The following is a 144,179-nucleotide window of genomic DNA, read 5'->3' on the forward strand; positions in this document are numbered from 1 at the left end:
TGTACATGCCCTTGACCAGAATGGAATCCGGGACCTTTCAGTCCACAGACCGACGCTCTACCACTGAGCCAAACCGGTTTCAGCAACATTCACATAACTTTTATTAAAGCAGATTGTTATAACTGTTCTATTTTATTATTGTTGTTGTTAATCCTGGGCTGTGCCTAATTTACAAATTATACTTTATCATGGCTATGTATATATAGGAAAAAAATAGTATATATACAGGGTTAGGTGCCATCTGCGGTTTCAGACATCCACTGGGGTCTTGGGACATATCCCCCGTGGAGAAGGGACGACTGTAATGAGATGTACAGAGTGACAGAGCTTCCACACAGATGTGTGACCTCCAACGCCCCAGCCAGGGCCTCAGGGGCGGTTTGGTGAGGTCAGGGGGGCTTCTCTGGGCCTCAGGCCCCTGCCTGCTGGGCCTTTCTCCCTCCAACCACTTCCTCACCGCTTGTCTTTGATCTTCCCACTGCCTCCTTCCCCTCAACCCTGAACTTGCCCAAACCTGCCCCATCACTTAAAACACATGAACAAATTGCTATTAAATAGGTCTTCCACGTTCTGCACCCATTTATAGATCTTTTTCCATCTTTATTTCTCTTCATAATCAAACCTCAAACCAACAGGTGTATTTAATACCAGTCACTTTCTTAACGTCCGTTCAGTCATTCAGCTAACTGTATAGCCTGCTTTCTGTTGCCAACCCTTCAAGGAAACGGCCCTCATTAAAGTCCCAAATCGCTTCCCAATGTCGAAATCCAGTGGCTGCCCCTGCGCTGGTGCCGGTGACCTCTGGCAGCATGCTCTTTGCTGGCCTGTGGCGGTGACCTCTGGCAGTGCTTTTCCTGGTTGGCCTCCTCCCAGTTCCCAGGCTCTCCTCCTCCCCTCCCAGTGCACTTCCCCCCATCCCAGATCCCCGCCCACCGCTCCTCCTCTGTGACCTCCCTGAACTGACTTTGCTTCATAGCAAAGGCATCTGCTCACATCCCTGGAACTGCAGGGGTCAGCCACTCTCTCACATGATGAAGCCTAGACTCCTGTGCACGGGTGCCCAGCCCGCCCCCTGGGCCCCGCCTGCCTCCCCCACCTCTCCAGGAACAACCTGACTTACACTTCGAGTAGCTATCTCTCTCCAGTCTCCCAAACATGCCAGGCTTCTCTGTACAGAATGTTCTCCACACCACTCCCATCCCCCCCTGAAGAATGTTCTCAGCTCCTCCCCCATCCTCCTCCAGCTCATCTTGTAAGACTCAGAGCAAAGGTGAGCCATCCTGGAAGCCTTCCCTGTCCGCAGACAGAGGTGGTGCTCCCTGTGAGGCCTTGGCGTCGTCGGTGACACGTCTTGCTTTGAGATCTGCTCTGTGTCACCTCACCTGAATCTGAGTCCTGTGAGGGCAGTAAAAACAGTGGCAGATTGTTTGTCACTGTCCCAATCGAGAGGGCAGTAGGGGCTCGTTTATCCGTTTCCAATTTGGTAGAGTACCAGAGTACCCAGCACTTAGTAGGTGCTGCTATATGATTAGCAAGAAACTTCACACTTCTTGTATTTCTCTCAATTGAATTGGATTTGCCCTGAGCTCTCCACTCTCTCCCTTGAAATTTAATCTGTCATTATTGGGGCACACCTCCTCCCCAGGGTCACAGGGAGGCCTCTGGTGACCTGTGCCCAACATGGCATGCAAAGAGGGCTCTCCCGACTCTGTCTACCCCGGTACCTCCTCCAGGCTTCAGTCCAAGCCAGCCTGGAACCAGGTTCTTCTGAGGCCTGGGCCTTGAAATTCCCTCCCCTTCCCCCCCCCCCCCCCCCCACACACACAGGATTTTTAAGGCCACAGCTCTTAATTAGTCATTTCTACCCCCCACACACACCCCTGCCTGGTGGTGGGGGTTGTGGGTCAGGTGCCCATACCGCATGAATATCCCCAGCGATCCTGCTCTTTCTTTCCTTCTCAGGGACTCAGTCTTCAGTCAGGCTGCGCACCCTCAGAAACCCACAGCCCCCTTCCTGCCAGTCCCTCCATGAGCACAGGCGGCAAAGACAAAAGCAGGAGGAAGCATGTCTTCTCCTGCTAGAAAGTCTGCTTTCAGCTCTGCGTCAGCACAAAGACCCCAAAGACAAGGCCGCACCAGAGTCTTACCATCTCCTTGAGGCCGAGGAGGGAAGGGTACCTGTAGGGAAGAGAACAGGACACAAAAGCATATCTCAGGATGCTGCTCAGCCCCAGAATCTTCAATGCATTTGTTCAGTTATTTAATAAAAGCTGACATGTCCATGAAAAAAAAAAAAAAAATGAATGCAACTGCTCTCCCCAAGAGAAAGACACCTCCTCCTGGCAGGACTGCACGCCCAAAGGCAGCCTCCTCATGGTCTCCCTGGCAAAGAGGCCCAGCGGGTCAGGGATCCTCCTTCCTGCGGCCCAGGAGGGCCCCTCACGTGGCCGGGTTTATCTGCGCTGCTGACTTGGGTTGCTGACGCGGGCATTTGCCGCAGCTGCACTAACCCACTTTCTCCCGTGGATGGGTTTTAATCTCTTTCATTTCTGCCCGGCCTGTGAGAAAACCCAAGGCCTGGTTCGCAGGAGGGGCAGGAGATAGACATTGCATGCAGGTCAGGAGTGGAGCAGCGGGTAAATCCTAGGGGAGGAAGCAAACGTGTGTGTAATCCTTTCAGGAAAACAAGCCTTATTGGAGAGGGGGAGAGCTGCCAATGTGACTTTGTTCCAAGAATAAATAGCACATTTTCCCTCCGTGTTTGCTTTGCTCTCTTTGATCCCCCTCCTCCCCACCCCCCCTCCCCAGGAACCCTCTGGAAATGCCCGGCTAGCAGTTTTGCTCCCCTGGGAGGCTGGGGAGCAGGGGCCCCAAGTGCTCTCTTGAGATTTCCTCCAACGGAGGCAGTCGCAGTGGCTCCCGGCCATGCTGGAGCCACAGACGTTTTCGTAACGTTTTAATCACCACAAATATGCCACAGTGTTTCCAAACATGTCATCGTGATGCCCAGAAGCTGTTTAAAATGGAGCCGTAATGGAGAGGGGCTGTGACCGAAGCCCCCGGAGCCCTGGGAGCTGGGAAGTGAAGGAAAAGCAGAGCTCCAGGGGCGTTAATGTTTAGCCCGTGTCCCAGGCGGTGGCAAATGCCTGCACGCAGCGAGGCTGAGGCGAGCATGCCCTCTCCGCGGGGAGTTTATGGTTCACATGCTCTGGAAACCATAGCTACACGGGTTTCCTGTCCTTCCCCGGACAGCTTTATTTGCTGGGAGTGTCAGGCGGGACAACACCAATCAGTGAAAGATAAGGGCCTTGGCCTCAGACAGACCTGCGATGAGTTTTGGTTCTTCCACTCACTCACTCGTGGTGAAGTCAGGCGAGTGAAGTACTTGATTTGCCAGGCGGGGATGGTCATACTTGCAGGAGGCTCAGGAGCAACGTGAAATGGTGCGTGTAAACCAAGCCTTTTGCTCGACTCGGTGTTCCACAAGTGCCCGTTTCCCTCCAGCCCTGCGTCCACACAGCACAGCATTCAAATCGGAAAACACGACGCGCCGATTAATGGCAAGGCTGGTACCAGGTTTATATGGAGAGCCGAGACATATAAAACCCACTCAATGGGAAACGACATACAAAATGAGGAATCGAGTCTGGAACGTGTCAAGTCACAGGCACATGTGCTGTCATCAATAAAACTTCACAGGAGGCGCTGATCAATGGTCAAGGCTGACCGTCAGCGCTAGGGGCTTGGAGGAAAAGCTTTGTGGAGGGGGGTTGGGCTTGCTCTGGACGGAGAGCCAAGGAGGAGCCAGACATGTTGTGGAAAAGCTAACAGACTGACTGTGTTTCATAGGCTCCCCTTAGGGATAACTTGGGAAACATTTGGAAAGGAAATCGGGGAATATAGTAAAGACAGTGGCAGATTGTTTGTCACTGTCCCAATTGAGAGGCAGACTTAGCTTCTATCCTTGAATCTGGGCAGGTTCCATGACAGATTAACTAATAGAACACAGACATGATACTGTGCCAGTTTTGGACCTAGTCTTTCAGAGAATCAGTAGCTTTACTTCCTGCTTCTTAGAACTTTTGCTCTTAAGACTTTGCCTCTTTGTTGTTGTTGTTTGTTTGTTTTTTAAATATATTTTATTTATTTTTTTTACAGAGGGGAAACAAGAGGGATAGAGAGCTAGAAACATTGATGAGAGAGAAATATCAACCGGCTGCCTCCTGCACATCCCCTACCAGGGATGTGCCCGCAAACCAAGGTACATGACCTCGACTGGAATCGAACCCGGGACCCTTCAGTCTGCAGGCCACCACTCTATCCACTGAGACAAACCGATTTCGGCAAGACTTTGCCTCTTTGGATCCAGCTACCAGGCTGTGAGAAGCCCAAGCAACATGGAAAAGCCATGAGTAGGATCTTTGATGAAAACCCTGACTAAGCTCCCAGCCAACAGGCAGTATTAGGAGCAGCCATGTGAGGGAGCCATCTTGCATATTCCCATGCTGTCAAGCCCCCAGATGACTGCAGTTGATACCCATATGGAGCAGAAGATCCACCCAACTGATCCCAGTCAACTTACAGCATCCTAAGAGATAATATAGAATTTTGGGATATACATTTTGGGAGTGATATGTTATACAACAGTAGATAATTAAAACAGAAAGGAACTTGAATGCTGAACACCAAAGTCTACACTTTGTCATTGTCATCATCATCATCATAGAAATCATTAATACATTTAAATTATGTGACAGATACCATGTTGTAAGTTTTTTTTTTAATTCTCACCCAAGGGTATGTTTGTTGATTTTAAAGAGAGGAAGGAAGAGAGAACCCGAAACCTAGGTATATGCCCTGACCGGAAATGGAACCTGAGATGATGTTCCAATCAACTGAGCCACACCGCCAGTGCTGTGTTTTAACATAATTTTAAACTTTAACCAGCTAATGAGCCAGTGTGGTACTATTATTCATATTTAATAGTCAAGAAAAGGAAAGTTTAGAAAGTTTTAGAAATTTGCTCAAGACAATTCAGCCAGAAAATAGTAGCGACTGGGTCCCACCAGTTACATTCTGACCACTCTCAAACCTGTCATCTTCTTTCTGCAAAGAGAATAAGCAATGCTTATTATCAGAGTAATAACCTGACAATCTTGGGAGATACAAGCAACTCTCCCAGCAGGAAACTGGCAACCGGTTTGAAAAACACAAGCTGCCTGGGCTTGTCAAATAATTCCAGGCAAGAAAATGACAATGGGTCTCACTCCCTTTGTTCCCTGACTGTGTAGATACATAAGACAATTTGGAAAGACTGAGAATTAGAAGTTTTTAATGGGGGTTTGGTAGAAAAATAGAAGCTACGGTATTATCTATTTCTGCATAATAACCCCTCCCCCCAAAAAATACAGTGGTGTATGACAATAATCACTTATTATCTGTCATGGTTTCTATGGGCCAGGAATTTAGAAGTGGCTCAATGGGGAAATTCTAGCTTGGAGTAGCTCAGGAGGTTGACTGGGGTATAAATCATCTGAAGAATTTCCTAGAACTGCAGGGTCATCTCCAAGGCAGCTTGCTCACTCACACGGCTGGCTGGCAAGCTGGTGCTGGCTGTTGGTGGGAGGGCTCAGTTTCCTGCTAGGCGACCCTCTCCAGAGGGCTGCTTAAATGTCCTCATGTCTTGAACACTGGCTTCCTCCAGAGCATTTCTTTCAAAAGACAGAGCCAGAAGCCACGATGCCTTTTATGACATAGCTTCAGAAGCCACACGCCATCCTTTCCACCTTATTCTGTGGGTAACACAGCCTGTCCTGACTCAGTCTGGGAAGGAACTCCACAACGTCACAAATACCAGGAGAAAGGAGTCATTGGCAGGGGTGAGAGGGGTGGATTTGGGAGGTTGGCTACCACATTCCTCAAACTACTCCAAGTATTCAAAGCTCTAAAAAAGAATATTTGAGGCTTTCACATCTGTTTGCAGGAATAGGAGCAAAGGTCAAGGAGGCCATTTGTGATGACCTCAGCTTGCATCGTCATCATAAGAGGTTTTGAAGAGCTTACTTGAAAACTGCTTCAAATATCAGAAAACTTTGAGAAATTTCAACCATGCATCTCAGCCCGCAATTTTAAAGTGAGAGATTTTCTAAAGGCTACTGCTGGCTATCTCAGCTGCCTACAGTACCAAAGAGGGCCACTCACTAGACAAGTACCCCGAAGCTACTGAAAACCTCAAATCTGCTTACAGAGAGTTTGGTTTTTCCTATACATTTGCCTCACAACCTCATGCAAATACCTTTCATTGGCTGACACTACTCTAGGATTACAGAGAGAAGGGGATTCTGGGAAATGTTGCTCTTGGCCTCTCCTTAATGAGGTAGGGAGTCTGTAGAAACAGGTGGTGATAATGCTAAGCTGACAACAAATAATCCCTCCCAGGCTTTGGGGAGTTTTCAGTCAATGAAACTTGTATAACACTATGTATTTTGGCTTGAAAATCACTGTATGCTCCAAAGGAAGTAATAAACAGTTTTTAAATTTTAAAAAAGATTTTTACAATTGATTTTTAGAAAGAGAGAAGGGTAGGGTCCCTAGGCCTGGCTGGTGATTGGGACCTATCAGGTTCCCTGCTTCCCTGCCTCCTCCTTCCCTCCCTTCCTCAGTGCCCTTCTGCTGCTGCCTCTGGTAACTGGCCATGTTCCATGCTGCCCCCTGGTGGTCAGCACATATCATAGCGAGCGATTAAACTCCTGGTCTCATGGTCAAAGTCCCAAAGGGACACTTTGCATATTAGCCTTTTATATAGAGAGATTTATTTCTTTAAAAAGGGTGAATTTGAAGAAAGAAATGGAAGATATATAGCATAATACTCTTATCAAATTAACCTATACATTCTATGCAATTCTAATCAGAAGAACCAAAGGCCAAAGAAAAAATGAAGATATCTGATACAATATTCTTAACAAATTAGACTATACGTTCTATGCAATTTTAATCAAAGAAACAAAAGGACAAGATATACCAAGAGATTTCTGAAACAAAGAGCTAACCCTATAAGCTATATAGACTTACTATAAAATAACATAGCAAGTAAGACAGTAAGATAATAACAGCCCAGACATGAACAAATAGATCAATGGAATAGACTAAAAAGCCCATAAATAAACCCAGGTAAGAGTCCTTCTTATAAAGTAATGATGCATTGTAAATTATAGGGGGAAAGATGGACTATTCAATAAGTGGACCTGCCACACTGTGATTTTCATATGGAAATCTGCATAGCTGAAAAATATAAATATCATTGGATCTCCACCTCACACCATTCAAAAAATAAATTCCAGATTAAAAAAATAATAATAACAATATCTATATAACCTTGGAAAGGAAAAGGGAACTTCTAAACAAGATACAGAAGGCAGAAATCATAAAGAGTTGATTAATTAGAACTAAATTTAAACTAAAGCTTCAGTATAATAAAGGCCACTTTATTAAAAAGACAAGTGTTCCATTTTTATATTCGCAGAAGAACATAAATGGATAATTATTTAGTATATGAAAATGCTAGTAACAGAAAAATAAAACAACAGTGAATTTCCTTGAACATTTTCAATGGGATAAAAGCTGAAAGTCCGACCTATTCTTGTTGGCCAGGAAACAGGAAAACAGGAACTGTCAAACACAGCAAATACAGTTGTGATTTAGTTCAACCACTTTGGAGACCTGTTTCACAATCATTGGAATCTGGACATTAACAACCAGCAATTCCAACTCCAGACTCATACCTCGGATGAACCTGTGCTCTAGAAGGGAGCACTATAATTACAAAGTTTGGAAATATCCCAAATGTCCATCAGAAAGAAAACAGACAAATATTGGTATATACATATGATATGGTAACAGTTTAAATGACTGAACTGTATTTTTATATATCAACAAAAATAAATTTTAGCAACATAATGTTGAGTGGAAAAAGTTCATAAAATTATATACCATGTGATACCATTTATATAAATACTATAATAACAATTACATATTTGTGAATGTATATGTATTCATGCTTTTACATGACAGATTCATGATATTATAGTTCTTGCTTCTGGGGAGAGAGGAAGTAAATGGAATTGGGGAGGTGAGCAAAGTAGAGTTCTCCAGTATTGTGGCTGGAGAATTAATCCACTTAATTCTCCAGCCACAATATTCAGAGAGAATGTAAGGTATCTTTATTGTGATGTTTTGTTTCTTTAAAAATAAATAAAGCAGCCGAAACCGGTTTGGCTCAGTGGATAGAGTGTCGGCTTGGGGACTGAAAGGTCCCGGGTTCGATTCCGGTCAAGGGTATGTACTTAGTTGCGGGCATATCCCCAGTAGGGGGTGTGCAAGAGGCAGCTGATCGATGACTCTCTCTCATCGATGTTTCTAACTCTCTATCCCTCTCCCTTTCTCTCTGTAAAAAATCAATAAAATATATTAAAAAATAAATAAATAAATAAATAAATAAATAAATAAATAAATAAATTAAGCAATAGAAAATCTTAGCATTTATTATTTATTTTTGGAGTTGGGTATATTAATGTTTATTTTCTATACTTCTTTTTTTTGTTTTGTTTTGTTTTTTGTTTTCACCAATTAAAAAAATCAAAGAGTGATTGCTCTTTCTATCAGAGTACGTAAATCTTTAAAAATGTTTTAATGAGGTGTCCTGGCCAGGTGGTTCAGTTGGTTAGAGCATGTCCTAATACACCAAGCTTGTAGGTTAAATCCCTGGTCAGGGCACACACAACCGTGAATCAACCAATGAATGCATAAGTAAGTGGAACAAGAAAATGATGTTTCTCTTTCCCTTTCTCTCTTTTCCCTTTCTTCTCTTTCTCAAATCAACTTTTAAAAACTTTAAAAAAAAATGTTTAATGATTTTCTGTCTTAAGATTCACTGAGAGTCTAACAGAATAGCACTACACACTGAGGCTGAAGCTAGAAGCCCCAGTTCTAAGGGAAAACAGTTCTAAGGAGTTGGTGGCCCAGGGCTCCATATCCTGCGAAAGCCACGATGAATGGCACCGGCCTGTCAACATTAGCTGCCTTCCAGGAGTCTTCTTGGTCCCAGGGCCCACCTTCCTCACATGGCCCCGTCAACCCATTGGCAAAACTTAGGAAACCTGACCACAGTTGCATATAGGAGAGAGCCAAATGGTTCATAGAATTTGCAGCGATGTTAATGCCTACACTAGAGCATGCATTCACCTGGCAAAGTTCTCTCAGAGCCAGCATCAATGAGGAGAAGAGGAAGGACTGTTTGTTTTCAGAAAATGCTGAACTCCATGGGATTTCATTATCCAATCTGGTGTTCCAAACTCTTTCTATACTAAGTTCTAACCCTTATTGTACTGGCAGTAGTAAGCTGGTTCCAATTAAGTGGATTAATTCTCCAGCCACAGTCCTTATCATGCCTGGGCCAGTTTGCTGAAGGAACATGCAGAATATGATCAAGGAAGTAGTCAATAATTCTCAAGAAATCAGAATAAGGATTGATAAAATAACATCCAAATTTTCAAACAGGGAATAGAGTGGACCGCAGGGATTATACCAATCAGATGGAATCTAGAACAATTAGTGACTATGAAAAAAAATGAAAGTATGAATGAGAGGCAATGCTCACATGAGTTTTTTAACCAGCCAAGCCTTGAAGGCCTGCCCCACTTAAGGGAGAGTCTTGAACATTTACTTAACATTCCTGAGCCTTAGTTTCCTTTTCTGTAAAATTAGGATATTAATAACTACCTCAGAAGATTTTTTGTGAAGATTAAAAGTGGTGATGAATGTAAGGTATCTATCTATCTATCTATCTATCTATCTATCTATCTATCTATCTTAAAGCCTAAGCAACCATTATGACAGAAAGATCAGTAAACCAGTTGATATGACCAGCACTGACCACTAGGCCGCAGATGCTTAACGTAGGAGCTGCCCCCTGGTGGTCAGTGTGCTCCCACAGCTAACCTCCCATGACCTTTCCCCCTGGCTGGGCCCCCATCAGTCCCAATCAGAGGGCTGGCCAGCCAACCTCCCACTGTCCCTCCCTCTGGGCCCCAATCGGGGTGGGAGTCTGGCAGGCCAACCTCTTGTGGTCTGTATTCCTGGCGGGCTGGCCCCTGACAGGCCTCGATCTCTGGCCAGGCAGAAGGACCCCACCCATGCAAGAATTTGTGCACCAGGCCTCTAGTTTACAACAAAACTGTACATACCGGTTGCCCAATAAAAAGTAGTGATGATGGCCCCAGTCAGGTCGCTCAGTTGGTTGGAGTGTCATCCCATACACCAAAAGGTTGGTGGTTCAATTCCTGGTCGAGCCACATACCTAGGTTGCAGATTATATCCCTGGTCTGTTTGTGTAGATGTTTCTCTCTCACATCCATCTCTTTCTCTCTCTCTTTTTCCCTCTCTCTCTAAATCAGTAAACCTATCCTTAGGAGAGGATAAAAAAATTCTATATAATAAAAGCCTAATATGCAAATCAACTGAACTGAGGAATGACCTGCAGAACGGTCAGTTGCTATAATGTGTACTGACCACCAAAGGGTAGATGCTCAATGCAGGAATGCATTGAGCAATGCAATGAGAAAGGGACTGAGAAAGATTAATTAATAGGGGAGTAAGAAATATTAATTAATAGTTGTTTAAGACTGATTTCATTTAATTTTGGTTATAAAATTGATTAACCAAGGAAATACTATTATCCCTAATCTGTCTTTATTTTATTAAAACATTTAGCAGAGTCTTTCAATATATCGTATTTTTAACTCAAAATAATATCATGTTATCTATGAGGAAGAATCTTTGATCTGTGAATAATCATACTAAGCCACTAAGACTATCAATCTTGAGGATAGCCACGATGTTTATAACCAAGGTGCTGCCTTGCTTAATATGTTTATTGTTTACTGATTGTTTGGATCCATTAATAATAAAGGCATTTATACATTTAAGCCTCCACAAAAGCAAAATTATTTTGTCAGATTGGGACAGCCTGTGTTTTGTTGATGATGACTGTGTAACTCCTTCTCTAAGGAAAACATTTTGATTTTATTTAATTTCCTCTGAGAGAAATTAAATACTAAGGAATAGGATTTTGTTTGGTAAGGCCAAGCTTTGGAGAGCCTTTAAGAGATACGGCCTTGAAACCATTGGAAGGTAGAGATTTTTTTCACTAATCACTCCTATTAAGAATGGATGGGTTCAGATAGGATAAATAACCCACTAACTTTATTTTATTTGAATAAGGAATATTCAAATTCATAACACATTGTGAGCATTTCCTCATATTAATATGATCTTTTATCTGGTATTAACCTTTTATTTGAATAGACATTCAATGTGAGTCAACAAAGAGATACAGCTGCTGAAGGAGGTATCAGAGTCACGGGCTGTGTCCCAAAGCCAAGTGTGGAAATTCTAAGGCACTTTGTGTTGGTGAGACTTCCTGACGGTGCCCAGTTCTAGCCAGCAGGCCAGGCCAGCAGGGAGGCTCTGGCAAGCTGCACGCAACCAGAGCTGTGAAGACTTTGCCAAATATCATCACATGAGAAGCCAGATCACATGAGGAACCAGATCGTAGGAGGAAATGCAAGGGATTCAGAATGATTAGACTGAAGAAAAAGAAGCATACAAAGAACATGATCATTACAGTCAAATACTCAAAGAAGGGGAATTGTGGTTCAAGAAGCCCACCCACAGCAAGGCTATCATGTATGAGTTAGAGGAAGAGGAAGACAGCGTTAGTTAGGCAAGGACCCAGAAAACACACAACTCAGTTCCCTTTCTGAATAAACAAAAAGTCTACTTTTAAATGCACTGCAGTATCTTTCATTGCATCCTGGAACAGAAAGAAAAGGTCAATAAACACACACACACACACACACACACACACACACACACACACCAAAAACAAAACAAAACAAAACAAAACAAAAAAACAATAGGGTAAATTTGAAAAAAGTCCACACTTGAGTCAATATCAATGATCTGAGTTTTATTAAAAAATACCATGGTTATGAAAATCTGTATTCTCATTTCCCTGTCTTTTTTTTCTCTTTTTAACTATCTGAACTTTATGTTGGTAAGACTTTTTCTGAAGTTGTGAGTCTAATTGTAAACAGTATGCTACCAACCTAAGAAAATAAAATTTAAAAGCCATATGCACAAAGATAATCATTACATCATTATGAACACTTATGAAAATCTAGAAGCAAAGTGTTCAACATTATAGGAGTTGTCAAATTACGCTCCAGCTCCAGCTCTATGATTTAATGTCTCGAAGCAGTTACAAATGTTGATATTAACATGAGGACATATTTATGATGAAATAGGAAATTTAAAAGCTGGATGCAAATCTGACTTGTAACCCTAGCTTCTATTAAGCAATTATGCAATTTAAGCAAATAGAAAAAAGATGCGGAAAACAAATACACATTTCATATTCTCTGGCTGTTGAGTTATTTGTCTTTGTCTCTATTTTCTGGTTTTATCTAGAAGGTATGTGTATATGACTTTCATAATCAAAGAAATCTCATTAAAAAATTTGAGCGAGCTTCATTATGTAAACAGTTTAGAGGTCCACCTCTCTCGTCTCTCCCCCAGGCTTTGCCTGACTAGAAAATTGTTAAAAGACTGAGCATGAACGTCTGAAGATTGCACAGCATAAAGTAGCTAATAAGGATTTTTTTCAAAGAACATGAACTATGGCTTAATCCATTAGAGCTGAGGGGGAAAAAATCTGTCTCCGTGCTTCCAAGTAGTCATAAATGGCTTAAAGGCAAGAAAGCCATCAAGATAGAAGAGTGTGCCAAAGATAATTCAACTGCTGACGAGTGTCCCCTACAGAAAGACGGAAAACAAAGTGGGAGGTGGGGGGAGGGAGGAGAGGGATTAGAATCTGTCACAGACCTTGGACAAAAAAAACAACACAAAATTACATCTTAGTGCAGACAAGCGTTCGTAAAATAAGTGTGTGGCAATAATCCAAGCCCCAAAACATATACTTAAGGATGGCATTTATCCAGAACAAAGATTTAAGTCTCATTACCAAAAATGCTTCATGCAACCGTCAAGTACAGAGCAGAGAAAACCCACATCAGGGAGCTGAGATGCCACAGGCAGAACACCAAACACAAAGTGGCCGGGGATTGCGTTGGATCACAGAGAGCCTTTGCTGAGCTGAGCCAGCCACCCCCTCTCCAGGAGGGGTCCGTAAGAACACGGACGGCAGCAGAATCTTGTGCCCAAAGATGAAAGAGAACATCATCTCATTGATACAGGGAAAGATGCCTGACAGGTGATACCCGGACCTGTGCCCATCTCGCAGTCATCCTCAGGTATTTAGGAAGACTGAGTAGTGCAGACACCAGCCAGGAGTTGGTAATCCTCCAATGGCACCCCATCCCACTGGACATTTCATTTTTCCAGAGTTGAACCACGTGTGTGTGTATGTGTATTCTATGTAAGTTTTACTAATAGCCTGTTTGCAAGGCAGAAATATGGGCTTTTTAGCTTCAATACCAAAAGGAAATTTTTGTTAATAAATGTTGCTTTTATAAAACATTTAAATTCCTGTTACTGGCTTCAGATTAATTCCCCCTCCTCCCCCCATTAACTGTAGAACTGATACCAACATGCCTAGTTGTTATCAAACTTATGGGATATATTTTAGTTTAGTGTACTATGCATATCTCTGTCTCCAAAATTTCAGAATTATGACTTCTTCCCAGTGGATATAATACACTTTTTTAATCCCAATAGTAACACGGTTAACACGGATGATCTGTAGTTCTGAATACCCTAAACTTTCCATTCCAAGATCAACTAAAACTTAAGGAATGATTCGTATGCACTAAATAAATAAATAAATAAATAAATAAATAAATCTAGGGCTCTCTTCTAATACTTTGAATTCATTTCCATAAAATATCCACAATTTCTACAAGTTTGCATTCCCTCTGAACCCGGGGCAGTTTGATAAAGGAAAATATGTCTAGTTTTCATCTGAATACCTTAACTTCGTTCCATAAATTAGAGGTTCTCCATTCTTGCCTTCCTCCCACAGTTTCAAGGTTAACACAGTGTCTTGTCGTTTCACCAAGGATGTAAAATTCTCTGAGCCATGGAGACCCTGATAAATGAAGTCTCTCGGGGTATATTTATACCCCCCAATTTTTTATCTGAAAACAAATTTCAGTAAACCTCTTCTAATGACATTAAACAAAATAAGCTTTAATTCTCTGCCTCAACCCATCCAATTGTCTGAAAAGTCAGCCTTATTCTCTTTTTCTCATCAGGCAAGAAAATCTTCACAGAGAAAATTTCATGACAGGAGATGAATGGAAGCTGGGATCCTCCACCTTTTCTGTTGACGTAATGTGGATATTAAAGTTCTGCTTTTAACTGTAGTGGCGCATCTGTGGTGTGACGTGTGAACTCCATTTCTCCAAGGTATTGTGTATATTAATAAAGAGGGGCCAACCCCAGGAGGTAGCACCCCAGGATCAAATAACATCACATATATACAGATAACAGTTTGTCTGTTTCTCTCTGTCACTCCCTCCCTTTCTCATTCTTGTAGGTGGGAGGGAGTAACAGAGAGAAATCTAGGGCTGCTTGCCAAGGCCCACAGTCCATGAGCAGGCTCTGCCCTGCCCACCCACAGTAAGGCCTACTCAAGGATGAGTTTCAAAGGGCGCATGTTTGTCAAGGGCATGAGCAACTTACAAAAATATTGCCCCTGAGCCACAAGCCACAAGCTGCAAGCCAAGGCTGTTCTGTGAGATTCATGGCCAGTTTGTTTTCACTTCAGTCAGGTTTGCTAGAGGACAGTTTTGTTCCCAGAGGACTTATTAATGAGTCAGGGCTATAGACGTGTTGTAACTTAAAAATGGACTAGGATATAAATATGCAAATTATACTCAAATATAATTGAAGCATCCAGCTCAGAAGTCAGGATAGGGCCTTCGGGGAAATCCCCAAAGACAAAACTGCCAGAGATAAGTTTGAAGAGAGATTGTTTTTTCTTTTATGCTGTCTGGGTTCCTTCCTTCTATCTATCCTCGTTAGCATATATAAATTGTTAACACAAATATGGCGAGATAAGGATATTTACATTAGTAAAGCAACCCTCTAATCTTCCTCTATTCTCTATTGCAGTTAGCAGGTGAACAGTTGGGAGCCAGCAATCCTGGATTATGAGAGGGGTCCCAGATTGGAGAGGGTGCAGGCTGGGCTGAGGGACACACACTGATTCCCTTCTCCCCTTGCACAAATTTCATGCACCAGGCCTCTAGTGCTACAATAACAAACATCTCCCAAATTTCAGTGGCTTCAAACAACAAAAATTCCTCTCTTGGGCAAATATCATATATCTGTTATAGGTCAGCAAGGAGGCCTTATACATCACTGTTGTTCAGGAGCCTGTGCTGATAGAACAATCACCATCTGGAACATTGCTACTCACAATGCAGATGGAAAGAGGGAAGATAGGATTTTGGAGAGTCTTGTATTTGTAATAAAATGCTCTGGCCCAGAAGTGACACACATCATTTCTGCTCATTGATGACAATTACTTATATGGTCCCACTCGGTCACATGGGCAAGGAATTTTAATTCTATTAGTATGTGCCAAGAAGAGAACTATACATATTTAACAAACAAAATTAATGACTGTCACCTTAGCTGGTACAGGAGTGTCAGAGACATCTACACTGAGGATCTCAGGCCAATACCAAGTTAAATGAAGGGCAAGTATGTTAAAAAAAACAAAAAACAAAAACAAAAACAAAAAAACAACAAACAAAAAACAAACAAAAAAAATCTTTGAGCTTCAAGTTGGCTGAACCAGGAAGTAGAAATAATTTATTCTGCCTAGGAACCTTACCATAAATAGAAACATTTTCAGTAATGTCCAGTTTAGGATAATTAATTTATGCATGTGGGTAATGCTGGGATATTCCTCCCAATTGCTCACTAACAATTTATGACCAATAGTTTCCCAAGCTGGCTAATCATCCAGATCATCTGGGCAGCTTTAAAAATGAGAAATGTCTGGTCTCACTCCTAAGGATTCTAATTCAATATATGGCTGGAGTGGGCTTCGAGGTTGGTTCTATATACTTCACCCTCAGACTCCAGGGTTTCCTATAATTATTAGTAGGTTTGGTGACTTTTGCTGAAGACATTCAGTTCAGCAATCTTCATGCAAAGCCATGCACCAGCCTTTCCAACATCACAGTCCACTGAGACTATTGAATGGCCTGGGAGACCCAAAGGAACTACTGAGCACCAATGTATACACTAGACTCTAGAAAACCATCCCCAAAGATAGGGGCTTAAAATAGCAACAAGCGTTTCATTCACTCATAAATCCACATTTTTTTTTTTTTTTTTTTTTTTTTTTTTTTTTTTTGCAGGGCCCTGTAGATGGCTGTTCTTGTTCCCAGTGTTTCCAGCAAGGGACACTTGACTGGCCCTGGGGGATCCATTTCCACGTTGGCCATAAAATGCTGACTGTCAGCAGGGGCTATTGAGCAGGAAGCCCAATTCCTCTCCACGTGTGTCTTTATGGGGCTACTTAGGTTTCCTCGCAGCATGGCATCTGAGTTCCGAGAGTCCCTATTCACAGAGCAGAAAGTGGAAGGGCCATTCCCTCAAGTCTTCAGTCCAGAAACTGGCCCAGTGTTACTCATGCAGCTCTCAGAGCCTGCCCAGATTCAAGGGGCAAGAGCTCTCACTCTCCATGGGAGATGTATCAAAGAATTTGCAGCCACCCTTAATCTGCCATAGTCCTTGCCATAGTCCCTTTGGGCATCAGGCTTCTTACCTGTGAAATCAATGAGTAGAATTGGATTATCTCTGAGGGCCCTGCTGATCCCCAAAGGCTATGAGTCACAGGTTCTGATGCATAATTTGCTGATTGACAAAGAAGCCCAGTCTGTTAGTCTTTGCTCTCTGTGGGCCTGCGTGTGGTGACAGCTAAACTCAGACTCACTATTTTTCACTATAAAGCCACAGCCATATCCTAATCTCCAGAACCTGACAGCATCTGCCCTAACCATCCACATCATTATTACACCATCTCTTGGAAAAGAATTCATAAGCTACACATGCAATGAGAGGACAAGAAATTTCAACACAAGATTGGCAACGCTCAGGAATGCAATGAAGGGCTTCAATGAATGGGCTCTATTTCCAGACCGTTGGGTTAGAACACACCCGCCCAACACTACATTCTAGCTGTGAAAACTTGGGTAAATGACTTCATCAGTTTAAATTCCTTTTTTCTTTCTTTCTGATTTTAAGTGGTGATATAAATAGCACCTACCTCATAGAGTTGTTGCAAGAGTTAGCTGCAATGAAGTGTATAAAGCACTTAGCACAGAACCTGATCCGTAGCAGGTACTTGGTAAGTAGGCAGTGTTTTTATTGTCCTCATGCAATAGTCACTCTGGTCATTGTTTGCAGTGTATTTTCCAGAACCAGTGAAGATGGATCTTGCTGGAGTAAATGACGTGAAACCCAAGACATACTACAGTAGGACTTGGCCACTGTCCGACCATTGGCCTCCTCAGGGAAAAGGAAATATGACTGTGCAAACATCTCAAGTCTGCTCACCCATTAGCTGAGCACCGCTGGTCAGTCATTTTCTGATTCTGCTGTGGACGAAGCTCTCACCTCCTCAGCTACCCAGAGCCTTTGTCGAGTGTCCACCATGAGCCTCCCAGCTGTGGAGATGCAGCGGTGAAAACAGAGCAGCCAAGGTCCCTGCCCTCGTGGAGAGCTTTTCCATTGTTCTCCCATATTTGGAAAGCACTACTTCCAGAGCCCCATGACTGAGCCATTCCCGTCTGCTCCGACCTTCAGTTCTCACATTCTAGAATCTGCAACTTTTCTGATACCTGAAAGCTTGCCTTGCAGCCTCTCTTAGGTGTGGGGATGGGGATGGTGGTGGTGATGGGGGGGGGGGGGGGGTTTGGAGGAAAAGACTGTGCATGCTCTGGACAGCACGTTTATGACCATGTGGGAGTATTTTGGTGAAGTAGTAAAGTGCAGTTCCTCCATGTTAAGCCAGAACTGCCAGCTCATTTCTGAAGAAATGCAAAACACAAACAAGCCGGCCTTGTTTGCCAGATCAATGCCACTCTGTGGTGCTAGTTTTAGGGAGGCGGCTGCCCCAGCAGCAGCTTGTAATATCCCTGCTGCCTTAGTCCTCCCGAATAAGGAAGCAAAGCCTGCAGCATATGGGGGACACATCCAGACGTGAAAGAGCCAGGCAACAGGAAACACTGTCTGGCACTTCGGTGGGCGACAGTCAGCTCTTAGCAAAGGATGGATGCAGGCCAGCTCCGTCTTGGCCACGCCCTCGGAGTCCCTCTTAGGCGCACAAATGCGGGCCCTTCTTTCTCAGGCAGCACCTGCGTGGACTCCTCTACCCCTTGCAGCTTCTTAACCATGACCTTTCCCAAGGTTTCTCCTCTTAGTCTGCTCCGCTCTGTGCTGTGATCACCCCATGCTCTTGTCTCTTTGCTGGCAGGCGCTGGGGAGATATCTACAGCCCAGGCCTCTCCTGAGCTCTCACTCACATCTATCCAGAGGCCTCCTGGACATGCCCACCCAAGCTCTTCAAACTCAGTGTCATGGGTTGAATCGTGTTCCCCAAAAGATGTGTGTTACAGTCCTACCCCCCGTATGTGTGACTGTGACCTTCTTTGGAAATTTGCAGCTATAACCACGTTTAGATGAGGTCATTGAGGTGGATCCTAACCCACGATGACTGGTGTTCTTACAAAAGAGAAAAAAGCCACCTGAAGACAGAGACACACAGGGAGAAGGTCATGTGATGCCAGAGGGAGAGATTAGAGTGATGCAGCTGCAAGCCAAGGAAGGCCAAGGACTGGCGGCCACCACTGAGGCCAGAAAAAATTAAAAAAACAGCACAGAAGAAGGATTCTCCCCTACAGGTTCAGAGGGACACGGGCCTCCTGACACTTTGACTTTGGATTTCTAGACTCTGGAACTGTGAGGGAATAAATCTCTATTGTTTTAAGCCCTTCCTTTTGTGGACTGTAACCACCCTAGGAAATAAATACACTCAACAATGGCCCAAATAGAGTTTGTCGTTTTCTACCTTTCTCAGACTTGCTTCTCTTCGGGAACTTCTTATTGTAAGAAATGAAACAAGTTACCAAGTCAGAAGTCTGAGAGTCCACTTTGACTTCCTCCTCACCCCCACGCCAGCCCATCAGGCACCGAGTCATGTCAACAGTGACTGATTGGCCTTCCTTTGAGCCTGGAAGGAACTTCCTCTGACCTGGTTGCACTGGGAAATGTAGTAACCGCCTTTCCCTTTGGCCAATCTCCCTCCGTCTGATCATCATCTGCTCCCAGCCCAACCAATCCTCCACATTCTACAGCTGTGAGCTAAAACCCCTCATGTCACACCCCCATTTAAAACCTTCCCCAGTCAACTCTAAACTCATGGGCATAGCCTGCAGAGATCTTCCCCAATGATTCGGTTCCGTTATAACACTTACCAACTTGATGCTCTCTTGAGATTTTCAGAATATGCCACGTGCTTTCATGCCTCCACGCCCTTGCTGGTCCTTGTGCCCAAAACATCCATCCTCTTGTTTTCCTGGTAAATGACGAATTCATCCTTTGAATCTCTGACTAAATGTTTTCTCAGTTGTGAAACCTTCCCGTCTTTCCCCAGGCAAGTGTGCGTAGCTTATATTTCCTCTGTCCTGCAAGGATACTTATCTTCTTGTATGATAGCTGGGCTGTTTACAGGCCTGTCTGTTTACCACACAATTTTGAGGGAGGGCACAGGGGGTTTTCTTTGTATCTCTAATGTTTAGCGTCCATTCATTTCATTCCTCTTTTCTCTATTCGTTCAACAAACGTGTTGTAGTTAGCATCTGCAATGAGCTAGGCAAGGCCTGGGGACCCCATGAGGAGCACTACGTCTGCTCTCTGGGTATTTACTATCCAGTGGGGGATAAAACTAAGGGAACAGACAATGACAGGGAAGACCAGCAACGCCACCAGGGGCACAGGCACAAGATGCTATAGGAATACGTGGGCTTGTACTTTGCCCAGGCTCAGGAATCGCCATGGGAGGAAAGGTTCAGGTATGTGGGGAGGGCAGAGACCTATCAAGAGTGCTCCTGGGCACAGACCAGGGGGACAAAGGGAAAAGGGCAGGACAAAGGACATGGACTCTGGTGCCATATGCAGATCCGGGATCCCTTATACGGGGCCTTATAAGTCCATTGAAGAGAGTGGACTGTATCCTGAGAGCCCAGTGAGTCACAGACATGTTTTAGGCACTTGGTCATTTCTCTCCCTTTAAAATGGTTTTTATCCAATTGCTTTTAATTAAATAGAAAGCAAGAAAACCTGTGATTCTTATAGTAAGCAAAAAAGCCAAAGATATAGCAACAAGAAGTTCAAAATCACTCACTCCCCATCATTCCTGTGCCCTGAGGTAACTGTGCTGTCCAGCCTGGCTTCTCCAAGCTGTGTAAATACACGCAAACACAGAACAGGCATACACATTGGGCTTTATTTGCTTACTCAGCTTTTTTTTTTTACAAAAACGGGGTCATAGTAAACTCATTTTTCTACAACTTGCTTTTGCACTTACTATACAGCATCTCTCTATGTGAATATGTTGAGGGAGGTGCTATTTTGCTCCGTCATTTTGTTCCTGATGGACTGTCGCGAGTTGCCCAATATCTCACTTCAGCAAACAGTGCTTCTATAAACACCCTTGTCCTTAGATTCTTAGGTACTGGGACTTTTATTCTTTTTATTTTTTTTATTGATTTCAGAGAGGAAGGGAGAGGGAGAGAGAGATAGAAACATCAGCGATGAGAAAGAATCATTGATCAGCTGCCTCCTGCATGGCCCCTACTGGGGATCCAGTCCACAACTGAGGCATGTGTCCTTGACTGGAATTGAACCCGGAACCCTTCAGGCCAATGCTCTATCCACTGAGCCAAATCGGTCAGGGCTGTACTAGGGCTTTTATATCAACCTGAATGATGGCCCAAAATGGGGCTGCTGAGGCCCTGGTACACACTGTGAACCTCAATAAACATTGCCAGAGCGTTTTTTCCCTGGCCTCGTCAGCGGTGCTCACTCCCACTTCAACGTATAAAAGTGCTTGTTCCCCTGCCTTCTCTCCAGCACAGGATGTTCCCGGTCTTTTTAATTGTTGCCAATCTAATGAATAAATAATTAAATTTGACTCTCTCTGGCGAATCCTTCTCAACCCCATTAAACCTTCATTTCCTCTTCTGTGAATTGCCTGTTCGTGTTTTTTCCTATATTCTCATTGCCCTTTGCCATTTTATTACCAATTTATATGAGCTTTGGGAAAATTAAGGGTAATATCTTTCATATGTACTGCTAATGTTTATCTCAGTCTATAGTTTGTTATATGTGTTTTCTTCAGATTGGAAAACAGAATATGCATGATCGTGTGCTATTTTCTTTTTTCCTTCACAGTTTGTGGCATGTCCACTATTATTAAAAATATCCCTTCTGCCCCAAGGTTTATACAAGTTAGGAAATGAATTTCCCACTACATTTTCTTTAAATACTCTATGTATATAGTTATTTGTTTACTTACAATTAGATCTTATACTCAAAACCACCTGGGGTTTATTGCTGAATATGGTACGAAATGGTGTCTATCTCACTTCACCCCCAGAGGGAGAGCCAATTAGGTTAAGACCATTTCTTACATCAATCACACTTTTCCCACCAAATGGAAATGTCACTTTCATCAAATTTTAAGTATGTGAACTTTACTCTACGTGTCCATTCCTGCAATCTGACCTATTCCACTGAGCTATTTATTCATGGGCTAAAATATATGCTTTTGAATATGTATTTAAAATTTTAATATTTGGCAAGGCAAATGTCCCTTATTTCCTTTTTTCCCCCACCAAAATTATCTGTCAAACTCTACAAGTGCTCTACAATGCCCCATTCTACCGTGTTTCCCCGAAAATAAGACATCCTCCAAAAATAAGACTTACTTACAGGTTTCTTTCTGAGTGAAATATAAGGCATCCCCCCAAAAAATAAGCCCCCACCCCTAGGCTAAACATAAGAGATTTGGTCCACTGATTCTGAAAGAAATGGAGTCACAAGGAATTCACCAGGAAATTCAGGAATTGGATTGTTATGATGATGTTCCAGAAGATGATGACATGACTGTCATTGAATAAATGAGTAAATTCTTGATACTGTAGGATTCACAGTTTGTCTGGTTTGTGTTGACAACTACCGTACTACTGTACCGTATACAGATAATGAATTTCCTTTATTTTCATTTAACAATAAATGTCTACCATATTCTTCTTCATGGAAAAATAAGACATCCCCTGAAAATAAGACCTAGCGCAGCTTTGGGAACAAAAATTAATATAAGACACTGTCTTATTTTTGGGGAAACAGTTTAAGTATCCTTTTTAATTACGTTCATATGCCTTTCAGAGAGGATGTGGTTAAGAGAGTCTTAGCCAATCCTGGATGGTTGCAGGAATGAAAACCAAGTCACCCCAGGCCACTTGGGTGACTGAACCACCCTCCCCCCCAAGCAGTCTCACACTCTGGTTCCCTGCTCACCAGACTACACGCAAGTCCCCTAGGTCCTAGGATACTGGACCTTGACCGCTGTTCTTCCCATTCCTCCAGCCCTGGGGGTCACCTCACCCAGACCCCAGGGGCATCCTGCTCCCCCTCCCCCCTTTGCTCTGCTCAGGCAACTCTGTCCCAGGGTGAAGAGCAGCCTCTGGGAGCTTTCCTGACCTTCAGCTCCTGCCAGCTGTGAGCACAGAGGCAAGGAGGGCCACATCCCTTCCCCACCAACTGCTGCTCCCATTCCACGGAGTCCCCCGCGGGCCATGCTGCTCTCTAGCACAGCCCTCCTTCCAGCAGAAGTTTCTCTTTGGTATCTTCCGGGCACCACCCCTGACCCTCCCTGGGGTGGAGTCCCTCGGGCTTTCTCTTCCCAGGCACTGCTGCTGGCAGCAGGAGGAAGATGAAGGGAGAAGCGTGGGGCATGGGCTGCACTGCCTCCTGAAACCCACACATTGGAGTGTAGCCCGCAGCCCTCAGAGCGTGGCCCTGTTTGGAGGTGGAGTTGCTGCGGATGTCATCAGTAAGTCCTCAGAGGGGTTGCTCGGCCAATAGGACCGGTGTCCGTATAAAAAGGGAAAAGGCAGGCATAGAGACACACACAGAGAGAACGCCATGTGAGGTTACAGGCAGGGATGGGGTGGTGCAGAAACACCAAATATTGCCAGAAAAGCACCAGAAGCTGCGGGAGAGACCTGGGGCAGATTCTCCCCCACAGCCCTCGGCAGGAACCAGCTCTACGACACTGGAGCTTGGATTTCCAGCTTCCAGAATGGGGAGACGTTTCTGTTGGTTAAGGACGTTGTCACAGTAGCCCCAGCAGAGTCGTATCCCCAGCCCCCAGCACAGCTGCAGGCAGGCTGCCTCCCCGCCTGCGCCCCTTGTTCGATCTTTCCCGGGGTCCGGTGAGCAGCGATCATGGCCCCAATGGCACAGGTCCCAAGAGCTGTGGCTCTCACCTGGGACGGAAGCACCTCAGGCTTCCAGTAGCCACCAGCAGCCTGGACCCCAGGCAGACGCAGGCTGAGGGCTGTGTCTTCATAGGGGGTGGGGGAGAGTAAGGGGGTACAGCTGAGAAAGGGGGGCAATGTGCCCAAGCATCTAAGGTTCAGCAGGAGACAAGGAATTAACTGCTCTGCAAACTACCAGGTTTCTGTAACGTAGCCTTCAGTGCCTCCCAGCTCTCTGTTGGCCTCCACCACACAGGAATCCTCGCTCTAGGAAACATGCAGAGGTGACCTGGGAGCATTCCTGAGGGCTGTGCCCAGTCATTGCTCCTGCAATCACAGTGCCTCACAGTAAGTGCTCAGACTTCGTTTATTGGATGGATGAATGGATGGATGGATGGATGGATGGATGGATGGGTGGATGGGCGGATGGATGGATGGATGGATGGATGGATGGATGGATGGATGGATGGATGGATGGATAAATGGATGAATGGATGGATGGATGGATGGATGGATGGATAGATGGATAAGTGGATGGGTGAATGGATGGGTGAATGGATGGATAAATGGATGGATGGATGGTTGGGTGGGTGGATGGATGGATGGATGGATGAATGGATGGATGGATGGATGGATGGATGGATGGGTGAATGGATGGATAAATGGATGGATGGATGGTTGGGTGGGTGGATGGATGGATGGATGGATGGATGGATGAATGGATGGATGGATGGATGGATGGATGGATGGATAGATGGATAAGTGGATGGGTGAATGAATGGGTGAATGGATGGATAAATGGATGGATGGATGGTTGGGTGGGTGGATGATGGATGGAATAAATGGAATGGATTATGGATGGATTAGATGGATGCGAGGATGGATGGAGGATGGAGGATGGATGTAGCTAACGATGAATGGATGGATAGATGGATAGATGGATGGATGGATGGATGGATGGGTGGATAAATGGATGGATGGATGGGTGGGTGGATGGATGGATGGGTGGATGGATAAATGAATGGATGGATGGATGGATGGATGAATGGATGGATAAATGGATGGGTGAATGGATGGATAAATGGATGGATGGATGGTTGGGTGGGTGAATGGATGGATGGATGGATGGATAAATGCATGAGGAGACTCTTTGGGATAAACTTTCTGTGAAACATGATTCAATAAAGCAGCCGTTAAGTCAATATCTCGAGGAGCTTGTAGGAACAGAGTCAGTCTCTGAGGCTGTGGATGCCTGTTCCTGCCATGCAGCCCCTGCATTCCTTCTCATCCTCTCGGGGCTGGAAGCTTCCCAAGTGCCAACCACCAGCGCCAGGCGTCCAAGTTCCTTCCATTAGTGCTCCCCTGGCAGCTCTTCACAACAGCCTCACACAAAGGAGGTTTAAACCGCGTCTGGCAAGTCTCCCTGGAATTCACCACCCGCACTCCCACCCCAGAGTCCACCCAAAGCTGCAGACAAAACTCAGAGAGGGCACACTGTGTTTTAAAATGGATGCTCGCTCACCCTGGCCAGGTAGCTCAGTTAGTTAGAGCATCGTCCCAATGCGCCAAGGTGGCGGGTTCGATCTCAGGTCGAGGCACATACAAGAGTCAACCAGTGAATGCATAGATGTATTTCTCTCTCTCTGTCTCCCTTCCTCTCTCTCCCAAATCAATCAAGCAATGAAAATATTTCTTAAACGAATGATCTCTTCTCCTGATGCTCCACAGCTTCCATTCTCTAGAAAGCAGAAGCTCATCTGGAAACAGCTGTGCCAGCGAGGATACACGAAGAAAGAAAAATAAAACAAAGCCTGGAGGCCTGTGTGTCATTGTATTCCAGAAACTTCCACAGATGAGACCCCGGGGACTTGCGAGCTGGAAATGGCAAGAAACGTGCCCCTGAGCTTGGCCCAATTTGGCTCTTAAAGAGAACCCACCACTCATTAACCAGCCCTGAAACCTGTTAAGTGAAAAAGAAAAAAATAAATGAGCTCATTAAATCCGGAAAGAGGGAAGACCTGAGGCTTAACCAAGGAAATTCCCAACACCCAGCTAGACAAACAAGGGGGTGCTGGGCACAATTAGACTCGCAGCCTGGAGGAGGGCCTGGTCCCCACATGAGGGGTTGGGCCACCCTGTCTCACGGGAGGGCTCGGCTCTGCCCAGCTCTGCAAACAGGCACCCGGGGAGGGAGGTGCTGGGCAGAGCGGGCTTGGCCAGGGTGGTCGCTGTGCTCACCAACCCAAGGGCCCCAGGTCTCTGATCCCCCTGGTGGGGAGGGCAGGTGGGAGCACATGGGAAGTTCCAGAAGCATGACGAGTTCTCCCGGGAATGATGACATCAACCCAGACTGCGGGAACTGCCTGTGACAAATACAGCCTCGGGTTTGGCTGAAGAAAGGCTGTTTGTCCTGTGTCATCCATTCCTCCGCCCTGCATCACCCGCGTTCTGAGAACCGCCATCGGTGGGCACCGGGCTGGGTCTGCGCCTCGGGGCCTGCCTGCGTGTGCCCGCTCCCATTAGTCTCTCCAGGTTCCTGGCTCCGGGCCCCAGCTTCACACACACACACACACACACACACACACACACACACACCAGCACCCCTTTTGGCTTGGGGCTTCTGCAGTCTCCCTTCAGATCTTCCTCCTTGAATGATGGGGCTCTGATCATTCCTGGCATCTGCTTTTGTGTTGGGTGAAACGGAGCTCCCGCCCACCAGGCAGCCTGGGGCCTAAACAAACAATGACTCTGCCGCCAATAATGCTCGGGTGCCTGGGCAGGAACAATGGGGACCCAGCGGAGAAGATGCCTAACCCAGCCTGGGTGCTGGGGGAGCCCTCGGGGGAAGCAAGCCTTCTTCCATCCACCGAGGTGGGTCAGACCTCCCCCAATGGGGCAGGGTGGGAGGCGATGGAAACTCCAGGCAGGCGAGCAGCAAGGCAAAGGCACCGAGATGGAAAAGCAGACGCCAGGTTAACCAGGTAGACGTCATTCTCCAGAGAGAACACAGGCTTAAAGGAAACGAGTGAGCTGCAGGGTCCTTTGATCTGGGTTTGAATCCCAGCGTCACCAAGAACCTGCTGTGTGACACTGGGCTGGTTGATTAACTTCTCTGAGCCACACCTCCTCATCGGTAAAATGGGGATAATGAAAATCCACCCAGAGAGTGGTCGAGAGGATTAGAAATAGCTGATGCAACCTGCTTCCCCAGATGCTTTGCCTACAGCCCGTGTCCAAAGGTGGCAGCTGTTGTTACCCGGAATCGTGGGGTGTATTGTCTCCCCCTGGTGCTCCCCTCGGTGCCTGACTCTGACTCAGGAAAGGTGAGAGGTGGCTGAGTCACTGGCATGACACCCAGCACCCCGTGACTTCCATCAGCGAAGCAGAAACACTCGGTTCCCCCGGCTCTGCACCTCCATGGAGTCTCCCCTTTGCACTTGGAAGCATTAAACACGAATTGCCATGCATGAGCAAGCGCTGGGAATCTGAGGTCACTTCCTGAAGTCAGAGGGGTCGGACTGCTGGGAGGCTGTCAAAAGTGCTCCCGGAGTCCCAGAGCCAGGCTGTGAAGGGCAGGGCCACAGATTGCTCTAGATCTCCGAGCTTGTTAGACACACGCTGAGACAGGGTGACTTACAAGAAGGGTGTCTGTGCAAGATTAAACGATTGCATCTGCAATCCCTTTCTTCAGTGAGAAAAGCCTGCAGACTCCCCCAGAAAACCAGCTGGCCTTCCTGGGCTGTCCCCCTCAGGCCAGGGGCAGAGCGGGAGGAGCTAGGGCATCTGGCCATCCCCTAGGGAGGCACCGAGGGGATACATCTCAGAGGTCTAGGTGGATGGCAAGCGGCCCAGGTACCCAGGAAGAGGAGGTGATAAGGGGTGCTCTGTGTGCTGAGCTGAAAACAAAGGCTTGCGGGGATCCTGGGAGCCTGGTCTGCCCCGGGGCTCCTGGGACCAGCTGGCACCTGGACGGCGGCTGGGAGAGAAAACCGGCGGCAGGACTCAGCCGAGCGGCAACCTCGTGAGCTCTAGGGGGGGGAGAGGGGGGTCACCCCTGGCTGAGGTTACCCTGAGGGAATGGGGTCATCCTGCCTGGGAGAACCTGCAAGGCTGCTCAGGACACGGACAAAAGCCGCGTTGTGGAGAGCGGAGGGGTTGCTCAATGGCGCCACCGTGTGGCAGCGGCGGACACAGCGATTCCGGCGCGTTCTCTGTCACCACACCTGACCTTGGATCTTGCAGGGTAGGTCAGAGGAGCGATTCCAACAAGTTGAGTGTCTGCTGGGTAGATGGAAGTTCCCTGCCATGAAACTGGGAAAACGAGAGACTTCTGCCCCCATATTGCACCCCGAGTTGGTGGAGCAATCTTGAGCCCTTCCATAATCTTTGCTGAATGGAGTCCCAGCCAGTAGTCTTACCCAAGAATTAATTGATCACTTAAAGACAATCCAAATTGCTCAGCCAGTCTTGCTCAGTAGCTGAGTGTCGACCTGTGAACCAGGGCACATGTTTAGGTTGTGGGCTCAATCCCTGGTAGGGAGTGTGCAGGAGGCAGCCCATCAATGATTCTCTCTCAACATTGATGTTTCTCTCCCTCTCTCTCTCTCCCCTCCTCTCTCTGAAATCAATAAACACATATTTAAAACGAAAGACAGTCCAAATTGGATGGAGTACAGACTGCTTAAGCATCAGGGTTGTCCAGTCCCTGGGGGGTTTCCGGCTTCCTGAGAAAGGACAGGTGCAGTGGTGTGACAAGGGAACCCGCCTTTGAGTGAGTGAATTGAGAATCTCTGCCTTGACCCAGCCCACTAGGGTTTCCACCCACCACAGTCTGCTGGGTGGCACTTTTCCTGCCTCAGGATTCTCTCCCTTCCTCTTCGCCATTTCTGCTGCATCTGCTTCAGCCCAGCCCTCAGGGCTTAGACAATTGTGATACCCTCCAGGCGACCTCCTTACCTCAGTCGCCTCCCCCCAGTCTGGCCCCCCACTCCCTGGGGAGTGTTCTTCCTGAGCATTCGCCCAGTTCCGTGGATGGAGCGCTCCTGCTGGGCACTGTGTGCATCAGCATCCAGTTGAAATGCAGGATCTGTGCCAGGGAGCTCAGAATGCAGAGGACCACTTACCATGGTCCAGTGTGAGCTGAGAAGGCAAGCAGAGAACAATGAAGCAACCCAGGATTAGCAGTGGTGCAGAGGCCCCTCCAGTGGGAGGTACCCAAGGAGGGGGGTTGTTATAAGAGCCTGGAAGAAGGGACCACAGGGCAGGAACTTGACTGCAGGGAGAGAGGTTGTCCTGCAGGAGCTGGGGTTTGAGAGGAGCTTCAGCCCTTGCCAGAGGTGCTGCTCCCAGCCGAGAGAGGCAGAGACACACCCTCTCCCACCTGGGCCTCCCCTTGGCCCAACCTAGCAGGAAGCCAATTGACAAGCGATTCTGGGGTCTGTCATTTGCAAGGGCTGGAGAGTGTGGTGCACAGCGGGGAGCTGCAAGAATCCAAGAGCAAACAGGCCTGTTTCCAGCACAGGCTGTGCATTCACAGTGAGGCTGGTACCTGACCAGGGGAGATGGGGTCCAGCAGAGAGCTGAGAAGGGCACCCCATTCTTGGAGGTGACTTTTGAGCTGAAACTTGAAGGATGAATGCACGTTAACCGGATGAAAAGGAAGGGGAGCAGAAACCGGTTTGGCTCAGTGGATAGAGTGTCGGCCTCCTGACCGAAAGGTCCCAGGTTCGATTCCAGTCACGGGCATGTACATTGGTTGCGGGCACATCCCCAGTGGGGGATGTGCAGGAGGCAGCTGGTCGATGTATCTCTCTCATTGATGTTTCTAGCTCTCTATCCCTCTCTCTTCCTCTCTGTAAAAAAATCAATAAAAAATATTTTTATTTATTTATTTTTATTTTTATTTTTTAAACATATTTTATTGATTTTGTACAGAGAAGAAGGGAGAGAGATAGTTAGAAACATCGATGAGAGAGAGTCATCGATCAGCTGCCTCTTGCACACCCCCTACTGGGGATATGCCCGCAACCAAGGTACATGCCCTTGACCGGAATCGAACCCGGGACCTTTCAGTCCCCAAGCCGAGGCTCTATCCATTGAGCCAAACCGGTTTCGGCAAAAAATATTTTTAAAAAAAGAAAAGGAAGGGGTAACTGGAAGGCAGTTTCAGGGCAGAGTATGCTTGAAGGCAGGGAACCAAGAAAGATCATGCTCAATTGTGTGATTTCTCCACAAAGAGTCCTCAGACGGCTCCCTCTCCTGCGTCACAAAGCCCTGCTCACTCTCCAGCCTCAGCGCCATGTCCAGGGGGTCCCCAACACGTCAGATGCCCTGTACTTCTCTCTGCTCTTGTGGGGCTTACGATTTCACCCTCAGCGGCTTTGCACAAGCCGTTCCCCCTGGTTTCCTGGAAAGATTCAGCTCAGGCATCTGTGAGCTTCCGTTTTCCCTAGTCACAGTTATGCTGCCCTGGGACCAGCGCACAGTGGGCTCACGCACGCACCATGAATTTGTTTCTGTAGCCACTGCTTGAGGGGGTTGTGCAAAAGGTCCTCGTGAGTCAGGTCTGCCTAATGCCATTATGTACTCCTGGTGCCAGCAAAGCACCTGGCACAAAGTGGGCACTCAGAAAAAAAAGAGAAAAAAAACAACAAAAAAACACTGGGAGAAGGTGGGGAAAGGAGGGAAGGAAGAAAGAAGCAGCCAGTGGTTGATTTCAGGGTCACACCCCTGAGACTCTTCACAACATCCATGTTGGAACTCAGAGACTATAAAAATGTTCTATTACTATATCAACACACTATTTTTTTTTTTTTTTTTTTTTTTTGTGGACATACATTTCACTTTCCAAGCAAGATTCGGTGACATGGAAAATATCCCATGATTTTTCATTGTTGTTCAAGGTTGTACTGCATTTCAGAATCTACCCCCATTATGAACTCATCCGCAAACAGATGAAGAGTCTGGAATTCTGGCTCCTTCTCCTGTCCCAGCCCCGCCCCTCCCTTCGTGAGGCTCTGAGATTTCACTGCTCACAAACCACGTCTGCATCTCAGGCTCCCGAGGGCACTTCTGCTTATTTGTTTTTCTTACAAAACACCCAGATTAGCTTTCAAAATTGCAGCTAAATCGAAGGCAAATAACTTACAAGAAAGACAAGGGTGGGTCCCGGAGTGGTTAGCACCTGATTTGTCCCCAGGCGCCTCTGTCTCTGCCTCATTCAGGTTGGCACAGCTTCAGGTTGTTCAGTAAATACCAGTGTCCATCAGCAGGTGTCAGCCCAGGGACTTGTGGTGCAAGCACAGGACCTGACACTCTGCAAACAGTAAGAATGATGTCAAAGGTCCATGCTTGCTGACATGAGAGAATGTTCCTGACATCTTGCTAGGTGGAAACACATGTGGTTCTTTAAGCAGAAAAATGATCTGAAATATTAAACCCAAACATATTTGTTATTTTTCCTCATTTCTAAAATTTTAATAATGATCCCAAATTGTGAAAAAGAAATAATTTTTAAAAGTTAAGCTCTTAAAGCACAAAGATGAAATAGGCAGCATTATAGTTAGTTTATCATGGGTCACATTGATATTATAAGGTATTATATTACAAGATAGAGTTTACAAGCAAGGAGGCCTAGATTCCCCAGCTTTGTCACCTGGCAGTGGTGACGAAGACTTAGCTCAGCCTGACTGGTGTGACACAGTTGGTTGGGCATTATCCCATATTCCAAAAGGTGGCAGGTTCGATTCCCAGTCAGGGCACATACCCAGGTTTCAGGTTCAGTCCTTGTTGGGGCGCATGCAGAAGGCAACTGATAGATGTTTCTACCTCACCTCTCTCTCTCTCTCTCTCTCTCTCTCTCTCTCTCTCTCTCTCTCTTTGCCCCCCCCTACCCCCTCCTCTCTAAAATAAAGAGAGAGAGAGAGAGAGAGAGAGAGAGAGAGAGAGAGAGAGAGAGAGAGAGAGAGGGAGAGAGAAACTTAGCTCAATTGCTCTACTTCTGGGGACTCTTCCTGCCAAATCTGTATAAAATGCCATCTCTGAGGGTTTCCCCCAGTCCACTGAAGCACCCCCTTTCTTCCCAGGAACCACGAGATGGTATTGAGATGGTTTTCTCATAGAGCACTCTGCACCCTTGTGAGGGATGATCCGACTCTTTGCTCCCAGATCTACTTTGCATGTTGAATGAATGAATGAATGAATGAATGAATAACTCAACCCGTTGATGTGCGTAGTTTACTATGTCATTGCCCTCATTGTTCTCATCATTAAAACAGGGATCCATGTGCCCATCGAGAGCTGCCCTGAGGGTTAAACGGATGCTCTGTGCACTCGCTGTACAGCATGATGGAGATCCGTGGTCCGCACCGGGAGGTGCATCGGATACCCAGACCATGAGTCCACTCCACACCTCTCCCTCCAGCCCATCCTCCAGCTGATCACTGACGGGACAGAGAGCTTCATTGACAATCACTTGGCCCATGCAGGGAGTAGGCGTTGTGTGCACAGCACAGATTTTCCTTTTGTGGTGTTAAGTGAGAATGTGCTGGTCCCCCAGCCACCAGCAGTCCTGCGAGGTCCTCACCAGAGGGCGGTCTAAACAGGCCCAAACCTCGGTTTCCCAAGCCCCTGCTGGATTCTCCCCATAGCGACATCTTGTGCAACACAACTGTTTGTTTTTAATTATTATTTTGTTCCTTGCTAAATTCTCACACAAGAAAGTTTCTAGGATCTGTAGAAGAGGAAGAGAGAGAGAGAGAGAGAGAGAGAGAGAGAGAGAGAGAGAGAGAGAGAGAGAGAGAGAGAGAGAGAGAGACTGTCTTCTGTACAGACATTGAACCTGCAGCTTTTTGGTGTACAGAATGATGCTCCAACCAGCAGAGCCAACAGCCAGGGCCATTTTTATTATTTTGAATAAAAGTTCTTCTAAAGTGTCTTGTAAATGACTACAGTAATGCATACAGTTTTGTTAGCATTTTGTGTCAAATTAGGTTCACTATGTTTTCATTGCAGGGAGGCCCTCCAATGAACTGGTTGAAACGTCTTAACTTCAGATATAAATCGTAACGATAGTTGGCATTCACGTTTGTTACTTACACTGCTGCAGACGCCGTTCTGAACTTTGTACATATATTTGCTTATTAATTCTTCATGACAACTATGGGAAATGGCTGCTCCAATTATCCCCCCTTTTAAGATGAGGAAATCGAGGCTCAGAGAAGTTAAGTGAGAAGCCCAAGGTGACAAAGCACAACATGTAAACCCAGCACCATCGCGCGGGAGCCCACGTGCTGGACACCACCCCACAGCGGTCCAGGCGGCGCTGTGCAAGGAGCTCGTGGTGAGAGGAGAGCCGAGTATGAACTGTGCGTTCACCCCTTACTCTGCTACCCAATGAGCACACACATGGAATAGAACATGTTGAAAATAAAATAGAGAAAAGGAGGGACACCAAACCTGCCCACAGTGTGGTTACTCCTCCCTTGCTCTTCATACCCAGAATAACGGAGCTATTATGCTTATTAGCAAAACCATCAACTGATGCTTGGGTGACACGGAAGCAACTGTGACAAGAGATTGTTGCTGAGGAGAGTGTCCTAAGGGTGTGTATGTTAGCATTGTAGTCAGACCACACTACATGAGGACTGTGTGTCTCATACAGTCACAGAGCTTCACAGAAGGGCCTGGTTCACCCCCGTATGTATGCTTACCATCATCCTTTAAGCGGCCTAAAATTCTCTCTAGTCCCTCCCTCCCCGGGAATTCTTTCCCAGCTTCTGCATGACACACTCTTCTCCAAGCTGCTGCTGCTTCGTAATCTCTCAGATGCCAACGAGGATTTAAAAGCCACTGGGAGTACTCAAGGCTGTACCCACCGCACAGGGCGCTGTACCCACCCAGCACTCAGGCTTCTCCCTGCTCCTCGAGCTGCTAGGCATTTGCTTTTGCTCACTCATTCATTCACTCAGTGGATATTTACTGAATAACTACTGTATACCACACCCTTAGCTCTCTAGGACCTGGGACCTAATGGAAGAGGGACACATTAGAAGGGCATTACAACCCAGCCAGTGTGACTCAGTGGCTGAGTGTCAACCTATGAACTAGGACAGTGGTTGGCAAACTCATTAGTCAACAGAGCCAAATATCAACAGTACAACAATTGAAATTTCTTTTGAGAGCCAAATTTTTTAAACTTAAACTTCTTCTACTGCCACTTATTCAAAATAGACTTGCCCAGGGCATGATATTTTGTGGAAGAGCCACACTCAAGGGGCCAAAGAGCTGCATGTGGTTCGAGAGCCACGGTTTGCTGATCACTGAACTAGGAGGTTACATGTGAGCTTGGTCCCCAGGAGGGGGTGTGCAGGAGGCAGCTGATCAATGATTCCCATCATTGATGTTTCTATCTCTTTCTCTTTCTCTCTCCCATCCTCTCTGAAATCAATAAAAAATAAATAAAAGGGCATTACAGTGATAATTGTACTGAAGCAAGTTGTGAAGGAAGAGAAGAGGCAGCTATGAGAAAGACTTACAGGGGAGATGGGTAAAATTTGGATAAGATGGATAAGACCTCAAGAATGAGGAACGAGATGAGGAAAGAATGGAAATTACTGCAGGCAGAGGAGCATCAAATAAAAGGTTACATTTGGGGCTACTGAGGAGGGGGAACTTGTCCAGAGATGCACCCAGAACAGCAGGCAGGGGCAGGCGCAGGCGCAGGTCAGGATGGCATAGGGCCACAGGCAGGACGTGGGGTTTTCTCCTGACAGCGATGCACAGCCGGGTTAAGGATGTGAGCCAGGAAGTAGCATGAGAAGGAAATAACTAACTATCCTCGCCCTTGAGGCATTCCCAACACTATGATTAGGTTATGAGCTTCAAAACTTTAATTTAGCTTTGCTTAGAATGACGCGATGAAAGATCACACTAACGTTTTACTAGAGGGCTTGTGCAGCTATAATCAAGCTGATAGCTACTTTAGAATTCCAGGTTATCTGGCTATTGCCCTTCTAAGTAAACATAAGAACGAGAATGTGAGGGAATGATCATGGTCTGGGCATTACAGGGGCAGAATGAACGGACTACTTCAGCCAAATAGGGAAAGATCTTTCTTAAATTTAAACAGGCATAGGTTGTTTCTTATTATCATGAATTACAATTTCTTTCCTCCTTTTTTTACTGGCAAGGATCAAGAAGCCTCATGACTTACTACATTCACTACAAAGTCTTTATTTTTCACAACACTCACACCTTTGATATTCGATATTGCCTTTGTTTTCTTAGCCCATTCATTGGCAGTTCAGCCCACAGCCCAAATCAGGCCTGCTCTGTTTTTATATGGCCATGTGTATGAACCCAACCTTTTGTTCTGCATTGTGACGTTTTGACATCTGGGGCCTTGAGGACCCCACCCAGGGTTAGCCAATCCCTTGTCTTATTGCCCTTCACAAATGTTGCCTTCTTTAACCAATTGAAGACAAGACCCTCCACCAGCAAAAAGATTATGATTTGCTGTACTGTGAAACTCCCTTTATTCCAGTGGTCTGGAACGAAACTCAAAATATCTCTGAGGGCCGAAACCAGTTTGGCTCAGTGGATAGAGTGTCAGCCTGTGGACTGGAAGCTTCTGGGTTCGATTCCAGTCAAGGGCATGTACCTTGGTTGCAGGCACATCCCCAGTAGGAGATGTGCAGGAGGTAGCTGATCAATGACTCTCTCTCATCGATGTTTCTAACTCTCTATCCCTCTCTCTTCCTCTCTGTAAAAAATCAATAAAATATACAAAATATCTCTGAGGGATGCCTATAGTTTGTGATCTCTGCCATAACCTACATGACACGATAGTTATTTTACTTGCTCATTTAAACTCTAAACATGTGTAAACTCACCTACTGTTCTCTGGGTGGGGTATAGGTCTGTGGTCTGAAAGCTTCAGAACCTCTGGGTTTGGTTTTCTTCCTACGGTCTACCCATAACTGAATTTCCAGTGTTTGATATTTAAAAATCCTCACTCAGAACATTTTACACTGTGACTCAGAACACCCACATAGATAAGGGAAACAAACTTTATGAAACATTACTCATCTTTATAATGTGTGGATCTCTTCTTCTCCAGTTTTAGAATATACTGCTAATCATCTACTGTTTACACCACCCATCCATGAGTCAATGTGCACATCTTAGTAAACATCTTCATCCAACAGATTTACATTCAAGCAACACAAAATATTTCTCTTCTGCACAGTCTGCCAATGAAAACAAACTTAGAAATAGATAGTAGCGATAAAACAAACAGAATACAGATTTAAAACAATGCTCTAAGTGCAAATAGGAAAAAGAGCTAATTTTAAAAAATTATTGTTTTTGCAGAGAACATTGATTTGTTGTTCCACTTATGCACTCATTGGTTGCTTCTTGTATATGCCCTGACTGGTGATTAAATACACAACTTTGGCGTATTGGGTCTATGCTCCAACTAACTGAGCTCCCGCCCAGGACCAATTTTTCTTCATGGAGTTCTTGGATAGGGTTTCATAGAGCAAGTAAGATTTGAACCAAGTGTTGAAGGATTGTGGGGAAATCATTGGTAGAGAAGCAAGAGAAAGGCGGGTTTCACTCCCTTTCAGAAATATACTGAGTGGCCAGATTATTATGATCTCTAAACGCATAATAATCTGACCACATATCGATACATATATTAGAGGCCCGGTACATGAATTTGTGCATGGGTGGGTCTGACCAGCTGGCTAGGGGGAGGGGACATGGGCCGTTGGCCGGCCTGCCTGCTGGTTGGACTCCTGGTCCAGGGGACAATTTTCATATTAGCCTTTTATTATATAGGATATACACAGGATGGCCAGATTATTATGCATTCAGAGATCATAATAATCTGGCCACTCAGTGTATATGCTCTATAACAGAACCTCTATAACAGGAGGCTGAGGACTGGTGTTACTCGATTGTCTATTTCCAGTTCTTAGCATGTTTGACACCAGTAGGTCTCACTAAGTGCTTGGTATGGGTTCCCACAGTAATTATCCCAGGACTTATTTGGGCCCAACCCTAAACACCACTAAATTATGTAATTTTGAGATTCTATGTCTTTTTCCTCCCCCTTTTCGTCACTTTTCATTTCCCTCAGGATCTATTTTCTTTTTCATTCATGCAATTAACTTTCGTTAAAGGCACACTGTGAATAATGTTTGAAATCAAAATTTCAAATTGGTTTTTACTGCTCTATCTGCCAGACTTAGTCCTTGAGAAATTTGTCCGACGGGACCCACCAGCCAAAGCCACACTGCTTCACTGTGAGTCTTCCAGCTCAGGTCCCTCTGCCTGGTCTCCCATCCCCAGCCTCAGGGACCCAACACCATGAGCATAAGGTCTAGAGGCCAGGCCTTCCTGCTCCAGGCTTTCTTTCCTTGTCCTCTCCCCGCTCTGGGCGGGCCCACTTGCCTCACCCTCTTACTATTATACACCAAAGCCAAGAGGGAACCTGTGGCTCTCCTTCTTCTCCTACGGACACCCACAAGGCTCTGTCCTGCATGCGACGCTGTGCGAGGTCGGGTGCTCTCTCCGAGATTCCTGCAGATCCTCCTGGTCTCGTTGGCTCTGAGTCCCAAACCTCTGAGAATTCTTGACATCACTGGGTTTATATCCCCTGGTGGGCTCTTTTCTCTGCCCATTTCCATGACTTTCCATTTACCCCAACCTCATGCCTATCTATAGGGCTTCTCCAAAAGTTTAGGGTGACGGAGAGGGTTTACATTACCATTTTTCTAGGTGTTGTCTTTTCAGGCTTTTTTTTTTTTTTTTTTTTAGGTTAGACATGAGTCTCTCTTCAGGCATGCTTAAGAATCAATAACTTGCTTTATTATGTAGGTAATTTTAGAGTTCTCCTTCTTTCTGGTTCTAGCCCTCTCTCTGCCTGTCCCAAACACATCCCTATTGGGAAAGTGCAGTGGTGTACCACGGGAGTGATGGGGATGAGATTGGGTGCCAGCAATCAGAGAGTGCCCTGTTGGCAAATAATTTAAAAACAACAATAAAACTAACTAAATGATGCTTTCTATTATCATCACGCAACAGCAATTATACATGATGTCAGTGAAAAAATACTCCCGAGGCCAGGGAGGAAGAGAGGTCTGGATGAAAGGAATTGAAGGGAGTAGCCAAAGATCATGTAGGCATGGCTCATAAACACAGACAACGGGGAGGCCATGGCTAGAGGGAAGGAGGATTGAGGGTTGGGTGGGAGTGGGAATGAGGACACAGGTCATAGTGTCAACAATTAAAAAAACAAAACTCTTCCTTACTAGGCATGCTCCATTGTTATCCTTGTCCCCTGCCCCCACGTTGGTATACACTGCTCCATTTAGGAACCCAAAGTGGGCAGGCACCTTGAAATGCCCACATTTTCATCATCCCTGCCAGGGAGTGTCTTTTTCTAAGCAGAGGGAGCATCCTCCTTTTTTTTTTTTTTTTTTTTTTAATATATTTTATTGATTTTTTACAGAGAGGAAGGGAGAGATATAAGAGCTAGAAACATCGATGAGAGAGAAACATCGACCAGCTGCCTCTTGCACACCCCCTACTGGGGATGTGCCCGCAACTCAGGTACATGCCCTTGACCGGAATCGAACCTGGGACCTTTCAGTCTGCAGACGGATGCTCTACCATTGAGCCAAACTGGTTTCGGCGATCCTCCTTCTTGACATTCTTTCTTCCCTTGGCTTCTATGTGGCCACTCTATCCTGGTCTCTCCCCATGGACTCTGCATACACCTCCTTTGTCTTTTGCCAAGATTGCTCCTCTCCACCCCTGAACAAGGCAGGAAGCAGCATGCTTAGTTTATTCTAAAGACCCAGTTACATGAGCAATTCTTGCCCGAGCTTCGCCATGCCAGTGCAGCTGAAGAAAAAACAGGAAAGCACCATGTTCCAGAGAGGATTCTCAGGCCCAGGAGGAGACATGCATCCTAACGAAGTGGTTGAGGTGAGCAAAAGAGACCGAGAGGGAGGGAGAGGGTAAGGCTGTCCTTTGTGATGTGAGTGAAGCCGGTTCTCCGGAGCTCTGTTGTGGACACATGCTACACAAGATTCTTTTTAAAAAAAAATATTTTTTTTTATTGATTTTTTACAGAGAGGAATGGAAGGAGATAGCGAGTTAGAAACATCGATGAGAGAAACATCAATCAGCTGCCTCCTGCACACCCCCTACTGGGGATGTGCCTGCAGCCAAGGTACATGCCCTTGACCAGAATTGAACCTGGGACCTTTCAGTCCGCAGGCTGACACTCTATTCACTGAGCCAAACCTGTTTTGGCTACTCAAGAATCTTGTGCAAGACTTTAGGAATGAGAAAAAAGATAGAGCCAAATACTCCGAGGTAGAATTACATCACTCCATAGTACAGTAGAAGATGTGAATGTTTTGCATAGAGAGGGTGGTGGATTTCCAGGCCATAACTGCAAAAAGGATCACGGGGAAGCAGCCTGTGGGTCTCCCTCCTGCGCCTACCTTGATGTGGGTACCGTGTGCGTCCTCCATACATGAGCTGCTCGTCGGTGGTGCCCAGTCTCACACATGGCCAGTTAAGGACACGCAGAAAGTCTGGCCTGCTCCACCATGGCTTCATCCGCGGGCTGCCTCCTGGCTCAGGGTCCAGCAGGTTTTGGGGAGAGGCCAGTGTGTGAAGAGCATCTCCAGCACCGTGGACAGGGGCAGAGTCAGGGCCCACTCGCCACCCCTGGGGAAGTAACAGGGGTGGCTGGTGTCCCAGAAGGAACAGGAACAGGAGCGATTCAGCTCTTATCTTGCGGGGGGACTTAGAAGTGTAGGAAAGGCCTACACTCACACGGTGGGCCCTAACAAGACAAGGTTCATTATCTTCCCCTCTGGAGGTGGAAGTCTTCAAACCTTCCTTAACCTCCATGAAGTGTATCATTCTGAGAGACAGAGGCAGCGGCCACTTTGACCCAACAAGAAGTGGGCATCTGAGGTCTTTCTAAAAGTGGGTCCTCAGTGCCCACTCTCTGCCCTCTACAATTCCTCTCTAAGGTGCTAAATTCCATGCCAGCTGGCCTCAGTCACACCTCTGCTTCTACCCCTCCACCCATATCCCCCATCACCAGAGTCTGGGTGTTATAGCATTGGCTCCTGGTTGGCATATGGCGTCACCAAATACCCTGTTCCAGTGAAGTCGAAGGCTTCAGCCAACCGCAGAGTCCCCGAGAGTCAGAAGGGCTGCAGGAGAGTAATACACCATTTCTTTGGGCACCCTACCAAGGGTAAGAAAAATAACATGAGAAAAGATGAAAATCACATAGGATGTGGGTACTTGTGTAGCTATTAGAAGACTACTTGAAAACTGTGGGTCTGAGGAGTCCTTGAGAAGGCACAAAGTCCAGAAGCCACGAAGGAAAAGATTGCCATACCCTCTCCTCACCTAACATCTTCGGTCAGTCCCCTGACTCTAAGTGAAGCGATGTTTCATCACAGGACAATTGAAGTAGACAATTAAGTTCCTGCAGCATCTCCGTAAACATTATAACCAAACGGCATTGAACAATATTATGTAATTCGAGGAATGCTGTTTTGAACTACTATTTTTAAACCATGAATGATCAAAGTTATCATAAAGAAAATGGAATCAAAACAAAAACCAATAGAGTCAATAAAATACTTCTAACACAGCTAACAGATTAGTATATCTAATACCCAAAGAGAGGCCACACACTTTTTTTTAAAATATATATTTTATTGATTTTGTACAGAGAGGAAGGGAGAGAGTTAGAGAGTTAGAAACATTGATGAGAGAGAGTCGTCGATCAGCTGCCTCTTCCACACCCCCTACTGGGGATATGCCCGCAACCAAGGCACATGCCCTTGACCGGAATCGAACCCGGGACCTTTAAGTCCTCAAGCCGACGCTCTATCCATTGAGCCAAACCGGTTTCGGCGAGAGGCCACACACTTGTTTAAAAACAGAAATGCAAATAACCAACAAACCTACAAAAGGAAACTCAATATCACTAATAGGAAAGTGTAAATTAGTATAAGAATGAAATATTTTTCACACCTGAGATGACCAAAAAATTTTTAATTTAAAAACATTTTAAAGAATTAACAAGATGAACAAGCAAAGAGGAAATAAACAGGAATGCCTACATATGGTTGGTGGGTGAATTGCTATCATAATTTGAAAGGCATTCTGACAATTTCCAATAAAATCCGAAATCCACATACCTTTTGGCACAGAAATCTCATTTTAAGGGTCTATCCGGTAGTTACAAAACAAGCAGTATTTAGATTAACCCCACCGCTGGTTTTTAGTTGCAAACGTTTAAAAAAAGAAAAATTGTCACAGGAAAAATTTTCACTTACACTTGCCCTGGAGATGATCACACTGAATAATAGCATCTTTAACCCAACCCAAGTGCTCCTGAGAAATCAGACCCTAACAGACCTGTGGGAAGACCTTTCCTGATCAGTGAACAATGGAACAGACATGTGGACTCATTTAACCCTTATTAGCAAAACCAGTTAGAAACTTCCAAACTTTTCCCCATCTGCAAACTTCTCAGTGAACTTTTTCACTGGTGTGTGCTCCTTGTCCAGCAATTTTTAAAAATATATATTTTATTGATTTTTTACAGAGACGAAGCGAGAGGAAGAGAGAGTTAGAAACATCAATGAGAGAGAAACACTGATCAACTGCCAACCGTACAACCCCACTGGGGATGTGCCCGCAACTAAGGTACATGCTCTTGACTGGAATTGAACCCAGGACCCTCCAGTCCCCAGGCCGATGCTCCATCCACTGAGCCAAACTTGTCAGGGCTTGTCCAGCAATTTAATACACTTGTTTCTTTTAGGTGTTCTGATAGTATTTTAAAGAATATATGTTTATTGATTTCAGAGAAGGAAGAGAGAGAGATAGAAATATCAATGATGAGAGAGAATCATTGATTGGCTGCCTCCTACATACTCCCCACAACTCAGAAATGTGCCCTGACTGGAAATTGAACCATGACCTCCTGGTTCATAGGTCAACGCTCAACCACGGAGTCACACTGGCTGAGCCTGGTAGTTTTTAGTTTTTAGTTTTTTGTTTTTTGTTTTTAAATATATTTTATTGATTTTTTTCACAGAGAGGAAGAGAGAGAGATAGAGAGTTAGAAACATCAATGAGAGAGAATTATCGATAAGCTGCCTCCTGCACACCCCCACTGGGGATGCACCCGCAACCAAGGTACATGCCCTTGACCAGAATTGAACCCGGGACCTTTCAGTCTGCAGGCCAATGCTCTATCCGCTGAGCCAAACCGGTTTCAGCAGTTTTTTGTTTTGTTTTTTTAAGTCTTAGAATAAATGAAACAGATGAATGATAGTTTGGATGCACTGAGTTCCAGTGCCCATATGTCAAGTCCTTGGGATCAGCATGCAGGTGTCACAAGCATGTATCTGAAGCTGGGTGCAGATGTCTGGGAAAAAGTAGATCAAGAAGCCATCAGCAAAGAAATGCTTATTGAAATCACAAGTAAGCTGGAATCCCTGCTGAGTAGAATGTGTTGTCCGAGGAGATAAGGCTTCCATGGGAGCCCTAGGACCATGGTAGCGAGCCACATGCAGCTCTTTGGCCCATTGAGTGTGGCTCTTCCACAAAATACAATGAACGGCCTGGACGAGCCTATTTTGAAGAAGTGGTGTTAGAAGAAGTTTAAGTTTAAAAACTCTGGCTCTCAAAAGAAATTTCAATTGTTGTACTGTTGATATTTGGCTCTGTTGACTAATGAGTTTGCCGACCTCTGCCCTAAGAGATTCTCTGGAAGATACTGAAGCAGCAAGTATGAATGGAGTTGTGACCCTTTATGTCTGTTCTTTCTTTCCTTGCAGTCCATCTCCAGTGACCTCTTGTTGCTTATAGTTTTCAACGAGTATGTTGTCTCCTTCCACATCTGTAAATCTTTTTCCAGACCTCATTCAGGAAACAAGGGAGCCATGTGGCCATCTCCTGATGAATAAGCACAGATGTTCCAGGTTTCCCCCCCATTAATTAGTATGACTGTGCAGCATGAAGAAAACAAGACCTGTCCGTGTTTCAGGGAGAAATTTCAGTCCTGAAATTCATGTAAAAATATAGTTTTATCTAGATTTCACTCTGTTTCTGTTCAGAGCACCAACACCAACAGTCCTGCCACCAATTCCCTAGGAAGAGTGGAAATTTATGCCAGTATATTGTGGCTTGCCTCTGCCCACCTCACAGCTCTCGGCCTCCTCTGTGCCACTGAGAATTAACCATCAATTGCCCACATATCACTGTCTGCTCGCTGGTGTGGAGTGTTCTCAGATTTCTCTGGAGTCCAAGGTGCTTTGTTAAATTTGCATAGCGTAATGATAATTATATTTTTCCAATGGGGGTGAGGGTGGAGGATGGGAGAACTCTCCCCATCAACAAAACATAAATAGGCTTCCCAGTCCCAACAGAGGCCAGTGGCAGGTGCTTAAGACTCCACTTTCAGGGACCACTGTTCATAGTGTGTAACTAGAGAAGGGTCTGAACAGAGCAGAAGGTCAGGCATTAGAAACCTGAGGAAGAGCTGTGGCGCTCTCTCTGTGTGCCATTGGCCAATGGCGCCACCTGGTGGACCTCTGCCTTTCTGTTGAAAATTGTTCTTTTCTTCCTTAAAGGCTGAGGACACAGACTGAGGGATTCTTTCGGTTGCAATTGCTTGCATTTTGTTCTTCCTTCTAATGGTTATTTCATTTCCGGTCAAGGGAAAGGGTAACATCTGGTTATATTCCTTTATTTCAATTTCTCATTTCGTGTATTTTGCAACAAAACTCTCACAAAGGCAAATTAAAAGTTTAACTCCTCATTGATACTCTTTACCAAAAATTTCCTTTATCAGGGAAAGCAGTTTTGTTTTTGTTTTTGGTAGATTTTTGTTAAATCCTCACCCAAGATATGTGTGTGTGTGTGTGTGTGTGTGTGTGTGTGTTTAAGAGAGAGAGAAACATCGATTGGTTGCCTCCTGTACACTCCCTGAATGGGAATCGAACGCGCACCCTTTTGGTATATGGGATGATGCTCCAATCACCCAAGCCACTGGGCCAGGGCATTCTGCTTATTTTTATTTAACAATATATAATACTGTTGGGGGTGTGTGTGTGGGTGTGTGTGTGTATGTAATACTGTTTTATTTTTGAATCAATATCTTCTCACTGAATGTCCACATCAACACATATGTATGTAATTACTGTTTTTTATCTCCTCCTAGTACCTTGAATTCCTCTTCTCAAAACATGGCCTTCTTCTCAGGCTGTTGTAAGAGTTCGTGTATCTGCAGATGGCAAAGTGGAGTGTGGGGGAGGCTGCAGAGTTCGGTTGCTTTTTGAGAGCTTGATTTTCATCCCATGGTCAACAGAAAACTGTGGAGAGCTTTCAACTGGGAAGAGACAAGGGCTCAGGACATAGTGTTCTATGTGAAGGACTGGCAGGAATTGGAGGGAAGTGGAGGCGAGGAGAAGGCAGTTGCAGTGGTTAGCAGTGATCCTGAGGAGAAATGGTGGTGATCTAGATTAAAGTTGTAGATGTGAGAATAAGAAAATATAAGGATTCTCAAGATATTTGATGGTACCAGATGTAGTTTTTAGTAATTTTACCAAGGGAGAGAGAGGAAGGAATCAAGGATGGAACTGAGATTTTTAGTTATAAGCAACAGATTGGTGCCCTGTCTGGTGTGGTTCAGTTGGTTGGAGCATCGTCCCATACACCAAAAAGTAGTGGGTTTGATTCCCGGTCAGGACACATACCTAGGTTGCGGGTTTGATACCCAGTCAGTGTGCATACTTTCACTATCTCTCATCAATAATTTTTTTTTTTTTAAGTAACAGATTGGATGTTGAAGCCACTCCTTGAGATAGCCAATGCAGAGAAGGTTAGGAGGTGAACATGCTGTATTCAGTATGGACACATTGAGTTTTAGCTGCTTTGGAAAATCCATTCAACTGGAAGGATCAATAAATAATAAGTGTCACTCTGAGTGTGAAACCCTTCCAGGAGCTCATTGTTGCCAAGTGCACAAATTTCTTAACAAGACTTACAATTAATTTACCTTTTTGGTTTCATATCTGCCACAGGGGTAATGCTCTCTGTCGTCTCAAGGACTTTGTGCCACCTGCCCTGTCAGGACCTATTTTATTCTCCTTGCATTCCACAAAGAGGGACAGCCAGGTAAGGTAACAGGATAACATGGTGAGCAAAAAGGTCACTTGCAGAGCTTACAGCAGAGTGGCATAGGCAATGATCCAATAATTACACAGATAAGTAAAAATTAAGTCAAACATTAAAATTGCAAATGACATAAGAGCTGCTAACAGTAGGTACCTAGTAAGGATGAGAGCTTTGTGGTTTTGACCTAGTGAAGACTTGCCTAAGAAAGAAAAGATTGGATTGAGGGGTTGAACCCTGGGGTCAAAAATAAGACCACCGGAGGCTGATAATTGATTAAAAAAGCAGACAGGATTTATTGAGCTGGCCAGCGACAGCAGAGAGAGCACCACACACAGGTGGAGTCCACCTCAGGACTGTGCTGTTCCAGGTGGAGGCAGTCCTTTTAAAGGTCTAAACCTCGAAACTTTTCCTTTGTTCTAAATTCTAAATTCTAAATGCTGGGAACAGCCCACAGGGTGGTTCCCAGCCACATCCTGCAGGACATTGGAATGTGGCCCTATCTTACGAAAGCAATTTTAACAGGAGCAGAATCAAGCAGAGTTAGTAAAAGGTTATCTACAGTCTCTACTCCTGGAGCTACTGAGTCAATGGGAATCAATCTTCTGTAGTTCTGGTCCACAGGCACAGGAAAATTACCTTTGTAGGTTTCCAGGTCTCAGTCTGGAAGCTGAAGTAACTACCCTCTTGTTTAAGCAAGTAAGTGCATGCAGAAGCCAGAATAGCAGGGTTAAAAATTCAAACAGCAGTTTTTACCCAAGTATGATTGCTACCATACTTCAGCAGCAACAGCCTGTAATTATTGGAATTGAGATTTTAAAGGGAGAAAAGCTTTCTAGGCTGTGAGAATATCCCAGTGTAGGGGCATAACCTGGATATAATAGGAAACTAGAGAAATATGCCCTTTCCTAAAAAGCCCAGGCTGGATGAACAGGTAGGTAAAGAAAAAAAAATCCAAAACCCAAACCCTCCCCCCCCCGCCTATTTTGTCCTTTAGCAGCTGCCATAGGGCCGTAGAAGGCCGCGATCTCGCACTGATTGCTGGGAGTTGTAGTTCCTACCCGTGCCAGCAGGCATGGCGGCCTCCATGGCGTGCGGTTGTGGAGTAGCAGTGGGTCTAGCCCGGAGCATTGGAGCCGCCAGGGCGCTGCTCCCTGCCCCGACCTCCGTCGCCTGCTGTGAGTGGAGTGAGGCTTGGGATCCGGGGCGCACAAAGAGTGCAGGGCCAGGTGGGGTTAGGCGGGACCTGAGGTCTGGGGCGACCTTGGCGGAGGGCCCTGTTCGGAGCGGGAGCTGGGCGTGATTGCAGGGTCCCCGGAGCGATCATGACTCTGTGTGTCCCCGCAGGCGCCCGCGCGGGCCCGGGCCGGCAGCAGAGCACTGGGCCTTCGCAGCCGGGCGAGTTCAAGCCGCCCCCCAAGCCGGTGATCGTGGACAAGCGCCGCCCCCCGCGCCCGGAGACCCGGTGAGGCCCGCACCCGGCGCGATGCCCTCCGCGGGGTCCGCGCCCCCGTGTTCGCTTCGGGGCTCGGCTCTCAGCGGGGCCGGGACTCCCAGGGCGCGATCTCAGGCTTGTCTGTCTCCCTCGCTCCTTCCAAGCCAGGTCTGAATTTCTCTGCAGCCTTAAATCAGCACTTCAACAAGGGATCCCCCGGGTTTGAAGCGCTCTCCACCGGCATTTGGCATTTCCCCCCGAAGCGTGTCTTATTTTACCCGTTTTACGGTCAGGAGCCGCTCTTGCCTCGCCTGGGTAGAAACGGGTTGGCCAGGACTCACGGTGCTTTAGCTTCTCCACTCACTGTGTTTCCTGGCAAATGGGTACAAGCGGTAAAGGTTTCTGCCCCTCTGGGTTTGGAATTTGCTCTTTTAAAACAGTGTGTTTAAAAAACCTGGTTTACTTCAAAGAATGGTGGTAGCTTTAGAGGTACATGTGAATTTCGGTGACTTAGGATTTGCAGAAAATGTTGCTGTCGACCTAATTAAAATTTAGCCAGTTTTGGGGTAGGCTTTCTGAAGGGGCTCCAGGCTGCTGTTTTATTATCTCTGCGTGCGTATTTGACATTTAAAATACTCCGTGGTTCTGAGTTGAAATAAAGTTGAATTTAGGGAATCTAGAAATTAAGAAGAGACTTCCTTAAACAACTTTAAAAAAAAAAATGTTTTTATTGACCTCGAGAGGGAAGGAGAAGGAGAGATGGAAACATCAGTGATGAGAATCATTGATCGGCTTTCTCCTGCAAGCCCCACACTGGGGATCACAAGACCACAACCAGGGCATGTTTCTTGACCTGTGACCTCCTGGTTCACAGGTTGGTGCTCAACCACTGAGCTACACAGGCTGGGCCAACTTTTTTTTTTTTTAAGTGGAAAAGGAATGTCTCCCCTAAATCGCAGCACTTAATGTAATTCAGTTAAATGAAAAGTAAACTGCATAACTACCCTGGAAAAACAACTCAATTTAGTATGTTTGAGGTTGTGTATACTATTATTTTTAAAAAAAATTTTAAACATTTTTATTGATTTCAGAAAGGAAGGGAGAGGAGACAGAAACATGAGTGATGAGAGAGAATCATTGATCGACTGCCTCCTGCACGCCCCCTACTGGGGATCAAGCCTGACTGATCCTAGGACCCTTAAGTCCTTGAAGGCTGATCCAGATAATATCCACTGAGAAAAACCGTCTAGGGCTGGGTTGTGAATACTTTTAGACCCACAAGAGTATAAAACTTAGAGAGTAATAAGTACAAGAAATGTACAGTAATCCACACGAAAGTACTGTTTGTAAAAAACAAAAATTAAGAAGCAGCCTAGATATCCCTCAGTAGTGGACACAGCAGTGAAAAATGAATGAACCAGAGCTAACATGAATGAACTCATAGAATGTGTGAAAAAAAGCAACCCGCAGAAGAACTGAGAGTACAATAGCTTTTTTATAGTCCCAGACATACATGCATATGCAAAGTATAAAAAATGTATAGGAGGAATTCTCCACTTTCACAGAGCCATCACACCTAGCTTTCTCAATAGCTGTACAAGGCGACATGATATGCCTAGCGATGTGGCAAAGTAAGATCACATCATCACCTCTGTAATATTTTTACCAAAAATATTTAACCTTGGTCTCGTCATGTGGAAACAGGAAACAAATCCAGATCCCAGCGACAGTCTATAAGACAATAGGCTTTGACTCTTCTGGAAAGTCAGTGTTATAAAACCCAAAGATGGGGAATAGTTCTAGTTTAAGAGACGGAAGAGACTAACAACCAGATACAATGTGTGTAGCTTGAATGTAGCTTAGATTGGGCAGAAAACAGCCATAAGAGACCTTTTCCAGGACAATCAGGTACATTTAAATATAACCTATATGTTATATTCGATTATTGAATTAATGCTGAAATTCTTAGGTGTCCTAAAGGAGTTGTGATAAATGTAGGAGAATGTCTTTATTGTTAGCAGACACCTTCTCACATATTGAGGGATGAATCCCTGGCTGCTTGTCATTTTCAAATGGTTCAAGAACAGAATTGCACCTGTGTAAAGTAAGTACAGCACAGTGATGGTAGTAGGTGAAGTATATTTGGACATCCATTATATTACTGTTTCACCTTTCGGTAGATTGGAAAATGTTCAAAGTAGGATATTGAGAAAAGGGAAGAAATTCATTGGGATAATCTCCAAATTTAGTTAAATTACATTTTAGTAATTTAGGGGCAGAGAGGGGTGCTCAAGGGCTTCAACCATGTTGTTTACGTAATTCTTGAGATGGGCGATGAATTTGCATTATAATGCCATTTATACCTTTTTGTAGGTTAAATATCTTATAATGAGTTTGAAATCAGTTAAAGAGACGAGGGAGATTATTTTTAAACATTGATGATTTCTATGTTTATATCCTTTCCAACATAATTTATTATAACATATACAACTCAACATGAGGCCTGTGGTTATGGTCACAGGCTTTGGAGTCTGACAAGATATTTAAATCTTGACTTGATAAGTTTATAGATAATATAATACAGATAATATAGATAATATAACTAGAAGGTTATTCAACTTCTTCAAGCTTCGTTTTCTTCATCTATGAAAAAGAGATAAGGACACCAACCCCGCTTGTTGGTTGTAAGGTTTAGTTTATGCTGTAGATGTTTAATGAAACTTTCAACACGATGCCAGGTGAGTACTCAGGATTATTAGCTGTTTTCATAAGCACTCACAATTTTGTAAGTAAAATTGATCTTACTTAGAAAAGGAAGAATAAAACACTTCAAAATCATAATCTTTTTTTTTTTCTTTTAAGAAAGCAGCAGATTCTTTTTTAATGGTCTTTAAAGTTCACTTTTATTTCATTTTCCCCCCTACAGGTTCTTGAGTCCTGAATTCATTCCTCCAAGACAAAGAATAAATCCTCTGAAGTTTCACATAGAAAGACAAGACATGTTAGAAAGGAGGAAGGTGCTCCACATCCCAGAGTTCTATGTTGGTCAGTAAGAGCTGGATGCTTTCCTTACTGGTGGCTGGAGGGTCAATGTTCTTGGCATAGAGAAGGTTGTTTTCCTATGTCTGGGTTTGGCCAATGAGGTACTGGTTTCTAATGGTATACTGAAACCGTTAGGAAGTTCTGAAGTTACCGAGAAGTCCTGTTGCTTGCTTCTGCATCTCACATGAAAGTTCACTTCCCTGTGAATCCCTAGGAAGCATTCTTCGTGTTACCACGGCCGATCCATATGCCAGTGGGAAAACCAGCCAGTTTCTGGGGATTTGCATCCAGAGATCAGGAAAAGGACTTGGAGCGACGTTTATCCTTAGGAATACTATTGAAGGACAAGGTAGGCTCCTTTCCATTCTTTTGATTTTTCTGGCAAATGTTACCTCAGGATTCCTTTTTGTTTTCTGCATCCTGGGGTAAGAAATCTGTAACTTGAAATTGCAAGGGAGCTCCCAGGGATGACAAGGACCCTAAGGCCTAAGAATGGTCTGAAGATTGACGTTGCTGATTAAATCCAGTTGGTGCTTTGCTCTCTTAGGAAGGCTTCTTGCATCACAGGGACAACAACTATTAGAAGTAGACTTTCCAAACTATGGCAGTATCGCAGGAGGAGAAAGTGACTAAGGCAGTTATTTTAGGAGCAAATAAGGTAACCCTTGAGAACACTATAAACATAGTAACATCCTTATGAGTTACTTTCTCCTAAAGTGAATGGTTCCATTTTGCTTTTATTATAACAGTCACCTCAAGAATCCTATCTAATAAAAGAGAAACATCCAAATTGACCGTACCTCTGCTATGCCCACAAGCAATGCCTGCCAACCAATCAGGAGCGAGCATGCAAATTAACCCAACTAAGATGGATACGGCCACGGCCATGGAGCTGGAGTGAGCAGGAGGCTTGGGTTTCCCCTGGCGATGGAGGAAGCCAAGCTTCCCGCCACCCTGGTGGGCCCTGGCCTCCGCTCAAGGCAACAAAGTCTCAATTATAGAAGATAAATAAATCCTAGATATCTGCTTCAGCCAGCCCTGGCCTCCGCTCAAGGAAGTGCTGGGGGAAAAAAAAAAGCCAAAAGGAAGGGCTGGGAGCTTGGGTCACCAGGGGCCGTGGCCAGCCTGCAAACAACCATCAGCTCCTCACCCAGGCTGGCCAGGCATCCCAGTAGGGACCCCCATCCTGATGCAGGACACCCTTCAGGGCAAAACCAGCTGGCCCCTACCCGTGCACCAGGCTTCTCTCTATACGAATAGAAGGGTAATATGCTAATTAGACTGGGAGACCTTCCAGGAGATCTTCTGGACGTTCTAGATAAAGCCATGGTGGTGGTGCTGAGGTAGAGATGGTTAGAGGCCAAGAGGGGAGCGCAGTTGTGGGTGATCAGGCCAGGATGGGACGGCAGTTGGGGTAAGCAGACCAGCAGGGGACCCAGTTGGGGGTGAGCAGGCCGTCAGTTGGGGGGCAGTTGGAGGTGATCAGCTGATGGGGGGAGCGGCATTTGGGGGCCAGCATGCCTGTGGTGGGGGAGCAGTTGAGGGCGAGCAGAGTGGTTAGGGGCAGGCAGGCAGGTGAGCGGTTAGGAGCCAGCAGTCCCGGATTGCGAGAGGGATGTCTGACTGCCGGTTTAGGCCCGATCCCTGTAAACCGGCAGTAGGACATCCTTCAAGGGTCCCAGATTGGAGAGGGTGCAGGCTGGGCTGAGAGACACTACCTTTCCCCCTTGCATGAATTTTGTGCACTGGGCCACTAGTTTTATCAGAACTAGAGAACTTTAAAAAAAAGGCAATATTACATTTGCTATGCTTAATAAGGCAGAAAAACAAGTGGTGATATTTTAGAAAGATTATGAATAAAAATGGAAGAACAGTAAAGTTTTCATACTGAATGTTCTCCAGCAGCCAAGTATTATATTCCAAAGAAATCGAACAAGAGCAGTTGCTGTCTTTTATCCTCAGTGACCTGGGGTGCTGTGCATGTGAGAACTCAGCTGGAATTGTTTGATTACAGAAACTGGTGCCTCCTGTTGATTACAGGTCCTGTGCTTGGAGAAACCGTGTCACAGAAAGACATGAGCACAGGTGTGAGTCGGACAGAACTAGGTTTTTGTTTTAAAACTGAGATAACAGGGTTGTGGTCAGTTGATTGCGATGTTGTACACGAAGTTCTGGACACGGTCCTCAAAACTGTTAGCTCCTTTTCGTCTTTCTTTACAGTACATTGTGACTGTCAGCCACCTAGACCTTCCCCAGTGATTCTCCCTTTTTTTGGTGGTTCTTTCTAGTCCAGTGGCTTTACTTAAACCCAAAAATTTAATAGCTGTTTTAATTCTTTCATACAACCAGAGGTTTTTATAGCTCAGTTTCCCAAAAAGTTTATCCCAATTTTGTCCTTTTCCATCTCCCTTGCTACCACTCTCATCCTCACCACTACTCGCTCCTGCTTGCACCTGTGTAGTGTTGCTGCTTTAATTCCTGCCTCACCACGTTACTGTGTTCCAGACAAATGGGCCTGTTTCTGGTTTTTCAAACATGGCAGATTTGTTAAAGCCCGGGCCCTTTGCCCTTCCCATTCTTTCTGCCTGGAGCCTTCCTGGCCCTTCATTGTATCCGTTTAAATGCCATCCTTCAGAGAGGCTTTCCCTGGCTGTGCTATTTGAAGTTGCCCCTTCCCCAGTCACAGTGTCATCACCTGTGTTGTTTTCACCATATGAAATTACCTTGTTGGTTTATTTAGTGTTTGTCATCCACTAAAATGTTAGCTTTATGAGAAGAGAAGCATCTTACTATTTGGGTTTTGCTGTAGGCACAGCTCCCAAATCAGTGCCTGAACAAGAGTAGGAGTAAATATTGGAGTTAAACACTAGACGTTAATGTAGATCATATATTTTACTGTTTGTATTTATTTTGGGATTATTCAGGAGAGCTCAGAGTAAGCATTTGATGATACAGATGCTGTATATTAAGCGATCACTTGTCTCCTGGAAACACTCCAGGCTGTTCTTAGCTCACTTCTTGTGGAAGGCTCCAGTGTTAAAACCTAGGCCATCCACAAGAGGGCGCCCAACCCAATTAGAACTTAATGTATTTTTTTTGTTTTTTTTTGCATCATTAATCCTGTTGCTTTTAATGTAGAAGATAGAACTTTATTTAAGTAATTGGGAAATAAACCACTTGACGAAGCATTTACTCCAATTTTCTCCAACTAAGTTAATGCTATCAGAATTGGAGATGTTGACTATATTTATAGGAGACATCCTTTTATTTCTTTTAACCATCTTCATTTTAAAGATTCAAAGTTATGCCACACTTCCTACGTGCAAAACCCTGCACGAGTTCCTTTATGAAAAAGCTTTCACTGCAGTGGGAGGCTCACCAGGGATCTGGACGTGGTCGTAAGAATGTCTTCTTCTCTCCGTAGGTGTTGAGATTTGCTTTGAACTTTACAACCCTAGAATCCAGGAGATCCAGGTGGTCAAATTAGAGAAGCGGCTGGATGACAGCTTGCTGTACTTACGAGATGCCCTTCCTGAGTACAGCACTTTCGATGTTGATATGAAGCCAGTTCTACAAGATCCTGGCCAAGAAGTTCCTATTAATCAGGTATGAGTTATATATTTGGAACTGGAGGTTCAAGTATAATATGAGCCATCTTAATGAAAACTTTTGAAAGAATTTTACCATCAGCCTAATTTATTCCTTTTTTTTTTTTCCCTTTAATATATCCTCCTTAGCTGAAAGTAAAAATGAAGCCTAAGCCCTGGTCCAAACGCTGGGAGCGTCCAAAGTTTAATATTAAAGGAATCAGATTTGAACTTTACTTATCTGAAGAGAAAATGAAAGAAGCTCAGAAGTGGAGTCGGCCATGGCTTGAGTTTGATATGATGAGGGAATATGATACTTCAAAAATTGAAGCTGCAATATGGGAAGAAATTGAAGCATCAAAAAAGTCGTGATCTAAACATGTATTTAGCTCCTTGCAGAAGATATACTGACTCTCAGAGTATATTTTTAGAGACCAGTTTAATTTCATATATAAGAAAATGATCATTAAATCAACTAAGTATTCAATATGAGTACTGTTGTAAAAAAAAACAAAATTACATCATCAGTTTATTACTTTAAAAAGAGAAATATACATGCCAAGTGGTCTGGTGTCTATTCTGTTACTGGAGGCAGAGCTACAATACAAACTATTACAGAATCCCCTAATATAAGCCTGAAATCTGAACAAGGAGGTAGGATCACAGCTCTGACAACAGGATCTGCCCAATCAGGCACCGCCCATCCAATACCTCCAGCCAGGAGTGCCAGGTAACACATTGTATGGAGTCACCAGAGTCCGCCATTCCCACTCACCTACCCTGTTTTCCTGAAAATAAGACAGTGTCTTATATTAATTTTTTCTCCCAAAGTTGCGCTAGGCCTTATTTTCAGGGGATGTCTTACCTTTCCATGCGCTAGGTCTTATTTTCGGAGGATGTCTTATTTTCAGGAAAACACGGTAGTACCCAGCCCTTCTTCCAGTGAAGTGAGATGGAGCAGGAGCAAAGGCCAGTGGCTGGGCAAGACAGGTGGCACTGTGCAGCACTGTGGCAGGACAGTCACCTGGGGAGTCACGGGGGCAGAGAACGGTGGGAGAGAAGTATCTGACCCCCCAACTCTCCTGGGTCTCCCAAGCCTCTGTCCTCCCCTCTCACTAGTCCCTCTGAACCAGTGCCCACAGCCAGCCAGACCACAGCTTCAGTCATTGCCAGGTCTCCGTGCCTGTTACCCTTGGAGAAGACCTAAATCTGTTTCTAAAACCTAAATCAGTCCTTGTCTCTTTCCCGCTGAAAATGCTTCCAGAGCTTTCCATCTCCCTATGGGGTGAACTCTACTGAAAGCAGACCCCAGAGGTCTGAATGAGCTGGCAGCTGAGGAATTGGAATGAAAGGGTTAGACTTAGAACTTCAGTGAAGAAAAATTTAGAGAAAGAACCACTGAATCAAGATCCTGGCTGAAAAAGTGGAACTTGAATCAAGGAAAGTTTCAGAGAAGTGCCGGCCTAGGGACACCTAAGGGCCTTCAGCACCGAGCAGCTTCTCCCTTCCTTAGGAAATGCTTTTAAAACCAATGAGGTGATGGGTGACAAAAAGAGCTTTAGAAAACGGGTGATGTCCTACAGAGCAAGAAACAAATTTTACTTTTCCTACCAGACTCTGTTGAGCTGTCATATAATTGAGGGAAATTCATTTTAGCAATGTAGTAAAAGTCAGAATGTGTCCAGCCACTCCCTACTCAAAGGACTCACTATGAACGCCAGAGATCTCAGGAGGAAGAGAGGCCACTGACATGGGGAAGAGCACAGGTGAGGGGTGCCCATTGAAGGTAGCTTCCATTTTTTTTTTCTTAGGCTCTTGGCTTAGGCTCAGGACTGGACTTGTGGTGAGGGAAGAATCCCAGTTTACTTCCCCTTTATTGAAACTAGGCAACCATAGCACATACTTGACAAATATTTTCACTTGGATGAAACTGCACTTTGGAATTCAATCATAAGAAAAACCTTGGAAAAAGATACAGTGAATCTAGTTTTCTACTTGTCATTGTGAAGCATGGAGTGTAAGAATTAATTTGTCTTCAGGTGATACTAAAGAGAGTATGAAAACAGTCAAGAGGAACTTTCTAGCTTTTTATCTCAGTGCACATGAAAAATGATTTTTAGAGCATTTCTAGCAGTAAAGAATTTAAGGAAGTGAGAATCATGTTTTAAAATAGGAGCCTTGCATTTATTTTAAAAGATTAAAAATGTAAGAACATAGGACTTGCTTTTAAATGGCTACATAATAGTCTACCGTGCGCGCGTTGTGTGTCGTAACTTCCTTATCTATCTGTTGATGGACACTTAGGTTGTTTTCATGTCTTGGGGGGTTGTAAATAATGCTGCTATAATCCTGAGACAGTGTTTTGTCTCCTCAGATATATACCCTGAAGTGGAAATGCTAGATCATATGTTAGTTCTATTTTCAATTTTCTGAGGCATCTCCATACTGTTTTTCCATACTGGCTATACCAATTTGCAGTCCCACCAACAGTACAAAAGGGTTCCCTTTTCTTTACATCTTTGCTTGCATTTATTATGTCCTTTGGAGGATAGCCATTCACATGCATAAGGTGATATTGTGGTTTTGATTTGTATTTTCCGGATGATTAGTGATGCCCAGCACATTTTCATGAACCTGTTGTCCATTCCTATATCTTACTTGGAATCTATTCATGTCCTTTGCCCATTTTTAAATTGGATTGTTATTTTGCTATTGAGTTATAGGAGTTTTTTCTATATTTTGTGACCTAAAATATGGTCTACCTTAGAGAATGGTCCTGTGTATTCTGCTGTTGGTGGACGGAATGTTTTGTATATGTCTATTAGCTCCATATGATCTCTCATCAAACCCATTCTCATCATTCTGTCTGAATGACTCATCTGTTGTTGAGAGTTGGGTACTAAATTCTCAACTTTTACTATATTGCTGTTTTTTTTCCTTTTAGCTGTTTTAAATGTTAGTTGCTTTGAGTGCATAAATATTTACAATTCTATCTTCTTGATGGATGGACCCCTTTATCATTACAGAATGACCGTTTTTGTCTCTTTTATAATTTTTAAAGTTCATTTAGTTTGATATAAGTAGAGCTACTCCTGCTTTTTTGTGTGACCATTTGTGACTGGGGATTGAACCTGCAACCTAGGTATGTGCCTATACCAGAACTGTATCCACCACCTTCTGGTGTGCAGGACGATGCTCCAACCAACTGAGCCACTCAGCCAGGGACTGAACGTCTTTTTATAAAAATGTACTTCCATTTTATGAAAAGCAAGAGAACTTTCTCTGCCCAAGCTAAAAATGTAAGAACACATCCAACACATCTTTAATAAAAATGCAAAGTCAGAGGAAAGTTCCCAAATGTGTATTACTTAAAGAGTAAAAAAAAATTTACAAATTTCATATGCAATAAAGCAATAAATACTGTCATTTATGTAAACAACAAAGACACATACACACACACACACACACACACACACTCTTGGAGAGAGAGAAAAGGTCTGAAAGTAACACTGAGTAACAATGAAATGATAACAGCAATTACCTCTGGGAACAATAATTGTGTGGGAATGCTAAATGCTTTTTAGCAACGGTTTGATTCTTTTAGATGAGATTCTATTCTTGTATAATCTGTGTAACTAAAATAAACTTTAAAAAGACAATCCATTAAAATATATGCAGCTTCGAAGTTAGGGGTGACCGTGTCAGAGGCCAAATGCTGAAATCCTACAAAAAAAATCCATTTTTTCCTGGTTATCTTTTGGGCAACTATGCAAAATATGTATTTAGGGTTGCCACTGAGTTATTTTACAAATAGAAATTTTACAAATAGAAATATTATTAGTAATCTTTCACTTTGAAAAAGATTCTCAATTCTAACCCTTGCCTCAGATTTTAATTATACAAATATTTTATCCAGAAAATGAATTACATGTTCTGATTATTTAAAATACCCATTTCTTATCTAAATTGGCTTTTTATGACAAAAACTAACAAGAGTAGTAACTACCCAACAAATAATGCCTTGTTATACCAAAAATATACACAAAATTAAATGAAAAATGGCAACTGACACAGGACATGCAAAACATTATCTTTAAATATTTGAAGCTCTCACAAACCCACAGGAAAACAATGAACATGCCAAAAGGAATTACAAATGGCCAAAGAACAAGTACTCACTCTCTAATAGCCCAAACACATAATTCAAACGAGATATTTTCACCCATTAAATTTTCAGAGTTAAAAAATGATTGCTGGGGGATTCCTTGGCCTCTCTTGCACTTGTGTTGGTATAATACCTTGGTATATATTTCTGAAGGACAATTGATAATCATAGTTATCAAAGCCTTAAAAAGCCATAATCAGTTAATACTTAAGTAATTAGGATTTCCATTTAAACTGATTTCTAAATAAGCTTTTGATTTACACTTTTAATCAAATATTAAAATGAAGAAAACTAAAAGGTGTGGTTGTGGATCAGGACAGAAGACTCACTAAAGACAAAGCAGCTATAAACAAGGTCTTGCCAATTCCTCTCTTAAATTGGAAGAGCGGCCACAAGAATCGAAGGGAAATACATATGTTAAACTCTTAACTGCCCATGTGCTTTAATTTCCACAGAATCAGGAGGGCAGCCTTTCCTAAAACAGGGGATGAAGGGATGTGTTTTGTTTTGTTTTCAAATCTTCACCTCCATTACTAGGAGTAAAGCACCACCAGCTTTTTTCGCCCCCAGCAAAGGAGCAGAATGTGACTGCACTAAAATCTCCTTTAGTACTTTCCTATAAAGTTTATTCAAACTTGATTAATTACTGGTTTAAGATGGTCTAGGTGATACTCTTCTATGAAGGATTCTGCTTGATTTAAAGCTCTTATTTTCACCAGAATAAGAATTATTTCTTTGACTTCATCCCTGAAAAACAAACAAAAAAGCATTTTCCCCTTAAAAAATGCAATGTAGGAGAACACAGTGAATCATCAGTTTATCTTAAACCAATATCTAACATAGTGTTATATATTCAGATACTACTACTTTCTCCACATACTTATAAATTCATACTATTTCATGTATTGTATTCTGGCAAGAATGTGAATGTGAATGACTGTCAAATGCAGAAAAGCACAGAGCAGTTCTGTCATCAGAAATCTGAGTTGTGGTGTGCTGTTACTAGCTTGTATGGGCTATTATAGTGGGAGCCTCAGTGGGAGTATTTACCCCACAGGCATCACCTAATGCCACAGGCTTTCTCGTTTTGGAGAGATGGTTCATCAGAACTCTACTGTCCTCAAGGCCCAGACATCCAATGCAATGAATGAGATATGCAAAACAGAGATCTGACTACTGTTGGGTAAACACCAGGTTGCAAACTGCAGACCTGTACTTAAAAAGTGTTCAGGCTTTAAAAATGGCCAGGAAAATTTAAAACATTAAAAACATGCTTAATAAGAAACTTGATTTACTTTTTTAAAAATTTGCATTTTAAATTCTAAATTCCCCTGTGTTATAGTTTTCTGGAAGTGATTTACATTAAAAAATATGAACTATATAGATGCATGAGGTGTGAGTATATAATAGTGATTCCAAAAGTTGCACATAGAAAAATATCTAGTAGCCCTAACTGGTTTGGCTCAGTGGATAGACCCGTCGCCCTCAGAGTGAAAGGTCCCAGGTTCAATTCTAGTCAAGGGTATGTACCTTGGTTGTGGGTACATCGTATTAGGACGTGTGCAGGAGGCAGCTAATCAATGTTTCTCTTTCACTGATGTTTCTAACTATCCCTCCATGTAAAAATAAATAAATAAATAAATATCAATAATTTATATATATATAATATATATAATATATATAATATATATATATATATATTTTTTTTTTAAACCTAGTAATTCTACAGCAATAGTCTCAACAGGTTTGTAAAAGTATGAATCTTTCTAAAAACTGCTGAGAATATAATAGAATCCTTGAGTTATGCTTATGGAAGTACAACTAAATATGCATTACCTGAATTCACTTCTAGATAGTTTATGTGCAGACTGCAATAAAAACTGGATGAAGTTTTCCAGCTGGGAAATAGATGTTCTCATGGTAGAATTTTCAAACCATTTTTCTGGTAAATATGCTGTTATCTGTTAATCAAAACACATGGTTGGTTTTAATAATGACAATTATCATCTAAGGACTTCTGCTAACAGGATGCCATTTAATCTTCATAATGATCATGCAGGTAAATTGTGAGAACTTTTTCTTTGTCAAGGGGTTATACACTTTTTAAGCAATCATACTTTAATACTAAGCGGTTAAAATAGACTACTATTGACAAATACCTTCTAATGGTACTTGAAATACTTTCTATACTCTGTATTCCTGAGCCATTAAATCTGTACAAAACACTATTTACAACTAAACACCAGAAATGCCCGCACAAAAGATTTTTAGTTTACACAGCTATAAAACACATTTAGTATTGTTTCACGAAGATACTGGGTGATCTAGTGATAGGAGGGAAGGGCACACAGTGAGAATAGGACCACAGCGGTTTAATGATTATTCACCTTACTCACTATAGGGAAGGTTTTCCTACGGAGCCTGGGAAACTGGAGGCTGTGCTACAGGGAGAAAACAGGGCTGTGAAAGGATGGGACACCTGGCCCGGATGGGTCCATTACTTAGAAGAGAAAATACATTTTGAGAACAGATAAATGACAGAAGACGCTTTCATTTGGTTGCTATGCTTGAACCCTGACCCCCGCTGGGAATTTGCCTCAGGAAGGCTGACCATTCTAAGATCCTAGGAACAGGTGGCCTCGTTTTTAACATCACAGAAAATTAACTACCTTGTTATCAGACTTCAAGATCCTGGACCACCTACACTGAAGCCATCCCTCCCTGCTGCCTCCTTGCACACATATCTATCTCCCTAACATGCAAATAGTCCGAACAGCAGAACAACTGTTTGCTATGACGTAGGCTGACCACCGGGGGGTTTGTGTGGAATATGGTGGGCTTTGGCCGCAGCAAATGGTGGAGCAGGTGAGCAGGGGTGCCAGACCAAGGTGGGGTGCCGGTCGCTGTCATTAGGGCGAGTCTCTGGTGGTTACTGAAAAAATTCTTTGCTCCCATGCACTAGTCCTGCTGCTGGAGCTTATACTATTCGCATCCTCTGTAAGCGCCTGGCGCAGGTCCCACTTGCCCCTCAGGGGTTCTCCATCTTCTCTTGCTCCTCAGGGGCCGGCAGCCGTCTCTCACACCTGCTGTCAGCATTGGCCCTGCTTGCACCTGCAGCCAGTGCTGGAGCTGCTGCTCACACCCGCTGCTGGTGCTTAGCACCGGCCTGATTGCTCGACACTGTCAGCAGGTGTGAGTGGCAGCTGTTGACCCTGATTGCCCCTGACTGCTTCTCTACCTCATCCTGCTCCTGAGGGGCAATTGGGACAGTACCAGCCCCACTCATATCTGCTGCTGGTGTCAGCCCCACTGGCTCCATGGTGTGAGCGCGGCTGGCACCGTTAGCACATGGGAGCGGTGGCGGTGGGAATGGGGCTGCCGGCAGACAGGACTGGGGGCCATGGCAGGAGGGGCTAGGTAGGGGTGCACAGGATGAGCTGAGACCAACCCCTGTGCCCACTGCAGCCTTGAGGTCCACAGTTCCCTTCAAGGTGCACAAATTCGTGCACTGGAACCCTAGTCCCTATATAATCAGCCCGCTAGTAGGAGGTGTTAGTGCAGGTTTTTGTGGATGACCTGCAGCTTTCCCATTCTGCCAGCATCCTATATAATAAAAGGCTAATATGCAAATTGTCCTCAACTGGGTGTTTGACCAGTTCAACCTGGAGTTTGATCAAATTCCGGTTTCCCCTACCCCCTGCCAGCCAAGCCCCATCACTGATTGGGGCAGGCTGGCCCAACTCCACTGGTGCATGAATTTGTACACCAGGCCTCTAGTTACTGAATAAAAGCTTATACATTATTCAAACCTGTCCCTCTTAATTGATTTAAGTAGTGATAAGCAGCCTGGACTCATTTGTTGTCTGGTTTCATTAGCATATGATCTATATAAACAAATTAAGAGTTAAGAAATTAAGTAGGTAATTCTAAGATACACAGGAAAAAGTATGGCTTTGCTTTTCTTCTAATTTAATACAGTGCTTTAAATCTCTATGGCAGCATAAAAAGTCCCTATTAAGTACACTCAATTTTTCTTTTGGAAGAAAAGGTAATAGTAGTATGACTTGGGGAAAAGTTTTGATAAAAACAAAAATTTTAACAAAATAAGATAAAAACTTCACATCACAGGAAGAATAAAAAGAAAAGAAAAAGGGAGTAAGGAAAAACCTGAGGTCATACTATTCAGAGATTCTTAGATAATCAAATAGGTTATGCTACAGTTGATAACATCAAGATCAATACTTATATAAAGTCAAAGGGAGAAGGGACATGCACCCCATATTATTAAATGTTATATGAAATTCTTTCTAAAATAAATCTGATTGGTTAGCACTGAAAACACAGGTGAGAAAAAGATGTATCCAACTCCTTAATCACTTGTTGCAATTACCTATAAAAAATGCAGATGCATTGCAAGCCTAAAGGCAGAAAGCCCTATAAGTTTTTTTTTTTTTTTAAATATATTTTATTGATTTTTCACAGAGAGGAAGAGAGAGCGATAGAGAGTTAGAAACATCGATGAGAGAGAATCATCGATCAGCTGCCTCTTGCACACCCCCTACTGGGGATGTGCCCGCAACCAAGGTACATGCCCTTGACCGGAATTGAACCCGGGACCTTTCAGTCTGCAAGCCAATGCTCTATCCACTGAGCCAAACCGGTCCCAGCAGAGAGCCCTATAAGTTTTGTTACGCTAACTGCACCTCTTTTTTAAAGTTCTGAAACCAGCCGTTACTGGTTTTTATTATTTGCACCAGGCTTTCCCTTTGTTTTGTATTACAAGCCTCAATAAGAGTCTCATGGAACCATGTAGCTTTTTCATAAATGAACCAAGGAAATAAAACCACAAGATCTTGGCTTAGTTTTCTAGCCACAAGCTGTGGAGGGAATGTCATATGTCTTCTCTACTTCTGCATGGCATACTCCTGTGATCAAAGGAGACTATATGGAACCTAATACATGGATGATGATTTAAATTTTTGGTAGATAATGTTGTTTAAAACTACACAGAAACTACATAGCCAGCAAAATTATGGTTGGCTAGGATCTGCAACCTAATGTTTATATATATATATTTAAAATGTAAAGCTTAAAGTAATTTTTCTCATATTCTTAAAAGTTCTTCAACAATGTGACTTTTATCTTATGTGGATAGACAATGTTTTTGGACATTTAGGTTGTTTTTAATTAACTTCTGTTAGAAATAATGGTATACTAATATTATAACCCTTATACTTCAAATCTGTATGTACACCTCTGATTTTTACTTAGCAATGTTAATTCTAGGAATTTATTCTAAGTCAAAGGGTATGAATTTTAAAGGTTTTGTATCAATCATGCCAAACACTTTCCAGAGTTGTATCCCTCCTTCCACAGAGCAGAGACTGTTCTCCAGAACTGCGGTGCCACACAGGTCAGGTGAATCTGGAATGGGAAGGGGCTCTTGCCTCCCAGTGCTTATGCCAGCACTGGGAATTAAATGAAAATAACAGCAATAAGTTTGCCAATACAACAGGTAAAATAATATCCTCACTGTGCTATTTGCATTTCTCTACTAATCTTTCTGACATGTTTAGAGTTTATTTTGCATATTATTTTTTGGTGAATTGATTGTTGAAAATCTTTTGGCCACTTTTAATGGGAATATTTGAATTGTTTACTGATGTGAAAAGAGCTTTTTTGTATGTGGATATTAATCCCTGTTATACACAGGGATGGGCAAAAGTAGATTTACTGTTGTAAATAAAAAAGTTTATTCTTATTTTATAATTTATTAATTACTGTATTATTAGTTACTAGAGGCCCAGTGTATGGATTAGTGCACTGGTGAGGTCCCTCAGCCTGGCCTGTAGGGACTGGGCCGAAACCAGCAGTCCCAACATCCCCCAAGGGGTCCCTGATTGTGAGAGGGTGCAAGCCAGGTCGAAGGACCCCACCATACATGAATCCATGCACCAGGCCAGTTTCAACCTGATCTCCACAGGCCAGGCCGAGGGATCCCACGGGTGCACAAATCCTGCACTGGGCCTCTAGTATGCATATAAGATCTTTGGTTAATCTCTTTTTCCTCTCTCCTTCCCTCTCCCCCTACCCTCTGGGATTCATCATTCTATTCCATGTTTCCATGCCTGTGTGTTGAGCTTCTGCCCCCTGGTGGTCAGGGTGCATCATAGCTACTAGTCAAACAGTCACTTAGGCTTTTATATATAGACTAGAGAACCAATGCACAAAATTCATGCAAGGGTAGGCCTTTGCAGTCCCCCCCAACCCCACCTGCCTTGGCCTGGCACTGCCCATGTGCACTTCCAGCCACACACCACAGTTCCCGGTTTTGCAGAATCCCCCCAAATCAATCGCCCTGCAGAGGGTGGGCTGGGCCTTCCTCTTTGGGGTGATCAATCGTACCTCACAGGAGGTACTGCCCACCCACCACAGCCCACCAGTGGCTGGGCTTCACTCTGCGGGGTAATCATGGGACGATGGCTGGGCCCCTGACCAACTGCATCACACCCACCTTGGCTCGTCTGGCACCAGTGGATGTCATAGTGTGGTCATCCCACTCTTTGGCCATTTGCATATTATACTTTTATTATTATAGATTATTATTAAGCTCCTTTTTCCCCAATCCTGACAACTTTTATTTCTGTTTTTCAATTTACTTTTGTTTTAACTTTTTATTGCAGAAAATTTCAAACATAAACAAGAGAAAGAATAAGTTTAAGGGGCTCAATGGACCCATATTCCAGTTTTAACAGTGATGAAAAATCTAGATATCTTTTTGGTTAATGTTTTTTGAGCCACTGAAGATTTATATCTTTATCAAACCTATCACTTTTTTCCATAATTTCTTTTGCTATATGTTCAGAAAGGACTTCCTTATCATCAAGTCATTTATCTTTTTAGTACAATATTTTATTTCATTTTAACACTTAATTTTTTATTTCACTTGAAATTTATGTAGGTATTTAGTGGGAGGTAGGGATTTAACATTCTTTTTTTTTTTTTAAATATATTTTATTGATTTTTCACAGAGAGGAAGAGAGAGGGATAGAGAGTTAGAAACATCGATGAGAGAGAATCATCAATCAGCTGCCTCTTGCACACCCCCTACTGGGGATGTGCCCGCAACCAAGGTACATGCCCTTGACCGGAATCGAACCCGGGACCTTTCAGTCCGCAGGCCGACGCTCTATCCACTGAGCCAAACCAGTCCCGGCTTAACATTCTTTTTGTAAACAATTAACCAGTATGCTCATTTTTATTTTTACTTTATTTTTTTTTAAAATATATTTTATTGATTTTACACAGAGAGGAATTGAGAGGGACAGAGAGTTAGAAACGTCGATGAGAGAGAAATATCGACCAGCTGCCTCCTGCACACCCCCCATTGGGGATGTGCCCGCAACCAAGGTGCATGCCCTTGACCGGAATCGAACCCAGGACCCTTCAGTCCGCAGGCCGACGCTCTATCCACTGAGCCAAACTGGTCCCGGCAGTATGCTCATTTTTAAATAGTGAGGAGTTTCTCTGGATTTCTAGTCTGTTAGATAGACTTCTTTATTATTATGTGAACACCACAATTTTAATTATTTTGCAACAAGATGTTTTTAAAATTGAATTAAACATGATGATAAAATTATAACCATATCATATGTAACTTACCTGGTTGCACTTTTTAACGATATCTGGCCCAGGCACGGCATTAAGAAGAGCTATGATAAGGTAACGATTTAGTAGCTTCCCCAGTGCTAGCTCTTTCAAGGTGTCATCTGGGAGGAGTCCAGTCCACAAAAGAATATTGCGGAAGAGCTAAAATAAAATAACATGTCAAATGACTCTGTACCTTTTCTTGAAAGGAAAACCAGAACAGTCTCCAACAAACATAATAAGTTGGTCAAACTCTTAATTTTTCACTAACAGTTAATTGGAACTGTCAATTTTAGAATCAATAAAAAAAAGTCTAAATAAATACCTGATACATTTACATTCCAACCTCCGCATATTTGCTCATCCTATTTTAGTTTTTAGGACAACCACCGAAAATCCATCTAAAATAAACTCGCTGGGAGCCTTTACAAATCAGCAATCGTCCTCCTCAATCCACACTCTCCCAGTCTAGAGCCACTGCACGCAAGACTGCAGGACCCCAGGATTCGTAACGGACTGCCTTTAAGCAGTGCCACTGCTACCAATGCAGACCTTTAGAAATCAATCAAACCCAAGAGCCTCATTGGATGTACATATAAGATTAATAATAACCTGTAAATTTGGAGGTAACTTGGATAAAATATTCAAAAGGAATTCTAATACAATTAATATGGGTTGTCTTTCCCTCCTCTAAATCCAGATCTGTGAATTTTAGTGCTTTTCCACTTTCTTTCCAATATTGTACTTATTACTCTAAGTGCTAAACTACATGAAAGTGTACTAATAAGCAATGCTTTTTTATTCATTGTCCTTGTGATATTGCTCCCTCTTCCTGGAAAGCCTTTTTCCTGACTCAGCACATGACAAACATGAATTCACCCTACTGAAACTATTCTTGCTGAGATCACCTATGATCTCCTAATAGTCAACTCTGATAAACATTTTCAGGCTTTCTCCTAATTCTCTTCAGTGGCATTTAACACTGTCTTAATTCTCGATAAACCCTTGCTTAGTTTCCCTGATGCCAGAATTCTTTTGTGACCATTCTAAGTTTCATAGTTCATTCTAAGACTTTACTTTCTCTGCCCACCTGTTATGTCCGTGTTTCTGAAGGTCTGTCCTGGGCCTTCTTTTCATGCTTCATCCAATCTCCACAGAGATTATATTCATGACTATGGCTCCAAATACCACATGTGGTTTACCACAAATCTCTAGCTCAGATCTGTCCCTTATAATTCAGACTCACATATCCAATAGCCTCTTAGACCTCTATCAGGAATCTTCAGTTTTCTATGTCTAAAACAGATCTTATTTCCCCTCCCAAACCTGTTCTTCATGTATCCTCTCCCATGGCCCCGGAGAATGTCGTAAATTACCAGGCTGCTAAAGTCAGAACCTTGGCTAGCGCTCTACATCCTTCACCTGCTATTAATTAGTCATCAAGTCCTTTCAGTGAGTCAGCCTACATATCTTTTGAACACATCTTCTCTTTACCATCCCTATTGCCACTGATTAATCTTTTAGACCCGAGGTTAGCCAACTATGGTTTGTGGGTTAAATCCAACTTACTGTCTGTTTTTGTAGAGTTGGTGAACTAAGAATGGTTTTTATATTTTGAAGTGATTGAAAAAAGTAGAAGAAAATTTTGTGCCATGTGAAAATTACATATTTAAATTTCAATGTCCATAAGTAAAGTTTTATTGAAACACAGCCATGCTCATTTGTTTATGAATTGTGACTGTTTTTACACTGCAGCAGCAAAGGTGAATAGTTCAACAGGGACTATCTGACAAGAACAGTCTGGTCCTTTACAGAGTTTATTGATATAGTAATGAAATATGTAGTAAACTGGAGATAAAAGAAAATTATTTTTTATTTTTGCAGTTCTCTGCTTACCTTTACAGCTGACCAGAATTGTCTTTCTTGAAACTTTGAATGTGGTGATGTTTTGTTTTCTACAGTACTAATGTGAAATGAAAGACAAAGGAGAAAATACAAACAATTGTTAATCTTTTATTAGAACCAGAGTTTAAAAAATTGAGTTTTTTTTTTAACCAAGCAAACTAAGCTTTAATGGAATATAAATGAAGATGTTCTGATAATATAAAAATTACAAATGCATGCACACTTTGACCTAACCTATTTTTGAGAATGGCTTCTGTAGATATACTTACACATGTACAGAATTTCTATAAAATTATTCACAACACTGTTGGTAATAGTTTGCCACTTATATACTCATCAGTTATAGTACAGCTATATGATAGTATATTTAATGCAGCTTAAAAAAGAAACAAGGAAACTTCTTTTATGATGATATATATGATGACAAACTATTTATATGAAAAATTCAAAGATGTACTAAGTAAAATAAACAAAAACAATGTACAACTGTTTATAATATACTTTCTTTGCTCTAGAAAGGGGGAGGAAGTAAGATTACAATATATAAGTATTTAATTCTAACTTCATAAAGAAACTGGAAAGATAAAAAAATTAACTGATTAATATTATTGTATGTATTCATGTACACAATGGAGAAAGGTAAAAAATTGGGTGGATGGAGGTCAGGAGTGGGTTGGAGTAAGAATTTTCATTTTAAATATAAATAACATTTCTCTCTTCAATCCTGTGAGTACTTGCTGGGTAGCTTCAGATCATGATCCATAACTATAACTGATATCTTCTTAGCAAATGTATGAACATGCATCAAATACTACTTCTTTCATAATTTAAGTAAATACAGAATTCACAGATGCAGTGATGTTCCAGGCCTTTTGCTGTGCTTTCTCTGTCCAGGCATTGTTTGGCACTCTTCATCTTCACACTGTCCTTTAGGGTGGGCATTAATCTAATGCCCCATTTTACATTAGAGGACAGAGAAAGGCCCAAGGTCATTATCTAAAAACTAGAGGCCCAATGCATGAAATACATGAAAGAGTAGGCCTTTCTTCCCCCGATAGTCAGCACCGACTTGCCTTTAGCACCCAGACCTGGGCTGGCTTCCTTCCTGCCGCCCGCAGGCACCTGGGACGTGGGCTTCCCTCTAGCCCCAGCTTATCCGGAAGGACGTACGGAACGACACCCAGAAAGATGTCCGGTCTAATTAACATATTACCCTTTTATTATTATAGAAAGATGGTGAATCTGGGCTCTTAATTACTCTGCGATGCCACCTATCATGTTCTTAAGAATAACATTAAAAACAAACCACCTTATTTCCAAGTATCAAGCATTGTACATGGTATATAGAAGATAACTGAGAAATATTGAAATCTTAATTTGCACCTAAAAAGGTATATGTACCGTAATACTTTGAAAATACTTAGTATAATTTCTTTTTTATTACATTCTTAAATCTGTATTTTATGGTTATTTTATACAATCTAGACATTAATAGCTCTTACCTCTTTGGATACAGTGGAATATAAACATCATCTTCTATTGCTTTCTTCATTCTTGAAACAATGGATTTAACTAAGTCCTATATTTAAAAATTTAAAAGCATCAGTGATAGTTATGGGTTGAAATATATTTATCAAAAGAAATAATTTATTTTGTACACACACAGAATTAGGTATTAAAATATCAATCAGGTACAAGAGAACTTAGTTCACCCATGTTATTGCATGTCACTGTAGTTGGTACATTTTCACTGCTGTATAGTGTTCTGTTGCATGAATGCTACTGATAAGACATTTAGATGGTTTCCAGTTTGGGGGCTATTATGAATAATGTTGCTATGAAAGTTTTTGCCCATGTATTTAGGACATTGTAGTGGTATCCCATTTACAGCCCCACTGGCTGTATATGAGAAAACCTGTTTACTTATACCCTCATCAGAATGCAGTGATTGTTCACACTTCCTACTGGGCATATGCCCGCAATCAAGGTACATGCCCTTTACCAGAGTTGAACCTGGGACCCTTGAGTCCCCAGGCTGACACTTTATCCACTGAGCCAAACTGGTTAGGGCCAGTTGTTGATTTTTTAAATTCTCACCTGAGGATATTTTTCCCCTTGATTTTCAGACAGAGTGGAAGGGAGGACATAGGTAGGGGGAAGAGAGACACACATACATAAATTGGTTGCCTCCCAAATGCTCCCCAACCTGGGTGGAGGATTGAATCTGCAACTCAAGTATGTGCCCTGGACTAGGAATCAAACACCCAACCCTTTGTTGTGTGGGCTTTAACCACTGAACCACACTGGCCAGAGCCCTAGTTTCTACAAATCAGAACTAAGTTTTCTGATAATTACTTCTTGTGCTTCTTCTGTAAACAAAGATTTATAATAAATTATGCTGATTTATAGATAAAGAAATTTCTAACTCTAGAAATTATTACCTGTCTGCCTTTACTAATTTCATTCTCACAAGTGGAATGTTCTTCAAGAATCATCCTGCAGTGATCTACTAAACTTGTTGTCTGTGAGGTTGACAAAGGATCCCATATGAATTCTACAAAGTCTGAAACAAAAATTTCAGTAGTGCACAATTATTTGTTACATGTAAACAATATAAGCTTTTTAGCAAAGATTACTGCCTTTTGTGGCTTAAAACCTACACCAAGCATTACCATTACATATTTGCATACATCCTCAATTTCCTTTCCCTTTTGGGCTTTGCTGAATTTGTCTGACTATACCCCCTTGTTAAATCCACCTTGTCACTGAGTCTGTTCTTGAAATCATGCAACTAAAAAGTGGCTGGAAAAAACTACACTTTAAATTCACCACCGTGAAACTCAAGTGAACCCTGGGCTACACTGGCCAGGGCAGTACTGAGGAGAAATGTAAGGGGACAAGTTAAGGAAGAGAAAAAAACATGTAATAGGGATAGAAGTGTGCCACTAATAAATGACCTAGGAGTTATAAAAGCAATACTAATGTCACAAATGCTAAAGGCCAAAGATTATCAACCATTTGATAGCAAATCAATTGCACCAACAAGCATTTTTTAACCAGCTTAAGTTATGACACCTATTGATTTTTACTGCTTATTACATATTCTTGTATTAAAAAACTTCTGAGAAAAAAATGGTAACTGTAACAGAAAATGATCCTATATTTTGCCCCCAAACAATTTAATTAACATTATAAAACAGTACCTGTAAGTCGGGGAATAACTGTTTTGTTGATGACAGCAGACAAGATTTTCTTATCAGAATTATCTTCCTTCTTTGAATCTTGCATACTATTATCTATAAAGTTTTCTATAGATGTGAACCATGGCATCTGTTTTAAACCTATGGAATTAAACTTATAAATAAAATTATCAGTTATAAATAAATTCTTAAGCATTAGCTTATTCTAAAATGACTAACTTTTTTAAGGATCAAAAGCAAATAATTCCTTAACTCCATATATACAGCACTAGAACACCAAGGCTAGGCAGGATGACATGAGTAAGACAGGATGTCTATGCAATATGCATGCGTTTCATACATTTTTATGCCAAATCCCAAAATGCCCACAGAGTTAAAAGCTGACCAAATCAAGAGCAAAATACACATTTTTAAGATAACTATAATTGCTATTCTTATTTATTTATACAAATTTACCTCATGCAAAATTCATTTCTGGCTCCCTAAAGTCTCATAAGTACAAATATGTATTTTGCCAGTGACTTAGCTTACTAGACAAATAGCAAATGGCCAGTTATTTGTTGAATAAATGAATTTACGGATCTCTGCTGGGCCTAACAGAGTACTCCATTCAGTTTGAGTGGTTAACAACTAGGCTGCTGTCCCATCACCTACCTACCACTTTCTTAGAGATAAGCTTGGTTCCTATACTATGAAGACTATATGGGCTTATACCTAACACAGAGCCAATGGACATGCATGACTAGGGCAGAGAAAGATAAAAGAACATGACACCATCCTTTTCTTTATTAAATCTTCATCTTTAGCTCCCCTCTCTTCCTATCATTTCATTATCTCATTTCTGTTTCCTTATTAGGCATATCTAGACAGATGTCCTGTTATTATTTCATTCTCTATAAAGTGAAACTTCCTTCAAAAACTGTTCCCCCTCTGAAAAGTCCCCATTTCTATTAATGAAATTACCATTGTTCTAACAACCCAGAATCCAAAAGTTGGGGTTATCTTTGGATGAGGGGTGTTAGGTTTATTCTTAGCATTTTACTGATTCTTGCTTCATCATACCTCTTGTCATCAACATTTTTCTCTTTTTGTTACTACCAGCCTACATAAGGAATTCATCACCTTGGACTTGGGCTACAGCAAATCCTTCCAATATATACCCCACCTTTTATCTTCCTTCCCTCTAAGTTAGCCTACTGCTAGGATTTCCCACACCATTACTTTCACCATGTCACTCCTCCCTTTATTTACCAAAGAAAGTTGATACATATTAATTTAGGACCTGAACTCTATTTCTCCCTATGCACCTTTACAAAATACCTTCTCCTCTTTCCCCTCCGTTTAAGTCTTATATACCTTTCAAATCCCCATTAAAATCCTTCCTCCTCAATGCACTAGCTTCACTAACCAACTATTTCCAAGATGGCATCTCCAACTCCAGAACTCCTAGTACATGTCGATTTTCCAAAACTAAAGGCCTAAAACTACCTCTATTTTTTCAGTGACCTTAAACTTATCAAAGCAGCAGCTTTAAAAAAAAGTGTTTCCTTTACTGGTGTTTAGTGTTACTCAGCTTCAAAAATAAAGTGCAAACCAAGAAAAGATGTAGATTATTACTGCAAATCACCACCTGTCAACTCCAACTCTAAAGGTGAGGTATTTTATAACCACCGGATAACAAGGGAATTTAAGTAACTAATGTGATCAGGATTTTTCACATGTTAAGCTTAAATACCTTAAGAGGATTCCAATTAATCAACTGAACTCGTATTAGGGGGTTTAAAAGCTTTGGTATGCATAAACCAATGAAAGCTTCATAATAAGAATCAGGAAACTTTTCACGCCATTGTTGAAATTTTAATAAAATATTCTGGATATTAGAAAAATCATCATTCACATCTTCAAAGATCTTCTTATGATCCTGTAAAATGTCACCTGTGAACAAAATGAGTCTTTGTGATGCATTTTAACCGAGCTTCCTATAAGCAGTCATGTATAACAACTAAATCAACTGAGTTGAAACTTTCCTTTGATATTGACATATAAACTAGTTTTCATTAAAAAGTCACTTTAGTAATAGTAATATCAATACCAATAAAATCTACCATTTATTGAGCCCCTGCTATATGATAAAACATTACAAAAACATGATCTCATTTCATCATAACTATCTTTCCTAAGTTAGGTGTTACTAGCCTACCTATTATAGACAGTAAATAAGCAAGCAAAACACCATCCGAGTTAGGAAAGTCAAGGAATCTATACAAGATCACACTGAATGGAGGTCCTCTTCAAAGCCATCTCATTGACTGCAAAGCCCACAACTCTTTCAACTATACACCTTTTACCTTCTCATAATGATAAAATGGCTTTACTGTATTCAATTATTTTAAATTACAAATAAGTACGTAAGTAAGTACAGAAAGTATGTGGAGAGCAATGAAAATCCTGATCACATAATGTTCATGGTTCCTTTATAACAGGAAATGAGGAAGGATGAGGGGAAAAATCTATAAAAATGCAGTAATATTCACAACGCTCCTCGTTTTATCCCAGTTTTTCAAAGGTAGGAAATGTCTCCAAGAACACTTCTTTTCCCTAAAATTTCCTATTTTATACAGCTTATCTAAGGACAATCAATACAAAGCAATTCCAACTTTGAATAAAGATACATTAGAAACTTGGTGGCTGACCTTGACTTTTTTGGAAGTCAGCCATGTCTGCTGAAGATAGTTCATCATCACTAGAAGTCCCTTCCTGATGGTCACAATTCCCAGAAAGTGCCCTTGCTTGTCTTCTTTGTGCCCTGTATTTTTCAATAAACCGAAAATCAATGAAAAAAAAAATAGCTCCTGCTGAAAGTCAATGCTTTAAAATAGAAGGTAGAAGTCATAATTTACTTAAAATGCCAAGAAATCAGCATTATATTGGCACACAATTTTATGTTAATATTTTTGACATTTAAGCTTTATTATTTTGAATTGGTTGTTCTCCCTCTTTTTTCTTATGATATTCCCATTTAGGATATTCCCATAGGCTACCCAGACTTTGAAGAATGGGTAACAATATAATTAGGACTGTCTTCTACTGAGCAGCAATTTCCAGCCTGATAAATGCCATTTTACTTATTCCTTTTGACTGATCCAAATGCACCAGTGTGTCTTTAAATCCTGGGATTGAGGGTTTAAATTATATTTAATTAAGATTGCTAAGCTATATTTTGGTCTTACATTATTCTCACAAATTAATTTCTTAGGTTATGATTAATTATAACATGTAGTTAATTATATTTAAGTAGTGAAAAATACTTGCTCAATGATGTTTTTAAGTCTTCACTTTATATAGCTACCTTCGAGATTCAATTCCTTCTAAAATACATTGAGTTTTTTCATCTATAGCCAAGCTTCCATTTGTTGATGTCTCAGCTTTGCCTATTTTAAAAAGAAATAAAGTGAAACACTTTGAAAACAAAAGTTATATCTTGGTTGTGTATACATATGTGTGTGTGTGTGTATGTATGTATGTATAAACATATATGCTTAAATTCTATATTATTATATATCATACAATGAAAGTATAATGCATTAATAGGCATTGAGTTTGGGAGCTTAAGAAAATATATATTGAGGAAAGTAACAAAATTCCTCTAATTTCTTTGTCTCAGATCCTGTTTTAGTAGTTTTCACCAGTTTTTTTGTTCCTGTAGCTAAATGCTAGATACATTTGCATTACCAATATGTCATTCATATTACTTCCTATTTTGGCATGTACCATAATGCATGACCAACTCAATGTCCTATTTGAAAGTCATTTTGCTTTTGCTATTATCATCTACTTGATAATGTCATTACTTTCACTATCCCTTGAGTACTTTAATGAAAGACATCCTAGAAAATACAAAACCAATGTGAAAACTAAAAGCACCCCAATCTTAAATAATGAAATCAACCAGAATTTCTTTAACATCCATAACCAATCTATGGAAGGGCCATGGAAATTTTATAAAGTTAGATTTCTGAGAAAGTCTATGAATTTATGCCAATTTATATCAAAATAGTCATTAAATGGCGATATACATATTTTGTCTCAATCCTAAATAACTGGAAGTTATATTTTTTAGTCTTAAGACTTAATTTAAGACCTTTTAAAATCCTCTAAATGTCTTGGGATTTTTAGAAGGGAGTCGGTTAAAGATTCTTGGAAAAATTCGTAAAAACATTATTTTTTAAATACAGGAATATTTTTATTCTCTAGCTAATAATTTAGCATAATAAATAATGAATTATATTGAAGATGTAAAACACTAACGTGATAACTGTTGTAAATACGTTGATTCATGTTTTAATTCATCTTGCCTGCGTTTCATAAAGGTCATGGCTTGTTTTAAGAGGAGTGCATGCATGGATGATTCTATTTCTTGGATGTTGATAATCTGCAATACATATATAAGTAACATTTTGAGGATCATCAATAATAAATAATAAAATGTAATCATTAAATCTCATATAAACATTTGGATACTATCACCTCTAGTTAAAAAAAAAAATGCTGTGAGGAACAGACCTAGCTGATAATATTTTCAATATTAAAAAACCAGAAAATCAACTTACTGTACTACACAGCTATAAATATCATAAATAATGAAACCAAATGGGCTGAAGTCAGGAACATAGGTAAGAGTGGACAGATAAGAATTTTATTTGTTTGAGCTAGAAGAGGAGAAAATGATGGGTTGTTGGCTGTAGCCATTTTTACAGGCCAAGGGAGCAGTCTGTGCGTGTGGTGGTGGGTGGGGGGAACTTGAGGAAACTGGTAAAATTATAAAAAGTGGAGTATGAAGAGACTAGATAGGTAAAAAAGCTGTGAGACAGAAATGAGTGATTAACTGAAACTGGCATTCTTATATTTCTGAGGTAATTTCCTCCACTCCAATGATGTTTCATAGATGCTGCTATGGACACATCAATGTTTAGACTAGTAACACTTTAACAGTGTGATTTTTAAAGGATGAATGAAGAAAACTACATTGTAATAAATTCTTCAGAAAGTAACTACCAAGTGATATTAAAAGGTGGTAATTACCAAGTGATATTAAAAGGTGGTCAACTTAAAATAATAGTGAATAAAAAATAATGAAGAAAGTAAAGTGTACTGTATTTCTAAAATGGTTAAAAAAAAGGAACAAGATCTTTCTATGTGGATTTAGAATGTATATAAAAAAGTGAGAAACTATAAAGGAAAAAAAATGATTCATCAATCTGATTAACACAAAATTCTCAAAAAATGTGATTGTTGGAAAACCATTGCAAAAAGAAAACCAGAAGACAAAACAAACTAGAAAGTTTATATTGATATATACAACAAGTAGGAAAAAGCATTAAAAATTTAAAGCACTAAAAAACTGGAGAAAAAACACTAAGGAAAAAAAAGGGGGGAAAAAATCTCCAATTGAACCAAAAAGATAAGCGGGCAAAGGAGAAAAATAATTCAAAAGGAGAAAAGCTACATGTGTTAGTAAAACAAAGGGTTTGTCTGAGATAAAAATAAATATATGAAAACAATAACCTTTTTTAATGTAGTAAACTAAAAATAAAACGTACAATTTTTCTAGAAAATAGTTTAGCAATGTTTCATAAGCTTTAGAAATATCTAGACCCTTTGACTTAATAATTTACTTTTTAGGAATTTTTCTTAAACAGATGAAAGTTTAACACATACATTTATAAACAAAACTTTATACTATCTTAGCTATCCAATAGTAAGCGAATGCTTAATATCACAGTACATAAAAATGTGTAAGAAAAAATACTAGAGGTAAGTATTTAGTTGTGGAATTTAGGCTTTTTGTAAATCACATAAGAGAATTTCTCTATAAAAATGATATAAATATCTATAGTCATGTACCTTTTCATTAAGACAGTCAATTAAATTGTCCACATAAATTTTCATGCTTTTATAGAATTTAAAATTTAGAGCTTGATCTGATGAATTTTCTAGGTTCTGGATGGCATTCTTTGAGCTTTTGACATCTTCTACATATTTTTCATATTCTCTCTGGTGTGAGCGGTGAGTATCCTGAAGTAATGTTAATCTATAGAAATAAAATAAAGACAAATACAATAAAAATGGACTTATTTTACAAATTTTCATTTCTACTATAGTAAGTAGCAGTCTGATGCAAGTTTTTTCAAAGCTACCCTACAGAGACTATCAAGGAAACTGACAATCTCATAAACCTGGGCTTATGAGACTTGCTGAGCAGAGAGCATCACAAAGAAAATAGTCTTGAGGAGAAAAGTGGGAAAGGACACTTAGGTTTTTAGGTGCTCAAGCTAATAACAGGATCGTTTTAGTCCTTTCCTTTTGCATAAAATCCTGAGTTATATGCAATACTACATCAAATAGTTGTAATTCTAGTTCTTTTCTTCCAAAAAAAAAAAAAAAAAAAAAGAGTATTGAAAAAAAAAAAGATAGTTGTTACAAAAATAATCCTGAATTAAGGCAACCTCATCATTTAACATCACTACTGAAAAGCAATGATGTAGAACTAAGGTTGGAGAATTTTTTCTATGAAGTCCACATAGTAAATATTTTGAGCTTTGGAGGCTAGATGGTTGTGTTGCAACTATGTACTCAAATTTGTGTTGTAGTATGAAAGCAGCCAGACAACACAGAAATGCACAAGCTTAAGTTCCAATAAAACTTATTTACAAAAACAGCTGTGCCTCTAGAATACTGAGATAACAGAATATTTAAAAACTGGTATAAATTAAGATTTCCATATATTTATTTCACTATAAAATGTTTTCTATGTCAAACCATTTAACTGAACAACTATGACCAAGATATTACGACTGCAATATGATAAAGGTATGAAGTTATTTTAAAACTGATTTATACAAGGGAGAAAAATTTTAACCTTTTCCTAGGCCCTAGGGTAGGAGTGTCGAACTCAATCAGAGAAGGGGCCAAAATCTAAAATCCAGCCTAAATCGCGGGCCGAATGGTTTACTGAACAGTCATAAACTGTCATTGTGATGGAAACGCAGCGGAGTGCAGTGATGACAGCGCGATGCGGGCCACATTGCAAGGCCTGGCGGGACGGATTTGGCCCGCGGGCCTTGTGTTTGACACATGTGCCCTAGGGTATCAGAAAAAATTACCAGGTATTAAAAAAAAGAAGAAAATCTTTAAAAATACAGTACTTGCCAAAAAAAAAAAAAAAGAAAGAAATAAAGAAAAAATACAGTACTTGGCAGGATAAATAATATTTCCTTATATCAAATCTTATAACTAATTAGACTTTTACTATCAGATTTATTCTTTTTAAAAAAATATATATATTTTATTGATATTTTACAGAGAGGAAGGGAGAGAGAGAGAGAGAGCTAGAAACGTCGATGAGAGAGAAACATCGACCAGCTGCCTCTTGCACACCCCCTACCGGGAATGTGCCCGCAACCAATGTACATGCCCTTGACCGGAATCAAACCTGGGACCTTTCAGTCCGCAGACCGACGCTCTACCACTGCACTAAGCCAAACCGGTTTCAGCAGATTTATTCTTTTATACATCTAAAGATACAGACTACATCTTGAGTAGTAAAACAGAAAACATTTAAAATGAAACAAACTATTATGGGATTTGCCTTAATTTTAGCAAAAATGCTGTAGTCAGTGTGTGTCATAACAACTGGTCATTCCTGGTTGTTCTGCCATTAGGGTTAATTTGCATATTACCCTTTTATTATATACAATAGGATAAACTGTGCCCAAATCTGCCTCTACTTCTTCTTGGACTTCCATAATATATATGTTGTTCTACCTAATGGTATCCTACCAATCCTTTAAACTTTATTCACTTTTCTTCATTCTTTTTTCTTTTGTTTCTGACTTGATAATTTAAAATGACCAGTCTTACTAGTCATTGCTTCTTTCTTCTGTTTGATCAAGCCTGTTGATCCCCTCCAGCAAGCTTTTCAATTCAATTACTGTATTCATCTCTAGAATCTGTTTTTTTTAAATAGTTTCTGTTGATATTCTAACTTTGTTCATGTTTTGTTATCCCGAGTTCATTTAGCTGTGTTCTCTTGTAGCACACTGAATTTCTTTAGGAGGACTAGTATAAATTCTTAGGTAATTCACGATCTCTGTTTCTTTAGGATTGGTTCTGAAGATTTACTTTGTTTCTTTGAGCAATGTCTCCCTGTTCTTTCATGTTTGATTATTTTTGTTTTGTGTATTTGAAAATGCTTTGTACTGGAGAGGAACTTCACTAAGTAGCCTAGCTAGAGATTCTTTAGGGAGAGTGTGTTTTCTCAAAATTTTTATGGGGGATGCATCTTCTCTAAGCTTCTAGATGAAATTTCCCGAACACAGGTTTTCAGGTTTCTTTCTCAGGAGTCTGTAGTCTCCTGTTCCCTCTGGCTGGCTCTGCAATAAGCCACTGGACTCTTTCATCCTCTGTGGCCCCAGGCATCCAAGGTGTGACAGTTCCCCATTAGTGCTCCAAGACAGACAAGGCAGAAATTAGTACTTTGGGCAGTCTCCCTAAAAGCAAGAACGTTAGATGTTTGTTCCTCTCTTCTTTTTCCTTCCAATGGAGAAGTAATGAGTTCAGTTTTTTTCCTCTCTAATCACAAGCAGTGATAGCCTATGGGAGGGGCTGATGCAATTGAAATGAAATGGCTTTTTTTTATCCAGTACAATGTGACTATTCTTGGCTTTGAGCCTACCTGGGGTACTGTGACTTCCTAACTGATTTCTGGAGTTCTCAAAATGCTTTTAAAAACACATATTACTGTTAAGTTGGTATCTCTGAAGGAATGACATCTAGAGTTTTGTATTCTGGCATCTTGCTGTCATCACTTCCAATATAATATTTAAAAAATTAAGGGCTATATAACAATGCAAATAAATACTTATAACAACACTAAGTAAAAATACACAGAATTTCCCCAACCTGGAACCTGGTCAGAGCATGCTCAAGATGCCACCAATAAATGTGTTTCTCTAAAAAAAAAAAATCAATGGAGAAATATCCTCAGATGAGGATTACACACACACACACACACACACACACACACACACAAAAACAAACAAAAAAAAAACAAACCCCAGCAAAATTTGATATTGAACTTAGCCATGTAATAGATACTTCTTATAAAGATTAAAAGGACATATTTGAAAAAAGAAATCAGTTGTGCTAGTGAGGTAACATAGGTGATGCTATTTTTCCTATCAATCCATTTAAGATTAATACTTCTAGTTAGTAGTTTAAAAGACTATAGCCGAAACTGGTTTGGCTCAGTGGATAGAGCGTCAGCATGCGGACTGAAAGGTCCCAGGTTCGATTCCGGTCAAGGGCATGTACCTTGGTTGCGGGCACATCCCTAGTAGGGGTGTGCAGGAGGCAGCTGATTGATGGTTCTCTCTCATTGATGTTTCTAACTCTCTATCCCTCTCTCTTCCTCTCCTTTTATTGTAGAAAATCAATAAAATATATTAAAAAAAATAGTTTAAGAGACTATATATATACACACATATATATATATATATATATATATATATATACACATATATATATCTAATTTTTCACTATTAAATGTCTAGGACAAGTGTAAATGTTAATGGAAATATTACTTACCTTCTATTTATTTGCTTCTTTATAATTTCTAAATTTACTGGTGGAAATGAAATGGAAGTATCAAACTTCTTCACTGTTTGAAATTCACTACTATGAGAAAGATCTATGTTTCTTCCCTAAAAATAATATAAAAGTTCGTTTTCAACATTCATTAATCTTACAATTATTAACATAAAGGCAGATTATATACTTTAAGATTTCACTAGCTCAAAATTCTATGCCACTGACATTTTTCATAGTTACAATAAGATATTTTTTATATCCTGTTTTCAAATAAAGAACTTTAAGGTAAGATGTAAGAGACAAATTATAAAATCTTCTTTTTTCTTTTTCTTTAATCCTCACTTGAGGACATGAGAAAGAGGGAGGGAGAGAGGGAGGGAGAAAGAGAAAGATGGATCACAGCCCTGCAACACTTTGAGTTCAGACTTCTAGACTCCACAACTGTGGGTGAATAAATGTCTTTTGATTTAAGCTGTCACATTTGTGGTAATGTTATAGGAGCCACAGGAAACTCATATATGACATAAAAAAAAAATTTACCTTTGTGATTTTAACTGCTTTCCTCATTTGCTGCTCTTCCCAAATAGCTTGTTTTTCATCTTCCTGACTTTCTTCACTTGATTCTTCATTTCTGGTTGCTAGGAAAAACACAACAGTTCATGGATAAATATTCAATATTTTTCCAATTCTAATATAGCAACAAACATTTTTGGCGGGCTTATTATGTGCTGGCTTAGCAGCCTTTTAGAAGTGTTAATTTATTCTTCACAATAATTCTGGGGAGAAGGCATTATTACTACTCTCATTTTATAAATGAGAAAACTCAACTATTAGAAGGTTATACAACTTGTCTGAAGACTGCTGAAGCTGGGCCTTGAAATCTATCAATTTAACTCCAGAAACTGTAGTCATCTCCTAAATGTCCCACTCAAAACGTCATAATTCATTAAAAAAAAAGCTTGAAAAAACACACACAATGTTTGGTTTTCCCTATCAGTCTCTCAATTCTGCATGAGAATCTAAATATTTAAAAATAACTTTTAGGTTATAAGGAACCAAGTCTCACTCTGAAATAAAAGTATTTGAAATAATAAAAATGTTGGCAAAACATAATATTTTTTATAAATGAGAAATGTGAAAATGGTCCTTTGAGATCTAAATTATTGCTTGTGAAAATTGTTTAATATAGCAGAGAAGATTTTAATACCTGACACGTAAAACCCCTGTAGATGCTTACAAGTTTAAAAAATAACCTTTATATGCCCTGGCCAGGATGGCTCTGTTATTTAAGCATTGATCCATGCACTGAAGAGTCACTGGCTCAATTTCTGGCCATGGCATATGCCTCGTTTTCAGGTTCAATCCCAGACTGGTGTGTGGGAGGCATCTAATCAATGTTTCTCTCTCACATCAATTTTTCTCCCCCGTCCTTCCACTCTAAAAACAAAAACAAAAACAAACAAACACCTCAAACTCAATAAAAACTCATCTTTAAAGGTGACAATGAAATATTTCAATACAAAAAATAAGACTTTGACATTTTTTAACCATTTATATATATATTTAACCATTTATATATATATATAAAAGCCCAGCTACCGTTAGGGCAGAAAGAACAGCTGCCATGATGTGCACTGACTACCAGGGGCAGATGCTCAACGAAGGAGCTTCCCCATGGTGGTCAGTGCTCACCATTCCCACAGCAGGAGTGCCACTAAGAAGCCAGGTTCACCCGATGAGCGCAGTAGTGGTGGCAGGAGCCTCTCCCACCTGAGGCAGCGCTAAGGAGCAGCAAGCCAAGCAGTAAGGAGCAAGCAGGTGGGCAGTAAGGAGTGGTAAGCCAAGTGGTAAGGAGTGAGCAGGCAGGTAATTAGGAGCGAGGGGTCCCAGATTGCATGAGGGTGCAGGCTGGACTGAGGGGATCCCCTCCATGCACGAATTTCGTGAAATCAGGCCTCTAGTCCAATGGTTGCCAACCTTTCGGACCTCATAGATCACCAGTTGGTGACATCTGCTCTAGTTTATATATATTTAAAGCCTAGAGACCGAATGGTGCAATGACCAGACGACTGATTGACCTGTGGTTATGTCACGCAGTGACCACCAGGGGGCAGACGCTCAATGCAGAAGCTGCCCCTTGGTGGTCAGTGTGCTCCCACAGTGGGAGCACTGCTGGGCTGACCGGGATGAGCTGCTGCTCCCACAGTGGGAACAGCCACTACCAGGCCCACGGTAAGGCTAAATCTCTGTACTTATCAAATACCTGAGACAATCCACTCTGGCCTGACCCCACCAGCTGATGCAGGCCCTCTAAGGTGTGTTCTAGGAAGAGCACGGGGAGCTGGCATAGTTGGATGGCAAGAGGGTATGTGACTGTGAACCGCCCCCCCCCCCCCCCCCCCCCCCCCCCCACTCCCGCCCAGGGAAGCTGTCCTGCTGGCTGAGGATCATGGAGCATGAATGCCCTGAACATTCCCGATGGTGTCACCGACCTGACGTCACACATCAAGGACATTCACTGAGTGGCTATGCGGTCCAAAGCTCTCTGCCAGGTTCCTCCAGGACACAGAACAGGCTTTTACCCAAGATGTTACCCCAAAATACCAGCTCAGACTAATTTCCTCATTCAGTAGTTACTCAGAGATGGGGGTCCACAGCTGGCCCTGGCCTCTAGTATCCTAATATTGGATAAAAAGCCTTCATGTTCATATATTGTAAATAAATTAAATACGTACTTATTTCTTCAGCCATTCTTTGTTTAAGTGTTTGAGGCTTTAGGGTAAATGGTATTCTTTTTTCATGGTCATCAGGCTCACTCTCAGGATCTTCATCACTATCTTTCTTCGTATCAGCGATGGTAGAAATATGTTTTACATCCAAAGAAATATAGTCCTCTTGGGCCCTAGCCAATTCACGTTTTCTGCGGGCTGCCTGAATAAAAGCTGCATCAGGGATATTTACTAAAAGAAACAAAGAGAGGAATATTAAAAACCAAACACCAACAGAAATAAATACTCTTCACATTAAAAAAAACAAACTGGTTTTCTAATTTCTTTTCATTATTTTGATATGAATGTAAATGGCTCACACTATACTTCTGAATTAAAACTATCTTGACAGAGATTAAATAATTTTTAATTTTTAAAATTTATTTTTAAATAAACCAAATGAAGAAGTATCAGAAAATATACTGAAACCACTCCAATTTATCTTTTAACTCTTATCCATCAGCTGCTGTTGCTGACTTTTTTTGAGGGCTAGCCATTTTATTTCTAGAAGCTGAGTTGTCAGGGTAGAGATGGGAGAGGGCCTAGCATGAGTTGTTCAGTCAGTGACGACTGAAGAGGTTAGTTGGTGATAGACGTAATAAAATGTCTTAATGTTCATATATTGTAAATAAATTAAATATGTATTTGTTTCTTCGACCAGGAAGAAACAGATCAGTTGGTGATAGACTAGTGTGACATACAAAGTAACAGGGACACTATGCTATCATCCACCCCTCTCCATTGGACATCTAGGCATATAGGGAAGTGAGAAACAAACTACAGTTATCACAGAGCCAATTTAGCCTTCAAAGTAGTTTGGTGATTCCCATGTGAATACATGTGAGATGTTAAAAAAAAAAGTACAAGAAATAATCAGATTCATTTACCAGGTGAAAAAATACTTAAGTAACAACATCTTTTAATAGAGCTTTGTTTTATTTTTTTTTCTTTATTTTATTAAGTATAAACCTTATTAATATGGAATCTTTAAATTCAAAACAAGTTTCTTCATGCATGATCTAAATTGAAATTAATCTTTACACTGTGGGAAGAAATGGTTTCGTAAGCAAATACTAAAATAAACCAAATGGCAAGAGAAATTTTTACCCTTTCAAGCACTTGAAAATATTAATGAGGGGTGTCAAGACCTTGAGGCTCAAGTAATTATTTTCTAATCTTTCCCACAAACTGGCCCAAATTCCTTTGAGAATAAATAGAAAAAAGGTCAAATTCCTAGAGATGCAGAAATATTCCAATTTTTTAAACAGAAAAGAATAAATAAATAAAAGAGACAGATTTCAAATAACTTAAGTAAAACAAAAAGTGTTTGTTATAAAGCAGTAGCTACTGAAGTGCTACTGCTAGTACCTGGTAATAGCTAGAAACCAGTATGTAACCAGGAGGTCATGGCTTGATTCCCAGTCAGGGCCCGTGCCCAGGATGAGGCTTGATTCCCAGTGTGGGGCGTGCAGGAGGCAGCCGGTTAAGGATTCTCTCTAATCATTGATATTTCTGTCTCTTTCTTCCTCTCTGAAATCAATAAAAAACATGTTTTGTTTTTATGTTTTGTTTTTTTAAAAGGACACAGGCTCTGGGGCAGTGGCTGGGTTTGAATCTTAGCTGTGCTTCTTATAAGCTGTCTGAGGTTGGGCATGTTATGTAATGCAGAAACTTAGACCATCATTAGTAATATCCTACTTGCCCCATACTTGACTACAGTTTATGTTATTAATAATAAGATCAATGGTACAGGAAATACTGATATTAGAAATAAAGTTCCTAAACAAAATCACAAAAATTACCAACCTATTGATGAAAATTCCTCTTCCAGAGAGCTAGAGCTGTCGGAAGGTGAGCTCTGATCATCCTTACTTTCTGAGGCATCGTATGTTCCATCCTCTTCATCGGTTGAAAGGTCAACTGTTGTGCATTCTAACGAGATATTTTTTAATATAACAGAGAGTCAGGATATTAGAATCAATAATAAAAATTCTGAGCAATACCATGGCATACGTATAATATGGTGTTCTAATTTTACTCCACATACAGATCTTTCTCCAACTTCCGTTCTCTCTGAAACCAATGGACAGTCTAAAATATATACAAAGGCTTACCCTACTTGAACTCATTTCAAGGAGTAAAATACACCTTTAAAGGATGCAATGAGAAGAGGAAAGGGAACACCAGAGGGGGCGGGGGGGGGGAATAGTTGTAGTAAATAAGTATAAAACATCCACCAAGTTAATGTGCTCTTAGAATGTGTTAGGCCAGTGGTAGGCAAACTCATAAGTCAACAGAGCCAAGTATCAATAATACGACAATTGAAATTTCTTTTGAGAGCCAAATTTGTTAAAATTAAACTATATAGGTAGGTACACTGTTATTAACTTAATTACTCCTAAGCTGGCCTTTGCTAAAAACTCAAGGGGCCAAAGAGCTGCATGTGGCTCAAGAGCCGCAGTTTGCCGACCACTGTGTTAGACACATTGTAACTTGTTTTATTTAGTTTATTTCATTTAACATTCACAATTCTATAAAGTAAGTGCTGTTACTGAGGAAAACTAGCATCCTCATCAGGACTGGAGAGGCTAAATAACATGTCCAATGTCACAAAGTTAACCAGTGGAGAAGCAGGGCTTTCAACTCAAGTTCATGGGGGAGGGGGATGATAAATACCAAAACCCAATTAGGGACAAACAAATCCAAGATAAAAGTAAAGCAGTGACGCTCACCAGAGAAATTCCCACATTCCCTTATTAGCTCATTTTGATTCATCAGCACATATCAAAGGATACACCAGAAGAGCTGTTGAATCTTTTATTGGGATCCTCTCATTAGACCTCCCACAAATCACTGGCCTTTGGAAACCAGATAAAAACCCTTAAGACCAGTGGTCGGCAAACTGCGGCTCGCGAGCCACAGGTTTACCGCTCTGTTGACTAATGAGTTTGCCGACCACTGCTAAAGACAAAGGACCCAGTGCGTGCTCTCTTTGAGCATACTACACCCCCTTCGTAAGCTCCCAGCGCCCCCAGGAGACTTGCAACCAGGGGAGCAGCAGCCTGCAGCAGCTCTGGGCCTGTCTCCAAGGCCCCTCCTGGTGCTTGGGTGACTTGTTCCCTGAGTCCAGGCCGCCCAGCCCAGGCTCACTCCTGCTGCTGTGATCGTGCCTCTTCTATCTTAAGCCTTTCTTTTGTTTCTCCGTTCCACGCTTTAATAAACACTCTCTCAAAATCACCTCCACTCCTGTCCTACGCGAAGTCAAGAACCCACACGTTCCAGACCATGGCAGGGCAGACCCATTCCAGTCCCAGCCCCTTTCTGGTGACTATCGATAGATGACTCAAAGAGAGTAGAAAAGCATACATTCTATGCAAACACATTTATGCTGCTTGGATCCTATACTTAAGAACACACAGGTACCGCCAAGACCGGTTTGGCTCAGTGGATAGAGCCTCGGTCTGCGGGCTGAAGGGTCCCAGGTTCGATTCCGGTCAAAGACATGTACATTGGTTGTGGGCACATCCCAGGTGGGGAGTGTGCAGGAGGCAGCTGGTTGATGTTTCTTTCTCATCGATGTTTCTAGCTCTCTATCCCTCTCTCTTTCTCTCTGTACAAAATCCATAAAATATATTTTTTTAAAAAAGAACACATAGGTACCTAAAAAGTACTGCGTTGTATTTAACGCCGTTATTGACACAGTCCACAGTGTCATCCATGTACTGTTACTTAGTGGTATATACATATTGACCTTTTTATCTCGGTTTTCGCAAATAACTGATTTAACTCTTTTGTGACTATTTCACATGAACAGCGAGTCCTGCACTAAAGCTATAACTGGTGATGGTTCAGCGGCTGGTACAGATGAGCCTCCAAACCGCGCAGGATTCCTTCTACTCCCCCGGAGCCCAATGGGGGGCTGCGGGCTGCGGGCTGGCCTGCTGGCGGGCAGGCCACCTCGCTCACCACCACCCCGCGACGGAGCGTCGCTCGTGGTCGGCAGCGGGACACAGAAACCTCTGGGCGCCTCTTCCCGCTCCGCCCCTACCCGTCCCCTGGGGCGCCCACCCCGCCCCCGCCGCCCCCAGGCACCTGGGACGCCCGCACCGCCGTCCGCTCTGGGAGCCGCTCCGGCCGCGCGCCGGGAAGTGGCCCAAACCCGGCCCCGACCCCGGCCCCGGCCCCGAGGGCCCCGGGCGCGAAGGGGCCTTTCCGCGGCCTCCGCGCGGTCTCCTTCATGGGGAGGCCCTTCCTCCTCAGGGCCCGGGACTGCCTGCTCCCCCGGCGCCCCGGGTTCAGCCGACGGCTCCTCGGCGCTGTCGCTGTCGCTGTCGCTGTCGCTGTCACTGGAGTCGGCTCGGCGCTGCCGGAAGGTCCTTTTCGGCCTGTGAGCCATGGCCGAGACCCGGGCGCCCCGCGCGCGCCCACTTCCGGCGCAGCCAACCCGGGTCACCGCCTGCGACGCGGCGCGCGCCCCAGCCTCCCGCCGGCCGCAGCCTGCGCGCACGCTCCGCGCACTGGCCACGCCCCCTTCGCCGTGCGCATGCGTGCCTGGCCTGGGAGTTGGTTGCCCTGGGGACGCGGGATACACAGGGCTCCCTTTGGGAGGCCATTCGGGCGCCAAGTTCCCACTCACAGGCTGACCTGGCGCAACCCTGTCTGGGAATCGCTCTGCCCGCGTCCTGGCCTGGAACCCAATCTGCTGTTCCCTATTTTCTGGAAAGAGTACGTTCTCTCTCTAACCGGGAATGAAACAAAGTGAAATGTGTGGTGTGTGTGTATTGCTTCTGAAAACTAAACCGTAAAATCTACGTATGGACCATAGAAGTACAAATAAGTAGAAAATCTTATGATTTGCTTCTAGGCATCAATAGAACCTGGTTAAATGCTTTGGTCCACACAAGAAAAAAAAATGTACCTGAAAAAAAAAATGTACCTGTGTAACTTAGAAAAATGCTGGGGTTGGAGGGGTGGGTGGAGAAAGAGTTCACCATGGGTCCATTTGGTAAAACCCATTCTTACTTCGGTGCCTCTGACCATATCCATGTGGGGCAAATAAACATTTAGTTTAATTCCTCCGATGTTTCCTTTCCTGTTTTAAAGTTCAAGACTTTCCAAGAGGTTCATAGAAAGGATTATTTTAAGGGATAAGTTTCCAGACACTTTGCTCAGAAAGGGAGAAATGTAAGAAAAATATGTGATGCTGGTGTTCCAGAGACTGTCTTTCCTGTCAAATGTCACCAATTTACAATCTATGTCCAAGAGAAATGTGACTTCAGTGTTTTCAGCTAGGTTCAGAGCCATCAGCTGATGTAGGATAGTTGCTTACCTCCTCATTTTAAACTATTAATACATTGACCCTTCTCTTACGCATCTTGATGTGCCAGTACTACTTATATAAATACTGAGTGAACATGAATTCAATAGATTAAACGTGTGGATGAGAGTATTCTGAAACCTGAGAACAAATTAATCAATGTAACTTGTTGGAGGCTGCAAATATGTTAACAAACAGGTGGTCTACTACTGAGACAGAAAAGAAGTCTGCCATTTAAAACATAAGCCAAATATTTGTTCTAAGGGAGAGAGGTGAGATAAGTGGTTTTCTCTGGTTATGGCCTGGATGGGAGAGGGCAAAAGAAACAGAACTTGTTTAGTGGAGGAAGGAATTGTGGGCTTCCTCCCCTGATCCCAGGGAAAGAAGAATAAATGCTCTAGAGTTGTTAAATTTAGGGGTGTGTGTGTATGTAGTGGATGTCTAGTAAAATCTGAATTTCAGATAAATGAGGAATTTTTAAAAGATAAATATGTCCCATTTAATATTTGGGACATAGTTGCATAGGAAATATTGGGACTCCAGTCTAAGAGAAAGAGAAATGGGAAATTTTTCAAAGGGTAGAGTAAGATGTTACATCCTGGGGATGGTAGTGGATCTGGAACCTGAGGAATCAGATGGCCAGTGAGAAGTTCCCTGTTGCAGAGGGTAAAGAGGTAAGAGACTTTTAAGATAGAGTGCTGCCCCACTCCCCCTTTACACCCCCCAAGCCTCTAGTGAAACTTTCTTCCGTCTTTAATGAGAACGAAGGATTTGGCCCCTTAGGTCCGGGTGGTGGCAGCACCTTCTTGATGTCTCCTCTATTTCTGAGCTGAGAGTGCCAGAGGATATAGAAACAGGCTGCTGGGCACACCGGCTTAGGATCTGTGAGATAGACCTCTTCCCCAAATGTACCCAAGAAGGTGCAACTTTAAAGGGTAAAATGCTCCCCGAGTTATACATGGAAACAGAAAAAAGAGCATTCAGAGAACGAGAATTTCCTCAAACAACCTTCTGGGTACCCATAACCACCACTTCCTTATAGCATTTGCTCTTTCTCATGAACACTAGGACTATGTTCTCATAAGAGAGCAAGGATAATGCCACATCTCTTATTAGAACCACAGTATATTCACTTATTATGTGAACTTATTATATCAACTGACTGTTAGGAAACTTTGCATTAATCAGTTTTTTGTTACAATTGAAAATTTTTGCCGAAACCAGTTTGGCTCAGTGGTAGAGCATCGGCCTGAGGACTGAAAAGTTATGGGTTCGATTCCGGTCAAGGGCATGTACCTTGGTTGCGGGAGCATCCCCGGTCGGGGGTGTGCAAGAGGCAGCTGGTCGATGTTTCTCTCTCATCGATGTTTCTATCTCTCTCTCTCTCCCTTCCTCTCTGTAATAAATAAATAAATAAACAAACAAACAAACAAATAAAATTTCAGAGGTTAATAATGAAGAAAATGGACATATGAAAAATTCCCAGCTTCTGGAAAGAGATGCCATATTTACTTGAACAGACCATTTCCCCCTAAACTGAAATGGCATTTTCTTCAGCTTCTCCTGCCATTGATTAGTGTGTTCTGAGCTCCCTCTAGTGAGAAATATACTACTTACAGAAGGATTGTGTCAAATAATCTTGGGGAAATTGCTTCCTTCCTATTAAAGAGCTATTTTTTTTAAAGTTATTTCTTGTTATAAGTTATAGACATATTTTAATTTTTAAAGCAGTCTATGTCAACTTTCTCAGAAAACATTTTGGTAAGTCATGTTTATACACTCTTTGGGAATTAAAAAATAGATATTATAAAAATGTATCCATAAAAGTATGCAATGAATTGTGCTTTCATTTTTTTTCAGCATCTATTTTTTTTTTTTAGCAGTTACTATGATAGGATCCTTGTTCTGCGACCAGAGGGCCACAACATACTGGGTTCTGCTCCCAATGGTCTTGTGCTATTAACCGAATTAGCCCAGGAGGTTTACTTTTGAAATTTTTTTTTTATTGTGGTAAGAACACAACATGAGATCCACCCTCTCAACAAATTTCTAAGTGTACAGTACAGCATTGTTCATTATAAGCAGATCTCCAGAAAAAAAATTTCTTTCGTTTAACTGAAATTTTATGCCTGTTGTGTAACTGAGATTTTATAATTTATCAACACCCGTTCTTTATCGTTGTTTTTTAATTGTGTTCATCTCAACAGGTGTGAAGTGATATTTCATCATGGTTTTCATTTGCATTTTCCTGATGATTAGTGGTGTTGAGCATATTTCACATACCTGAATAACATACATCAATTCAAAGGAAGCAAATAACAAGCACCAATTCAGGATACTTTAAGAGAGAGAGAGAGAGAGAGAGAGAGAGAGAGAGAGAGAGAGAGAGAGAGAGAGAGAGAGAGAGAGAGAGAGAGAATAAAAATACAGGGTATTTTATCTACCCATTCTCACTTGATCTTTTATATCTATTTCATTCTTGCTTTATCTTTTACTCAAAGTCTTCACTATCTTTATTTACAACTCCAGGAAAAATGAAGAGAACACACAAAATTCTAAAGCTCAAATCTTGTTTTCTAACTCTTGTGGTATATATTCATTCTCCCTCACTGCAAGGAGCAATCAACCCTACTCAACTGCAGGTGTAATCCTGGCATTCTTTTTGTTTGTTTGTTTGTTTGTTTGTTTGTTAATCCTCACCCAAGACTATTTTTACATTGATATTTTTTAAAATATGTTTTATTGATTTTCCACAGAGAGGAAGGGAGAGGGATAGAGAGCTAGAAACGTGGATGAGAGAGGAACATCGACCTGCTGCCTTCTGCACACCCTCTACTGGGGATGTGCCTGCAACCAATGTACATGCCCTTGACTGGAATCAAACCTGGGACCTTTCAGTCCGCAGACCGACGCTCTATCCACTGAGCCAAACCGGTTTCGGCTACATTGATTTTTAGGGAGAGGGAAAGACTGAGAGAAACATTGATGTGAGAGAAACACATTGATTGATTGCCAAGTGCATGGCTCATGCAAGGTACCTGCTCTTGACTAGAATCAATCCCTTTGGTCTGCAGGCTGGCACTATTTGCTGAGACACACCGGCTAGAGTGATCCTAGTACTCTTTGTCTGGAAGGCATTGATAGACTGAATGATATAAAATTTCCAATTTTGTAAGACAATAGTGATTGCATATTGACCACTACATGAAGTTTAAGTTACTAGGTCAAACATGGTGGTTTCGAGATTCTGTCTCAGAGAGTCAATGGCAATTTTAAGAGAAGAAGTCCTTTGTACTACTAGATGCTCAACTAGCTGCGAGAAGTTATGGAAAATGTGGCATTAACAGTTGACTAGTTTTTAAATTAATTTTCTCTAGAAAGAGATATAGGAAGTAACTAGATATTGGATAAGCTTGAGAGGTTTATATGTCATGACAAAGACGAAAGTAGAAAAGAAGAGTTGAAAATACTGCAGAGAGAGGAAAGCCACTGGAATTTCAGAAAGAGTTGGAACTTAGTGGTTGAGAAAGAATAAGCCCAGAAAATAATTGCAAACAGTAGCATACATAGCATACTTACCATGTGACAAAGATTATTCTAAATGTCTCGCAAATCAAACTTTGAAGAACATTGTACTAAGTGAAAGGTAGCAATCACAAAAGAACAGAGAGTGTATTGATTCCATGTAGATGAAATGTTCAGAATAGGCAAATCTTTAGAGACACAAAGTAGTGGTTTTCAGAGGCTATGGTGAGGGGAATGGGGAGTGACTGCTACAGGGTTTCTTCTTAGGATATTAAAATGTTCTAAATTAAGATTGTGATACAACTCTGTGAGTATACTAAAAATCATTGACCTTAGAGACTTTAAAGGGGTGAACTTTATTGTGTGTGGATTACATTGCAGTAAATATTTCTACAAAGCCTTATCTGGGTGTATTCCATTTATTAAGTGATAACTTATATCACAAATACTCCAGGAGGTAGGTATTATTATATTTTATAGATGAGGAAACCGAGGTACAGTGAAAGAGAAGGGGGCAGGAAAAATCTTTAAATTGAAATAAGAGAACCACCTATATGATAACATAGAGATGGTTGTGATGGGTGATTGATCATTAAGAAGTTGAGAGAGAGCCCAGCCAGTTCTTCCAAGAGTGCTGGGTCTGTGGGTGAACATTCTTCCTGCTGCAGGACTTAATACTGTGAAACTGTCTACCATCGCACTCAGTCCTGGCACCAGGAAAGATGTTTCATGGAACTCTGGGTGATTGGTTCTTTTCATTTAAATAATGATGGGCTGAGGCATTGATCAACTTCTTGACCTCATGTGTATATACCAGTTTTCCAGGAAGCTGGACAAGCCTGCCCTAGGAGGCCATGGCACACCAGAACAAAACATGTAGACCACCGAAGCTTGGGCAACTGAGAGAGACTGGGACATTCACATTGCTATTCAAGAGGTACTATTTGCATTGTCATATCGTCCTTTATCTGTCAGCCTATTTAATCTCGGAATTTAGAGTGCTACAGGCTCACACAGATAGCTGGCCCCATGAGACACCTGCTAGCTTGGGAATTTTGGCAAGAGCCAACAGGCAGACAACCATAAGGATCAATACTGTACTGAGAACCAGGTTGAGCTGCCAGGTTGGCCAGGGCCAAACAGGTAGATGGGCGGCTGCCCCTTCTGAGGGACCCCACCCAGATACTTTGATTATGCCATGGCATCACTTGGCTAGATAAATCCCCCCAAATGATCCAAATGGAGTTTTGTTGGTTGTAAGCTCAGATTAAGTTTTAAAAACACCAATTTGGCTATTTTCAGGGGGACCATGAAAAGATCCCTGCGCCTAACAACTGCTGGTGCCCTTGAGATGGTCTTGCCTTGTAGAACATTCCTTTTAATAGTCCCATTCATGCCAGGCTTTAGTAGTGATGGATGTTTTCTCAAAGATGGCGTACCTTTTTGACCCTGCTCCTGTTCCCACTGGCATTTTAATACCACACATACCTGTCTCTTTTTTGGGACTGGCTGCACTCCTAGTTTGTGACCTGATTTTAGAGGGTGTTATGCCAGACTCGACTCTGAAGACAAATAGTTAAACAGGACAAATCATTTGACGATTTGTCCTGTCTATGTCAGATCAAATTTGTTTATCAAATATTTATTGTTTGCCAAGAAGTGATACTTGTGAATGGAGCATGAATTAGCAAGATGAGGAGGTAGAGGAGAAAGCTTTCATGCTGAGGGAACAGCAAGATCTCTTTGGTGGGAGAGACAAGGGGAATTCAAGGAGCTGGCTGATGCTCCTTGTGCTGGAGTGGAGAAGAGTTAGGAGAGAGTGGGCCAACATTGTGATGGAGGGTCAGGCCAGTAGGAGGGCATACATGGCCTGCTAAAGATGTAGGACTTTATTCTAAATGCAACCACACTCAAAGATAACTTCCATTTTTATTGCTTCTTCTGGCCACAATTTCTTACTATGATGAAACTTATATCTGTAATAGGAAGGAAAATGGCTATTTTAAACAAAATTTACTGCAGCAACTTTTGTATTGTTGCACAGTGGCATAATCTCAAGGAAAGCTGTTTTTTGTATTTGTTATGAGAAAACACAGTAATATACTTGGAGCCTCCTCTGGACCTTGTCTGGAGGGGTAAAGTCAGGACCAAAAGTGAGAATTCAATTGGTCTGTGTAATAAATAAGAATAATTTCCTAAGGGTATTTATTTAGAAGCCTAGTTGCTCGGTGATGAAGCCTGCACATTATCAACTTTATGAGGTATTGTTAATTGCATGGTGCCTATTCAAATTCATACTCCCATCTGCAGTGCATGAGCTCCCATTGCTCCATATTCTCAATGATACCCAGAATCATCAGTTTCTGAAATTTTACCAATCTGCTGAGTGTGCATGTCATCTCATTATTGTTTTAATTTGCATTTATCTGATCACTGGTGAGGTTGAACATTTTTCATATGTTTATTGGTCATTTGTGTTTGTTTAAAAAAATATAATATTTTTATTGATTTCAGAGAGGAAAGGGGAGGGAGAGAGAGATGGCAATATCAATGTTAAGAGAGAATCATTGATTTGCTGCCTCCTGGAAGTCCCCTTCCGGGGGTGGAGCCTGCAACCTGGGAATCCAACCGTGACCTCTTGGTTCATAGATTAGTGCTCAACTACTGAACCACACATACCAGCTGGGCTGTTTCTTTTTTGTTGTTGTTGTTGTTGTGTATTTTTTTTTCATTTTATATTCTTTGTCTATTTTTCCTAGTGTGTCTAAAATAAGATTAGAGCTGTGCATTAATTTTTTTTTCCTTATTGATGTTAGGGCATTTAAAAAATATATTCCAAATATATTATTTTGTTATTATCATTGTAAATATATTTTCCCAGCCTGGGAATGATTTTTAAATTTTGTTTCCGTGTTGTTTTCTGTTTTACAGAAGTTTTAAATTTAATTTGGTAAATTTAAAGGGGTTTATCTAAATAAATTGTGCTTTGGGGATTTTGTTTATTTAAGAAATTTTAAGAGATCTTACTACAAAGTCATATTTTCTTTTAGAGTTTTAAAATTTCATTTCTTACTCATATTTTAGGTCTTCAAAATAGTTAGCATAGTTATTTTTGTGTAGAATGTAAAGTGGATATCTAATTTTTAAAAATGTAAATTATGGGTAAAATGTTGTCTCAGCACTATAAACTGAACAGGACATTCTTGCCTTCTGTCACATACCATGTTCCCAATATTGTTCCTTTGGCCTATTTGGTCCTACACCAATATCACACAATTCTCTTACCTTAGCTTTCATAAAACCTTTAATATCTGGTGGGCCAAATTCTACTTTCTTATTTGTTTTCAAATTGTCTTTAGATATTCCTGCCTTTCAGCTTTTTCACATGAATTTGATGTAACATATATTTTAGAATTTTCCCATTTATGCTTCAAGTGAGATTGGTCTACAGTCTTTTTCTTGTACTCTTCTTTTGATGTTAGGTCTTCCCTCTTCTATTATATGAAACAATGTGTCTAAAACAGAGATTAGAGCTGTGCTATACAATATGGTAATCTGTAGGAAGTGGTTATAGGGTTAAACCTTGGACTGACCTGCTGGCAAAGTCGCAAACAAGTCCCAGCTTGGAGGGCAAAGTCCTCTAAGCATAATGAAGCTTGAACTTGTAACTGCTCCCTAGATCTTTCCTGGGTAGCTAGTGGCTGTGGGAGGGACAGCAAGTGCTGCCAAAACAAGTGAAACTCACAAGAACATTGTAAATTACCTTGTTTGTCCCTGACAATAAACCATCAGCTTGCAGTCTGGGTCTGTACTGTGGCTTCAGCCAGGCACAGAATATCCACCTAGATCCAGCTTTTGCTCTTTGACTATCATTTCTTCATCCTTCGTCATCCCTGCTCAGGCTCGCCTAACCCTTGGCTGTGCTGATGCGACACAGTAATCACTGATTATGTGTGGTAAGTGAGCACTGGATGTGGCTAGCATGAATTGAAATGTCCGGTAAATATAAAATACCCACTGTATTTCAAAGACTTAGTATGAAAAAAGTATGTGAATCATGTCATGAATACTTTAAAAATAGAATTTCTATTTATTACTATTTATAAAAAAGAAGTATTTTGGCTAATGTAAATAAACCATATTATTAAAATTAATGTCACCTCTTTAGTGTGACTCTTAGAGAATACAAAATCGCATCAGTGGCTTCATAATATTCTATGAAAAAAACACTATATTTTATGCCATTTGAGGGTGGGTGAAACTCATCCATGAGACTATCTAGGCTGTTATCACTTGGGAGAGTGAGGAAAACTTTTTATTACTTATTTATTTAGTGGCTATTGGTTCATTTTGGTTTTTATTTTATACTAGAGGCCCTGTGCATAAAATGTGTGCATTGGGTGGGGGCTGTGTCCCCCAGCCCAATCTGCACCCTCTCTAGACTGGGACCTCTTGAGGGATGTCCGACTGCTAGTCTGACTATCTGGCAGTCAAACATCCCTCTCACAATCTGGGACTGCTGGCTCCCAACTGCTCTCCTGCCTGCCAGCCTGATCACCTCCTAACCACTCCCCTGCCAGACTGGTCGATGCCTAACTGCTCCACTGCTGGCCTGATTGCCCCCACTTGTCCTCCCTTGCTGACCTGATTACCGCCAACTGCCCTCCCCTGTTGGCCTAGTAATCCCCAAATGCCCTCCCCTGCAGGCCTGGTGGCCCCCAACTGCCCTCCCCTGCCGGCCATCTTGTGGAAGCTATCTTTGACCACATGGGGCAGCCATCTTGTGCGAGGGTCAATTTGCATATTACTTCTTTATTAGATAGGATTGAGTCAGTTTTGCTAATTTATATTTCTCTAGAAAATCATTCATTTTATTCAAGTGTATACTTCTGATAAAGTTTTCATACTATATAAAAATTTTAGGTAGAAATTTCAATTCAATGTGTATATGTGTATATTTTAGGAACTAATATTTTTCCTTTTTAAAAAATAAATTTTACTAGAGATTTGTGAAGATATTTTTAAGTGTCTTTTGTTTTATTAATTGGCTCTGTTTCTTTTTTAAAATAAACTTTTTATTTTGAGATAATTATAGATTCACACGTACTTGTAAAAATAATACAGAGAAATTTTTGTATCCTTTACCCAGTTCCCCCAAATATAACATCTTGCAAAAGTATAGTGCAACATTAAAACCAGGATGTTGACATTGATATATAGTCTTTACTTTCTCTAGGTATTTTCTTTCATTATTATTATTATTACTAGAGGCCCAGTGCACAAAACTTGTGCATGGGTAGGATCCTGAGGCCTGGCCGGATCAGGGCCGATCTGGTACTTCCTTCATTTTATGCCACCCCCTGGTGGTCAGCTTACATCATAGTGAGTGATTGAATTCTCAGTTTCCAGGTCAAACTCCTGAGGAGACAATTTGCATATTAGCCTTTTATTTGGCTTTTGAGATGAATAGTTAACTTATTTAATTTATATCTTTTTGGCCTTCTTATATATTCATTTAAAAGCATAAATCTTACATTAAGCATTGCCTTACTATATTCACTACTTTTGATATATAGAGCTTTCATTATTAACCACTGTTTAGCAATTTCTATTGTTATTTTATTTTTAACCTATGAGTTATTTAAGAGGCCATTTTTATAAGTTGTCAAACATATGGATATCTTTTTAAAATGTTCTTTTTTGCTATTGATAAGTAATTCAGTTTTAATGTGGTCATAGAATGAGGTCTATATAAGCTGGAGTTTTAATTTTCATTTGATTTGTTGATACTCTATTGTTGACTCTGAGCCTGGCCAAACTCTTGTAAGTATCCCATAAGTAATTAAAATTCTTGTGGGATTCAGGGCTTTGTGAATATCTAACAGACTAGTTTGTAAATGTTATTGCTTAAATAATCAATATCCTATTTTTCCCTTGCTTAATATATCAACTAATATATCTGACTGTGGTAATAAGATTGCATATGTTTTAAAAAACATTTCTCCCTATAATCCTGTCAGTTTTTGCTTCATCTCTTGTAAAGCTATGCTACTAGGAACACACAAGTTCAAAGGTATTATACTTTTGTAATTATGTAATGCCCTTCTTTATCCCTCTTATGTAATTGAATTCTATTTTATCTGGTATAAATATTGTTACACTAGCTTTCTTCTGGTGAGTATTTTCCAGTATACCAGACAGTTTCCCTGCTTTTTATTACTTATTTCCTTTTAGGTTTTTATTTATAACACAATTGTGGAGTCAAATCTTCCATAAGACTTGCAATAAAAAATCTAGTAACACCGTATTTCCCTCTACCTAGATGAAACACTTTAAATTCTTTTTGATGAGTCCTTTAGGATTTACTTCCCTTTATATATTATATTAATATTGGTACTTCTGCACTTTTCTGTAGAATTCTTTATTAGCTTATTACTATGAAGTAATAATAGCAAACATATTTAGAATACTTGCTTTGTGTCAGGCACTTCTCTATGTGCTTCAAGTATATTCACACAATCCTAAAAAGATCTTTGAGAGGATCTGGGGGAACTGCTTTTTAAACACTTCCAACCAGTCTTTTTATTTACACTATAATACACTATAATTTTCATTATTTTTTCTCATTTCAGCGATCCCTGGTGCCACCATTCTAAGCATTTTAAGCCTGCAGTGTAAATCAGGTTGCTTTATTGTTTTGTTCACGAGCAGCTACATCAATTACCAAAATTCCACTTGCACCCTGCAGGTATGGTTTATTGGTTGAGCATCAACCTATGAACAAGAGGTCATGGTTTGATTCCTGGTCAGGGCACATGCCTGGGTTGCAGGCTCAGTCCCCAGTAGGGACTGTGCAGGAGACAGCAGATCAATGATTCTCTCTCATCATTGATGTTTCTATCTCTCTCTCCTTCTCCCTTCCTCTCTGAAATCAATTTTTAAAAATTTCACTTTCTCTACAGCTTCTAAAATTTATGGTTAGTGGTCTTTTACCATTGTCTTTTCTTTCCTCCTTCATCATAGGCCTTAAAAACTATTGTGATTTTAGAATGAATCATAAGTAAATTTATGTGTTTCATTTCATTTAATTGAATTTATGTGTTTCATTTCTTTATTCCATTTTTAATTCATTCTTGTGTATGGTGAATTAAGGTGATCTTGTTACTCTTTTTTTCACATATCTGTCCAATTTCCCCAACACCATTTATTGATTATACTATCTTTACATCATTGTGTGTTTTTGCCTTCTTTATCAAAGAATAATTGACCATAAAGGCAAGGGTTTATTTCTGGGTTCTATATTCTGTTCCATTTGTCTATTTTTTACTTTTATGCCATTACTATGCGGTTTTAATTACTCTGGCCTTGTAATATACTAGTAGTTTGACATCAGGTAGCATGATTCTTCCAACTTTGTTATTCTTTCTCCAGGTTGATATGGCAACTTGGCGTCTGTTGTGGTTCCATATCCATTTTTGGAATATTGTTCTTGTTTTGTGAAATATACCATTGGTATCTTGACAGAAATTCAAAGAATCTGTAGATTGCTTTAGATAGTATGGATATTTTAATGATGTTAATTCTTCCTATCTGTGAACACACTATATGCATCCACTTATTTGTACCTTCTTTAATTTTTATTCAGTGTCCTATAATTTTCTTGTACATCTCAGTTAAATTTATTCCTAGTTTTTTCACAAATTTAAAATTTTGTTTAAAATATTACATATAGTAATACATATATCTCTTCCCCTCCCTCCATTGACCTTCCTCCAGCCGCCCCTACCTCCTGTTGCATGTCCTCCCCCTCCTCCCCCCCAGTGTCCATTGGTTGTGCTTATATGCATGCATATAAGTCCTTCTGTTAATCTCTTTCCCCCCTCCCTATTCCTAAATTTTTTAAAATTGATTTCAGAGAGGAAGGGAGGGGGAGAGAGAGAGAGAAACATTAATGATGAATCATTGATGGACTGCCTGCTGCATGCCCACACAGAGGATGAAGCCTGAAACCCAGGCATTGCCCACACTGGGCATTGAACTGTGACCTCCTGGCTCACAGGTCAACAATCAACCACTGAGCCATGCCGGCTGGGCTATTTATAGGTGTGTGTGTGTGTGTGTGTGTGTGTGTGTGTGTGTGTGTGTTTAATGCAATGTAAATGGGATTGTTTTCTTAGTTTCCCTTTCTGATAACTCATTATTTCTGTATAAAAATGCAACTGATTTCTGGGTATTTGTTTTGTATCCTGCTACTTCACTGAATTTATTTATCAGTTCTAGTAGTTTTTTTTTTGTGTGAAATCTTTAGGGTTTTCTATATACAGTATTATGTCATTTATAAGTAATGAAAGTTTTGCTTCTTTGCCAATTTGGATGTCTTTTATTTATTCTGCTTGTCTCTTGTTCTAACTAGTACTACGTTGAATAGGGGTGATGAAAGCAGACATCCTATCTTGTTTCTCCCTACCGCCAACATCCTTTCATAATAATGCCTTTAGTTACTGCCCATTGAGTATGATGGGCTGTTGTTTGTCTTATATGGCCTTTATTATGTTCCCTCTTTTCCTACTTTGCTGAGTTTTTATCATAAACTAGTAGCCTTGTGCACCAATCCATGCACCAGTAGCTGCTGCCCTCTAGTAGCTCTCCACCCACTGCCCTGCCCTTCAGTAGCTCCCCCACATCCCCTCATAGCTTGCTGCCCTGCCCCCTCCTGCAGCTCTCTGCCACCAGCTTATAGCTCGCTGCCCCACCCTCCTGCTGATCCATGATCCAGTCATTTTGTGGTTGGTTATTATGCTTCACAGCATAACGACTATTAGCATATTACATTGTTATTATATAGGATGGGTGCTAGATTTTATAAAATACTTTCTCTTCAGACATTGATATGATCATGTGATTTCTATCCTTCAATTTGTTTATGTGGTATATCACAGTTATTGTTCAGCAGGTATTGTATCAATCTTATATCCCTAAAATAAATCCAACTTGATCGTGGTGTATGATCTTTTTAATGTACTGCTAGATTCAGTTTGCTAATATTTGTTGAGGATTTTAGCATCTATATTCATCAGAGATTTTGGCCTATAATTTTCTTTCTCTATAGTGTCTATCTGGTTTGGAATTAGGATAATGTTCACCTTGTAAAATGAGCTTGGAAGTCTCACTTCCTCTTGAATTTTTTGGAATACTAGTGATTTGAGAAGGATAGGTGTTAGTTCTTCTTTGAATGTTTAGTAGAATTCACCTGTGAAGTTACCTGTTCCAGGACTTTTTAATTTAATTTTTATTTTTTATTATTGCTTCAATTGCAACACTATTAGTTGCAATTGGCCTATTTAGATATGTTTCTTTCTGATTGAGTTTTGGAAGTTAGTGTTTCTAGGAATTTGTCCATTTTGTCCAGGTTGTTGTTATGCAAAACAACAGGTAACTGAAACAGAATTCTTGGACACATAGATGATACTGCCAGTTCATGGCATTAAGAAGAGATTAAGAACAGATCCAAGAATTGGGCTCTGAAATGTTTCTACATTTAAATGTTGCAAAGATTGTGGAAGAACAAACCAAAATAAATAAATATTCCAATAAATAAATAAAAATAAGAACAAGACTGACAGTTATTATCCCTCAGTGCTTTTAAAATTTTATTTCATTATCTTCTGAAATCTTTTTTTGAAAATGATAAATCTGCTGTCAATCTTAGTGTTTCTTTTAAATAATAAGTCTTTTCTTTTTGGTAGCTTTTTGATATTTCATAATTTTACTCTGTAGTTAAATATGAATTTATTTTTAATTTATCTTAGCTGTTGAAATCCATGTTTTACCTGAAGATATATGCTTTCAATTCTGGAAAAATTCCAGCCATTAACCTGTAAAAAAAATGTTCTTCTACCCTTCCTCTAGTCTGAGGAATTCCTATTATACAAAAGTTGATATTTCTCAAAATTTTCCTCCATGTCTCTTACTGCTCTATACATATGCATGCACGTGTATTTGCAGGTATATATGAACATGCACATATGTGTACAATTTTTTCAGTCTTCACTGCTATGCTTTTTGTGAATCATTAGGCTATTTTCTGATTAGTTAATTCACTCTTCAACTCTATTCTTTCTAGAATTTATCTTATTCATTGATTTTAAAAGGTTTTAATGCTCATATTTTTATTTTTGAGATTTCTGTCTATGTTCACGGGTCCTTTTAAAATTTCTTCTATTTTATAATTTCATTTTCTCTTTTATGACAGTATTTCCTTCACTTTTGTCATTGAAGGACCCATTTATTGAAAAGTAATCCAGACTCTTTTATTAAAATAGTTCCACTTGGGATAAAGTCAAACTCATGTTAAGTTTATTAAATGTCTCTCTAAGCATTGTCTGGAATTTGTTTCACCTCTTCTTTTGTCCTCCCATGGATTCCATAATCTGCAGTCCAAGGCAGATAGTAGATACTTTAGCTTGCTTTCATGATTTGGAGATCCTTCACCAAATCCTGTCCGAGGCAGTGGGTTTTGCTCAGATTTCCTGCCCAGACTGATATATAATTTTTATTCCCCATTAATTCATAGAAACTGAATTTCTAATTACTCCTGTTTATCTAGACAGAGCCCAGCTCCCATTTTGCACTTCTTTGTATTGTCTGGTTACATTTATCCCCTGTTTTTGAACAGTTTTTACTTGTTTTGTTGCTTGCTTTCATATTTTTTTCTATCACTGCTATGCATTTTAAGAAGGAGTGTTTCATAGTGTGAATTTATGGCTCTATATTCCCTGAGCTCCTGCTTTATAGCATTTTGTTGGAGGTTTGGTGAAGAGTTTGTTGCCTGAATCCTGCTAGTTGCCGCTGTTGTCCCCTTGGGTTTTGGATAGAGTGCCGGATTGAGAAGCACAAAGTGTTCTAAAGTTCAGGCTCGTCAAGTAAAATGTATCGGAGAACTTGGGACCTTTTTTCCTCTTTCCAATCCTAGACCTTGGGATCTACTAGCTCTGACTTCCTACTGCCGACATCCTTTCTATATCTCTTACAGGTTCTGAGACTTTAAATAGCAGTCTCTCCTTGCTGGGGTTGTGGTGGCAGTAGTGTGATGGAGTGCACATTACAGAACCATACCTATACCAGAGGGTATCTGCTCCCTCCAATTCTCCAACCCTGTCAATCACCCTTCTTATGGGAATATCAAGTTCAGGTCTACATAGGGGCTGAAAGTGTTTGTACCTGGTCTGTCCAAATCTTATAAAGACACAAGGAGCCCTGGCTGGTTTGGCTCAGTGGATAGAGCATTGGACTATGGGCTGAAAGGTCCCAGGTTTGATTCCGGTCAAGGGCACATCCCCAGTGGGAGGTGTGCAGGAGGCCGCCGATCGATGTTTCTCTCTCATCAATGTTTTTAAACTCTCTGTCTCCCTTCCTCTCTGTAAAAAATCAATAAAATATATTTAAAAAAGACACAAGTAGTTAAGAACAATATTACTTTAATACTTCTGATCCAATAATTTCATTTCTGGAAGTCAGTTCTATGGAAATCAGCAGAGATGTGGTCAAGATCTAGGCATAAAAATATTTGCCTAACTTGTACCTGTATTAGTGAACAATCAATGGAAAAACCCTAATGTCCAAAAATCATACTTGATTTGTATGATGGAATATTATGTAGCTTTTCTTTTCAGGGTAGTTAGTGACATGGTACATGGTCGCGGTATAATATTAAATGCTACAGTATATGTTATAACTTTAATTTTAAAAAGCAGAGTAAGAAACATAGAAAAAGTTTTTAGAAAGAAAGAACTGAAGAAAATACATCCATCAATTAGTAGATTTCTTTCCTATTTTAAAAGTTTCTTATATAATTATATATGACTGTTACAATCAGAAAAAATACATTGTTAAGTTAAAAGACATCTGTCTTCTGACAGATAATGAGTTTTGATATATAAAGTGACAAAGTAAAAAAATTAAGGAGTAAGCTAATATCTAAACATCTGCTGTTATGAAGAAATCTCATTGTATGTCACTGTATATAACTTTCTGTTCTAAATAGTTAATTCAAAGATAAAGAAAAGAATATGAGTTGCTGCATGTAATATTTAAATTTTGCTTGCCAGCATTAAAAAAATCCTAAAAGAAAATATCGATAAGATGACATACACTCTTTTTCATAACAGGACGACAAAGGTCTCATTAGGTAAAGTGCATGTTGGCATAAAAATGAATGTAATTTATATTTGAATTTTTGGCTAGTCAAATGACATATGTTTTATTGTCTTGCAGTTATAATGAGCAATATTTAATTAAAAGCTAATTGAATATTCTAGGCAGCAATTATCTTGCAATAGAGATGCCAAATTTGACATGAGGAGGCAGGTGAGCAGAAAGCAGAACTTGTGTAATTATTCCTCTGGGAGATGGAAAAGAAAGGACCACACCAACCATTGCCACAGAGAAACATATATGCTGATCCACCCTTAACTGCATGGTTTCCTTTGTTCAACTTTGTTTATATATATGTTTTTATCAGGTAAACTATGTTCAAACTAAAGCTAATGTAGCCAGTATTCATCAGTTCACAAACACAATTCTATAGACACCCTTTGAACATGAGTCAGGGAGACAAGAGTAAACCTCTCTCACTTTCAGTAATTTTGACACAAATTATGTGTACTATAACCTAAATAGGTGTCCTTTAACACATGGGATAGAAAACAAAACACACACACAAAAACACTCTTTTAAAACTAGAGTAATATTGGACAGAATCCACCAGTTGAATTTAAATGGAATCTTTTTGTTTTTGGAGACATTTTAATATTATATGTATATTATTTGGTACATATATTTAATACATATACTAGAGGCCCAGTGCATGAATTTGTGCACAGGTGGGGTCTGGCTTGGGAGAAGGACTGTGGGCGGTTGGCTGGCCAGCCCCACCCCCTGGTCAAACTACCGGTTGAAAGGACAATTTTCATATTAGCCTTTTATTATATAGGATTCCCAATTGATTTTGGCTTATCTTATAGGGCAGTTGTCCATCCCTTTATTTTTGCTTTACTGGATGATGTTTAAGAAATCTATGAACAATGGGATACTAATTAATGTATTTTCCTGGCTTTACTGCAAACTGTACCAGTTATCTCCGGAACTTGAGAAGAGACTACAAAGAGAACCAATGCCTCTATTTTGTTGTACTGATGTTCTGTTCAAGGGAATTAGCAACTAAAACTGTATTCAGTATCTAATGTGGGAATAAAGCCAAGAATTAGGTAACAAAAACAAAAACAAAACAGTTTATAAAACAGATTAGATTGCAATGTAAAAGCCCACACAGCCAGCTGGGCAAAAAAATAATACCAAAATGTGATTTTTGACACATCAGAAAACAGGATCCTCTTTTTACTACAGAGGAGCTTTTAGTAAATTCGAAAATATAAAAAAAAGATGTGTGTGTTTTTTTTTTATCACCACTATATCATTATCTCAAATCAATAGCTGTAATTAAGTTGAGCCAGATTATCATCTGCTATTAAAATATATGGAACTAATTAGACATGAGATATGTTACCAGAATATGACTGGGACAATAAAAATGTACACAAATGAGGCCTTCTAAAATGATGAACACAAATCATAATATTTCTGGAATAAATTAAAAACAAGACCAAAGAGAGAATGAAATCAGCCAGGTGGAGAGAGATCCTATGTTTTCTACATGCGGGCTAGATAACCACACCATGGGTAAGGGAAGGGGAGTAGGGTAGGGATATGAAGACAGAAGAATGTAAGATCTGAAGATTGTGGTGAACCTTCAATGGAGCTAACACCAGGATCCAGTGGGTGACCCATTGTCCTTCTCATTGCTACCTGGCATATGTAATAAGAATAGCCTTTACACTGTTATTTATAATAGCAAAACAATGGAACATTTTTAGGATCCTTGATTAATGAATTAAAAATTACATTTTAAAATGTTTATTAGTTTTGATTTTATAGTGTTTTTATGTTTTATTTTTAAAACTGAGACTGAAGTGCAAAAGACTGACAATCTGGAAAAAAATCCTTTTAAAATAAGGAATATATTTGGTATATGCACTTAACAAAATACTAAGCAGAAAAATTTAAAAAGTATTTATCTGAAAACATTTATGTTTTATAAGGTTGAAAAGTGGGCTTCAAAATTTTACATAAATTATTATTCCATTTATTCACTTAAATGTATGTCTCTGCACAGGAAAAAGATTTACCGACAACATACTAATTTAATATTTAGCACTGGTTATCTTTGGATGTTAAATAACATGATTTTTGTCTTTATTTCATTTGGTCATTGTTACATTTTCCACAACTTATTTACTTCAAGTATACGTTAATCCAACGATTAGGAAAAAGAATGCTGTGCAGAAAAGAATAATTAAATGTAAAAACCAAAGCCATAAAAGAATTAGGGACAACCAATACTGGTTTGGCTCAGTGGTAGAGCGTCGGTCTGCGGACTGAAAGGTCCTGGGTTCGATTCCGGTCAAGGGCATGTACCTTGGTTGTGGGCACATTTTTGGTGGGGGGTATGCAGGAGGCAGCTGGTCAATATTTCTCTCTCATTGAAGTTTCTATCTCTCTATCTCTCTCCCTTCCTCTCTATAAAAAATCAATAAAATATATTTTAAAAAAAAGAATTAGGAACAAATATAGGTAAATGGTTATCTCATCCTTACAAAAAGCTTTTAATTTTCAAAAAAGCTCAAGATATTTGCCATCATAATTTTTATATAGCAAAAACATTATTAACTAAATTTAAATTTTAAAAAACTGGAAAAAAATTGTAAATGTAACAGTAGGAATAGACCAGGTTATGCTGAAGTTACAAATAGCCCCTAAATATAAAAAACTTAACATAATAGTTTACCTCTTGTTCCTGTAACATGGCCAGTGTGGAGCTAAACAAGAGCACCACTAGTGGTAGCCACTCAGAGATCTAAACTGGTATAGGTTCCTGTGTGACCAATAAAATTTAAAAAATGATAACACCTAGCATTGGGAAACAGCTCAGTCCTACTATTTAAATAGCTCACTGGGAGTTTACAATACATTGAAAATTTTATGGGAGAAAAACTCCACCAACATAGAATAATCTAAATATACAATAACCAGAGGGTTGGTGCATGAAATTTGTGCACTGGTAGGTCCCTAGGCCTGGCCAGCAATCAGGGTCTATCATGTTCCTCACCTTCCCTCACTCTGTTAGTGCTCTGCTGCCACCGCTGGTCACTGGCCATGTTCCACACCTTCCCCTGGTGGTCAGCACATGTCATAGCAAGTGATCAAACTCCCAGTCTCCTGGTGGAATTCTTGAGGGGACACTTTGCATATTAAACATATATTTATGGTTATTTATTAAAATGAATAATCTATTCAAATATCATAACAGTATGACACCACTAAAAATAGTATTATGAAAGAATATTTAGAAAAATGGGAATATAATTTCAATGCATTTTCAAGAGTAATAAGCTTTTTTTGAATGCATCATATAGAGAGTATAGGATTCTCAGTAACAATTTGTATAGAAATATAATCTGTATAGCAAATATAATATAATCTGTATAGTAATCTTTAGAGTGAAGCAAAGCAAAGTATTCTTAATAGTAAATATTTCTGATAGGGGATGCTTTGTAATTATAGGTGATTTCTATTCTCATGTTGCATTTTTCTCTGTTTTCAAAGATGACTAGTATTTGGAAAGGAAAAGGGTTAGCAGCTGTCCTGCTTCTATTCGCTTATTTTATGGAAGGGAGTCTGGGGAAAGAGAGAACTATGACTTAGTCCAGTTCCTTTGTAAATATGCTTTGTAAATGACAGACCTGGCAAACAGATTAGTGATATTTAATAGGGAGCGATACTCATCTATGACACACTTCCAGCAATAGATACCTGGTCTGTTTAGATCTGTGACACACTTCCAGCCATAGATATCTGGTTCGTTTAGAATTGCTTATAGTAAAATACACCTGTAATCTGTGGATTTCTGGAGCATGTCATGGGAAGATATCACATAAATTATGTACTTACCCAAATACATAGGAATGCTTCCTGGCTAAATTAGCTCCCTTTTGTATAAATGCTATCTATACTGATCTCACAAAGACCCCGAACACTTTATCTGGATCAGAGCATGTCCTATTGTAGCAAAAAGAACCTCAGCTATGGTGTTGGCAGTTTGGGATTTTTTCACATGATCTCTGCCTTGTAATTATTTGAATTCTTAAAATTATTGAGAGTCAAAACTGGATCAGACTCTGTGTTTGTGAACCTAACTTGACAATATGATCCTTTGTGTTAACTCATATTATTTTCACTGCCAGAAAAAATGTTTAAAAGAGGCAAGAAACTCACAGGAATGTGAAGTACAGTCTAGATTCATGAAAATATAGTAACTGTGATGGTTTATATATTAGCTTCCGATTTTATAAATGACCTTGAGGGCCAAGGTTAAATGCAATGTTCACAAGAAAGCTATTTGACAACTCTGTGTTTTACATTACTGTGGTCACTGGGAACACCATTGGAATCTATGAGAATGTCAAACTATTCCAAAACTTTTTATTGCATCTCAGATACATGACCTCCATCAGTTGAGAATGGCGGCATGGTACACTAGTGGTTGCTAGAACAGTTCTTTTCTGCCTTTTGCTGGAAGGGCTCGCTGTACATCCCTCATAAACAAGTCAACTGAGCCAGGAGTTGGGAGATAAATGGTATATTGGGCTCCGGAATGAAGGTGCCTGGAATTGAAACATGGGTACAAAATTGACCCATTTTGAGACCTGAAATATTCAATAGTCTTTATTTAGGCCTGAAGCTTACTCATTTGTAAATTAGACATAAATGTATTCCTTTCCTCATGCAGAGGCTGTGAGAAGTAAAAGTATAGAGAGGGCGAAAGGAGGTATGGCTTTTAACTCTTTTAATAAATCCAATATTTCCTAAAAGCTTGGCTAATTATGTTCTTGCTGTCAATGAGTTAGGGTCTTCATAAAACGTTCGACGTTTCTCCATAATTACCCATACCTTTTGGACCATGGTCTTTCTCATGATCAGGAAGGCCTGTTAGGTTAGAGTACAAATGAAAACAAAACAAACAAAAAAACTCCTTTGTAGAGTTTTGAAGAGTAAAGCAAACTAAAGGAAACCAAAGTGTTCATTGGATTTTGATTCTGAAGATGTGAGCCCAGAGAAATTTGGACCCTCACTGAGATGGCATTTATGGATTTTGAGTACTTATTGATTTTAACACATCTCATCATCATTTCATTATCTTTCCCTGTTTTCAGAAAGCTCTGTAAGATCAAGAAACTTACCCAGCTCCCAATGAGTAGTCACAAAACACAGCTAAGGCAAGTACCCACCGTCTCCAAGGAAAACTGTTCTATTTCCTTTGTAGCTCCATAATTTCATTTAATACTTGCTTGTCAAAGCTGATGGAATTCCACGGCCCTGATTCCTGTCTGCTAGCTTCAGACTGACATTTTCCATTTCTACAAATCCTTTGGTAGTAATTGAAATAAGAACTCTTCATTTCCCCCCCTACCTAAATAGTTTCCTCCCCACCCTGTGGAGACACTCATCTTTAACGAGTCAACAGAATAAGGCAAACCTATTTCTCATGTGTGCCCAGGACATAGGTCTGTGAAGCTGGGCTGCTGATTCGGTCCAGCTTTGCTTGACACATGCAGGATAAACCCTTTTTCCACCAGAGCCTCATGCTTGACTGCAGCCAGGAGCCCTTATTACGTTCTATGTGGATGTCACGGAACACTGAGCATTCAACAGTGATGATTCTGGAGTTCCATTTCTTTTCAATGGACTCATCTTCTGAAATCCATCTTTTTAATTCCTGCTGTTCTGAATCCCAGCAGAGATATAATGAGTTTAAGTGATCATCAATTAATGTCAAAACTCTGACTTGGGGTGGTGAAAACACAATGCAATTTACGGATGATATATTATAGAATTGTACACCTGAAACCTACATAATTTTATTAACCAATGTCACCCCAATAAATTCATTAAAAACCCCTCAATGTAACACCTTCAGAAGTGCCTCTGACAACCACTAGAATACAAAATGAATTCACTAATGATCAGTTCTGGAGCAGAAGAGTCTAAGAAATCGGTGATGATGGGACATTTAGACTGAGCTCATAAAATATTCATGGCTTTTTAAAATGTGGATTTAAAAAAGTTGAGCACAGGGTATAAAATAAGGGCCCAAAGAACAGTCACAGAAATCAAGGGCCCTGGAACTATTTCCCCCCTAAAAATTTAGAGTATTTCCTTTTCATTAACAATAGTTTACCCTGGTACTTGTTAGAGAGAAAAATTCAGAGGCCTCTCTGAAATCTGAACTCTCTCAGAAGTCATATTTTCTTAGTATTTATTGTATTTTTATGATAAAATATGGGTCTTCCTATAATTTCAAAGTGCTTCAAATCAATTGTACACAAATGTTTTTCAACAGAATGGCCTTATTTTCTTCTGGGGACAGAGCACGAATGCAATGTGTTCCCATGCAAATTCTCATGTGCTCCATTCCTGCCCTTTTACACATGTCATCCTATATAATAAAAGGCTAATATGCAAATAAAGTGCAGAGCAACAAGTCACTATGGCATTCACTGACCACCAGGGGGCAGACGTTGGACTCAGGAGCTGCCTTCTGGTGGTCAGTGCAGCCAGAAGCTGGGCTCATGGCTAGTGAGCATCTCTCGCCTCCTCAGCAGCACTAATAATGTTCGACTGTTGGCTTAGGCCTGCTTCCCGGAGTAGGGGGCCAAAGCTGTCAGTTGGACACCCCCTGAGGGCTCCCAGACTGCAAGAGGGCTCAGGCCAGGCTTAGGAAACCCCTCCCCCACCTGCCACCCTCAATGCAAGAATTTTATGCACCAGACCTCTAGTGAGCTGATAGGGCCTTGCAACAACCAGTTTGGACCAAACCACTCAAGGGAGACTTTCAGTGCTCTCATATACCAAGTGTTTGGGCGACTATATGACTCTTTCCCCCTTTTACATGGCAAAAACACCATCTTAAAAATTTCACTTTTATTTGAATAGACAGGTGCATGCATATACACAAATTTAGTAGATACTGCCAACAGTTTTTTTTTTTTACATTGTTTCTCCATTGGATTCCCCAAATGGTGGTATCCACACATCCTCACTGACGTGATCTCTAGAACCCTTATGTCCAGCTAGGTCCCTGGGACCACTAAGGGCACAGCCCTAAGCATGCTGTAGGAAGCCACTGGAATCTGACCTGCCTATTTCTATTTTCTCCTCCCATTATGAACTCTAATTCTAGATGTTAAGATAAACACCAGCTTTCTGGGCAACCTGTGCTCTTTCTTTCATACCTGCACTCTTTTTTCTCACCGTGTTCTCTCTGCCTGGATGCCCTTTTCCTTTCTGTCACCCTAACAGCTTGTTCTCAGTGTTAGGCAAAGTCAAGTTCTTTCTCCTCTGCATTCTTGTAGCTGTTACAGTATTTAAATCATTTGTTGAAGTTGTTTTCATGTTTGATTTTGTATCACTTTACCTCTCAGCACTTAGGAATGAAACCAGGAAGCACATAGTTTGTTTACTTGTTTGTTAAGTGAGTGAATGTGCTAATGAATGACTGAGAACTGCTGTTATACAGTCCTGCCCGACCACCGCTCCCATTTTATTCCTAGCTTCCTAGGGCAAATTGGGTTAACATGGAGAGAATTCAAATTCATAGAGTCCTGAGGCAGGAAGAGAATTTAAGAGTTTCACAGGTTGCTTGATGTCTCCAAATTCCAGCAGAGTCTATTTACTGTGCCAGATAGAGCCAGTCATATATGCTTAGCTGGGTAGTTGGTAGCTATGCAGTTTGATTTTGAAGATTCTTCTGCTCTTATCTTTCCTCCCCGGTAAGAAATGTTTAAAATGCCTTTTCTATGCACTGCCAGAGAGAAAATGTGGTCTCAGCACAAATACAGTGATGGATCCAGAGGGCTGGCAGCTGAGTCAAAATCACTTGTTTTTATTTAAATGAACTATCATTATTCAGATAGTCAATTTTGCTTCCTGCAGCAGGAGGTCTAAGAGGCACATTTTCATGGCAGTTGCACAGGCTCTATTCTACAGGTATTTTTAAAAAAATATATATATTTTATTGATTTCTTACAGAGAGGAAGAGAGAGGGATAGAGAGTTAGAAATACTGATGAGAGAGAAACATCGATCAGCTGCCTCTTGCACACCCCCTACGGGGAATATGCCCACATCCAGAGTAGTACATGCCCTTAATCAGAATCGAACCCAGGACGTTTCAGTCCGCAGGCGGATGCTCTATCCACTGAGCCAAACCGGTTTCAGCTCTACGGGTACTTTTAAGGTACCATTTCATATTGACTTATCTATGAAAGTTCTATTATTATCTTCCTTTTCAAGGCATAGGCGGCTAAGTAACTTGCCCAAAACCCTAGTGACAGATCTGGGATTTGAACCTAATCCCGCTGGTCCCAGAGAACAGGCACTTAACCACTATATTATATTGTTTCACAGTATCCCCTTTTGGAGAATCAAACTGCACCCAACTTTTTTGCTATATCTGCTTTTTTATTTCACTACATCTTATTGCTATATCTGCCTTTTTATTTTACAATGTTCATGACCAAGCTGCTAGAAGTCCTACAGTGAAAACATGTTTACATTGAGTTAGCCAAGTGCTTTCCAAGTTTACCGTTGCTTGCCTGTGGAATCCATAGTTTATGGTACCAGTGTTCTAGAACACATGTGGGAAAATATAGTTTGAAAGGATCGCCAACCAATTCTTTCCGATGCACAAGGCTCTGTGGGAGTTGAAGGAGACACTGTGAAAGCAGAGCTTCTAGGTTGGCAGAGAAAAGTTGTCTGAAAGGCAAAAGGAGCAGAAGCTGAAACTCAGCACAGCAGAATGCGTGCCTCATTCTCTGACGGGGTGGCTTGGTTAGTTAACCATCTAGTTTAACCTGTATTTTAGCTGTCCATCATGGCTCACAGTGCTGACTTCCCAGGGTTGTTATTGAAATTAAATATGGATTTATACAAAGGTGCTTATCCCAGTGCTTGGCACGTGGAGCTGCTACCCAATATTAATTTCCTCGCGTGGTTTTCCCTCATAGAAAGACTAACTTAATTGACTGTTTAGCTGAGGGCTGGTCCTCTCTGTGACAACTGTGCCTGCCCGACCAATGTGCCATGTCCCTTTGCTTCCGGATATTCACTGGGAAAATTGATCGGAAACAATGCTTTCTGTTGAGAAATGAGTTAGAGAAAATGTTTTTGTGGACTTGAGGGAGTCTCCACATTTGGACTTTGATTAATATCTAAAAGGATCTATCTTTTCACCTATCCCTTGGAAGATAAGAGAGCTTAAAAGAATAGTTTTCCTTTTGCTTTCCTTGTATTGTAAAGATAAGGATAAAAATTGAATGCTCAGGAGTGAAAGGGGGAAAGGCAGATGAACTATTGGTTCTAAGAGGGAGATGGAAGACAGGCTGCTGTATTCTCCTTATTCCCTGGCAAAGAAGCCATGGCAGATCCCCGTGTTACTGCTGGTCCTCACCCTCCTTCCCTGCTCTGGGACTCACTGGGCAGCTTTAACCAATGAGCCCCTCACTTCTGGGCTGTGGGTGGGCATGGTAGTTAACAGGCTATGAGCATTAGAACTTTCCACATATGAGGAGACATAGCCCTGGGGACACTTGCCACTCCTACTTTTTCTGTAACCTCAATGGTATGGAATGGTCCCCTGCCTCTTCCCTTTCCCCAGGGAAACTTGGCTTCCTTCTCCCTCCTGGGCTCTCACTGGCTCTTGAGGAAGGCTCCTCCTCCTCTGGCCCCTCCTTCCTCATTCAGCCTTTCACATTTCACATCTTTTTTTTTTTTTTATCCTTGGGTTGGATCCATTCTTCCTCTTGACCCTTCTTCTTTGTCCCTTCTCCAATTCTCAGTTCATATGTCTGTCCCACCTTCTTGCCGCTTCTAGGATTTGGGGCTTTCCCAGGTTTCCCCCTGGGACATATGTGCTGCTATGGGAGTGTCTTTAATCTGTAAGGGCTGGCCAGGAACAGAGACTTTCCCTGCCAGAAGGCAAGGACTGATTGCTTCTAAACACGCATCAATCTGTGACTGGCTCTGATCTTTATGCTTTTTTTTCTTTTTTTCTTTTTTTTTTCTTCTGGTACAAAGAGATAGAAACAGCAAAGGACAATAGGTGGGCTGCTAGGAGAATAACATGACCAGTCTCTTATCACCAACCTAAAGAAACCAGATTTTATTTTTGAGCCCTACAGATTGTCTCCCTTGATTACAAATCTTATTTTTTTTTTTCAGAGATGGGAGGTTTTAGTTCTCCATCTTGTTTTCAAATTCCAGTGATCCTTCACGGTTCAACACACATGCCACGCCATCTGGGAGGCTTCCCTGATCTTCCTGTCAAAGGGAATGGCTCCCTCCTCCCTGTCCTCAGAGCTTCCCCTATGGCCCTCTGCTCCGTGTGGCTTGCATGGCAGGTGCTTTCAGTGTCATTCTCCTCTCCACTCAGCTGCCAGTCCCATACGGGCACTTTCTTAGGATCCGCAGCACCTTCTTGAAAATAGCTCAGCCAGGCATTTTCAGAAGAAGGATGATTCTCAAGTTTTAGTCACTGTGGGATGAAATGTATAGACATCGGCCATACTGTATATAACAAAAGGTCCTGAGCCACAATCTCTGTAGCAGCCAGCCTGGGAAGTCTACCCACAAGCTCTACAGCAATCAGCCCAGAACTGTTAGAACTTGGTCAATAACTGCCAATTTTCATTGATTTTTTTTGCCCCCACTTCTAACTCAGAACCAACCAAGAAAGTAAATTATTTTCCCAACCAATCACTTAGGAAACTCTACTCTCCATTAGCCTTCTTCAGTTTCCTCACGTTAACAATCTCCAATCGGTGCATACCCGAAGCCTTCCCTCTTTTTCCCACTATAAAGCTTTTCTACTTCTCCTCTTTTTTCCACTATAAAGCTTTCCTACTCCTGTGCTTGTCTTTGAGTGACTGCCAAATGTAGCTAATGGTGGCTGACTCCATTTCTAGGACCAATTCTGAATAAATAGCCTTTGCTTGTTCTCATTTGGAAGTTTTTACCTACTTTTTAATGGCATAAGAATCATTAATAAGAGCTCTTGTTAAAATATATGGTGCTGAGTTCCAACCTCCAAGATTCTAATTCAGTAGGTAAGGATGGGGCCTGAGATTCTGCATTTTTAATGAGTCTCCAGATGACCTTGAGTAGCACTGAGATTGAGTGGTCAGAGGAAGGAGTGCCATGATAAAATATTGACTCATGTTCTTCCCTCACCAAATTTCCTTTTCCTTTGCCTTGCTCCTGTCCACACAGGGAGGCTATCCCGAGTTCAGTATCTCAGGGGAGAAACAAGGCACGCAGAAAGGAAATACTTAAGGATTTTTCTCTTGGCTTTTGCTTCACCAAAATTCAAGTTTTTAGGACAGTGGCTTTTAACATGGGGCTATTTCCCCTGCAGGAAATATGCTGCATTTCTGATTTCCTAAGTAGGGGGTATCTTATGGGTATGTGTAGGACGCTAACAAATGTCCTAGAATCACAGGACAAGCCTCCACCTAAAGAATTATCTGTTCAGAATGTCAGAAGCCCTGACAGAGAAGAGTGGAGAGGCACAGATGCAATGTTAGGAGTTTGAGAGAACAATGGTTTCCTCCATTTTCTAAGATGCTCTGGGCTGGGGGAGTAAAGGTAGAAGGAAAGAGAGGAAAGGAATTTCCCTATGTGGAGGGGCCTGTATTTGTTCCCTGGAAAGACCCCTGGGGAGACAGAAGGACTTAGAGGGATGCAAGTTGAGTCTGGGTCAAGAGGGACAGTTGAACAGCTTCAGAGAAATGATCCCACCCCACCCAAAGCTGAATTATCCCAACATGGAAGTAAGAGTGAGAGAGAGGGAAAGCAAAAGATAGATAGAAAGAGAGGGAGAGAGAGAGAGAGACAGAGAGACAGACAGAGACAAAGAGAGAGAATGAGAGAGACAGAGAGACAGAGAGAGACAGAGAGACAGAGAGACAGAGAGACACACACAGAGAGACAGAGAGAGAGACAGAGAGAGGAGAGAGAGAGAGAGAGAGAGAGAGAGAGACAGAGACAGAGAGAGAGAGAGAGAGAGCGAGCGAGAGAGAGAGAGAGAGAGAGAGAGAGAGAGAGAGAGAGAGAGCACTGCTGTAGGGTGACCATGCCAGGTAGATGGAGAAGGGATACTCTAGGGTTAAATGATGGACAGATGGGAGGGCTCCTTTGAGGACAGATAGCATAAGACAACCAGAAATAACTTCTTCTTCTTGCCTTGCACTTTGAAAGCCCCTGAAACCTAGATAAGGCCCCGGGAAAAGTGGCATGATAGACCCTAATATACTGAGATTAATTTTCCAGTATAACCAGCACCTCTGGGAAAATAAATCTTCCTATATTTGTCTGTGTTCATGGATAATCTGCTCATGTGTATATTCAGTTAATATTAATAAGTATGGATATTAAAAACTGAACAGAGGCCAAAATAGAAAATAAGCTGAGTTAGAGAAAAATAAAGAGACTCTTTCCTGCACAGAAGTTTTTGGCTTATAGTGCTATTAGTCAAAACCATCTACCCCTCCATTCAGACTGGGCATCTAGAATGACAGCTGGGCCTTACTATTCTCATTAACGTGGCATTGTACTAGTTTTCTGTCTTCATTAGCATAACTTTTCTATTCAGACAAATGGCTTGAGTGTTCATTATGGACATTTCCCAAAAGACTCATCAACTCTTCAATGGAAAACATCAATAGACGGTTTAAACCATAAGATTTAAAAAAAATCCTTCTTCTCAAAATCCTCACCTTGCCGATTTCACCAATCTCGATTGCTATATTATAATCCTTGCAGGATCCTGATCAAGCCCAAAAGTTGTCCTTCAATCAAAACCTGCCATAAATCTAACTTCCACTTCTTAATACATTCTGACTTACCTTCTCCATTTCAGTTGCTAACAAGTTGTGCCAGGTAGCCTTCTCTCTAGATGGTGGTGAGCAATAAACCCAGCTTTGTCTACCAACAGGTTGTGTTGGTGATACTTGAGAATCCAAGTTACCATGTTTGGTGATCATGTTACAGGATTTACCAGGTGACTAAAAAAATATACAGGGGTACCCAGAGATACAGGAAAAACCCATTTATTTCCAGATGTACTAGCACCGTGACTCAGGGGAGCCTGTTCTCAAATCCTGAGCAAAGCAATGTGGAGGAAGCTTTCTCTTTATATTATACATCTTTGGTTTTTTTTGTCCCTCAAATAAGGATCAGACTTCCAGACCTTTCACTGGCTTTGCAAAAAGCCCCATGTGTTGGGATGGGGGCCGTGAGACCACACCTAAAGGGCTGGCCTGGAGCTAGCGTTGATAACCCCCTCTGGGGGTTGTGTATTGTTCATGATTTATGGCCTCTGTAAAATGTGAGTATTTAGGTAAACAGGTCTTGCAAGACCAGGTAATTAAGGGAGGGGCAGTGACTAGAGTATAGGCTAACAGGAATATGCATTAGGGATACTAATTAACTAGGTACAGAGTCAGGATGCTGGTCTCCCACCAAAAAAATGTCTTATTTCCCTCATCAATCACAATAACAACTATTGAAAACCAAAATCCAACAGAGTCCATTTGAAGATTTAATTGGTTTTATTTAGCAATTCATGAATCAGGCAGCAGCTCTCCTAGCTACTCAAAGGGGTTGTACAAAATGGCAGGGTTTTGTAAAAAGAAGGGTGGGGCAAGGGAGTTATTCACAAAATAAAATAAAATGTCATTTTACCCCAGGACATTTTATTTGGGACTGGGGGAGGAAATGGCAAGGATATTTATCATGCAGATTGCCTCTTCTTACAATGGGGTAAGTGGATGCAGGGACCTTGAGGCAGATTACCTTACAGCAGTGGTCTGCAAACTGTAGCTCTCGAGCCACATGCGGCTCTTTGGCTCCTAGAGTGTGGCTCTCCCACAAAATACCACATGCGGGCATGCATGTACAATGTGCTGAAATTTCGAGGCCCATGCGCAGAAGTTGGTTTTCAGCTCTCAAAAGAAATTTCAATCGTTGTACTGTTGATATTTGGCTCTGTTGATTAATGAGTTTGCCGAAAAGCCCTGTATATTGGGATGGAGGCCATGAGTCCATACCTACACCAGAAAATTCCAGACTGGTTGATTAAAATAACATTTCTGGGACAGGTTGAAACTACAATTTGATCAGATATTGAATCTAGGTTTGCTGTCATGGGTTTTAGTACAACTGACACCATTATGGGCCTGTGGTTTTCTCTTTAACAAAACAATCAAGGGATGCTATCCCTGCTCCCCATGTTTACCTTTTCCTGGGCTACCTTATGTCCTCAGGCCTCCTGATTGCTCCTGATTTACCAGCCCAGATATATTACTGATGGCTCACTGCATGCCTGGCATGGGCGCAGCTTGTTCAGTGCTCCTTTGTTCATTGCAAAAGGGGTCCACTTTGAGCCTGGAGACAAGGAGGCAATGACCAGAAGCAAACAGTCTGGTTCACAGGGTTTTCATCTAGTTGGATGCTTCTGGGATTCATGGTATAGATGGATAGGTTGATTATTGTTGGGGAAATGTAGCTCAAAAAAATTTTTTTTTCTCCAATCCAGAAAATCTCCACAAAGATAGTAGGAAAAGGAAACCGTTTTATTATTCAATAAGGATTAAGCCAGAATGTGAAGCTCCTCACAGGTAATCTGCTAAGAGATGGCAAAGACAGAAAAGAGCCAAAACCAGTTTGGCTCAATGGATAGAGCATCGGCCTGCGGACTGAAAGGTCCTGGGTTCGATTCCAGTCCAGGGCATGTACCTTGGTTGCGGACACATCCCCAGTAGGGGGTGTGCAAGAGGCAGCTGATCGATGTTTCTCTCTCATTGATGTTTCTAGCTTTCTATCCCTCTCTCTTCCTCTCTGTAAAAATAAAAACACTTAATAAAATATATTAAAAAAAAAAAAATGACAGAAAGGAAATGCACCCCTCTGTATAGCCAAGCAGATAGATTTCATCACCTACATGTCCCCAAGGTTAACAATAGCTTGTTCTCAAGTAAGAGGACTTGTCAGAACCCTTGGTCACACATAGTTCACACTCACTTAATCTTGTAGTCAGGGTGGTCATCTGTGTGAGGTAATCCACTTTATCTAGAGGGGAAAAAAAACAAACTTCTATGATTATGACAAGAGGTAGTTCTGCAACTTGGAGCAAGGCACTCACCAAAGTTAGGCTTCTAGCTTATCTCCCTTGATGTTGGCATTTCAAAAAGCGGTGCCCAGGTCTTTGAAAAAAGACATTTCTGGGTTATAAAGCTGACAAAAAGCCTATCTAGTTTTCAAAAAGATTTATATAGCTTTCAAAGAAAGGAGAAAGTACTTACAATTTTATGTTTTCTAAAGTCAATGCTCCAAGAAAAAGGCATGGAAATCTCTTTATTTTCAACAGGGAGAATTAAGCCTCTTATGTTAAATTTTCCTTTGTCCTTACATTATGCATTGATTTGACAGAGATGACAAGTTCTGCTATGGTGATGATTTCATATATGTGGCGCAAAAAATTTGTGCTTGTGTCATGCACTTTTGAAAGCCTGTCTTCAGGATAGGCTTCCATTGCCTTTGCATTATTTTGCTACTCTATAAATTGTAGATAACTGAGAGCAATGCAAAACAATTTCTGTATGCAGACATGTGAATTTTGTCTTATACAGTAGAAGTTCAATTGATTCCTTTTCTCTACTATGGAAGAAGCGAGTTTGGCTTCCATTTGCAAGTTCATTTTAATCTTCCTGATCAATAGATCTGTCTCTTGTTTGGCTTCTCCTTTGAACCAGATTTCCATTTTACCAGATTCTTTATTGAATAATGAGTTAAGTAAAACCTTTAATATATGTTCGTTTTATATCTGTAGGAGAGTCAGGATTCTACCTTTTTTTTGAAAATTACCTTTTAACACCTGGCATAAATCCAGTCTTATCAGCATTCCCAAGTTCCATTCTCAACTCTAAACTTGACTGTATGACTTTGGAGAGACCTCTGTGCTAATAAATTATTATCTTTTTAGTGCTATGTAAGAACAAATAGAAATGGACATAGATCAGGAGCAAACCTGGTCAGATGCCCCTGACAGCTCCATAGATAACGCCTGTGAAACCTGGTTTACCCAGTCAGAAGAATGGGGTCTATTTTGTTCACCTGTTTTCCATCTGTGATTTTCGATGTCCTTTGTATTTTACTCGAGGCCCAATGCACGAAATTCATGCATGGGGCTCATCACTCGCAGCCCCTCGCAGCCTCTGCTGGCCCTCACAGCCCCGGCTTCATCTGGAAAGTCGTCCGGATGGTTGTTCTACTGTTAGGTCTAATTAGCATATTAGCTCTTTATTTTATAGGATTAGAGGCCTGGTGCATGGATGCATGTACCAGTGGGGTCCTCCAGAGTAGCCTGCGGGGATCTGGCCAAACTGGCAGTCTAAGCTGCCTGCTGCTCCTGCCTGCCACTTCTGCTCATCCTGGCCCAGCTATGCCTGCTGCCGCTCCACAGTGGTCTCAGGGCTGCGTCGGCCAGCCATGAGCCCTGTGTTTGGTACCTGTCAGTCAGATAAGTGTTGCTCCCACTGTGGGAGTGCACTGACCACCAGGGCGTGGCTCCTGCATTGAGCGCCTGTCCCCTGGTGGTCAGTGCACATCATAGCGACTGGTCAACCAGTCATTCTATCATTCAGGCATTTGCTTGCTTAGGCTTTTTTATATATATATAGGTGGCTAGCCTTTTATTTGTCTAATGTACTTTATTCTGATATTCAGGGGGAAGGTGATATTTGTTCATCTTCTTGCTCTATAGTGTTATGGGCTGTTTGCTTTTTACTGTTCTCAAAATGGCATCAGAATTTATGATCTGATGCTTCTGGTTCAGTGAGTCTCATATCTCCTGCCATTGGCAGTGCTCCAACGCCTGGAGTTTCTGAGGAGCCAAAAAATAATAATGACAATAATGATTTGGCCAGGCATTGTAAGATGCTGTACATGCTGTGGGGAATTTTTTTCTGATACTTTCAGAGGACAGGCTTTCTATTTGAAGCATGAGATGTGATGAACTCACCAGTGCAATAACTAAGAATGAATTTCCCACCGGCTCCTTCATTATTGGGGCTCTGGTATCACACTTGCATTTGACTCCTAGCTTGTCATTTACTAGCTGTATTGCCTTAGGTGAAGCTTATCTATCTAAGCATCAGCTTACCTATTTGTTAAACGAGGATAAAAATAATTCATCCCCAAATGCCTTTGCCTTCCCTCTCTGTCTTTGGTGTTCTTCCTCTTGCCAGCCGCCAAATGGTGTCAGCTCAAGTGACATTTTCTCAGGAGGGTTTCCCTTCCCTACCTTCCAGTTGTAATGTCCCAGACTAGCGTCTTACCCTTTTTGTAATTGTGTATGAATGGGTATATTTATGTATTTTCTGCCTTACCTTATATAGTCCATGAATGGGGGAGGATTTTACCACTCTATGCCTCACACCTCCTACTGTGCCAGGCAAGTAGTCTGGTTGAATGAGTAAATGAAGTGTTTCAAATAACATCCAAAACAGAAAAGCACTTAATGAATGGTATTAGACATTAGCAGAGCAAGGACAATGGGCCAGGTACAGTAACTCACCAGGGCTGAAAGCCCTGAATGCCTACCAAGGGGCTACACTGGGAGAACAAGAACTTCTAGTGTACAACTGTTCATGCAGTTTGGACCCCTGATTTTTCATATTGCTGGTCAGGTGGTTTAGATCCCCTTAAAGACAACATGGTGGTCTCAGTTGTATTTCAGCTCCAGGCTCCAAAAGAGCAGCAAAATCAGACAAGTGGCACCGAGGCTGCCTCAGAAACAGCTACATTGACTAATGACTCCTACCCTGGCACTGGCCAATCAGTGAAGAACATGACCCTGAAAAAGCACACCCAAAAAGCTGATGAATATTCTGTTAAGACCCTCCCTGAGTCCTCCCCTACGATTTCCACCTGCAAATAAGAGATAAATACACTCAGGACAAAGGACCCAGTGCACACTCTCCCTCCAAGGAGCATGTCCCTGTTCTTCCCCCCCAACCTCTAAGAGACCCCATGAGACTTGCAACCAGGGGAGCAATGAGCAGCGGCAGCTTGTCCAGGACAACTCCCTGAACCTGTCTCCAAGGTCCCCTTTGAGCCAAAGCAGCCCAGCTTGGGCTTTCCTGTTGTTTCTTCTATGTCCTTTCTTGTTTCATTGTCCTAAATATATTTTTGCTGCAATCATGGATCCCACACCCTTCAGCTCAGTGCTGTGTAGTCCTTCCTTTTGGATATCCCCATCTCTCATTCCATTTTCCTTAAATAAACTCAACTTTTCTTATTCACTGCCTGAGATGGCTATTTAGCCTGCCTCAACCCTCCCACCCCCTACCACAGACTTTAACCTTTCAAACGGTAGTGTTGTTGTTGCTGCACTCAAAGGAAGACATTCGGACCATTTAAAAGGCAGTGGATAGAAAATAGCCCTTTTAGATATTCAGATAAGCTAGAAATACCTTTTAGCTTAACTGTATTCCATGATATATGTTCTTTATTTCCCACTATCTGTTTAAACATTGCATCCTACCCCAGGAAACTCTGAAAAGCTATTAATTTTCTGCTTTGGCGTCTCATATTCTATATACTGAGCATCTCGCATGCTGATGGTATCTGGCTCATCATCAAATTAATTTTTATCAAAAATGGAAAAGGCAATTGAAATGATTTCTTGTCTAAGGTTGCAAAGCTCTGGACCAGGGCACTACTAATTCTGTAAAAGCTGCTTGGTGAAAACAAAAAAAACAATGATTTAAAAACGGTTTGGCATCCTCTTCTGTTGCATTACATCCCAGATTATTATTATGAAATTGTTACCGTGTTTAGTTATTAAAAGGAAGAAAACAGCCAAAACCAGTTTGGCTCAGTAGATAGAGTGTCAGCCTGTGGGTCTTGGGTTCGATTCCGGTGAAGGGCACGTACCTTGGTTGCAGGCACATCTCCAGTGGGGGGTGTGCAAGAGGCAGCTGATTGATGATTCTCTCTCATCGATGTTTCTAACTCTCTATCCCTCTCCCTTCCTCTCTTTTAAAAAAAAATCAATAAAATATATTTAAAAAATAAATAAAAAAAGGAAGAAAAGGGAAGTCAGAAATTGTTAAGCATGGTCAGCTGGGGACACCGAGCCTATTTGCAGCATTGTCTATCCAAGGGTATTAATATACCCCTTTCTGTTCCCCATCCCCGCCTCCCCACCGTGTGTGTGTGTGTGTGTGTGTGTGTGTGTGTGTGTAGCAGGGGTGGAGATAAGCACCTGAGTGATAAAGTAAATATGGCACATGGGAACAGGGGAGGTACTTCACCATAGAGAACTGTCAGTCTAAGCTGAGGAAAAGGTCATTGGCTAGGGGGTGGACCCAATGCAAGCCCACAAAAACTTGGGAAGATGCTTGGTTATTTTGAAAAAACTCTTGGTTACAATCACAAGAAACAAAGAGAGCCCCCCACCCCCACCCCCTCTCTCCTGCCCCATGCATTTGCCTTTTCTCTCTTGCCTGACAACACATGACCCTGCAGGCCCAGTGGCTGCCTGGGGCCTGCAGAAGGCCACTGGGCCTCCAAAGGACTATGAAGCAAAAGCTCTGGCCATGGGCGTTTCCTTTGGCCCTGCTGAGTACATTCCTAGACAATGTCCATGGCAGGATGGAGGTAGCTGGGACACTGCAAACCCAGGGGGAGGGGCAGACTTCCTAACAAATCTCCCCTGAATGGATCCTCAGGGTTCTTTCCTCAGGACCCAACAAAATGAGTCAAGCCATACCGTGAAACCAGAAACACTGGGAGTCCAAGAGAAATTCGTTTGTTCTTTGAGACCATTCTTTTGAAAGAGTTAATTCGCGAAAATCATGCTTTCTAATTCTGTATTTGCCCATGAGGTGAACTGTAAGTATTTTCAGGCAGGCGATAAAACCGGGACATTTTATTCCTTCTAAACACAAATGTAGTCCGCTCAGAAGGAAGGTTTTAAATTAAAGCCATGATTCTCCTTTTGGCTCCAGGCTGGGGTTTCTGCAGCACCGTTGCTCCAAGCAGCTTTGATGTGCACACACAGGCAGGCCCTGCATGCTGGCTGGAGCTCCGAGCGTGTAAAAGGTTAGGTCTGCAGGTGGACACTCCGCATGGCAACCCGGAGCCTCCGCAGGTGGCCCTCCCGTCCGGGGAGACACAGACAAAGCCTCCATATCTGCCTGTGTTCCCAATGACCTTCCTAAGTGGCATTTTCTATGATCTCTGCCTTCTCAAAGTGAAGCTTCCAGTCCACCACTGTGACGGAGAGGCTCCACCTTAGAACAGAAGGGAAAGAGGTTACAGGTCACTTATTCCAACTCCTTCACTTTGAAGAAATGGAAGGTGTGGCTTCGAGAGGGTCAACACCCCACCAGTCACCTGCTGGCAAGACAATCTGGATGGTCTGGTTCTTTGCCAATGAAGGCAAAGGGGTTCTCCTTTCTTTACGCTTGGAGTTTGGAACCTGCAGAGAGGACTGTAAGTGGTATACAACCGTTTGCAGTTGTTAATTGTAGCTGGCAGGTCAGTCTGTTCCCAAAACAGTTAACAAAGGTTTTTGCAAAACGACCTTGTAGCTGAGAGGCTAGGTAACAAAGCAACACAAATATTCTTTTGCAGCAGAATCGTCCCATGTTCACACACTGGTGCCTTTGAATACCTTCTAAAGCTTTAGTGAAAATTGCCAGTCTTTCTTAAAAAAATATATTTTTTGATTTTAAAGAGAGAGGAAGAGAAACGGGTAGAGAGATAAAAACATCCATGAGAAACATCACTTGGTCGTCTCTCCTGCACCCCCTCCCCTCACTGGAGATCTGAGGGACTGAGCCTGCCCCACGGGCATGTGCCCCAACCAGCGACCTCCTGGCTCATGAGTTCATGCTCAACCCTTGAGCTACACAGGCCAGGCGCCAGAGTATTTCTTTAACTAATACAATTTAAGTGAGGAAGTCTAGTCGAATCACCCAGAATGTCTACAAAAAGTCTGCTTTTTCAGAAATTATGATTATTTTTCTTTCCTCCCCCCCCCCCCGCCCCCCCCTGGAATTACACGTTGGGCTCCTTTTTCTGTTGTTATACCTACTGCTGTGAACGGGATAGCTTCTATGTCACATAATGGGCTGCCTGCCTTGGGGAGAGCCCTCCAATCTCACTCCCATTGATGCCATTTGCACGAATCCTTTCTCTAGTAAGCAGGTCTTCTGACAAATTACGTGTACCTTAGCCTTTTAAAAACACAGACACACATCTTCTGTGTTTTTGAAAGCGCTGTGTACACAGCACGTAGAATCCTGCTTATTTAAAACACACCAGAAGTACAGCACGGCACTAATGAACCTCTTACCCACGGGTTTCTGAAATAGGCTGGAGGGCTGGATTCTTTTCTCAAAAACTTCATCAAAGGCAGCTAAGCCGGCAGACCGACACACCGAGTCCGGTGACGCGAGCGTCTTCACTGACCCCTTATGTTCGGATTATCTTCACCTTCTTTTCTCAGATCCTTTGATGCTCAGATACGCCTCATGTGGTGAGACATTTCGATGTGTAAAAGGAACCCTAACATTTTCACTTTTCAAAAATCAAAGTCGGAGATCAAATCAAAGTTGCACATCCCTTCACAGTTAAAACTCGCATCCCCAGCAGTATTCCGAAAGCCCAGGTAGAGGAAAGGCATTCTCCTGCCTAAGCCTGATAAATAGCAAAGAAGATGGATTCTCTGGGAACACTGATCATCATCATTGTTTGCCTGTGTTCACAGAGACAGGTTTTTTCATATTGGTTTGTCGGTATTCATGTCCTAAACCGACTGTCATTTAGAATTTCTTCCTAAATGTGCCAGGATGCTGCCATTTCCTCCACCTTTCATGTGTCTCTTTGGCATCACTTTGTGGCCTCCTCTTTAGCCACCTGAATCCTATAACTTCTGGGCATGCCTGAATATTGCCAAAATCCAGCAGCAAGGTCCGACAGCTACCCATATGCCATAGGACTCCCCTCAGACCAGCAAGATGCACACATTGTTAAGCCAATGACCCATGCTTTCTTGGACATGCTGGTTTCCTTTCTTTCCATTCTACCGTCTCTACACTCATTTCATCCAAATGGCCTTCTGCTTAGACAATGACAGTCTTGTTGTCGGTCTCTCAATCTCATCTCTTGCCCCTTGCCAATCTTCTCAAGACTTTTAAATACATATTAAAAAAATAACTTGGATCAGACTATTTTGCTGTTAAAAACATTTTGTTGTTTTAAGGATAAAAATTTCACAGTGTGGCCTATATTAGCCAACAGATCCATTCCCTTTCTATCTCAACGTCAATAAATTATTCTTTTTTTTCTTATCCACTTCACATCAGAATCTCTCTTTTTTTTTCTCTCCAAAATATATTTTATTGCCCACCTGGTGTGGCTCAGTGGTTGAGCGTCAACCCATGAACCAGGAGGTCAGGGTTCAATCCCCAGGAAGTCCTGGGTTGTGGCTTGATTTCTAGTAGAGGGTATGCATTAATTTCAGAGAGAGGAAGGGAGAGGAAGAGAAGATTAGAAGCACCAATGATGGGAGAGAATCATGGACCGGCTGCCTCCTGCATGCCCCTCCTGGGGTGAACTGGGAATCACTGAGAATAAGTTGCTTCTTTAGATGGCATTGGTCATGCCAAGCACTAGAAACCATTTGCCTAACACCTATGCCTCTCATTACTCTCTTTCACTGCACCTTATGCATTTTCTTCACAGCACGTTAGTAAGTCATATACAATATTTATGTTAGTTCTCCTCTTCTGCACTGCCCACTGGGCATTATATTCAATGTAGGTAGGACAAGTAACTATACCTAGAATCTATTGTAGTACAGTGCCTGAAACATTAATAGGTACTCAATAAATACCAGTAGAATGAGTTAATAAATGAGAGAGTAGAAGAAAATGATAGTAAAACTAAAAAAATAAAAAATAAAAAGAAAGATTCAAAGAGAATAGATATCACTGGGCTCAAGAATGGAAGCTTGAGGAGCAAGGGTAAATCCCAGTGGTAAAAATAGTCTACTCATTAGTTTGCATACTAAATCTTACAACAGTATAAGTGGTTACACAGAATGTAGAAACAATAGAAATAATGATCATACTCTTTGCTTATATAGCTCTTTGCTATACAATAAAAAACCCTTACAGGAACTCTAGTCTCTTGCACATGGACTAACATTTGTTAAATTAGATGCCACAATGGTAAATAAAAAAAATTGCATGTTTTTAAGTGTGTCTCTGTTAGGGTCTATGAAATTGATATGATATCTATATAGTAAGCCAGATATCTTAGTTTTTAGGGCTACCATAACAAAATATGGGCTTACTTCATTATATTTCACATTACTTTATTATATTTAACAGATGTTTTGCATTTCACAAATTGAGGGCAAGGCTCTCTGCAGCAAAAACATTACAACTCACTTGAATGTGATACTTGCTTTGTTGCAGTGTTCTGGAACCTAAGGAGCAATTTCTCTGAGGTATCACAGAATGAATGGCTTAAACAACAGAACTTCACTTTCTCCCAGTTCTGGAGGACAGAAGTCCAACATCAAGGTGTTGATAGAATTGATTTCTTTTGAGGCCTCTCTTTTTGGCTTCCAGGCGATGGCCTTCTTACTGTGTCCTCACATGCTTTTCTCTATTTGCATATATTCCTGGTGTCTCTTCCTCTTCTGATGAGGACCCCAGTCATATTGAATTAAGGCCTCATCTTTATGACATTCCTTACTCCCAATTACCTTTTTAAAGACCCTCTCTCCACATACAGTCACATTGGGGGTTAGGGTTTGAATATATGGATTTTTTTTGGGGGGGGAGGGAAGTGAGGGAACATAATTCAGCTTAACAATAACCCACAACCTTCGGACCAACTAGAGGGGGAACATAATTCAATCTATAACAGCAGAGAAACTTCCCAAATGAGAAAAGTTAACTCCACCCGAAACCAGTTTGGTTCAATGGATAGAGTGTCGGACTGCGGACTGAAAGGTCTCCGGTTCGATTCCAGTCAAGGGCATGTACCTTGGTTGTGGGCATATCCCCAGTAGGGGGTGTGCAAGAGGCAGCTGATCAATGATTCTCTTTCATCGATGTTTCTAACTCTCTATCCCTCTCTCTTCCTCTGTGTAAAAAAATCAATAAAATATATTAAAAAAAAGTTAACTCCAAAGATATTAAGGTTAGAGTAATCTCCAGAAAATCTAGGCCAAGACTTACCTTGTACTTTTGAGCCTCATCTTTAAAAAAGAATGTGGACATGTTTTGGTGAGGCTCTAAATTTTCTATTAGTGCCATGGGTCAAATAGGACCCGTGAGAGCCAGCCAGCACTTGGAGATTTATCTAGGCTCAGCCTCCAATAGCCTTGTGGGTACATTCTTCTTCTTGTCTGGTGTTCCTGCTGACTTTACCTCTCCACCAGACCTTTTTGCATTGATCCCTGACTCCTTGCTTGGCTTTTAAATGTGCCTTGAACACAGCCCTGTTTCTCATCCTGCAACCTCAGGCCATCGAAGTATGCTTCTGTCAGCCCAATCTTACAAGGAAGAGAGATTGGATCTTGCTTTGCCATGGAGAGTGAAACTGAACTATTGTGTACTTCCTGTAGGAGAAACCAATTTGAATTGAATTAGATTAGTGAAAGCCTATAATTATATATCATTCAGAGAAAAACACCATCTTATTAATTTGAAATTTGCATAATGAATGGCAAAATCAGTGGAGAGTCTAGGCAGAGTGCTGTCAAGAATTGGAATTGTTGGGCTTGGACTGTTCATAACAGCACTGGAGAGCTAGTCATACTCAAAGGGTAGTCACACAAGTGCTTTCTGAGCCTTGAAAGTGAAATAAAGTATTAGCAAATTATGAAATGCAATGATAACCCTGAAGAAATGAAAAAGAATGATAACCTTGAAGAAGTGAAAATAACCATCTCTGTGCCATAAACAGTATAGTTTGTCAATTCCACGCCTGTCTCAACTCTCTGTTACTTAGATATTGCTGAATAGAGAGAAGCTATACCTGTTTCTCATGGAAAGGACACGCAGACATTGCTTCCAGCTACAGGAGACTGAGAACTGGCTAATGTTTGAAGTATCCATTGAAGGTCTAGAAGCAGATGGTTAGAAATGTGCTATATTTGAACTTTAAAACTGCTTTGAAGAAACATACTTGTCTCAAGTGTCTAAAGAGCAGAGATTTGTCTTAAGAAAATCGGTAAGTGTGACAATTTGAAGTTCAAGAAGTTCTGGACGGATGAGGAATTACCCATAATCTAGTTGCTATTTAACATGTAAGTTAAATCACTGTGGCCATCTCTTTAGACAAGCTTCGTAAATTTCCAGAGATATTAAACTCCAAGATCCTAAATGCTCAAGGCAAAGAAAGTAAAAGAACTAATATAGTTACAAGGTCTCGCAGGAAGCTAAGTATATTATTAACATTCATAAGAAAATTTCCAAATTAATGACCTGGAGAAAATAATATTTGGGTTTAATGATTCTAACAAAAGACATCGCTCTAATAATGAGTAAATAATGTCCATTTGATTTCTACCTTGTGGTGGGCCTGGACAACGGTGAAGATTTGTAAAGTAGTTAACACCTCTTTTAACCTTGGAAAGCACTGTGTGAAGTAGCCTCATTATATCTGACTTTAATTTCTTCAACCTTAGGACATCAAATTCTGAAGGGCAGCCATGTTAGAATAAATGTATTACTGTGACCTGTGACTTATACATCAGAATTTTTGAGAGAACTGAAGTGTGAAAAATCGTTTAACCAACTAGATACTTTTTGAACACAAGATCCAATTAGCTTTATTCTTTTCTCTATACCCCACCAATTAAATAAACCTAATTCATCTTTTTTTTCTCCCCTTCTGTTGATAATGCTATTTGGACTTGATTATTTCTGCTCCCTGGGCGTTGTGTGTGACAGGCGTGAGCTGAAACAAAACTAGGAATTCTATTCAGTTTAATTTGATGCAGTTTTTTTTTCTTTTCTTTCCCAAATGAAGTTTATCTTCATCTCCTTTATAATTGTTACTGGTGATTCTTCGTCTTTGAACTCAATTATACTATCAAAACTGAACTTTGAGCAAATGAAACCACAGAGACCCAGAAATTTCAATGAGTTCATCAGTCCAGATGCTAGTGTGACTGGCTTATTGAACAGTCTGAACCTGGTGACATAGGAGCATGACAATGTTTTCTCCATCCATTGCTTTTAATCGTGCTCTGTTGCATTTCTCCTTCTTGCCTCTTAACTACCTCTTGGGTGCATGTAGGTGTTAAAGTTCAATCCAATCCAACTCGAGCTTCATCTTCTACCTTATACCCAAGAGATGCCTGGCCTATTGATGGATTTGTACTGGGAAGGCGAGGTGGTTAGCTCCTACACTTCTGGCTACTCTTGAGTAAAAAGGCAGAGGCCTTTGTGCTTACCCCATTGCAATCCTTTCTTACCCTCTGCAGCATTCCCAGCCAACTATTTTGGATGGCTGATCTCTCTGTGTGTAAGTGTAAGGAGCTGTTTTATCTTAGGACCCATCTATGCTTGGGTTTTTCTGAGGCCCTTGCAAAATGGCCTCCAAAGTGCACAACTGGCCTCCATGGGAGCTGTGATTCTGAGTTCTGCTTTCCCACACCACTTCCCTCTTCTTGCTTCCCAGCCATCTCTCCACAGTTTCTAGATCCTACTTGAGTAATATTAAGGCTGCTCAGGCCCACCTACCTTACATATGTGCCCGCTCTGACCCGATGGAAAAGACATATCTTGGGCATGATGAAGGGTGGGACTGCAGGTTTTCCCCTATGTCCCACTTTTTCCTGCCACCTTTCACTGATTCTTCTCTCCTCTAGCTCATTTAGGCACAGGAGGGCCAACCAGCAAGTCTGCTTCAAATACTGCCTCACTATGAGATGCGTCTCCCTTCCTGCAGGCCTCTGCATCTCTGCTTGGGGCCCAGAGAGAGTCTTCTTTCCATTCTATGTGGTGAAGAGGAAAAGCTAAAGTTCTCTTTAGATAGACTCTTCTCAAGTCATGACTTTTTTGGATCCCCACCATGTCATTTGCTAACCAACACAGGATGGCAGGTGGAGCATGGGTGGGTCAAGGTGTCGCCTCTTGCTCTGTCTGGGGACGTGTCCAGCTCAGTGGTTTTCCTTTCCCATATGAATGATGGAATCCTTACCTTGTCCTTGCCCCCACGTAACCATTTACGCTGTTCCATTAGGAAATGTCCAGCCTGATGACATATAGCCCAGACCAGCAGGGGCCTTGAATTGGAATCTGCAGAATCGAATGGGAAACAAAGTGTTGCTGTCCTGAGGCTGTTTTCTTTGGAGACTGATTTTAAGCTGTTTGTTAAGAAACAAAGCTCAGAAAGAACCTTTGACCCTCCCACATTTCCTGCCTGAGAGATGGAGATAGAGAAAACTGCTTCAGGAAGGAGATCTCAAGATGCTGCCTTAGCCTAATTGGCATTAAGAATGGTAAATAAGAGGGCTTCAGGCAGGGGCTTCTTAGCTAGGTACCCTTTGTGGCCCATGGTTTCTGAGTCACCTAGAAAGAATTTGCCTGATGTGTACAGGGTGGGGCAACATTAGGCCTATAGTTACTCGTATGGAAATAATATGATAATTAATAAATAGTGATTCAAGAGTAAACTCAGTGTTTCATGTACTCAGAACTGTAAATCTACTTTTGACCCACCCGGTATATTTCCCTTTTCCTCACCTACCTTTACATGGCCCATTTTCACTTCTGAAATCTAATACTCTGCCCCTTCTTTTTCTCCTTTGTCCATATATACCCAATGTCTTACATACCCAATGTCTTACATACACACTTTGCCTCACTGCCTTTGGAATTTCCATGCTTATGTGAATTCCCCATACACATGTGTTAAAATTGGATTTTCTGTTAATCTGCCTTTGTTAATTTGATTACTAGCATTAGCCCAGCTAAAAGAACTTAGAAGGTGGGAGGAAAAGTATTAACATTTTTAGCCCCAGCAGAGATGATGCCAGAAAAAGAGGGCTGGGACCACATTCCCCTAGACAACATTCCTCCAGCTCCTCCCTGCGCTGCGGTTAGCTTAGCGGCACATCTTCAACAAGGTGCTGGGAGCAAACCAGACAACCTACTGCCATGACACCCGGGATGTTTGCTTCTAGTGAGCTACTACTTAGGTCTTGGTAATTGTAAATTATTCGATCAGCTCGTGACATACGAATGGCCACTTTTTTTCCTAAATAAAAAATGGTCAAATATTGGCAAGTCCATAGCATTAAACCTAATTAAAATGTGTATTTAGTCATTCTCAACCAATCCTGTTATTTTGTTTGAGTTCAGAGTTGCAAACCTCCTCTGACAGTTTTGGAGAGGAGAAAACTTGGGGTTTTCCGTCTGAAGTCCTTGACTTCCGCTGTAGGCAAAACTGACCAGCTTCTCAGGCTTATGGAAGGGGAAGGAGAGGGGTGTTTAAACAGAGATGAAAAAGCAAACTTGACCAAGAAGACTTTTTTCTTTAAATTTGGAAGAGAATTTATCAATTTGAGGAATGGTTTTGGTACATATTATACTTAAAAATATTTCAAGGCATTTTTTTGAATAAGGGAGTGCCACCTGTTATCCAGAAAATAATAATGTATAAGAAGATAGGAAGTCAGGGAAACCTGATGGTAGCTCTTAAAATGTGTCAGTTGTAAAATATTCTATCAAGTGAAATCAGGTGGAATGTCTCCATATTACACTGTCGGCTTCTGTCATTACTGCTGTTACCATGCCCACAGACACTCTGGTGTGTGGAACCTAGGTATTCTCATGAGGTTGTTAGGGAAATAAATAGTCTCACAAACAAAAGACCCTTTGTACCAACATGGGAGAGAGAGAACATGATTTTAATATTGGCTACTTATCAGACTTGCATGTATTGCAATATATAGGGTAGCGGTACATGAAAAAAAAGTGACTGCAAAGTTTAGACAGAATTTCACGCACATTTATACAAAAATGTCATGACAGCCGAAACCGGTTTGGCTCAATGGATAGAGCATCGGCTTGGGGACTGAAAGGTCCCGGGTTCGATTCCGGTCAAGGGCATGTACCTTGGTTGCAGGCATATCCCCAGTAGGGGGTGTGCAAGAGGCAGCTGATCAATGACTCTCTCTCATTGATGTTTCTAACTCTCTATCCTTCTCTCTTCCTCTCTGTACAAAATCAATAAAATATATTAAAAAAAACAAAACAAAACAAAAATGTCACGGCAACTACAACTTCTCTTGTTTCCTTGAGACAGCAGGGGGCTCAGTTGTGACTGTCTTATGTGCACCTTGTGAGAGACTCTGGGCTAATTCTAACACTTTCAAGGTCAGAAGGCCCACAGTGTACACTGTGAAATTAGCAGATGCTTGAGCCTGTTAATTGGCCTACTGCATGCTCAGGGAGATACCCTGATGAGGGGAGAGGCGAGGGTGGGTTGGCAAAAAATATCAAAGAAAATGTCATTCTTATACAAGGTGCAGGTAAGAGTTTGATAGTTACACTCCTATGATCAGTTTGTTGCTGTGTATCCTGAAACTTCAACACATTCATTTCCTCTGACCCAGTAAGGCAAGTCTGAGGAGTCATTTTGTAATAAATGTTTACATTTGTCTTATTTATATACAGGGAAGTTCATCTCAGAATTATCTATAATAATAAAAGTGTAATATGCTAATTAGACTGGACATCCTTCTGGACAACCTTTCAGATAAAGCCAGAGCTGTAGCTGCAGGATCCAGGAAGCCACTGTGGCTGTGAGGGAGGGATCCATGCAGCAGCTACCACTGCGAAAGCCTACTTTTGCACAGATTTCATGCATCCGGCTTCTAGTTTAGATATAAGAGCAAGAGTTAGGAATAATCTAATGTCTATCAATAAGCACTGATTAAATTAAAATGGAGCATTGATGTGATGGAATATTTTGATGTTATGAATATATTTAATGACATAAAATGCTCATAATATTAAGTTAAAAAAGACAAAATTTATATATATATATATATATATTGGAGGCCCAGTGCTGAAAATTCATGCACTGGAGGGGGGGAGGTCCCTCAGCCTAACCTTCTTTATTAGATAGGATAGCCATTATGACAGGTGTAGGTGATATGTCATTGTGGTTTTAATTAATATCTCTCTGATATAATAATTAGTGATGTTGGTAATATTTTTTTAATTAAAAAAATATATTTTATTGATTTTTTACAAAGAGGAAGGGAGAGAGATAGAGAGCTAGAAACGTCAATGAGAGAGAAACATCGACCAGCTGCTTCTTGCACACCCCCTACTGGGGATGTGCCCGCAACCCAGATACATGCCCTTGACCGGAATCGAACCTGGGACCTCTCAGTCCGCAGACCAACGCTCCACCACTGAGCCAAACCGGTTTCGGCTGATGTTGATAGTTTTTAAATATTTAATGTAAAATTATTTTCACATCACTTTTAGAAAGGGGAAAAATGACCAACAAAACATCAGCTCACCCCCCTCTCCCAAATAAAACATGAAATTTATGAAATTCTAAGTTTGAAGTGTTAAGAATTCATTCAAAACTAGAGACCCGATGCATGAAATCTCAGCCTGGCCTACTCCCTCTCACAGTCCGGGAGCCTCAGATGTGGGAGGCACAAGCCTTGGCCAGTCCTGGTTACCTGAGCCTTGGGTGGCCCTGGATGGCTGGGCAGCCACCATAGAAGGTTTCCTGCACTTTGGGCTGGCCCTGGGTGGCTGGGGGGCTGATGGGACTGAGGCAGGTGAGTAGAGTGGCTGGAACTACCTGGGGGCAGGCCCAGCTGTGCCGCACACCTGTTGCCCTGGTGGGGCTGAGGGGACTGGGCGCTGCCATCTTGTGGCTGTGGGTGCTGCCATCTTTGAGGGAGGGATAGTCAATTAGCATATAGCATATTCCCTTCTTATTGGCTGTGGGCACCACCATCTTTGAGGGTGGGACAGTCAATAGCATATTTCCTCTTTATTAGATATATGATCCAAATCTTCATATCTAGACATATATAGGGGAAAAAAAAGGATTTTAATAGGGCTGTGTTTATAGAATGTATGAGAGATAACTGATATTTTACTTTATGCTACTTTCTATATTTTCTATAGTTAAAATTTTTATTCAGAAGAAGCAAATGCTATTTAAAATGAAGTGAAGTAAATTATAGTGAGCTAGCATTTAATAGTAGTTGCTGTTCAAGGCTAACTAATTTTTTAAATGAAAATTCTTCCTGAACTCTCTCCATTTGTCTCATAAAAGGGACATCTGTTTTCTTATCTCTCTGGCAGTATATTTAATTTGTATATATTTTCTCTGAGTACCTTGGGTCTACTTTTGTAAGTGCATTTTGTAACAATTCCTTTTGATCTTGAAGAAACATCAGACCAGGAGCTGGGAATCAAAATCATAACCCCAGCTCTGTTATGATCTGGTGATACGTCTGTACACACATTTCTTAACTCCTGCCCACCCTGACTTGCATGCCATTGGACAGAATATGGACAGTGGAGCCCAAAGTACTACAACACTCAGCCAGATTCACTCTCCCACAGGTGGTGGTGGGTCAGGAGAACCCAAACCTAGTTATGAGGGCTTATGTAGGTGGAGGAAAGGAAGGGAGTTGCTATCATTCCAGTTTCTCCCTTTTACAAGGAAAAGGAAGCAAGGAAATGTTTTTTTTTTTTTTGTCTCTCTGGGATAAAATCTTGAATCGTTTCCCTTCTCTGTAATGAAAGAAGTGGGTGAAGTTGTCAAAGCAAATAGAACAAACTATTCAGATGAAAGACACTGAAGGGCTAAGCTCTTATGGTTTGAAAACCCATCTTTTAAATTAAAAATGTAGGCAGAATGCTCCAATTTGTCTCTAGAGTCTAATAGACAAACTCTAATGATAAGGATCTTGCTTTTTAATTGAGAAGTTACAAGACAGTTTTAAAAAGGATGCTTAAACCTATATGCATATTATTTGAAAAAAAGTGTTTAAAATGTTTGAATATTGTTAGTTCACATAAGGTACACCTGGTAATTCTTAGGTAAAGAGATTATCCCATCATCGGGGACCCCATGTTGCTTGTTAAACTTCATAACATTATTTTTAACATTTGAAGATTGACCACTAGATGGCACTTAAAATCCACGAGACTCTGAGGAATGCTTCAACTGGGAGGCAAAAGACACTGGACAAGAATACAACTTGAGTTCTCAGAATGCTATTATCTACTTTGCAGGAGAAGAAGCAAAGCAGACCCAAGATTACTTTGAGAGAATTGGAGAAGAGGATTCTTAAAGCGAACCTATAAATGATAGAACATTTCTCTTTAAATGTAATTTCCCTTCACCTAAATTGCTATTGATGAACAAGTTTTTAGTATTAAGACAACAGGCTGTTGGACTAATGAGCGTTTGATATAAACAGTGAAGGGCTGTGCTCCCTCTTGAAGAGGTCTGGAGCATGCGCAGGGAATTTAAATGTGGGGTTTAATCCCAGCTTGGTGCCTGCTCTGTGGATTGGCACCAGGCTCACTGTTCTTTTTGCCTGCAGTTAATTTGGTTTGTGCTTCTCTCAGCCATCAGGGGAGCAAAACCCAGCATAAGGACATGGTGCTGCACAAAATGGAACAGTAGAATGTAATGACTGATTTCAGAGACATGGCCACAGCCAACCAATCTCACTGGATGTGGCAATTGTATATGGATGGAGTAGCAGGTGAACTTGAAGGAGCAATTGGCTCATTTTTTGGCCAAGGTGTTATGCAACAAAAGCAGAGACAACAAAACAACAGCCAGGCCTGCAGTGCTCGGCACCAGGCAGTGTGTGCAGCCAGCAAGCAGAGGAGGAGGGAGGGTGGCGGAACTAGAGTTGGGGAGGATCTGGTTCAAACTGTACAGCCAATCATCAGTGTGACCTTGGGCAAGTTAAGGTCCTTAGGCCTGTTTCCTCACTTACATATTGAAGAGTTTGGGTTTGTATGATTTCTGATGTTCCTTATGAAGTTTCTAGATCATGTCAGGACATAATCTAGTTGTTTTTCTTTTAAAATATGTTTTTTATTGATTTCAGAGAGGAAGGATGAGGGAGAGAAATAGAAACATTAATGACGAGAGAGAATCACAGATCGTCTGCTTCCTGCATGCCTCCTAGTGGGGATCAAGCCCACAATCCAGGCATGTGCCCTGATCTGGAATCCAATGGTGACCTCCTGGTTCGTAGGTCAACATTCAACCACTGAGCCTCACCAGCTGGCAGGACATAATCTTTTTACCTATTTACATCAACTGACGGTGGCAGACACCAGTTCAATGACAACAGGAAACTTAATTCATTGCAAAACAGCTCAGTTGTAATACAGCATGACTGTGGATACAAAATGGTCAGGAAAATAGGGCTGTGAGGTAGCTATAAGGAAGTCTTGGATCCTGGTGGCCCTGGGGCCAGACTCCTCTCCAGGTAGACAACTCTGCTCTCATGGTCTTGTCTAGTCTGCTCTGCTCTGGTGAGACATCTTCCAAGCTTCAGTTCAGCCATGGAGATGCAATCTTCACTAAGTGAAAGTACACTCTCCTAGCCAGAGGGGAGCTAGCTTATATGGACAGAAGACCCTACCCCAGGTCCCTGATTGGTCTATCCTCATGCAAACAAGGACACCAAATCTTTGCAGTTTGATTGGTCCAAAAGGCACTATCTTGATTGGTCAAAATAGAGCCACTCTGATTGGCCAGAGCTGTGAAGCTATGATTGGATGGGGAAAGTCTCAGTCTTATTGGATTCCAGGAACTCCATTATAAGGATAAGTTCAGATAACAGAAACAGTGAAGGCAGAAAGTTCGGTGCTGGCTTCTCCATGAAGGGCAGTTTGTGTGAGAGGCTCTTGTGCAGAAATGGCTGTTAGGCTCTTTTGTTAAAATTTGAGCCCAGTTAGCCCCCAGTTCTTCTTCTTAGTAGGTGTCTTCCCCCCCTTCTGCCTCCCCCTACCTCCCGGAATATAGTCATCAAAATAATTTATATGGCCATAGCAGAGACTTTATTTTCTTGTTTTCTACAACAAGATATGGAGACTGAGAAATTGATCAATGTCCTGAATCAAGTCTAGAGGTAGCTTATTTTGCAGGTTAATGTGGCTTAAACACTTGGGAAATTCAGACTCTTAGGCCTCATCCTGGAACTAGTGAATCAAAACCTACGTTTTTTTACCTGTGCATTTTTAATGAGAGCCCAGGTGATTTATATGCACATTGAAGTATGGGAAACACTGGGCTGTACCACGCTGCCAGAAAAATCCTGTTCACCACAAGACAGCTAACTTATAGCTTTTCTCTTTGAGGACACCCTTGAGCTGAGGGGTAGGGCTGATGTCTTCCTCCCACAGATGTCTATTAAGTATCTACTATGTCTTAGTCACAGTTCCTCTTCGGGGAAACAGAGAGGAACAACAATGAGAAGATCTCTGTCCTCATGGATCAGCAAAGGAATTACTTATATGAGTTGTTCTTGTCCTCTTTTTATATCTTCTATCTCAGAGTAGAATTTTAGAGAGTAAGATGAGGCTGACAGTCTCTAGCAGCCTTTAGAACTTCTAAAAATCTAAGACAGGGTTTCTCAACAGCAGCACAGCTGACATTTTGGGTCGGATGATTCTTTGCTGTGAGGGATTTTCTTGTGTTACAGGGCATCTAGCCGCATCACTGGTCCCTACCCATGACATAGCAATTCCCTAGTTGTGACAAGCAATCATGTCTCCAGACCTTGCTAAATGTTCCTGGAGGCTGATCTGAGAGGAGCTGGGACACACACACACACACACACACACACACGAGTGGGCAAAAGTAGGTTTACAGTTCTAATTAAATAACACAATAATTAAGAAATAATAATACAAGAATAAACTTTGTGTTTTGCATAGTTGCAGCTATAAATCTACTTTTGCCCACCTCTGTATAGTCAAGAGGAAGGCAGCCAGGAGCCAATTCTCGAGTCTGATTGGGTAAGATTTTCAAAAAAAAGAGAGAGGTAAATAAGAACTTGAGATTTTGTTCTCACTGTCAATCCCCTTCTACATAATAAGGAAGTAGATATGAGTTTCAGAGCAGATCTATTTAGAATGAAGTCCCGTCCATGTACTTAAATTTGTTTAGAATTTCCTCTAAGGGACATGCAGAAAAGTAGAAGATGAGAAATCTTTACAGTTTCTAAATTCAAAAACTCTCCAAAATTAATTAGAATTATTTCTCTGGACAGTCGATAGTTAAAATTATACACCCCCCCCTTTTTTTTGGGTGCCAAGTACAGTGGTATTGCATGTCACACATTGAGCCTACCAGAGGACCCAGAGATAGGTTTTGTACTTTGCTGTGGATCTCCATACACAGAGATGCCTTTTTCTTCTTTGGAGTCAGTACAATTTAAATAATATGCTCAGAAGACCCCTGACCCACCAGCTCTTCACGTTCTTTGCAACATTTATAGGTGAAAGAGAAATTACTTCTGAAGTGATTTTGGTACAAATAAATACCACCAAAACAAAACGAGAGCATTTCTCTTGGATAAAATCCAAAGCAGAACAGAGTTGTACAAACCCTCTGCATCCCTGTATTGTGAGTGCAGGCTGATGTAACCTTTCCACATTCTGTGTAAATTCCAGAAGGCTAGTCTGTCTTGACTCAGTTGTAGATTGACCTCTGTCCTGTAGGGACTAGAATTGACTTCCTGAAATCCCTCTTCAAACTCAAAATCTACTCTCTCAACTCATTTGTTTAACCCCTGTGACATATGTTAAAGCTGTGAACTTTTAAATGCGGATGCTGAAGGTGGGCTTGAGCAGCAGGGGGAAATCTTGGTCCCACTCACTGCCTTTCTGCCGACTGGCAACGTGCAGTGTATTATTGAAAAAGGCTGGCAGCTCAAGGCATTGTTTGGCATTCTTCCTTGGCAACTGTGAGCAGCAAACTGTAGGGAAGTTTTCTCCTAATCTGCTGGCACTTTCTACCCTGGTGAAATTCAATATGTAGTTTGTGGTACACTGTTCCCTAAGAAGTGAATAATTAACTTGGAGTAATTTCTCTGCTACCATGTTTTCTGGCATATTTGCTTACCGTGGAGAATATAGGTACCCTGTTTCAACGATCACCAATAACCATTTTTCTCTGATGGCAGCTGCAGTGAGGTAGTTGGGAGTACCCAGTTGAAAATACTAAGTGTTAAGTACAGCCCTTAGGCAAAGCATACTTCCTTGTTATACAATGAATGGGTTGAGAACCCATTAGCATTACCTAAAAGCAAGTTAGGAATGCAGAATCTTGGGCTCAGCACACACCGATGGAATCAGAATCTGCATTTTAACAAGATTCTCCACGTGATTCATACACAAATTTAAATTGAAAAAGCAGCACACTCTAGTGCTCAGTCTTGATTGCAAGTTAGAATCTCTCTGGAGTTTGGAAATATTTTGTTGCCCAGGCTAATTTCTACACCAGCAGTTCTCAACTGGGGGTGACTTTTCCCCCAAGTGGACATCAGGCAGCATCTGGATGTCAAAACTGTAAAGATGCTACTTTTTTGATTGTCAAAACTGTAAAGATGCTACTGGGGTTTAGTAGGTAGAGGCCAGGATACTTCTAAGCATCTTACAATATAGCAGATAGCCCCTCATGACATAGTTTTCTGGACTAAAAGGCTTCTAGTGCCAGAACAGAGAAACCATGTTCTATCTAGAGTTCTAGACCAATGAGATGAGAATCTCTGAGGGTGGGAACTAGTAACCATATATATTTCTAATACTTCTTAAGTGATTTCAATATGCAGGTAAGGTGGAGAACCACCGGTAGGTTTGTTGATCAAGACAAGGTGTTGAGATTTAAGAGGTCCAGAAAGATGATTTGGTTTCAGAATACTGGTTGGTTGAGCTATGGTGGGTATCCAGTAATTTAACTTGTGGGGAAAGGATGACTGTGGGAGAGGGAAATAGATGGGACTAATTAGAAATAAAAAAATTGCCTGCATTTACATAAGCAGATCCAGAGACTGGCTTTAGACCCAGCAGCAGGGAACTAAAAGAAATTAAATCAAGACCAAAATGTCTAGCCCTAGGACTTTTCCAGTGATTTATTTCTGCACCACAAACCACTCGAAAACTTAGTGGCTAAGACAACAATGTCTTATCATCTTACCATCAGTTCTGGGTTGACTAGGTACAACTGGAATGTTCTTGCTTAGGGTCTCTCTTGAAGGTATTGCCAGATATTATCTGAGGTCACAGTCTTCTGAAGTCTTGTCTGCACAGCACCTCTGAGATGGCTCATTTATGTGGCTGGCAGTTGATGCTGGCTGTTGCTGAGAGTTCAGCTGGCAGCTCAACTGGGGTTGCAGACTGGAGCCCCTCCCATGACATCCCATGTGCTTTGGGCTTCCCTCAGTATGGTAGCTGGGTTCCTAGAAGGAACATCCCAAGAGCAAGCACTCCAAGAAGCCAGAGTACTTTTGGAGTCTTGTGAATGAACGTCATAGGTATATACGCTAGGTCTTCAGGTGCTAAAGACTATTGGTGACTTCTTCAGAACTTTGCCTTCTGAGAACTGAAACTTTTATATAATTAAATTTATATGCTGTTCAATTTTGTTGACTTAAGCTCAAGAACTAAGATTCAGGGATAATTCTATTGGTGTTAGAAATAAACTACTGAGAAAATATCGTGTCAACATGTTTTCTCTTTTTATGGTGATAGTAGGGATAATGAGGAGGGGATTTGTTTACTAAGAAAATAAATTTTCAGCCGAAACCGGTTTGGCTCAGTGGATAGAGCTTTGGCCTGCGGGCTGAAAGGTCCCAGGTTCGATTCCGGTCAAAGGCATGTACCCTGGTTGTGGGCACATCCCCAGTAGGGGGTGTGCAAGAGGCAGCTGATCGATGATGCTCTCTCATCCATGTTTCTAACTCTCTATCCTTCTCTCTTCCTCTCTGTAAAAAACAACAACAACAAAAAACCACACAATAAAATATATTAAAGAAAAAAAAAAAAAAGAAAAAGAAAAAAAAAGAAATTTCAGCCGAAACTGGTTTGGCTCAGTGGATAGAGTGTCGGCCTACAGACAGAAGGGTCCCAGGTTCAATTCCAGTCAAGGGCATTTACCTTGGTTGCAGGCACGTCCCCAGTAAGGGGTGTGCAGGAGGCAGCTGGTGGATGTTTCTCTCTCATCGATGTTTCTAGCTCTCTATCCCTGTCTCTTCCTCTCTGTAAAAAAATCAATACAATACATTTAAAAAATAAAATAAATTAAAAAAAAATGTGAACACCTTGGCCAGAGTGGCTCATTTGGTTGGGCATCATCCTGTGCACCAAAGCAGGTGAGAACTAGTAACCATATATATTTCTAATTGCTGCTTAGATTCCCAGTCAGGTCAACTTTCTCTCACCTTTGTGATGCTGGGGTTAGGCCTGGCAGTGGTAGTATCCCTGGCTCTGCCCACCATTGTCCTAGATCTTGCCAAGTGGCATCAGGCTGTTTTCCACCCTGGGTTGTGACCTGTGTATGTGTCTCAATAAACGAAGAAAGTAACCTTTAAAAAAAATTTAAACAAGATTGTTTCTAATGCCCAGGAGTGCTGCTCATTATAAATGACTCATTCATTCATTAAACCAACCATGCAGAAAGATATGGTTGTTAATTCCAATTTGTCTGTGATATATTTGAAATAACATAGTAGTTAAAACTATTTTGTTTTTAGATTTATTGATAATTTAGACCCATTTCTCCTTAATGAAAAGTTTTTTATTTTTATTTTTTTTTTAATTGTAACTCAGTCATCTCTCTGAGATAGTTCACATTGCTTCATTGCTTCGGACAGTAAAACCTGTTACAAATTTGATGGCAATGAAAATGTGTTGTTTATATTTTCTGAAAAGAGCAAAAAAAAAAAAAAAAAGCTCTTTCTGTAAGGTGAAAATCCTCTAGAAATCTTGGGGTATTCTTTTTTCTTCCTTTTCCTTCTGTTGGTTTTCATGAGATTGGATGAAATTTATTTCCATCAAAGCAACTGACTCCCTAGTTCTTGTTCTCTTCTGTTAACAATATGAGCTCCAAAATTTTAATTAAATAAATGTTTATAATCAAGCAGTATTATTGCTCTTGAGGTAAAATGAATAGATTACTCTTTTACAGGAATTGGTTGACTCTTCACTTAGTTTATGAAAAACATTTTGATACCAAGTTATTAATAATAAGAACGGAATAAACGAAGGCCAAATATTATAGGCATGTATTTGGGCAGCTTTACCAGGAAACTAAAGCTTTACACTCTGCAGGGAGCCACTGGTCTATTTCCTGTAGATTGCTGGGGGAAGGGACTGGACAGGGAGGAGGATAGATGCATGCTCAGGACAGTTGGGGTGGTGTCAGGAAGGTATTATACTTGTCTGTCAGTCAGACCTGGGAACAGGTCATGGCCAGAATGTGCAGGGCCCCTGCCATGGTGTGACATTCGGGATATTTAATCCTCTAAACTAGTGGTCGGCAAGCTGCGGTTCGCTAGCCACTTGCGGCTTTTTGACCCCTTGAGTTTTTAGCAAAGGCCAGCTTAGGAGGACCCTAATTAAGTTAATAACAATGTACCTACCTATATAGTTTAAGTTAAAAACATTTGGCTCTCAAAAGAAATTTCAATCATTGTACTGTTGATATTTGGCTCTGTTGACTAATGAGTTTGCCGACCTCTGCTCTAAACAAAGAAGGTTTCCTTCCTATGCTCTTGGTTCCTCTTATACTCTTATTGCTCAGGAAGTGCTCTCCTATATTAGCCCACATGGCCGATGAACCCCCCCCCCCCCCCCCCCCCCCGACACACACACACACACACACAATGGCCTAACGGACTGTAGCTATCCTGAGGCTGAAGAAATGGAACAGAAACTTTGGCTTTGCTTTTAGTTTTACTGAAATCCCAGTTACACTTCTGTCAGGGAAATGGGACTTTGGAAATGCAGAGATGTAAAGCCATGCAAATAAAAGTCATTTATTCTCCCATGCAAGTCTCGGGAAATTCTTTTTCTCAAGATATCATAAAGGCTCACCCCCAGCACCCAGTGGGGAAAGGGACACCACAATTTCTCCAACAACAATTTTACCAGTTCTTTAAGACCATGTTTCACTTTTCCCACCATACAAGCAAGAACCACAATAGTTATGAGACTGAATAATTCCTACTTCCTTCAGGGATTTTCTTAGAAACAATTTTGCTCTGTGTGATTCACAGTTATAGCACATCAAAGAGGTGTCACTCAGAGAAACCTGGCCTATAAAATTTTGGCCACCTTTGACAGAGACAAATCACAAAAGCTTCACATGTGGACCGAAGGGTGTGGGCGAAAGAGGGAAGGATCCTGTGAAAAGAGCAATTGACAAGGTTAGAAAAGCTTGCAGTCTAGTTTCAACTCTGTCTTCCACTTAGTTACAAGTCACAGGACAAGGATTTGACTTCATAGACCACCACCAATGCCCCCCAGACTTAAAGTTGTTCAGGGAGAGGCAAGACACATCCTGACTTGCCTACCCTTGCTGAGATACTATCCACAGTAGTACTTAGAAGGGGGAAAAGTGCTGTGCAATGCAAGTATCATGCCCCCTATTACCTCTGTGTGATTTTCATGATCCCTTCCTGGAGTTGCTAGGAGCAGCTCTCTACTTGAAATGAAATGAATGTAAGCCCTTTGTTCACGCGGTTCTGCCATTAAAGGGCTGTTAAATAACAGCTCTGAGACAG

General features: G+C 41.4%; 2 protein-coding genes across 20 annotated transcripts; one reads left to right on the forward strand and one right to left on the reverse strand.

Annotated features, from left to right (window-relative positions):
• Nucleotides 1-30,446: 30,446 nt before the first annotated feature.
• On the reverse strand, nucleotides 30,447-86,753 carry GCFC2 (GC-rich sequence DNA-binding factor 2). 19 transcript variants are annotated; one of them, XR_006741457.1, is made up of 17 exons: nucleotides 86,363-86,748; nucleotides 84,077-84,202; nucleotides 82,238-82,462; nucleotides 80,043-80,140; nucleotides 79,500-79,615; nucleotides 75,759-75,945; nucleotides 74,163-74,286; nucleotides 73,204-73,285; nucleotides 72,548-72,660; nucleotides 71,590-71,789; nucleotides 69,858-70,008; nucleotides 69,096-69,217; nucleotides 68,157-68,233; nucleotides 66,646-66,712; nucleotides 64,765-64,911; nucleotides 47,552-48,403; nucleotides 38,885-38,954 (listed from the first exon to the last, which is right to left on the reverse strand). XR_006741457.1 is itself a non-coding variant. In XM_036435826.2 (17 exons), the coding sequence occupies exons 1-17, from the start codon at nucleotides 86,664-86,666 to the stop codon at nucleotides 57,732-57,734; spliced, it is 2,382 nt and encodes a 793-aa protein (XP_036291719.1). In that variant the 5' UTR covers nucleotides 86,667-86,747; the 3' UTR covers nucleotides 56,285-57,731. The 19 variants fall into 19 exon arrangements, 17 of the variants coding, with proteins under 17 accessions (XP_045436897.1, XP_036291723.1, XP_036291729.1 ...); XM_036435826.2 differs by lacking the exons at nucleotides 38,885-38,954; nucleotides 47,552-48,403 and adding exons at nucleotides 56,285-57,849; nucleotides 58,939-59,063 and having other exon boundaries at nucleotides 86,363-86,747; XM_036435830.2 differs by lacking the exons at nucleotides 38,885-38,954; nucleotides 47,552-48,403; nucleotides 64,765-64,911 and adding exons at nucleotides 30,916-31,060; nucleotides 39,158-39,386 and having other exon boundaries at nucleotides 86,363-86,750.
• Nucleotides 45,893-53,488, forward strand: MRPL19 (mitochondrial ribosomal protein L19). Its single transcript, XM_036435847.2, has 6 exons — nucleotides 45,893-46,051; nucleotides 46,221-46,338; nucleotides 49,235-49,353; nucleotides 49,565-49,699; nucleotides 52,775-52,956; nucleotides 53,088-53,488. The coding sequence occupies exons 1-6, from the start codon at nucleotides 45,949-45,951 to the stop codon at nucleotides 53,307-53,309; spliced, it is 879 nt and encodes a 292-aa protein (XP_036291740.1). The 5' UTR covers nucleotides 45,893-45,948; the 3' UTR covers nucleotides 53,310-53,488.
• Nucleotides 86,754-144,179: the final 57,426 nt, after the last annotated feature.

Source organism: Pipistrellus kuhlii, unplaced genomic scaffold (assembly GCF_014108245.1).
Source record: "Pipistrellus kuhlii isolate mPipKuh1 unplaced genomic scaffold, mPipKuh1.p scaffold_m20_p_13, whole genome shotgun sequence".
NCBI lineage: Eukaryota > Metazoa > Chordata > Mammalia > Chiroptera > Vespertilionidae > Pipistrellus > Pipistrellus kuhlii.

Coding starts and splice junctions, on each gene's coding strand:
- MRPL19 (XM_036435847.2), top strand. CDS start 45,949: ATGGCGGCCTCCATGGCGTGCGGTTGTGGAGTAGCAGTGGGTCTAGCC. Junction 46,052..46,220: donor CCCGACCTCCGTCGCCTGCT/GTGAGTGGAGTG, acceptor GTGTCCCCGCAG/GCGCCCGCGCGGGCCCGGGC. Junction 46,339..49,234: donor CCCCCGCGCCCGGAGACCCG/GTGAGGCCCGCA, acceptor TCCCCCCTACAG/GTTCTTGAGTCCTGAATTCA.
- GCFC2 (XM_036435826.2), bottom strand. CDS start 86,666: ATGGCTCACAGGCCGAAAAGGACCTTCCGGCAGCGCCGAGCCGACTCC. Junction 71,790..72,547: donor TGACTTCCAAAAAAGTCAAG/GTCAGCCACCAA, acceptor TTTTGTTCACAG/GTGACATTTTACAGGATCAT. Junction 66,713..68,156: donor ATTCCACTGTATCCAAAGAG/GTAAGAGCTATT, acceptor ATTTCACATTAG/TACTGTAGAAAACAAAACAT.